We start from the raw sequence: 144,179 nt of genomic DNA, 5'->3' as shown, positions 1-144,179 counted from the left end.
GTTTTCCAGGGACATCTGCCCCTACAGCAGCCCAAATCCAGAGGTTCAATTCACCCCGAATTCCCAGCACTTGCAGCCCAGGTAGAAAGGAGCAGATGGGGGTCGGGAAGGGGGCCCATCTCTGTTGCCTCCACAGTTAGGGGGATGAGAGGGGATAGTGGTCCATCTTGACTCTCTCCATGCCTGCACCACCCCATTTCAGATCCGCTCTTGAGCCTGCAGCCTCACTGGCATAGTAGGGAGCCCTCCAGCTCCTAGAAGCAGCATGGCTCAGTGGAAAGAGCACAGGCTTGGGAATCAGAGGTCGTGGGTTTGAATCCCGGCTCTGCCACTTGTCAGCTGTGTGACTGTGGGCATGTCACTTAACTTCTCTGTGCCCCAGTTCCGTCATCTGTAAAATGGGGATTAAGACTGGGAGCCTCACATGGGATAACCTGATTATCCTGTATCTACCCCAGCGTTTAGAACAGTGCTCTGCACATAGCAAGCACTTAAATACCAACATTATTATTATTAATCCCACCAGACCATCAGCTGGGGAAGTGAAATGCCAGATTCCAGCAGCCGTGGTGGCTTTTCTCACTTAGGAATTCCCCCCAGCTTGGGAACAGTGGGCGCCTGTCTACCTTTCAATGCCCCCTGAGCACAGACCAAGGGAAGACATAAGGGATTATTAGCCAGTGCTGATGAACTTCAGTCGATCCATCAATCGCTAGTATTTTTGGAGAAGTTACTGAGTGCAGAGCACTTGGGAGAGGACTGGTAGATCTAACAGGCTGGTAAACCCTATTCTTCCCCTCGAGGAACTGTCTAGTGGGCCTGACAGCTACGTGTGAGAGTGGAGACTGTCTGTATTTTCTCTGAACAAATGTAGACAGCTAACACCAACTACTTCCCCTCTTCACGGCCTGGAAGTTCAGAAAGGGCAACAGGGATGAACAGGAGGATGGAGCAGGGACTGCATAAGGAGAGACTGGAAGTGTCAGGAATCTGCACTCTGAACAGACACAGGCTTAGAGGGGACGGGATTGGAGTTTCTAGAACCATGAAAAGGATGGACGGGAGCACCATGGAATTGTTGTTCCCCAAATCCCACCTCGCCAGAGTAAGGGGCATCCAGTGTAGCAGGAAGACGGAAGAATACTAATAGTGGTGTTAAGTGTTTACTATGTGCCAGGGACTGAGATAGATATAAGCAAGAAACGTGTCCGTTTATTGTTGTATCATACTCTCCCAAGCGCTGACTACAGTGGTCTGCACACAGTAGAAGGAGAAGCACAGGAGAATCAGAGTGGCTTAGTGAAAAGAGCACGGGCTCGGGAGTCGGAGGTCATGGGTTTGAATCCCAGCTCCGCCATTTGTCAGCTGTGTGACTTTGGGTAAGTCACTTCACTTATCTGTACTTCAGTTACCTCATCTGTAAAATGGGGATTGAGACTGTGAGCGCCACTTGGGACATCCTGATAACCTTGTATCTACCCCAGCACTTAGAAGAGTTCTTGGCACATAGTAAGCACTTAACAAATACCATCATCATCATCACAGTAAGTGCTCAATGAATACAACGGAATGAATGAATATAAGAATCAGGGTGGACACAGTCCCTATCCTATTTGGAGATCACAGTCTAAGTGCAGGGATTGAATTCCCATTTTACAGATGAAGAAACTAAGGCACTTGGAAGTCAAATGTTTTGCTTAAGACCGCACAGTAAAAGAGTGGCGGAGCCAGCATTAGAAGCCAGATCCTCTTACTCCCAGGCTTGTGCCAACTAGACCGACTACTTCCCGGATGGACATTATTCAAAATCTGCTGGGTTCCTCCTCTGAGTGAATGAACAGTTCTGTCTGCTAGCTTAGGGGTGGGTTTCCGAGAAGAGGCTCCCTGAAAGCCTGGATCCTCCCCTTCCCCCAGCCAGACTAGATGAATGGGAGCATCGTCAGCAGCATTTATGGCTGCCCACCCATGTGCCCAGGGAAAAACCCCTGTCTGCCTGCTGGGTATGTGGTGCTCTATTGCGTGCGAGGGAAGACACGGCAAAAGTGAAAGATGCAATCCCTGCCCCCGAGGAGTTCTGAAGCCCATGATTAGTGATCCAGGGATTTTGGCTAGTTTGAACAGCCAGCCCGCTTCAACTGGGCCCCAGGATGCATTTTCTCCTTCTACAGAAAATCTTTTGGCCTAATTCCCTAAATAATCACCTTGCTCGTAATGTAGTACTCTATACTCTGTGATGGACCAACCATGTGGCAAGCGCTTCGCTCAAACCTGGTGCAGGTACAGGATAATCAGATCAAATGAGGTCCCTGTAACACACGGGGCTCACAGGCTAAGGGGGAGATCTACTTTGCCTGACCTGATTATCTTGTACCTATCCCAGCGCTCAGCACAGTGTTTGGCATATAGGAGGCTCTTAAATACCACAATTATAACCAAAACCACACTTTGATTAGTGTTAAAATTATTTAAAAACTGTAAAAACAGCCTGACTGCCTGTTTTGTTTGACCTGAGGAGAAACTGCTGATTGAGACTGTTCATTCTCCCATCCTTCCCCCGGAGGGCCAGGGGGACAGTCACTTCATTCTGCAGTACCCCCTTCCTAGAAATGAATTGGACACCATCATCCCGTGGCCGAATGCAACCTTAAAGTGGTTAATCCTGGGATAAAGGGATGGGGAAGATGGGAGCGTAGAGGAAGGTGGCTTCCTTTGCCCATATGAGCCAGAGGAGGGAGGGGACTTGTCTGTGTCATTCTCCTCGAGAAACTAACCAAAGCCCCATCATTCCAGTGCCCAACAGCCTGATTTGGAGCTCCGAGCAGAAGCCACGAGCAGCTTCACGGTACTGCTCTCTGTAGGTGGAAGCATTCCTCTCCACGGCCCAAGGAGCTGCTTGCATAAAGAGCGATGCATCAAAATCTGAGCAGATTTTCTGCCTGTTTGCCCACCGGCCAAATTCAGCTCTATCTTCCCCTGATCTCGAGGAGCTGCCAGCCCATCGTGGGGAGACAAGCTCTTCCCTCTTCAGCTAGTTTCTTAGCCAGCACTGCAGGGCTATGAATCCTCATCACGATACTCAGCTCTAATAATAATAGTAATAATAATTATGGTATTTGTTAAGCACACATTAAGTGCTTAGCCCACTTAGCACTGGACTAAGTGCCAGGGTGGATACAAACATATCGGGTTGGACACGGTCCCTGTCCCACATGGGGCTCACAGTCTCAATCCCCATCTTATGCAATAGTATTTAGTACTTATTGAGCGCTTACTATGTGCAGAGCACTGTGCTAAGCGCTTGGGATGTACAAATCGGTAACAGAGACAGTCCCTGCCCTTTGACGGGCTTACAGTCTAATCACTGGCTTACAGTCTGATCAATAATAATGTTGGTATTTGTTAATCGCTTACTATGTGCAGAGCACTGTTCTAAGTGCTGGGATAGATACAGGGTAATCAGGTCGTCCCACGTGAGGCTCACACTTAATCCCCATGTTACAGATGAGGTAACTGAGGCACCGAGAAGTTAAGTGACTTGCCCCACAGTCACACAGCTGACGAGTGCCAGAGCCACGAGTCGAACCCATGATCCCTGACAGATGAGTTCACTTCTCTGTGCCTCAGTTAAGTGACTTGCCCAAGGTCACACAAACAAGTGCCAGAGCTGGAATTAGAACCTATGACCTCTGACTCCCAGGCCCGTGGTCTATCCACTACGCCTTGCTGCTTGGAGGCACACATGGAGGCTCAGGCAGTGGAAGGAAGATTAGTCCCAGTGGCGAACTACCCGTTAGGCCTGGCCATCCCCTGCCCACTTCTGGACGGCTTCCTGGAGGAGGCAAGGCCACCATCACAACTGGAAAGAGCCAAGGGAGACACCCGGCGGGCGCTGATGTGGGACACTGATGAATTCTTTCTGGCTGGCCCGTCTGTCCCCTTCTGTGAATGGAGAGTGGTGTTTTTTAGATTATAACTTCTAGAAACCCTCTAGATAGTGACCTTTTTTTGGACAGGGAACATATCTACCAACTCTGCTATATGGTACTCTTCCCATGCTATTAGTACAGTGCTCTGCATACAGTAATCACTCAAATGCCACTGATTGATTTGTTCCTGAGAAGCAGCGTGGCCTAATGGTTTAAAGGACAGGCCTGGGAGTCAGAAGGACCTGGTTTCTAATCCCTGCTCCTCCACTTGTCTGCTGTGTGACCTTGGGCAAGTCACTATTTCTCTGGGCCTCAGCTACCTCATCCATAAAATGGGGATCGAGCCCGTGAGGCACACATGGGACAGGGACTGTGTCTAAGCTGATAAACCTGTATCTACCCCAATGCTTAGTATGGTGCCTGGCACATAGTAAGCTTAACAAATACCATAAAAAAGAGGGACCTGGGTTCTAATCCCAGTTTCGACACGTGTCAGCTGTGTGACCTTGGGGAAGTCACTGCATTTCTCTGTATCTGTTACCTTATCCGTAAAATGGGGATTAAGACTGAGCCGCATCTGGGACACGGACTGTGGCCAAGCTGATCACCTTGTATCTACTACCCCAGCATTTAGTACAGCGCCTGGCACATAATAAGCACTTAGTGATACTTTAAAAAAGAAAAGAGGCTGATGGGAAATACCATTCCCTTGCTAAGACTCGGCACAAGCCTCAACGTGGCCCACCTGTTTGCTGGGCTCCTTCGCAAATCGGGGTCATGTTCCGGCTCCTCCCTGAACAGCAACGTAGATGGCATTTGCAGAGTCCTGCCACACGGCGGGCGGCTTTGCGTTCGGCAAACTCAATAGATCAGTATTTTCTAAATTACATATGTTAGAAGATATTTCAGACACTCTATAATTAGTCAGCAAGGAAAAGCATTTCTGATTCATTAGGTCAACTTTAATGGTTTCCTCATTAAAAGTTTTTGCTGTTAAGCTGACAGAAGCTAGAATTTAATAGTAGCTTCCAGCACTCTCTTTATTAGCAGATCTCTATTGAATCCATCTTTATCACCTGAAGACGGATTGGTAAGTGGAAATGCCTAAGCCCCGAGCGACCGTAACTGACCAGAGGCTGGAGACGGGGGTGACCGGGCTTTAACAAACTGAGCGCGTGTGAGATTGCCCGGGCCAGAGCTCATTAGCGAGGAGCGGGAAAGCCAGAAATGAGTCTCTGACCATCGTGTGGCCACCCCTGTGCTCGGGAAAACTCAGTGGACATTATACACCCACTGGCAGATCAATATTCCTCTCTGTGCTCACCCAGGTTGTGTTTGTAAAAATTCCAATCCTTCCAGCAGAGCGATTAAAAGGAAATAAAAACCTCTAGTTTTGTTAGAATGATTAGCTTCTTTCTCCCCCCTACTTCCCCACCTTCCTTCCAGGATTCCTGGCTCCTTGAGGATAAACACGTCAATGCTACGTCCTGTGGTCTGCTCTCCCGATTATTTTGATTTTCAGGGTGCCGGACCTGTGAGGGATGACCACCCGTCTCGTTCATTCTCCCACCGTGTTTAAGGTTAGGGAGCAGGATAGTGGACTTCAACCTCAGTTCTGATGGGGAAGTGCAGCCCTGAGAGGTGAAGATGGTTCCCAAGGTCACACAGCATGGTAGGAGCTGGGGCTGCCGTTCCAGCTCTCCTCCTCCTGGCCCTCCCACCTCAGTCCTCTCACATCACTGGCTTCAACTGTCGGGGCAAGTGATTTCCGTAGGGTAGAGGCCTCAAACGGAATGATAAACTGGAAAACTGGACCGAGGAAGCCCCCGGGGTCAGAAGGGTTCCTGCCCATGCTGGCTTTCGGCTCCAGGCCCGGCTCATTAAGCATCGATTGGCGGCTTACAAGCCTCGTGTCACAGGAGCCCAACCAGGCTTCCTTCCGGACTGTGGTTAGCTGTGGCTGGGAGCACGTGCTAGGCCTCGCTCTCCCTGAGGTTCAAGCTGCAGGGGCCAAACTGATTAGTCTGAAAATGAACGGAGCACTTTCCGAACGGTTCTCAGCGTCGCTTCTTAGAAACTGGAGCGGAGCCTCTGGAGCCGTTTCAGGCTAATGAGTCTTTGAAAAAGCTGGCAGTCGGCGGGCCTCCCGCTCCCGCTGAGCCCAAGGTTCCTGGGCGATGAGTGAGAAGAACAAATCGACTCCACGTTTAATGGGTAAAAATGATTGCTTGGATAGCGACCAGTGAGTCGGTTGGCGAGGAATGAGCCTTGGCATCTTCACATTGGCTCGTCCTGATAGGAAATAATTCCCCGGGGGGCGCAGAGACCACTGGGGATATAGTTAGGAAGAAACACGTTTTTTAAAGGAGGTGGTTTTTGGCACTCAAAAAAATCTCTTAACAGAGATTTCTTAAGTGCTTTCTGTACCTCAGACCGTGTACTAAGTGCTGGGGTGGGTACAAGAAGTAGTGAAGCAGCACCACGGCGTAATGGATGAAGCACAGGCCTGGGAGTCAGAAGGTCATGGGTCCTAATTCTGGTCCCATTACTTGTCTGCCGTGTGACCTTGGGCAAGCCACTTCACTTCTCTGGGCCTTAGTTTCCTCATCTGTAAAATGGGGATTAAGACTGAGAGCCACACGTGGAGCAGGGACTGTGTCCAACCCTATTTGCTTGTATCCACCCCAGCACTTAGTACAGTGCCTGGCACACAATAAGCACTTAACAAAATCCAGGATTAGCATTATTACCACCACCAGATAATCAGGATGGAAATATATCCTGACCCTCATGGGGCTCACGGTCTAAAGAGTACAAAGAAGAATTCAATCCCCATTTTACAGATGAGGTAACTGAGGTTAAGTGGCTTTCCCAGGGTCACACAAGTTACTTGGAGGCCACCCTCCCTCTCCCAGACTGTGGGATGAGGTCAAGAAGAAAAAAGATCTGGTCACCTGAGACAGGCACCCCTGACTATCAGCTTCTAGTGGATACCCCAGTCAGCTCTCTCTGACCTAGGGCTCTCTTCCCCCGCTCTGCCCAACTTGCACTCTTCACTCCTCCCATGCTCACCCCCTCGAACCTCCCCTTACTATCCTCACGTTCACCAAACCCCATCCCTCTCCTCCTGTAGAGTACTCCCAAAATTCAACTCAGTCAGAGAGACCTCCTTGATTCATCCCCCACCTTCCCAGCCACCCACCCTAGTCACTTCAGCACTCAGATACTTATCTGCCAGCCTATTTATAACTATTAATTCATTTACTTGTGTTCATTTTTTATTTCTACTCTCACATTCTTTTAGTAATTGTGGATACCTCAATTTAGGCCTCCCCTCTCTCCCCCACTGGGCTAGAAGTTTTTGTTTCTGCTTTTAAATGGTGTTTTTTTAAGCACTTACTGTACTCCAGGCACTATACTAAATGTTGGGTTAGATACAAGATAATCAGGTTGGACACAGTCCCTGTCCCACATGGGTCTCACAGTTTTCACCCCCATTTTACAGATGAGGTAACTGAGGCTCAGAGAGGAGAAGTGACTTGCCCAAGTTAACACAGCAGACAAGTAGCAGAGCCGGAATTAGAACCCAGGTACTTTCGGCTCTCAGGCCCGTTCTCTGTCCACTAGGCTACACTGCTTCTCCAAAGTCTCCTTCAGGATAGGAACTGGGTCCTATTTCTTCTCTCTGCTTCTGTAATGCCCAGTAGACTATACTACAGCCAAGAACCACACAGTCCTCAGTGACACCCTGCACACAAGTGACCAAGAGAGTGCTCTCTGGCTTTAAGGGGCTATCGGGAAAAGAATAATTTGAAAAACTTTTTGATATTTGTAGTTTCCTTAGCCCACCCTTACCTTGGGATTTCCCCACAACATGTCAGCCACAAAGGGATCAAATTCTTGAGCCGGGAGGTAAAGCCATCCAGTCTGCTGCCTGCAGGGACCCCAGACGGAGTGATCTGCCCGCTGTTTAGATCAATCTCCGGGACAGGAGACTCCTCCGGGGCCTCTTGTGGTTTCTAAGGCCTGAAGCCAAACTTGGGAGCCGCTAGTGGGACAACAGGACTTTTGTTGAGGGTTGGGCAGTCCTGGAGGACAATTCCAGTATTTATCCAACCCTGCAGGGGGCCTGTAGGGTGGTCTCTCAGGACAAGGACCCTCCTCATCTACCAGGAGCCCAGGTGTCCCTTGTATTTTGTTTCACTGCTTTCTGGAATGCGGTTAAAATAACTCACACCAATGTTTGAGTTCCCAAAGGGTCAGAGGTCACAAGGAGTCAAGGTGGGTGAGGATCTCGACTCTCGCGTCCGGCAGGACATCAAAACGTCTCAGGGGCCTGGCCCTCCCCATTCTCTGGCTCCTGTCCTGGGTCAGACGAGAGAGGTGGGCGCTAATCCTTCCATCTGGAACATCCCAAATTGAATGATTATACACACACTGCACCGAGTATTTACAACAGATTTCCGTGGGCCACCAGCGGCGGTGGACCGGTTGGAAAAGGGGGCCTCCCTTCGGGCTGGACGAGGGACACAGAACCACTGGTTCAGAACCGAGGCAGCAGTGTGACCTTGGCCAGATCACTCCACGTCTCTGGGCCTCAGTTGCCTCGACAGTCAAATGGGGATTAAGACCGTGAGCCCCACGTGGGACAGGGACTGTGTACAACCTGATTAGCTTGGATCTACCACAGCACTTAATACAGTGCCTGGCACACAGTAAGTGCTTAAAAAATGCAATTATTATAATTATTATCTTAACCACTGCACTCCCATTACCCACCAGGGAAAGTTTTAGGTTCAGAGTGTCCCAACCTCCTCTATGTCTCCTCAGAGGCCTATGCAGATGGGTGCTCTGCTTAGAACCATTATCCAGAGATCCGCTATCCACTCCACCCATGTATCCACAAAGGAAGTCTGCTTTCCCAGCCAAACCCACAGCTGCTCCAGCAATCCAGAGCGTTGTCACTCAGTCGGTCATATTTATTGAGCACTTACTGTGTGCAGAGCACTATATTAAGTGCTTGGGAGAGTACAGGATAACAGTGTAATAGACACATTCCCTGCCCGCAGTGAGCTTGCAGTCTAGAGAGGGAGACAGACATTAATAAGGTGAATGGCCTATGAGGCAGGGCTGACGGATTGGCCGCCTTGAACTACCTCTCCTCGCACCTGCTCCTTCTCCCTGTCCACCCAGTCCGTGTTCTGTTAAACTGTAAGTTCCTCGAGACCAGGGAATCGTGTCTACCAACTGTAGTGTGCTCAGGCCCAGGAGCTTAATACAGTTTTCTGCACACAGTAAGTGAACAATAAATACCCTTATTAGAAGGGTTGATGGATGGATTGATTCTTGTGAGCCCAGGCCATTCCCAGAGCATTTTCATTCAATTCATTCATTCAGTTGTATTTACTGAGTGCTTACTTTGTGCAGAGCACTGTACTAAGCTATACTGTTACAATGTAACAATAAACAGACACATTCTTTACCACGGTGAGCTTATAGTCTAGAGGGAGAGAGAAACATTAATAAAAAATAAAATTATAGATACGTACATGAGTGCTGTGGGGCTGGGAGGAGAGCAAGTCATGGTGACGCAGAAAGGAGTGGGAGAAGAGGGATGGAGGGTTTAGTCAGGGAAGGCCTCTTGGAGGAAGTGTGCCTTCAATAAGGCTTTGAAAGCGCGGAAGGTCGTCGGATTTAAGGGCATAGCACTGCTCCATGTGGCGTCAGCCCTTGTCCCTGCCTCGGTCACTCCAGTCCTCTGGGTAAGGGGAGGCAGGATCCACACAGGGGAGAGAAAGAAAGAGAACAAGTAGGGTTGGAGTTGGGAGACACCCATCCTTGAACGGACAGGCAGGATTGCCTCAGGGAGACGGAGGGGGAGGCGGAAGGTGGAGCCAGGTAAAAACACAGCTTAATCTCCAAGGAGACAAGAGGAAATGGCACCAGGTATCCGGGGCAGCCACGGGGAAAGAAGAAAATACTGAGATAGTGGCACAGAGATTCAGGGACTCAAATGCCAGGAGACAGAGACACATGGTCAGAGAAACAGAGCCATAGACAGAGACACAAGGGGCTGGGAGTCAAATAACTGAGACTTGGTGTCAGCTCTGCCTGCTGTATTATTCATTCATTCAATAGTATTTATTGAGCGCTTACTATGTGCAGAGCACTGTACTAAGCGCTTGAAATGAACAAGTCAGCAACAGAGAGAGACGGTCCCTGCCGTTTGATGGGCTTACGGTCTAATCGGGGGAGCCGGACAGAGGAGAACAATGGCAATAAATAGAGTCAAGGGGAAGAACATCTCGTAAAAACAATGGCAACTAAATAGAATCGAGGCGATGTACAATTCATTAACAAAATAAATAGGGTAATGGAAATATATATATTTATCAGTCAGTGGTATTTATTAAACACGGTTCATGCAGAACACTGTACTAAGTGCTTGGGAAAGTACAACAGAATTAGCAGACGTTACCTGCCCATAACGACCTTACTTTGCATAAGTCACTTAACCTCTCTATGACCTAGTGTCCTCCTCTCTAAAAAAGGGAGACTAACCTCGGTCACCAAGGGGTTTTATGGGGCCAAAATGTGATCAGTGGAGAAACGCTTTAGGAAAATTCAACTGGTCTGCAAATATTATTATTTCCCGGTCTTAGGTGCAAGGCTTACCTGGGTCTGTTTACAATAGATGGGGGCAAGGTGGGACTGGCACAACTATCTCCTACCAGGCAGGAGAGGAGTTGGGCAATACTACTGCCTCAGTGCTGCTGGTGGAGAATGGCCCGAGGGAAATCCACCCTCCTGGTTAAGGCAGAATTGGGGAACAGACCTGGGAAGACCAGTTAGCCCTGCCACGTGCCCCTAGGAGCACCGGCATCGGACATTTTGGGATTTCCAACCTGCTGCACCAGAAGTCGGAAGTAGAGAAGCAGCGTGGCTCGCTGGAAAGAGCCTGGGCTTGGGAGTCAGAGGTCATGGGTTCGAATCCTTGCTCTGCCGCTTGTCAGCTGTGTGACCTTGGGCAAGTCACTTAACTTCTCTGTGCCTCAGTTACCTCATCTGTAAAATGGAGATTAAGATTGGGAACCTCATGTGGGACAACCTGATGACCCTGTATCTCCCCCAGCGCTTAGAACAGTGCTCTGCACATAGTAAGCGCTTAACAAATATCAACATTAAGTCAACTCTCTTTGTAGGGGATGGGGAGAGAAAAGGAATGGGAGAAAGCCACCAGAATTATGGTTCCTCCGTGAATCAGGCCGGTGGGTAGCACCCCTAAAGCTCTAAAGCAGATACACCAAATTGCTGCAACAGTTCATTTGGGAAATGGTTACACACACAAACACAAAATGTACACCCCAGACAAGCAAACCCAGAGGAAAGAGAGGCATTGCATTTTAAAGATTTTCCAGGTGACCAGAAACTAGTCTAGGGCCCTATTGATTCATAAATGTGGTGTATGTGTGTGTGTATTCGTGTTCCCAGGCACGTGTAAAGCAGAGGTGATAAATTGAAGTTTCCCGGGGAGGCCTGTATTTCCTGCTGATGTTTATTCTCGTCAGAAGGCCATTAACAAATTGCATCGGTGACACATGGGCGGTCTCCAGGATTTATACATCCCCCCGCCAAGATTAGCATAACGTGAGCCGTGCAAACCCAACGATAAACTCAGAGTCCACCATGGTGGGGAGAGGTACAGTTTTAGTAGACAGACTTCTGCCATCCTAGCCGGGCATCTGTCCGGCGGTCAGCAGCCTGTTGTCTCACCACCAGCGGGCCAGCCATTGGCTGAGTCAGCCAGAGGACCAGTGCTCCCACTACCCAGAGATAGCGATTGCCAACGGGAACAATCGCTTGGGGAAATTGGATTTCGTGAATTATTCACCGGGTTTCTCTGACGCCAAGGTCAAAGGTGCAGGGGGTAGCTGATGGTCACTAATGATTGCTGAGGTTTTAGGAAGTCCTGGGTTTTATAACTCAACAGCAATTTAATTAAACACTCCATCTGATTGCTTAATTACGCCTGCGGCCTATCAAGTCAGACATGGTTCTTTCCCTGGTTGCGGAGGGAGCCAACCTGAATTCCTTTCTGATGTCCGAAAGGAGTAACTGACCGAACCCACAGAAAATCTTTCCGACACCCCAGCCTGTAAACCGGACGGAGTTTTAGGAAACACAGGGAGTCTCCCGAGGCCTCTCACTTCCAATCTAAAACATTAGGTGTAAACTGGGGAAATAGTTGTGCCCCTTAAGAAGGGTGGCTTAGGGACTGTGCAGCTAAGGAGAGTCAGGCCTAGGTGGTCAAGGGCTGAAGCTTCACGAAAGCAGGTACCCTGAATCCTGACTGCTCCTACTAAACAGAAACTCCAGCCCTCCACAACAAGTAGGGCTTCCAACCACAGCGGGTATCCGTTGGTTGCAAGCAGAGGGAGGAGGAAGACAGAGTCCAGAGTCGCTGGCCTGGAGGAGTTTGCAGCCTAAAGGGGAGATGAGCACACTGAGGGAGGCATCAATAATTAAGGAGTAGGTGAACATGGATAATTATCTCCAACAGAGGGATAAATCAATTAGAAACCAATAAGCAAGGAAGAGCACGTGGGCAGAGGTAGATGACAGGACATCGTGGCCCAACCACTGATTGATTAATCGATCAGTGCTATTGAGTGCTTACTTTTTTTATGGTATTTGTTACGTGCTCATTATATGCCAGGCACTGTACTAAGCCCTGGGGTAGATACAAGGTAGTCAAGCTGGATATAATCCGTGTCACAGTCTTAATCCCCATTTTACAGATGAAGTAACTGACACACAGCGAATTTAAGTGACTTGCCTAAGCTCATTCAGGAAACAATGAGAGATCAGAGAGGAGGCTGATGCAATAATCCAGTTGGGAAATTATGAGAGCTTGTATCAGCAAGGTAGCAGTTTGAATGGAGAGGTGGCCTGGAACTACCCTCCTTCTCAGCCACCATTCATATATGCCAGGCCGTCACTCTGCACAAATTCAAGGTCACATTAAGGTCACATCTGCTCAAGAGGCCTTCCCTGATTAAGCCCTCTTTTTTCTGGCTCCCTCTCCTTTCTTCTTCACCTAAGTACTTGGATATGTGACTTTTGGGCATTTGGTATTTGCCCCACACTCAATTCCAAAGCACTTATGTGCATATCTACATTATAAGTTATTTATTTATATTTATTCTCCCCCCCCCGACCCTCTAGATTGTAAACTTGCTGTGGACAGGGAGCCTGTGTACCAAGTCTGTGCTGCATTCTCCAAAGCACTTAGTACAGTGAGAAGCCGCATGGCCTAGTGGATAGAGCATAGGTCTGGGAGTCAGAGGGGCCTGGGTTCTAATCCCTGCTCTACCATTTGTCAGCTGTGTGACCTGGGACAAGACACTTCACCTCTCTGTCTCTCAGTTACCTCATCCATAAAATGGGGATTAAATCCTTCTCCATTTGACTTAGACTATGATAGGGACAGGGACTATGTCCAACCTGAATATTTTGTATCTACCCCAACGCTTAGAACAGTGCTTGACGCATAGTAAGCACTTAAATTCCTAGACTGTGAGTCCGTTGTTGGGTAGGGATTGTCTCTGTCTGTTGCCGAATTGTACTTTCCAAGCATTTAGTACAGTGCTCTGCACACAATAAGCACTCAATAAATACGATTGAAGGAATGAATTACTAAAAAAAAGTTAGGAGTGTCGGAATACTCGAAGGGGTTTCTGTTCTGCAAATGGTGAGCAGTCATAGCTGGGAGATTCCGGGATGGAGAGGAGAAGAGTGAGAGGGTTTGGATGGTCCATGCTGAGTTACTGGAGGAAGAGTCAGGAATGGAAGAGAGATAGATAGAGGTGTTGGATGATCCATCCCAAACCAGAACAACTAGCACACAATTTCCCCTACTGTCCTGGCAGACCAAGGGAGATGCTCAAGGGTCAGTGGTCTTACGTAACCCTGGTGGCTTATGCCCCAGAGAACGGAGAGTCTACCTCCCCAGAGCTCTTCGTCTCTATGACCGAAGAGAGCATCAGGACTCGGGGATTCAAAATCTTGTCCGTCAGTGGCATCTTGAGAATCAGTAACAGGGCTGGGCCTGGCTAGTCTGTAACTTACACACCCACACTTCCAGTTCAAGGTCCAGGCGGTTTGGGATATCTCATTCTACCTTTCTGCCTCTCTGCTCTTCACTTGGAAAAATACAAGTACAATAAACAAGCACATTCCCTGCTCGCAAAGAGTCTAGAGCAGAGGAGACAGACATTTATATAAATTACAGATATGACCATAAGCGCTGTGGGCCTGGGAGGGGGGATGAACAAAGGGAGCAACTCAGGGCAATGCAGAAGGGAGTCGGAGAAGAAGAAAGGGAGGCTTAGTCAGGGGAAACTTCTTGGAGGAGATGTGCCCTCAATAAGGCTTTGAAGTGGGGGAGAGTAATCGTCTGTCCGATTTGAGGAGGGAGGACATTCCAGGCCAGAGGCAGGACTTGGGCAAGGAGTCAGCAGTGAGATAGACAAGATGGAGGCACAGTGAAAAGGAGTGAAGTGTGCTGTCTGGGTTGTTGTAGGAGAGTAGCAAGGTGAGGTAGGATGGGGCAAGGTGATTGACTGCTTTAAAGCCAATGGTGATGAGTTTTTGTTCGATGCAGAGGGGGATGAAAACTAGGCTGGAGAAACTTTATAAATAACCACCTTAACCGAGCCCAGATGACAAAGCCTTCTGGCTTGTTCCTTTGCATCAATCGGTGATATTTATGGTGTACTTAATGCATGCAGAGCACTGTATTAAGGACATGGAAGGGTGCAATAGAATAAGCATGATCTCTGCTCTCAAGGAGTTTATCATCCAGCAGGGGAGACAGATATTAAAATGAACTACAAGTAGGGGAAGCAGAGTAGTACAAGGATATCTAAGCTACTTGAGGACAAGGGAACATGTCAACCAACTCTGTTGTATTCTCCCAAGCAGCAGTGCAGTGCTCTGCACATAGTAAGCCCTCAATAAAGACCGTAGATTGATTGGTACAAAAATGTTGTGTCTCTTCCCGCTGCAGTCTATACTTCACTCCACTGCCCGGATTATCTTTCTACAGAAAAGCACTGGGCATGTCACTCCCCTCCTCAAAAACCTCCAGTGGTTGCCTAACAACCTTCGCATGGAGCAAAAACCCTTCACTCTTGACTTCAAAGCTCTCCATCCCCTTGCCCCCTCCTACCTCACCTCCCTTCTCTCTTTCTACAGCACACCCCTTACACTCCACTCCTCTGCCCCTAACCTCCTCACTGTCCCTCATTCGCACCTGTCCCTCCGTCGACCCCTGGCCCAAGTCCTACCACTGACCTGGAATGCCGTCCCTCCTCACATTCACCTAACTCTTCCCCTCTTCAAAGCCCTGAGAGCTCACCTCCTCCAGGAAGCCTTCCCAAACTGAGCCATCCCTTTCCCTCTGCTCCTCCTCCTCCCCTCTCCATTCCCCTAACTCCCTCCCTCTGCTCTTCCCCCTTCCCCTCCCCACAGCACTTGTGTATATTTGTATATATTATTACTCTATCTTAGTGATGTGTGTATATCTATGATTCAATATATCTATTTTGATAGCATTGATGCCTACTTGTTTCATTTTGCTGCCTGTCTCCCCCTTCTAGACTGTGAGCCCATTGTCGTGCAGGGATTGTCGCTATTTGTTGCCAAATTGTACATTCCCAATGTTTAGTACAGTGCTCTGCATACACTAAGTGCTCAATAAATACGACTGAGTGAATGAATGCTGCGGGACTGGAGGATGAAATAAGTACCTAATGATGATGATGATGTTGGTATTCGTTAAACACTTACTATGTGCAGAGCACTGTTCCAAGCGCTGGGGTGGATACTGGGTAATCAAGTTGTCGCCCGTGGGGCTCACAGTTAATCCCCATTTTACAGATGAGGTAACTGAGGCCCAGAGAAGTTAAGTGACTTGCCCACAGTCACACAGCTGACAAGTGGCCGAGCAAGGATTCGAACCCATGACCTCTGACTCCCAAGCCCGTGCTCTTTCCACTGAGCCGTGCTGCTTCTCGTTCTTAGTGAGTAGGACTAAATGCATAGATGACAGTAGGGAGGGAAACTAGAGTGGGGAGATGAGAGATTAGTCAGGGAAGGCTTCTAGGTAGAGATATGATTTTAGTAAGGCTTTGAAGATAGGGAGATTGATGGCCTGCCGTATATGAATGGAGCAGGATTTCCAGGCCAGAGAGAGGGCGTGAGCAAGCGGACAGAGAGAGATGAGAGAGAGACAGTGAATAACTTGGTGTTGAGGAGTGAAGTGTGCAGGCTGAGTTGTGGTGGGAGAGAAACAAGGCTAGGTAGAGAGGAGAGAGTCAGTTGAGTGTCTCAAAACAGATGGTGATATAGTTGATCTCAGAATTATCAATCCATCATTCAGTGGTATTTGAACACCTACTGTTTGCAGACCACTGTACCATGCCCTTGGGAGAGTACAACGCATCAGTGTTGGTAGACTCATTCCCTATCCCCAGGGAGCCATTCAGTTCCATGACCCCAGATTGCACGCGATACCCCTGCCAGTCTTCTTGCAGTGTGTGTCCCTGGGCACATAAGGTCTGCCTGAGAGTGTGCAGATGGCTCAGCACAAACCCTCTTCGCTACTGCACACAATTCAAGTACCCTTCCTGCTGGCTATACCTTTCCCCTCTTAACTATTGGTTTCTGAGCAGTGTTCCCCAAAATGGCAGGGGGTCAGAAAAGGTGGATTACTGCACGTTGAGGTAACAGTGTTCATGAAACGCCCACCTTCAAGGACAATCTCAATGCCTCCTGTCTTTTCTAGATCAAAGAGATTTCCTACTACAATCTACCCTGCTGACTTCACTCCTCTAGATTCAACATCCTCACAGTACTGCCATCTCAACTATCTCCCCACTAACCCCTCTCCTACATCCTGCCTCTTGGCTGGAACTCCCTCCCCCTTCAAACCTGACAATCCATCAGTCTCTCCACCTTCACACCTTATTAAAAATCACATCTCTAGATTTCCCCAACTAAGTCCTCATTTCCCCTACTCCTTGTCACTTCTGTGTCACCAATTTGTACACTTATTCACCCCACCCTCAGCACTTATGTTCATATTTGTATTTTAACATCTGTCTCTCTCTCTAGGCTGTAAACGCCTAGTGGGCAGGAAGCATGCCTACTAACTCTATTATATTGTGTTCTCCCGACGGGGAATTAGTACAGTGCTTTGCATTCAGTAAGCCCTTGATAAATATGATTGATTGATTGAAAGGAAAACTGCTGCTTTGTGAGGAGCCTGGGGCAGAATAAGGAAAGAGAGGTCTCTGGGGAGTGAAATGGCTGGTAAACCTTCTCCCTTTCTCCCCACCCCACAGTGGGGGTGGATCACTAGACAGAGGATCAATGACTTCCCTGCTAAAAAGCAATTAACCAACAATCTCAAGGCCCAAGGCCATTTTAGATAAAAAGAGAAGATCTGTGGCTTAGGGTGCTACCATTGACAGTCCCAAGGCTGGAGACAACAAGGGAATAGGGCAGAGACCAGCTATCGCAACGAGAAAGGGAGCGAGGAGAATTTAGAGAACTTGCTTGCTTTTGTTCTAATTACCACAATAGGGGATGGGCTGGTAATTTTACCAAGAGCCCCCACATCCTCCTCCTTTCAACCAGCAGAAGATCTGACCACCCCCCTCCTCTGTTCACTGTCCCCAGTAAACTGATCTTTCCCTGCCACGCTGGGAGGAGAATCGGAAGTAGAAAGAGTAGGAGGAAGGAAATTTCCAAGAAAGAGCTTAACATCCAAGCCAAGCAGGCTTTTATGTTGAACAGACAAGAGCTGCTCCTTCTCTAGCTGCAGTTGGGAATATGCTGGGGTGAAATATGCTGGGAAATGTGCCCATTAACAATAATATTAATGATAATAATATTATGGTATCTGTTAAATGCTTACTATGTGCCAGGCACTGTACTAAGTGCTGGGATGGATACAAATCAGGTTGGACACAGTCCCTGTCCCATGTGAGGCTCACAATCCCAATCCCCATTTTACAGGTGAGGTAACTGAAGCACAGAGAAGTGAAGTGATTGCCCAAGGTCACACAGCAGACAAGTGGCAGAGTCAAAAATGAGAAACATGACCTTCTGATTCCCAGCCCCGTGTTTAATCCACAGTGCCATGCTTCTCACTCCAGAAGCTGCAGCCCATTCCAGGTCGCTGGCCAAAGGGCACCCCACTCATCAGCTCCATGACTCAGTATGCCAACTTCAACACAGCCAGTGGCAAATCCAGCCCTGCTCACGGGCCCTCCAGGCCTGCCTCCCCACTCCCAGCTTCCAGGATTATTGGCAACCTCCAGCGTCAAGGTGGGATGGCAGTGGGGGTCAGAGTGGAAGAGAGAGCAGTCTCATCCCTGCTCAGGACCTCAGCGACACTATCCAGTTTTGCTGCCAAAAACCATATCTAACAGTCCAAGTACCAAGCGGTCCTGGAAACGTTTTTACCCAAATGGTGAGGCAGGATGGGATAGCATCTGTGCTTTTCCAATACATGAGGGGTCAGGATTAAGGGGGATTTCATGTGTGCTATTAGTCCTGCCACTGAGCCGCTCGATGAACTCAAAACCCAGGAGGCCTAGACTCCTGGTCAAGACCCTCCCCCGAAATCCCCAAAAAGGTCATATGGTCCAACCCCCTGCCTTTAAGGTGAAGACCTTAACTCATTCAGTTCAGACCCACATCTACTCTGTCCTTAAAGATCTAAATCAGTTAGCCAATCATACTTATTAAGTCCTGTGTGCTGAGCACTGTATTAAGTGCTTGGGAGGGTACAATAGAGTGGTTAAATGCTGTTCGCAAAGAGCTTACTCCACACCTTTCCTCAGAAGCCTAGCCCAGTGTTTCATCACCATGACTACCTGGTAGTTCTTCCATTTGTCCAACCACAGTCTCCCCTAATGGAGAGAGCCCATTTCTTCTAATTAGATCCCCAATGGGTACAGAGAAAGCCCGTCAGCCTCCGGTCCATAGAAACTCTTACAGTCTTTAGAAAGTAATCCTGTTCTCCCCTCCCCAAGGCTTCTCATCCTAAACACCCCCCATTCCCATAGCCTTCCCCACTACAGCCAATTGTCACTCCCTTGCTCATATTTATCCCTCTGGAGAGAGCTTCTCCACTGCCCACCAGTCCTGTGACACATGCCAAAAAGCAGGCCGAGTATTGCCTGCTGCTGAGGGGTATCCAGGAGACTTTCTGTGCTCGGACCACCCTGTGCCCCAGCCCCCCCAACCGCCTCAGAGAGTGAGCTGTGGGCACGGGACACTGGGAGGCAGAAGGCACCTATGGCTTCATGCTAACCATCACCACCAAGGCCCAAGTAGCGCAAGTGCCCTCCCCACTGGCACAATTGACCCTCACCTAGCCATTTTGGATGTTCATCACCCCTAATGGAGTCCTGTTGAAGCAGACCCACCCAGCAGCACTGCCAATGCCCACCCCCCTTCAGCAACCTATAAAGAAATACCCTGCTCACCCTAAGGTGCGCTGGGGGAACAAGTGAGAAAACCAGCACCACAATGGCTTGGGTGCACTATGCCCTTTGACCACTCCCCACCCACAGACACTTCAAAGAGCAGCAAGAGAACAGAAGGGCTTCCACCTGACCCTCATGGCTCAACTCCTGCCCTCCCACCCCTGGTGGCTTCTGCCACGGCAGCCCCATCCTGCTGATTCATTATCAGCCCCATACCCACCAACACCCCAGGATGCCACTGTCTACAGCAGGCCTAGCCATGACTCCCCACCCTCATTTATCTACCACTCACCCACCCTCTCCTACTCCATCTCAGCCTGCTTGCAGAAGGGGGACACCCTTCCAGTTAGTCTGCCCTTCAAGAATGGGAGAACCCATCCTTGACTCCTTCATCCAGGATACCAGTGAAGATACAGGGAGAGAGGTTGCCAGCCCACAAGCCCGAGGCTCATCCACCTCAAACTACTGGGTCTCTAAGGATTTTTTTCTCCAACCGCTACACCAGGCCCACCCTCTCCTCCCCTCCTACTCACCTCTCTTAGTTGACCTCATAACTTTATACTTGGCCAGGGACACTTTGCACCACCAGCGGGGAAAGCTCCCTCTGTCCTGCCCACCAAGCACCAATAACTGTCTGCAGACAAGTCCTTCCTTGCTACTTGAATTCTCCCCATCCTGAGTCACCAGAGTCAGCACAGATAATCCCCCACCCTAAAAAACACTAATTCAATCTAGGTCCAGAGGACCTAGGAGGGGCTTCATTCAACCCCTCCCCTTCTTGTTCTGTCTCCAGCTGACTCCTTCCTGGGAATTGGGATGATTGGCCTAATGGGACTCAGCAGGGGCTCACACCTTGTGCTGAGCCTAGAAGCCAACCTTCAGCCAGGACCAGAGCCTCACCCATCTCCCTTCCCCTCTGAATCCACCTAATCTCTTCCTTCCCCATTTGCTCTGCCCTTCTGAATTTCCTCCTCTTTCTCTTTTCATCAGTCCAACAGCCCCTTTCATTCAATTGCATTTATTGAGAACTTACTGTGTGCAGAGCACTGTACTAAGCACTTGGAATGTACTATTCGGCAACAGATGGAGACAATCCCTGCTGAGTACCTCATTAGGTACTTAGTCAACACTAAATAAACACCATTGATTGATTGATTACATCCATCATCAGAACTTACAGATGTAATCAACAGATCAGGGTAATTAACAATCTACATATACTACACATTAGTTCATTTTCTACCGTTGGTCCAGTGGAAAGAACACGGCTTTGGGAATCAGGACACCTGGACACCTGGATTCTAGGCCCAGTTCTGCCTGCTGAGGCCACTGACAGTGGAAATTTCTGACTAAAGAACCAGCTTGGATGCTCTGTGAGGTGGACAGCCCCAGCAGGAGTCCTGAAAAACAACTGGCCAATGGGGTCAGCAAAGACACGGGGGTAGCAAGACACTTACCTTCCAGCTATGGAGCTTTGGCAATCAATCAGTCAATCAGTAGAATTTACTGAGAACTTACTGCATCTACAGCACTGTGCTAAGCACTTGGGGGAGCACAATACAACATAGAGAAGCAGCGTGGCTCAGTGGAAAGTGCACGGGCTTTGGAGTCAGGACTCATGAGTTCGAATACCAGCTCTGCCACTTGTCAGCTGTGTGACTGTGGGAAAGTCACTTAACTTCTCTGTGCCTCAGTTCCCTCATTTGTAAAATGGGGATTAAGACTGTGAGCCCCATGTGGGACAACCTGATTCCCCTGTGTCTACCCCAGCGCTTAGAACAGTGCTCTGCACATAGTAAGTGCTTAACAAATACCAACATTATTATTATTATTATAGTTGGTATATAGTAGCACTGTGCTACAGTCACATTGGTCATCAAAAGCCATCACATCCTTTTTAGACTGTGAACCTCATTTGGGATAGGAACTTTATCTGACCTGATCTTTTTTTTTAATATTTCATTCATTCATTCATTCATTCAATTCATTGACCATTTACTATGTGCAGAGCACTGTACTAAGTGCTTGGAATGTACAATTTGGCAACAGATAGAGACAATCCCTGCCCTTTGACGGGCTCACAGTCTAATCAGGATATTTGTTAAGCCCTTACTATGTACCAGGCACTGTACTAAGCTCTGGGGTAGAAGAGAAGCAGTGTGGCTCAGTGGAAAGAGCCCGGGCTTTGGAGTCAGAGGTCATGAGTTCGAATCCCGGCTCGGCCACTTGCCAGCTGTGTGACTGTGGGCGAGTCACTTCACTTCTCGGTGCCTCAGTTACCTCATCTGTAAAATGGGGATGAAGACTGTGAGCCCCACGTGGGACAACCTGATTCCCCTGTGTCTACCCCAGCGCTTAGAACAGTGCTCGGCACATAGTAAGCGCTTAACAAATACCGACATTATTATTATTATTATTATAGACGTTAATCAGGATATCTGTGGCAATTTCCCTCCAACTGAAGGCCTCTGCCATGTGAGGGCACACCTGGCCAATGAACTTGACAGGATCCTCATGTACAGACTTTCCTGACCCTTTTATGGGAAGAGTTTATCCCCACAATTTTCCCAGTGATTATATGGCACTTTCAGGAACAAGATTTTAAGTGAGCAGCTCACATTTGTTCCCATTTAAGGGGGCTAGGGTAGGGGAGAGGGAGCAGAGCCCCCCACCCAGGCCCAGACTGAATTTATAGCAGCATTCACCTAGAGAATTCCATCTCTGAACACTGGGGGAGAGAGTCTTTCTGCATTCAGTCACATGAGCCCATCGGAAACAGAAGGGAAGCCGGGTTCCTCCTCTAACTTTTTAGCTTCTTTTCCACAAGTTCTGCGGCTGAAGAGAGCTCCTATGTCTGCAAGGAATTGCTGAATTGCACTTCCCAAGTGCTTAGTACAGTGCTCTGCACACAGTAAGTGCTCCATAAAGACAACTGAATGAGTGGAGAAGTCAATTCATTTATTCCCTTCACTATTGAATAGCCCACCAAAGGAGGGAACCAGAATGTGCTTTTTCTCTACCCTGAAAGCCCTTGAGGTAAGGTCACTGTGGGCAGGAAGCGTTTCGACCATCTGCTACATTGTACTTTCCCAAGGACTTAGAACAGTGTTCTGCACACAGAAAGAGCTCATTAACCACCATGGATCGATTGGCATTCTTGGACAGATTCTCTACTTAAGGTCCAGGGAGGTTTACCTGACCCATAAAAAGTCACACAACAAATGAGTGGGGATGCAGAGAGCAGAAGTCGCTTTCATTGATGCTAAAATGCCCCAATCCCACCCCTTTGGAACTGCCCCTTGAGAGACCAGGTGACTTTGTACCAGGGTAACCTGTAGTGGAAGACCTAGTTGTCGGTATCACTGCCCAAGACCTCAGTCTTTTCATCTGCGGAATAGTCTTCTGATTTCTCTGCCCTTCATCCTCAAAGGGGCACTCAGTGGAAGAAGGACGTCAAGGATGAGAAGCCCCGCCAGCTCCTGGGAGACAAGCACTGTGTCCAAATGTAACGGCTCCACGAAAGGAGGCCGGACTATGTCCCATCCAGCTGGGGCTCACCTAGAGGCAGGTGGGAACAGGTTCCCGGAATGTGTCTTACCTGCACAGTGGGGGCCAGGTAATGACAGGATAACTGCTATTAATGAGCACCTCTCAACACGATTCTGCACATGGGACTGGAGCAGGACAGACAGAGGTCATGCACACAGAATGGTTTGGAATTGCTTCCTCCAGATTGACTAGGAATCCACTCCATTGTCAGCTGCTTCCTAGGGTGCTGGATCTGGGCTGCATAGTCACCCCCATACGGCTTGGCCTCCGGAGAGGGCCAGAATTTTGACGGCCCTGACGAAAATGGTCAACTTGCCTGGCACCATCTTGCTCCCCCATCCCCCAACAAACATAGCTTGCTCACCTGGAATTCTTTGACATCACTGTCTGGAACTGAAGCGAGCTCAGTCTTTGCTCAGTTTAGGCCTCGCAGCAATCAGTCAGTCCAACAGTAGCATTTATTGAGTGCTTACTTTAAGCAGAGAATTGCACTAAGCACTTAGAAGAATAAAACTAGAATTAGTACATATGATTCCTGCCCTCAAGGAGCGTTCAGCCAAGCAGGAGAGGCAGACATTAGGATAAATAACAGGTAGGGGAAGCAACGGAGTTTAATGATATGTAATAGAAGTTCTGAAGATGGAGGCAGGGGGATGAAAATCAAAGTACTTAAGGGATGGGCACTTGAGGGCATAGGTGACACAGGAAGGAAGGAGACTAGGGTGAGGAAATGAGAGATTAAGTCAGGGAAGGCTTCCTGGAGGAGATGTGATTTTTAATAGGGCTTCAAGGGTGGGGAGAGTGGTGATCTGCTGGAAATGAAGGGGGAGGGAATTCCAGGCAGGAGGGAGGACGTGATCCAGGGGTCTGCAGAGCGAGAGAGAGAGACAAAAACAAGCTACAGTGAGAAGGTTGCTGTTAGAGGAGTAAAATGTTTGGACTGGGTTGTAATGGGAGAGGAGCCAGGATAAGCGGGAGGCAGAGAGCTGATTGAGTGTCTTAAAGCCAGAGGTGAGGGGCTTCTGCTAGGGGCGCCAATGGATGAGCAATCACTGGAGGTTTCTGAGATATGGGGAAGCCAGAAGGATTGCGGGGGTGGGTAGGGAGCCAAGTGGAATTCCCACTTGAGAAGAGCAGGGCCGGCTCTCCGGCCCGGGGCCGCTCCCCGTCCTATTAGGACCATGACGTGGTGGATCTTGGGGTGGCCGGGTCGGGCCGACTGGAGTTGGGTGTGCCTTGCCCAGAAACGTATGATTAGGTGAGTTCAAAGGCAGGTGCGGTCAAGGGCAGTGAGGGCCCCGCCCCAGCAGCGGGCCAGCTGGGAAGCCACGCCACTCCTGCCGGGCAGGACCCCGGCCCGCTCCCCGGTGACGTGACCAGGAGCGGCCCCCCGGAGCGCTCCCCCGCCCCACCAGTGCCAGGGGCTGGAGACGCTTTCAGAATGGCCATCTGCTCCGTGCTGGCCCTCCACCCTCCACGTCCCATAGCAGCGGAAAGCCGTAAGTGGTCAGCATGAACCACAACCAGCAAGAGTCGCAGTCTCCTTCCATCCTGCTAGCAGCTCAATCAGAGAAGTGGACTGAGCTCTTCAACAAGCTACGGGGCATGGGGCATTTGGCTGAGAGAATGTGGGTGGCTCAGCGCAGACCCTCACCACTATTGCAAATATAATTCAAGCTACCTCTCTGGCAAATTTGATAAATCAATCAGTCAATCAATCAGTAGTATTTTTTGAGCTGAACTAAGTGCTTGGGAGGAAAAACGTTTGGGAGCTAAAGCAAGGAACTGAAGTGCCATCCCATCAAGAAGTCATTTCACCCGGTTGACTTGGACCACCTCAGACGGGGTCGGGGGGAGGATTGCCAGAAGAGGAACAGGGAGGGGCCTGGCCTGTCCTGTGGATCTCGGTTTAGAAAGTCACTTTTTCATAAGCTTGCTGTTATCAGCTGAATCTAGTTTTTCTCTCTTACCTCCACAGAATGTTATGATCTAAGTCGGCCTATATCTCCTTTAGATCGTAAGCTTCTAGGATCAGGTCTTCTGCTGTTAGCGTACTCTTCCATTGCGTAGTACGGTACTTCACGCTCAGCACTCTAACCCTAACTCTATCCCTACGTACTGTGTTCTGTACACTGTAGACACCAGTACAGTGTTTTTGCACCGATGAACTGCCCAGTGCAATCTTCTGCCTGTAACCGGCACAGTATAGCACGCTGCACCCAGTGGTTGCTCAATAAATACTTCGGACTTCTTAGTGTATAGGTGGAAAATTTTGATTTTTATTTAGTTTCAGATTCCACAGTGGGTAGATATAGATGTGTTCATTTTCAAAGATGACGATACTGAATCTGCTTGACGACATCATTACGTGAAAAGGAAGTTTTAATTCTTTTAGCTTTTCCCATGATTTTTATAAAAGATCATTTCTGAGGGTGGGGAGGGGAGGGGAGCAGACCCCAAAGGGAAGACAACTCCTGAAGGTCTATGGTTAGAGGAGACCGAGGAGGGATCCTCTGAATCTCTTCCTGCACTGGGTCCAGGGTGGGGTCTCAAGCCCTCTGCTTCTTCTGCCAGTCAGTCAGTCGGTCAATCACATTTATTGAGCACTTACAGTGTGCAGAGCATTGTACTAAATGCTTGGGAGAGTACCATATAACCCTAAGAGAGACACATCCCTGACAACAGTGAGCTTACAGTCCAGAGGGGGAGACAGACATTAACATAAATAAATAAAATTGCAGAAATGTACATAAGTGTTGCCGGGGATGGGAGGGGCAATAGAATAAAGAGAGTAAGTCGGGGCAAGGCAGAAGGGAGTGGGAGATGAGGAAAAGTGGGACTTAGTCTAGGAAGGCCTCTTGGAGGAGATGTGCCTTCAATAAGGTTTTGAAGGCAGGGAGAGTAATTGTCTATCAGATATGAAGAGGAAGTTCCAGGCCAGAGACAGGACATGGGCAAAAAGTCAGTGGCACGGAGATAGACCAGAGAGTATCTTAGCATTAGAGGAGCCCCCACCCCTCCTGGCCTGGAGCTGATTGGCAGGCTTTGGGGCAGGCAGGGACGAAGAGCAGAGACAGGTTTATTTTGCTCCGGGTCTTGAGGTGGCAAAGTGGGCTGAGGAGAACTGGCAAAATAAACTGGAGCCGGTGAAGTCACTGGGGTCTGGCTTCTGTTATTATTGGTTAACGGTTTTGGACAGGGTGCCCGCCCACCCTGAGGCAGACAGACAGGACAGCGGCAGTCACTGTTGCCGGCCACTCCTGAGACCACCGGTTCTAAACTCACTCATCTCCTCTGGGCTGCCGAAACACTGCTGGACTGACTCCAGGTGGGGAAACAAGTGGGGTCAACAGTCAGTCAGTCAATCCTATTTATTGAGCACTTACTGTGTACAGAGCACTGTACCAAGTGCTTGGGAGAGTACAATGTAACGATAGAACAGACATTCCCTGCCCACAAGGAGCTAGCAGTCTAAAGACACTTACTTCTCTGGGCCTTAGTTCCCTCATCTATAAAATGGGCATTAAGACTGTGAGCCCTAGGTGGCTCCAACCTGATTACCTTGTACCTACCTCAGTGCTTAGAACAGTGCCTGGAACACAGCAAGTGCTGAACATATGCCATTCATTATTATTATTACTATTATGCCCTTTGCTTCGTACCCCCAAGCCAAGATCCCACCTTTCCCGGGCCTGTGCTCCCTCCTCCCCCATCTCCGCTGAGGCCAGGGTGCCACGCAGGTGGGGTGACACAAAGGACCTCCTTGAGGCTGAAAGTCTGCTGCTCAAAAGGCCAAAAAAGCCAGAAGTTCCCCAGTCCTTTCTGGGAAGAAATGGCCTACCTCACAGACCTGCTTCCAGTCCTCTGACCATACAGTGAAGGGTGGTGAATATCCCCGCCTGTAGCCTTATCCTCCACTCATCTCTCTCATTCAACCCACATATTAATCAATCAGTCATATTTATTGAGCACTTACTGTGTACAGAGCACTGTACTAAATGATTGGGAGAGTACAGTGTAACGGAGTTGATAGATATATGCCCTGCCCACAACCCATATTCAATCTGTCACCAAATCCTGTCGGTTCAACCTTCACAACATCACTAAAATCAGTCGTTTCCTCTCCATCCAAACTGCTATCACACTGATCCAAGGACTTAATCTATCCCACCTTGATTACTGCACCAGCCTCCTTGCTGACTAATCTGCCTCCTGTCTCTCTCCACTCCAATCCATATTTCATTCTGCTGCCCAGATCGTCTTTCTAAAAAAGTTCAATGTCTCCCCTCTCCTCAAAAGCCTCCAGTTGCTCATCCACCTCTGCTTCAAACAGAAACCGTTTCCTCTCTACTTTAAGGCACTCATTCTGCTCTCTTCCTCCTACCTTACCTCCGTGATTACCTACTACAGCCCAACCCATGTACATATGGCACTCCTCTAACACCAACCTACTGTCTGTACCTCCATCTCATTTATCCCACCACTGACCCCTAGCCCACGTTCTCCCTTGGGCTTGGAACAGTTTCCCACTTTTTTGTTTTCTTTGTTTTTTTCTTTTATGATATTTGTTAAGTACTTACTATGCGTCAAGCTTTATTCTCAGCGATGGGATAGATACAAGTCAATCAGGCCAGATACAGATCTGTCCCACATGGGGCTCACAGTCAAGGAAGGAGGGAGAACAGGTATTCAATCCCCATTTTGTAGTTGAGAAAACTGAGGTAAGAGAAGTTAAGTGACTTGCCCAAAGTCACCCAGCAGGAAAGTGGCAGAGCCAGAATTGGAAGGTGGGTCTTCTGAGTGCTTTCTATTCCCTTGCCCACACTTACCTCTCCTCCCTTCTCTCCTTCTACATCCCAGCCCGCACACTCTGCTTCTCTGATATTAACCTCACTGTGCCTCGTTCTCAACTGTCCAGCTGTCATTCATTCATTCATTCATTCATTCAGTAGTATTTATTGAGCGCTTACTATGTGCAGAGCACGTACTAAGCGCTTGGAATGAACAAGTCAGCAACAGATAGAGACAGTCCCTGCCATTTGATGGGCTTACGGTCTAATCGGGGGAGACGGACAGACGAGAACGATGGCAGTAAATAGAGTCGAGGGGAAGAACATCTTGTAAAAACGATGGCAACTAAATAGAATCGAGGTGATGTACATTTCATTAACAAAATAAATAGGGTAATGAAAATATATACAGTTGAGCAGATGAGTTCAGTGCTGAGGGGATGGGAAGGGGGACGACCAGAGGGAAATGGGGGGAAAAGAGGGTTAAACTGCGGAGAGGTGAAAGGGGGCAGTAGAGGGAGTAGAGGGAGAAGGGGAGCTCAGTCTGGGAAGGTCTCTTGGAGGAGGTGAGTTTTAAGTAGGGTTTTGAAGTGGGGAAGAGAATCAGTTTGGCGGAGGTGAGGAGGGAGGGCATTCTGGGACCGCAGGGGGACGTGGCCCAGGGGTCGACGGTGGGACGGGCGAGACCGAGGGATGGGGAGGAGGTGGGTGGCGGAGGAGCGTAGCGTGAGGGGTGGGTGGTAGAAAGAGAGAAGGGAGGAGAGGTAGGAAGGGGCAAGGTGATGGAGAGCCTTGAAGCCTAGAGTGAGGAGTTTTTGTTTGGAGCGGAGGTCGATAGGCAACCACTGGCGGTGTTTAAGAAGAGGAGTGACATGCCCGGATCGTTTCTGCAGGAAGATGAGCCGGGCAGCGGAGTGAAGAATAGACCGGAGCGGGGCAAAAGAGGAGGAAGGGAGGTCAGAGAGAAGGCCGACACAGTAGTCTAGCCGGGATATAACGAGAGCCCGTAACAGTAAGGTAGCCGTCTGGGTGGAGAGGAAAGGGCGGATCTTGGCGATATTGTAGAGGTGAAACCGGCAGGTCTCGGTAACGGATAGGATGTGTGGGGTGAACAACAGAGACAAGTCAAGGATGACACCGAGATCGCGGGCCCGAGAGACGGGAAGGATGGTCGTGCCATCGACGGTGATAGAGAAGTCTGGGAGAAGACCGGGTTTGGGAGGGAAGATGAGGAGCTCAGTCTTGCTCATGTTGAGTTTTAGGTGGTGGGCCGACATCCAGTTGGAGACATCCCTTAGGCGGGAGGAGATGCGAGCCTGAAGGGAGGGGGAGAGGACAGGGGCGGAGATGTAGATCTGCGTGTCATCTGCGTAGAGATGGTAGTCAAAGCCGTGAGTTCACCGAGGGAGTGAGTGTAGATGGAGAACAGAAGAGGGCCAAGAAATGACCCTTGAGGAACTCCAACAGTTAAAGGATGGGAGGGGGAGGAGGCGCCCGCGAAGGAGACCGAGAATGACCGGCCAGAGAGGTAAGAGGAGAACCGGGAGAGGACGGAGTCCGTGAAGCCAAGGTGAGATAAGGTATGGAGGAGGAGGGGATGGTCGACAGTGTCAAAGGCAGCAGAGAGGTCAAGGAGGATTAGAATGGAGTAGGAGCCATTGGATTTGGCAAGAAGGAGGTCACGGGTGACCTTAGAGAGAGCGGTCTCGGTAGAGTGGAGGGGACGAAAGCCAGATCGGAGGGGGTCCGGGAGAGAATGGGAGTTAAGGAATTCTAAACAGCGATTGTAGACGACTCGTTCTAGGATTTTGGAAAGGAAGGGTAGTAGGGAGATAGGGCCGACCCCTGGCCACGTCCTATCTCTGGCCTGGAATGCGGTCCCTCCTCAAATCCACCAAACTAGCACACTTCCCCCCCTCAAAGCCCTACTGAAAGTTCACCTCCTCCAGGATACCTTTCTAGACTAAGCCACCTTTTTCCTCTACTTTCCCTCCCCATCATTCTGACTTGCTCCCTTTGCTCTTCCCCCCCTCCCCCCGCCTCACAACACTTACGTATATATGTACATGTTTATAAATATAATTCTATTCATTTTTTATTAATGATATGTGTACATCTCTAATTCTATTTATTTATAATGATGTGTACCGATGCCTGTTTACTTGTTTTGATATCTGTTCACCCTCACCCTTCTAGACTGTGAGCCCATTGTGGGCAGGGACTGTCTCTGTTGCTGAATTGTACTTCCCAGGTGCTTAGTACAGTGCTCCGCACACAGTAAGAGCTCAATAAATACAATTGAATGAATGAATGAATCTCCAGGCCCATGCTTTATCCGCTTGACCATGCTTTGTCTCGGGTCTTCATATCCAACAGTCCCACAGCCCTCTTTGAAGTCTGAATGAGCTCTCCGGAGGTGGGGAGGGGTGGGGTCACCACAGGTATCATCTGGTCGGAGAGAGAGAGATTGGGCACACAGAGAGGCTGGGCTAGCAGAGCCCCCAGGGAGAGTGATTGTGGACATGGTCTCATTTCTCCACACAAAAGCCTCCACCAGCGGCACAGCAGGCCAGTGATCCCACCCAGACCATGGCTTCTGCCCTTGCAGGTTCTGGATACTAGTTTAGGAGATGGAGAGATTTTCACCAAAGGTACCATAGGCTCTCTAGCCTGGCCCCTTGGTGTCTGGAGGCCCTGGGGTTTCTTATGACTCCTCCCTGACTTTCTTATGACTCCTCTGAGGCCCACACAGGGTTCACAATATCCCCAGCACTGGTCCAGCTGGCTCTGGGAAGAGGAAGATCTGGGCAGAGCCTTCGGCCACAGGCCCAGTGCTCTCGAACCCTGCTTGAAGCACACAGGCAATTCGGGGAGCTACCTACGGGTCAGGCAGCCACTCCAGCCTGTTTGGAACACATGCCTATTATAGTAACTGTAGTATTTGTTAGGCATTTACTATGTGACTGGTACTGTACTAAGCACTGGGGTGGATACAAGCCAATCAGGTTGGACACATTCCCTCTCCCACATGGAGCTCACAGCCTTAATCTCCACTTTACAGATGAGGTAACTGAGGCACAGACAAATGAAGTGAATTGCCCAAGGCCACACAGCAGACAGATGGCAGAGATGGGATTAAAGCCCATGATCTTCTGACTCCCAGGTCCGTGGTCTATCCACTTTGCCATGCTGCTTCAAGGACCAGAGGCATGGTATCCTTGATGTTGCATTCACCCCCCACCTGCTAGCAACCCCCTGGCAGAGCCAATGCAGATACTGGACCAGGCCACTTCCAGGCAGCCTTGACTCCTGCCTGGTTCTGAGCCATGAAATTCCCAAAGCCTCACATGGAGGAGAGCAAGACATGGAGAGTGACCCCCACTGCCAGCCACTCACCCAGAGTTGGGGGAGGGAGAAAGGAGCTTTTAGGATGTAGGGTGCCAGGTGGGCTGAAGGGGCAAGCAGGCTGGGCAAGAAAATGCACTGGGCACATCCGATCTGCTCTGAGTTTCTCCAGGTGCTCAAGAGCTGGCGGTTCTGATGGGAGATCAGGGAACGGGGAGCAAGGGTGGGCCTGGAGTCCAGTCCAGCTGACTACAGGAGAGACAATGGCTTCATCCCTAATTAATCAATCAGTGGTATTTACCGAGCGCTCCTTGTGGGCAAAGTGCTTGGGAGAGTACAAAAGAGTAAGGAGACAAGATTCCTACCCTAAAGGAGCTTACAGGGAAGTTAGGGGATACTGTTCTCCACTGCCCCATTACTGGATGCCGGGGAGCACTGGACCCCATTGCCCCTGAGGAGCTGGATCTTGAAGCCAAGCAGAGGCGGGGAGAGGCGGGGAGGCAGCAGGGCAGACTCCGCCTGTTCCCAGGTCCCAAATCAATCCCTGTCCACAGGAGTTGTCAGCCAGGCCCTGCAGGCGAACTGAGAGCTGGCACAACATCCCACACCGCTCCAATCTGCCCAGCTCGGGAGAGCCAAGGCTGAACCTGCGGTTTAGGATGGGTGCTAATGGGAGTGAAGTGGCCTCCGGACCCTCCCTCCGCTCCCAGTTGGGGCGGGGGTCATCTCGTTGAGGACAGAGAGGGAGAGGAATCTCTTTTTGGGAAAATGACTGAGTCTCTCGTGACCCCTATGACCGGCCAACAGGCTAGGCACTTTCGGCTCTGTTGCCCACTCCCCAGGGACAAGCCAGTGGCACTGTGAGACTCGGCCACTTTCCCAAAAAGAGATTCCTCTCCTCTCTCCACCCCAGCATCTCTTTCTCTCTCTCACTCATGCATATATGCACTCTTTCCAAAGCTCTACCCATCTCTGCTCCAGGCACTGTGTCCAATTTTATCGCTGCCTAACCCTCTGCTTAATTCTCTGCCTCCTTCTACCTTTCTCTCTGCCTTTCCCTTTCCAAGAACCTCAACTGTCCAGCCTCTACAATCCATGGACAATGAGTCATTGCCTGAGGAGGTGGAGGTTGGCCAATCCCAGGCACATGGAATTGGCTAGAGGCCAGTCCATCTTGCCCCCAGCATTCAGCTGGTTGCTGCCTGACTTTTCTTGAGAAGGGGGAGTCAGGGCCCTCATCCCCCTGACCCCGTAGCTCTCGTCCCCATTCCCTATGGGCTGGGGGGCAGAAGGGGCAAGAGGAGTGTCTGCAAATGTCCCACCCCTACAACATGCTTAGTGGCAAGAGCACAGGCTTGGGACTCAGAAGTTGTGGGTTCTGATCCTGTTTCCTCCACTTATTAGCTGTGACTTTGACAAGTCACTTAATTTCTCCGTGCCTCAGTTACCTCATCTGTAAAATGGGGATTAGGTCCGTGAGCTTCAAATGGGGCAACCTGATTACCTTGTATCTACCCGAGCACTTAAAACAGTGCTTGGCATGTAGTAAAGCTTAACAAATACCATCATCATCATCATCATCATCATTATCAATTCCCCTTAGTGAGGCCCAGTCCCTAGCATCTGCAGTCCCCACAGGTGCAAGAAGGTCTCCCCTTCCCAGGAGGCTGTGTGCCCTCAGCGCACTGCTGTTCTGCCAGGGAACCACAGAACAAATACTGATTTGTCAGCCTAATCCCAGCTCTGCCATTTGTCTGCTGTATGACATTGGGCAAGTCACTTGACTTATCTGGGCCTCATTTACCTCATCTGTAAAATGGGGATTAAGACTCTAAGCCCCATGTGGGACAGGGACTGTATCCAACCTGATTAACTTGTAGCTACCCCAATGCTAAGAACAGTACTTGGTCCATAGTAAGTGCTTAATAAGTACCATAATTATTATTATTATTATTATTAGCCTGAGAGGAGGGAGTGGCTTTCCATTTCCTCCTCCTTCCCCTCATCCTCCTCTTCTTCCCCCACCCCTCCTCCTCTTCTTCCTCTCCTTCTCTTTCTTTACTTTTAACTCTAGTGTACTGATCTGACAAGCTTATTACAGGCAGGGAACGTGTCTACCAACTCTGTTATACTGTTATATTGTACTATCCCAAGTGTTTAGTACAGTGTTCTATGCACAGTAAGTGTTCAAAAAATAACATTGATTGGTCTGACAGTAGCCTGAAGAGAGGATTAGACCCCAGGCGTCTTGGTGGGAAGAGGTCCATCCTTTGAAAATACTAGTTTCTAGTCCCCCTCCATCCTTTCCCTTCCTCTCCCCACCAGGTAAGACTCTTCTTTGGAAGATTCAGGTAGAGCTGACAGGAGAGACGTCCCAGGGCCCCTGCTTTCTTCAGGAAGCTGGGCCCTGGGGGTCAAGTAATACGCTCACTTCCAGAAACGATATCAAAAATCAAGAGAGACCAGAGAGGCTGCAGAGCAGTCAGAAAAGAAGAGATGAGGCAGAAAAGAAAGAAAAGGGTTAGGAAGAACTTCTTCCTCTTACCCTACTACCTCAGCAGTACCTGTCCATGATGTAGGAATACACAAGGAGTGGAAATGCCAATCGAGAAGGCAAATATGTCCTTTGGGAGAGTTAAGAACAGAGCACGGTGCCACCATGACATTAAGATTCAGATCAAATGGAAGAGACCCCGGGCAATGGTGTTAAATCTCCTTTAAGCCTCCATACCCAAATGTCCCTCGATGATAAAATTGATGCTCTCAACACCATCCTCTCTACTAAATTCAGCTCACTCAATCCCCTATCCCTTCATCAGACTCACACCATTAACCCACAGTTCTTCATCACCTGCTTCCTTCACTCCACTCTTTTTCCTTCACTCATTACTCCTGGTGGAAATCCAGATATGAGGCCAACTTCATCCACCTGAAGTTCATCCTTGCCTGCTATAACTCTGCCTGCCCCTCTCTGTCTAGCCATATTATTTCTCCATAATAATAATAATAAGGGTATTTGCCAAGCACTTATTATGTGCCAAGCACTGTTCGTAGCACTGGGGAAGATACAAGGTAATCAGGTTGTCCCACGTGGGGCCTACAGTCTTCAATCCCATTTTACAGATGAGATAACTGAGGCACAGAGAAGTTCAGTGACTTGCCCGAAGTCACACATCTGACAAGTGGAAGAGCCAGGATTAGAACCCACGACCCCTGACTCCCAAGTCTGTGCTCTTTCCACTAAGCCACACTGCTTCTCATCCTTCTCCATCTTTACTGACCCCCAGGCTCATTGCCCTCAACTGTTGTTTCACACATTTAACTCCCTCCTCAAACCCCATGTCTCCCACCTCCCCATCTCTTGCCCCTAATGACTAGGCCATGTAATGTATTCAGAAAATTGGAACAATCAAGCGTGATCTCCCTAAAATCTCCCTTACTCCTCTCCAGTCTCTCCCCCCTTCTCTCCCTTCTTCAACTCTTCCATCTTTCCCAGCAGTGCTCACAGTATAAACCCATACTTTACAGACGAGATAACTGAGACGCAGAGAAGTTAAAGTGACTTGCCCAAGCTCGCACAGCAGACAAGTGGCAGTTACTGAGCCCTTGGGAATGTACAATACAATAGAGTTGGTAGACACATTCTCTGTCCACAATGAGCTTATAGTCCAGAAGGAGAAACCAGTGTATGGCTGACAATCCCTTCTGCACCATGTGCAATAGATCTGGTCCCTTGCTGTCCCGTTATATCTGTTGCGCACGGTGCCTCTTGGTATCATGATTTCCCAAAGCCTCTTTTCCCAGAAAGCTACCCCACTGCTGATCGCTACACACCAGGCTGATGTCTTCCGCTGCTGCTGTCTCCCAGCTACCACTTCTGTTTTTTCATCCCTATATCTTTCTAACATTTCTTTTATTCACCCTTTTGATGATTCCTTTATTTCAGCACAGCACAGAGCAGCTGTTGGGTCTCTTTCTGTCATCTGTATCCTTCCTGTATCCTGCCCAGAAATAGTGTGTTGGGATGAATCATTTGCTCTGCTTCTGGGGGCTTCACTGTACTCCGGGACCATATAGCGTGTAATTCCTTCGTGTCAGTTGATGTTAACTGTGGCAGGTAGGAGGGCAATGGTGGGAATCAATCAATCAACCAATCAATAGTATTGCTGTAGAAGTTGACTTTGCGGCATTTGTGGCAGGACCAGATCTTCGAGCCATCAATAATAATGTTGGTATTTGTTAAGCGCTTACTATGTGCAGAGCACTGTTCTAAGCGCTGGGGGAGATACAGGGTAATCAGGTTGTCCCACGTGAGGCTCACAGTTAATCCCTATTTTACAGATGAGGTAACTGAGGCACAGAGAAGTTAAGTGACTTGCCCACAGTCACACAGCTGACAAGTGGCAGAGCCGGGAGTCGAACCCATGACCTCTGACTCCGAAGCCCGGGCTCATTCCACTGAGCTACGCTGCTTCTCTATTAATCAATCATGTTTATTGAGCACTTACTGTGTGCAGACCATTGTACTAAACACTTGGAGCACAATATAACAGAATTGGTAGGCACATTCCCTGTCCACAGTGAGCTTACAGTTTAGAGGGGAAGATAGTCATTAATATATATAAATTAATTAAAAATATGTACATAAGTGCTGTAGAGCTGAGGGAGGAATGAATAGAAGGTGCAAGTGGAAGGGTGGCAAGGAAATCAGGGAGGTAAGGTAGGAGGGGGCAAGGTATTTATGGTGTCAGGAAAGTTACGGGAAGGACAGTGTCTGGCTGGGAAGATGAGGAATTCTCTTTTGGACATGTTAAGTTTGAGGTGTCGGTGGGACACCCAAGTAGAGCTGTCCTGAAGTCAGGAAGAACTGTGAAGGTGCAGAGAAGGAGAGATATCAGGGCTGGAGATGTACATATAGGAATCATCCGCATAGAGGTGGTAGTTGAAGACGTAGCAGGGAATGAATTCTCTAAAGGAGTGGGTTTAGATGGAGAATAGAGGGGGACTCAGACCTGAGCCTTGAAGGACTCCCACAGTTAGGGGGTGGGAAACAGAGGAGGAGGCCGTGAAAGACACGGAGAATGAGAGGCCCCAGAGATAGGAGGAGAACCAGGAGAGGACCATGCCAGTGAACCTTAGGTTGGATAATTTTTTCCAGGAGAAGGGGGTGGTTGACAATGTCGAAAGTAGCTGAGAGGTCGAGGAGGATTAGGTTGGTGTAGGGGCCATTGGATTCAGCAAGAAGGTTTCTGTGGCGTGAAGAGGTCAGAAGCCAAGATTGGAGGGGGTCTAGAGAGAACTGGGGGAAAAGAAGTTGGGACAGCTGGTGTAGACAACTTGCTCAAGGAGTTTGGAGAGGAATGGTAGGAGGGCGATGGGGCGATAACTGGAGAGAACCATTAGGTCAAGTAGGGTTTTTTAAGAGAGACATGAGCATGTTTGAAAGCAGTGGGGGAAAAGACACTGGAGAGTGAACAGTTGAAGGTATCAGTTAGGGAGGAAAGAAAGGAAGAAGGAAGCAAGTGATTTGATAAGGTGCAAAGGGATGGGATGAAGACACAGGTGGAGGGGGTGGATTTGAGAGGAGCCAGGAGATAATAATAATAATAATGTTGGTATTAGTTAAGCGCTTACTATGTGCAGAGCACTGTTCTAAGCGTTGAGGTAGACACAGGGGAATCAGGTTGTCCCACATGGGGCTCACAGTCTTAATCCCCATTTTACAGATGAGGTAACTGAGGCCCAGAGAAGTTAAGTGACTTGCCCACAGTCACACAGCTGACAGTGCTTGGCAGATAATAAGCACTTAAATGCTATTATTATTCTTAAGTGCTCAATAAATATCACTGATTGATTGCTCATCCAGACTCAGGCACAGTGATAAAATCTCACCATCAGCAGTGTCTTCATACACACACATTTAATCATACACAAACATATACCCACATGATATATACATGCATTCACTGGATTGGTGGGGATGAGGTCATACTGGGTCCAGACTAGCCCACCAAGGTTCAGGCTAACTATCACTCTGGTCCACCTTGTTTCTGCCTTCCCTCCCCACCAGCCCTGGGGCCCAGAATATCGTGGCCCAGGCTCAGATGAAGCACACCAATAAAAGAAACACAACGCAGGGGAACCGGTGGGTTCAAAAAAGCCCGGTCTGGAGGGGTTGGAGGTATGGGAGCCAGGTTGGACAAGGTCATTGGATGGAGAGATCTCACCTCTGGTCCCTTATCCATTCCGCTGACATCCGCGGCCACCCGACCAGACTGGAGCTCCCTTCACCGACATGGTACTCTGGAGGCCTCTTCCTCCTTCTCCTCATCCTCATCCCCCCGTCCCACTGAGCCACAGGAGAACAACGGCCAACAATAGATGAATCTTTTATTCACAGGTAAAAGCTGGAGCAAGCCTTTATAATACACATTTATACAAAGGTTTCAGAAAAACCATATAAAGCGAGACGATCAGAAAATATGATTTGGTATATGCTTGTCCATCTCCTACTCAATGTCACAGAAGGATCTGTTTGGCAACAATGTATCAGCGGGGAGACTCCGCCAGGCTGCCCCCGCCTTCAAAAAACACAACTCTCATGCAGCATGTCCAAGTGGAATCCTGAGGGTCTGTCTTCCTTAGAAAAACCGCAAAGAGATCGACTATTTTAGCCACAGAGTTTTTAATGCAAATCCCGCCATGGCTGTGAAAACCTTAGAAAAATATGCAAGTCACGAAACGTTTGCAAAATTCTCTTCTCTCCTTTCCCCGACCGGCAGCCCCTGTCTTTACTCAGTGATTTTGGTACAAAATTTGAACATTGATTCTCACAGCTGAAGGAAGTTCAGGCCTAAACATCAGAAATACTAGGCTTGTGGTGAATGAGGGTCCCTAAACCAAGGAGGAGAACAGTTTGTAGCCATCTCTATCAAAACCCAGAAAAGCAATCTTTATTTTGGTCTGGAAAAGGAAGAATATAAAAAACCGGGCGGAACAGCAATCGGACTGAAAGTTCATAAAACACCTTCTCAGTAGATAAAATGTCCATAAAAATATCTCCACTCCTAACCAAAGACAACAGTTATAATACAATTTTAGTTCTGCTACATAAAACAGCTTTCCTATGAAACAAGAAGGCAAGTTCAGGTATGAAAACATAATTTAGTTATTGCTCTCGCTACAATGTTTTTACATATAGTCATAAATACACTATACAGTAGAAAATAGTTCATAGGAATACATTTGACGGTCTGCTGGCTTTAATTCTAGCACCAAATACAAAAGGAAAATTCTTTAAAATCGAATGCTTCTTAAAAGGCACTTTGATTGCGGCTGTTTCAATGTCCCCGTCTGTTCTCAGATTCCCGGTGTCCTTCTGTCCGACGTAGCTCACCCGTCCCCATCCCCAACCCGCTGCTCAGCCCACTGGTCACCCACGTCCACTGAGAAACATTCCCGACCTCCCAGTCCTCCAACGCCTCCCTCCCGCCCCATCGTTCCCACCTCATTTCTCTCCCAACTTCACATCCAGCCTTCCCCTGTTGCACCTCCTCCTCCTCTTCCTCCTCTTCACAGAAACACCGGGGCTACGGGACATCCCGCCCCTTCCCCTGTCCCGCATCCCAACCATCCTCAGACTTCCACCTCCTGGGCGTCCACCACACCAATGTCAAAGCAAGTGACGATCATGACGTGGGACTTGCACAAGTTCACGCACTGCTCCAGCTCCTCCGTCACGAGCTCCAGCGCCTCCAGGTACTCTTGAGACTCCTTATCCAGGTCGGGGTCCACCTCGACTGAGAAGAATGCCGGGACAAGAGTTAATTATTAGTACGAATGATTGATAATAATAACTGTGGCATTTGGTAAGCGCTTACTGTGTGCCAAGCACAAGGTAATCAGATCAGACACAGTCCTGTCCCACATGGGACTCCCATTTTTAATCCCCATTTAATAGACGAGATAACCGAGGCACAGCAAAGTTAAATGACTCGCCCAAGGTCACACATCAAACGCGAGGCAGAGCCGGGATTATAACCCGTCCTCTGACTTCCAGGCCCATGCTCTTTCCACTAGGCCACACTGCTTGCCTGGAGCCTGCTTGCCTGGACAGGAGCTAATAATGATAATAAAATAATAATAATAATAATTGCGGTATTTGTTAAGTGTTAACAAAATGCCCAGCACTGTACTAAGTGCGGAAGTAGATGAAACATTATTAGGTCAGATACAGTCCCTGTCCCACACAGGGCTCGCAGCCTAAGTAGGAGGGAGAACAGGTATTGAATCGCCATTTCACAGATGAGGGCAATGAGGCACAGAGAAGTTACAAGACCTGCCCAATGTCACACAGCCAGTAAGTGGCAGAGCCAGGATTAAAATCCAGATCCTCTGGCTCACAGGCCTGGGCTCTTTCCAAGTGCTTAATGCAGTGGTATACGCAAAAGAGGTGCTCAATACGTACTACTGATGGATGGGTGGATTGATTGGGAGGGAGGTATTTGGATAATCACCCATCCCTCCCACTGGCAAGAACCCCTGGGGGAGGGAGGGTGGGGCGCATGACCCCAGGACCTTCCAAGCTTTGTACTGCGGGGTGCTCCCAATTTCCAGGGCGAATGCAGAGGCCCAGACTAGCACCTGCACCCTAGTTTTGGCCCCACGGCTTTGAAAGAATCGGGGTGCTCAGCGGAGGCTTCGGTCTCACTCCCAACCCCTGAGTGGGCCCCAGGTGTTGGGAGGGTAGGTCCTGATTCTGGCCCTCAGCACCCCTCCCAGGACTACCCACTCCTTGATTCTCGCAGAAGAGGAGTTGGTGGTAAAGCGTGCCCGCTACTAGCAGAAATTCAGCCCGCGTAGTTTCGCGGGATCCTTAGGCTTCTCCTCTGGCGGGAGTGGAGCCTGCCCAGTGGGGATAACCAAGTCCCTTTCCCACTCCCCAATTTTGAGACTCTCCCACTCACACACGCTGGCCACGAGGGTGGGAAGAGTTAGGGAGCCGCTTCCGGGCCAGGGGTTCCTGGCCAATCGGGCGGCTAGAGCTGCATCTTTCTGGGAGTGGGCTCCCATTGTCCTCCACATCCCATCCTTGGCCTAGCCAGAATTGGCAAGGGGCAGGACGGGGCGTCAGAGACACTCACACTCCTTCTTCCACTTGTTGGGGTCGATCATCAGCCGGCCCTTGGTCTCCTCGAGCTCCTCCTTGAGGACGTCGTGCTTGGCTTTCACTTCCCGGATCTTCTGCTGCCGCCTCTCCAGCAATTTCAGCTTCGTGTTGAAGTACATCAGGCCCTGAGGAACGGCACAGAGGTTGGCTTTAGAGGCCCAGGCCCAGGACGAAACCGGGCAGCCCAAGTGAATTTGCTCTTCCCCCTCATCCCTGTCATTCTGTTAGACTGCAGAGCTCCGGCTGACGTGGCTCTAGCATGCTCAGTCCTCATGACCTGTTGGAAAACTAGCTAACCCAGGAGGAGGTTGGCTCAAGGAACGGGAAGCCTCGATTTCCCGGATCAGCAGGGAAAACCCCTCTAGCCCATGGGGCCGGGACCCAAAAAGAAATCAGGCAGCAGACCTATGGCTCTACTCTATCTCTCCTTCCTCTTCTCTTAGTGTTTCTGGGTGGACCTTGGGGCTGGGACTGGGGATGGGGGGACTCTTAGTGTGCGTGCGTGCGTGTGTGTGTTGGGAAGGTGAGGGTAGGCAGACAACCCTGTCACTTAACCCAGGAAGAAGGGAGGTGGAAGAAGGAGCTGGGAGGAAGGGAACAGGGGTGCAGATCGGGGGATAGATAATTCCTGGGGGCTGGTGGTTTTCATAAAGCCGTGGCACACCTGTATTCTTGACCTTGAAGGAAGGTTAAAGGTCATCTGTGTTCAATTTATCACAGGGAGATTTTCTGGACAATGACCTTCCCCCCGCAACACACACACACATTAGACTCAGAGATGTCTCTGGGCCCCGCTTGCCATGCTCCCCACCAGTGATTCTACCAAAGACTACTCCCTAGCGGGGCAGAGCGCCCTCCGGCTCCCTGTGAGCAGGGATGCTGGACTGAGCCGGCCATATCACAGCCAGAGGGGTGAGGTGAGGGCGCTGCTCCTGGAAAAACCTGTGGGTACCTCTTGCCACCGCTCTTGACCAGGTGGAACCTTGGGACCGTCTCTGACCATCCCCGAGCCCGCCTCAACTCTCCTCCCGTCTGCAACATTTCCCCTAGGCCTTAACTCCTGCCAAGAGTCCACGAACCACCCCCAACCAGGAAAGGGAAGGGATGCAGGCTTACCTTCTCGACATCCTGGAAGGGCTAGAGGGTAGGGAAAGGGACAGGAGACGCTCCGTTAGAAGAAGGCACAGTCTTCATCCAAACAGAAGGGGGGCTTGATCATTTCCCCCACCCCCAACTCTGCACCGCTAATGAAATTCTAGCCGGAATACCCGACCCCATAACGTCAAGAGTTATGGATCCTCCGCCGGGGAGAAATGACATAAAGTTGGACAGAGCCGGCCAGCATGGTGTTGTCCGTTCATAATGGACGCATTGACATTCTCTGCTCCCGCCATCCGTCACGCTCAACCCGATTAATTGTGGACACTAATTATTTTCCTTCTCTCCGCTAAGGGCACTCCCCGACATATGCGATTGTAAAATTAATAACAACGGCGCTTTAATTGCGATCGATTTCCCAAGAACCCACGGGGCCGGAGGGTGGAGTCAGGTGAACGGTCTGAAATTGTTGTCAAACAGGCTCTGACCTCAGGCTCGTCCTGTCTGTGCCGTTGTAAGCGTTCCACGTCATCAATCTCATAGACCTTGATCTCAAATGGCTCCTTCAGAGTCCCTGGCAGGGGGGGTAGGTCCACCCACTGGCCGGTGAGGCTCGGTTTCCTCCCCAAGGTGGCCGCATCGGGCAAGGGGGCGGGGATCAGCCTTCTCCTCTGGAGACCTTGAACGACACGATCAGAGTTTCACGTCACTTCATCCTGCGGCGGGCAGGACAGGGATTTTTTTCGGGCCCTCCGGAAACTGCCCTCTGGGGATCATCTGAGTGGGAGTTGGCAACTCAACGGGACCCACCGGGGGAGGAGCGAAGGTAAAATGCGGGACAGAGTCAAACCTAGGGAGGGGGCAGAGCTGGTCTTGGGCTTGGATCAGGGTTAATTGGAGGGTTTGGGTTGGGATTGGGATTGGATTGGAGTAGGATCGGGAAGGGGGTTAGGGGAGGTATTTGGCTCCTGGTTCTACTGTCTTCAGGCATTCAGAGATTGACAGTTTAGTCCAGCGTACCTGCTCATCTCGGAGCACATGCCTTTAGTGTGGTACTTGCTAAGCGCTCCAGCCATACAGCACTTACCTACATGTCCGTTTACTCTACAATTTCCCCTACCCATAATTTATTTTAATGTCTGTCTCTCCATGAAGATTGTAAGCTCCTCAAGGGCAAGGACTGCACCTACCAACTCCCCTGAACTGTTCTTTCCCAAGTGTTTAGAACGCTGCTCAGCACTCAGTAAGTGCTCAGTAAATACCAGGGATTGAGCATGTGCCAAGTACTGTGCAATGGTCTGGGTTAGATACAGCCGTATCAGACACAGTCCCTGCCTCTCCCTCTTTAATGATATTTTTCTTTAATGCTTACTATGTGCATGGCACTGTACTAAGGACTGGGGTAAATACAAGATAATTGGGTTAGACAGAGTCTTTATCCCACACAAGGCTCATAGTCTTAATCTCCGTTATTTAGATGAGGTAACTGAGGCCCACAGAAGTAAAGTGACTTACCTAAGGTCACACAACAGACAAGTGGCGGAGCCAGGATTAGAACCCAGGTCCTCTGACTCCCAGGCCCATGCTCTTTCCACTAAGCCATGCAGCTCCTCCCAAGGGGCTCACAGACTAAGGGGGAGGGAGAGCAGGTATTGAATCCTTAATCAATCAAGGGGTGGTATTTATTGAATGTTTACTCTGTGCAGAGGACCGGTCTAAGTGCATGGGAGACTAGAATACACCAGAATCAGTAAGCATGATCGTGGCCCACAAGGACTTTTCAATCTTCAGGAGCCTATTCATTTGATAGAGGAGAAAACTGAGACAGAGAGAACTTGAGAACCAGCATGGTCTAGTGGGTAGAGAAGGGACCTGGGAGTCAGGAGCACCTGGTGAGTTGTCTGCTTTGTGACCTTGGACAAGCCACTTCACTGCTCTGGAAGCAGCGTGGCTCCGTGGAAAGAGCCTGGGCTTCGGAGTCAGAGGTCATGGGTTCGACTCCCGGCTCTGCCATTTGTCAGCTGTGCGACTGTGGGCAAGTCACTTCACTTCTCTGTGCCTCAGTGACCTCATCTGTAAAATGGGGATTAAGACTGTGAGCCTCACGTGGGACAACCTGATTACCCTGCATCTACCCCAGCGCTTAGAACGGTGCTCTGCACGTAGTAAGCGCTTAACAAATACCAACATTATTATTATCTGTAAAATGGGGATTAAGACTGTGCGCTCCACTTGGGACAGGGACTGTGTCCGACCTGATTAGCTTGGGTCTACCCCAGTGCTTAGTACGGTGCCTGGCACATAGTAAGTACTTAATAATAATAATGATAATGTTGGTATTTGTTAAGCGCTTACTTTGTGCAGAGCACTGTTCTAAGCGCTGGGGTAGATACAGGGTACACTAGACTGTAAACTCTAGAGTGTAAGCCCATTATGGGCAGGGAGCGTGTCTACTAATTCTCTTGCACTGTACTCTCCCAAGCACTGAGAACAGTCCTCTGCACAGAGTAAACATTCAGTAAATACCATTGCTTGACTGAATGACTGAATTCACTGAATGAATGATTGATTAGCAAATACCTTTAAAAAAAAGTGACTTGCCCAAAGTCACAAAGTGGTGGAGCCCGTGGTGGAGCCGGGATTAGAAACCAGATCTCCTGACTCTCAGTCCCTTCCGTGCACTTTCCACCAAGCCACACTGGGTCATTCTCACAGCCACGGTCCGTTCTTGGTTTTCTGTCTGATTCCAAATACAGAGGGCTGGGGTGGAGGCTGAACCTTTTTATCCTGCTTGGATAACGTTGTGGAAAGCTTCACACACCATGGGAAGCTTACCGAATCCGAGTTGGTGGCGATGACCCTCGTGAAGAAGAACTGCAGGCCTGATCTTAACATGCCCCGGAAAATTTAATATATGCATCCTGAATCCTAATGGTAATGAAATTCTCTGAAGGCAGAGATGACTTTAATGACTCAAAGCAGAGCCAGAGTGACATTCCCTGATGAGATCCCTGCCTTGCCGGAGGACTCACCGGGGCCATCTGGTCCTAGCCCATCTCCAGCCCTGCTATTCTGGAAATGTATTCCAGGTCCCCACTCGATTCCTGAGCTCAGGGTCATGGAGGACTTTCCCTCACTGCCTTCCTGACTCTTTCCCGGCGTGAAGGTCCAGGACCAGCCTAGCCACCGAAGAGCAAGTAGGACACCCTAAGATTCTACACCGTAAACTCCTTTTATAGGGTATTCGTTAAGCACTTACTATGACCCAGGTACTGTATTTAGTGCAAGGGAATCAGGTTGACACAGTCCATGTCCCACTTGAGTGTCATAGTCTTAATCCTCATTTTACAGATGAGGTAACTGAGGCACAGAGAAGTGAAGTGACTTGCCCAAAGTCACCCAGCAGATAAGTGACGGAGCCGGGATTCAAATTCAGGTCCTTTTGACTCCCAGACCTGTGATGTATCCACTAGGCCACGCTGTTTTTTTAACTCTTGATGGGTAGAGAATGTATTTGCCAATTCTGCTGCATTGTACTCTCCCAGGTGCTTACTACAGTGCTCTGCACACAATAAGTACTCAATACATACCATTGATTGATTGATTAATTGATTCACTACCCCCTGGGTCAGCCCAGGCCATACAAGCAGCGTGGCTTAGTGGAAAGAACAAGGGCCCGGGAGTCAGAGGACATGGGTTCTAATCCTGGTTCTGCCGCTTGTCTGCTGTGTGACCTTGGGCAGGCCACTTCACTTCTCTGTGCCTCAGATCCCTCACATCTGTAAAATGGGGATTAAGACTATGAGCCCCAAGTGGGACAACCTGATTACCTTACATCTACTTAGAACAATGCTTAGAACAGAGCTTGGCACATAGTAAACGTTTAACAAATACCATCATCATCATCATCAGGACTCCGTCTCCGACATAGTCACCACAGTGCTTAGAGCTAACGTGCCCTGGTTGATCTCCCAGATGCCCACCTTCTTGACTAAGGATGGACCATCCAAAGCCCCCAACTCTCCCCTTTCTAACCCAAGCATATTCCCTCTTGAAGCCGACTACGGATTTCCGCAAGCCTCCCGCAAACCCATAGTTTCAATGTTGAAGAACTAAGGGGGTGGTCTTGAAAGCTTGAGTTCCAATCTACGGAAGAGTGTATTTGATGTGTCCCACCACTTCAGAGCCGGCCAAATTGAGGTGGACACACACGGCTAACTTCGTTCCTTGTTTCCTGCAGTCACGACTCACATCAATCCTAGTACCACATCACTTAGACTGTGAGTCCCATGAGGGACAGGGACTGTGTTTGACCTAATTAACTTGTACTTATTCCAGCACTTAGCGTTTGACACATAGTAAGCACTTAACAAATAACATCATCATTGTTATTATTATAGTAAGTGCTTAACAAATACCATAGAATAAACGAACACTAAATGAGTCTGTTTATTGTTATATTGTACCCTCCCAAGCACTCAGTACAGCGCTCTGCACACAGTAAGAGCTCAATAAATTCAATTGAATGAATGAATGAATGAATGAATGAATGAATGAAGATCATCCTGAAGGATCCGGTCTCCCAACTAATGGACTCAAGACTGACTGTGTAAACTGAGCTGCCTCGTTGGCTTATTCCCTGACTCTCCTTCCCCCTCTTCCTCTCCAGCCATCCCAAAAGCGAGCAGGCTCTCTAGCCATAACTTCCTCCTAGCAAAGGTTAACAGGTCCCATCTCCTCTCTCCCAATATCCAGACCTCCAGGAGAGCGGAGATTCCCTGGAGAGACTTTGATTCCCTCTGGAGGCAGAAGGATGACTTCAATCGTCATCATCAATGGCATTTACTGAGCGCTTACTGTGTGCGGACCACTGGACTAAGGGATTGGAGGAGCACAGTACATCAGAGTTGATAGACACATTCCTTGCCCACAACGAATTTATAATTTAGACGGGTAGCAAGCCCCGTGACTTTTGGGTTTGGAAAGCACTGACTTCTGACAGATGAAATGATTGACTGATGGGTTGTTGTGGAATTCTAGCCCCTGGGGAAAAGCATTTTGGTAGCCAACCCTGGGCTTGGGATTGCGTGGTGGGGACCCCGACATCGGGCCACCACTTTCTTGGGAAGAAAACACCTATAGTCTCTCTCTCCGGGAACCCACTGCCATCTACTAGAATCATCGCGTCTTCAAAGTCATCATCAAGCCATGCTCCCCCTTGATCCACATCTCGGGAAAACCCAACCTCAAGGTCCAGTAGGGAAAGCTTCACTTCCATGCCCTTGCTTCAACTTGAGGCAGAGGACGGGTCCTCTTGGACATGATTAAATACTCAGTGGGGAAAACTTGGATTCTCCCCGAAATAAGCTACTATGTCACTCGAAACACGGCATAGGAGAAGCAGCGTGGCGCAGTGGAAAGAGCACGGGCTTTGGAGTCAGGGCTCATGAGTTCGAATACCAGCTCTGCCACTTGTCAGCTGTGTGACTGTGGGCGAGTCACTTAACTTCTCTGGGCCTCAGTTCCCTCATCTGTAAAATGGGGATTAAGACTGTGAGCCCCACGTGGGACAACCTGATTCCCCTGTGTCTACCCCAGCGCTTAGAACAGGGCTCTGCACATAGTAAGCGCTTAACAAATACCAACATTATTATTATTATTACTTTGGGCACAATCGGTCTCTCTGCCTGGGCCACTATTTAACAAAAAAACGCATTGAGGTTCATTTCCTACACTCCTGTAGGAACACACCCTGTGCCTGCCAGGGTCTTTGAAAACACGATTAAAGAAAGACATAATTCAGCGATAAAGGACTATCAGTGGGATTAAGTGCTTACTAGGTAGCAAGCACTGTACTAAGGGCTGGGATAGATTAATCAAGCCGGGCACAGTCCCTTTTCCACATCTAAGGAGGCAGGAGAACAAGTACTTAATCCTTATTTTACAGATGAGGGAACTGCAGTACAAAGTAGTTCCTTGTAAATACCATTTCTTCTTAAATATCATTGCAACACTTTCTGGGACCAAAACAGCCACAGATCCCTCTGGGAAAGAAGTCTCTCCAGCGAGGTGCTGATTCTGATTTCCCCACCGCCACCCGGCTCTCCCAATTACGCCGGCAAGGACTGAGACAGGGGCTACAACAGCCTGCCTTTTCCCTCTCTGGTCCAGGACTCCTCCTCTTCCACCCTCTGGAAAACGGGGCTCACAACCCCAGCGCCCCTGCTATCAGGGCTGAGATCCCAGAAGGCCTTATCTATTTGGAGAGCAAAGACCACGGCACGGCCCATGGGTGCTTTGCTGCCTTCAAATTCCCCAAGGCTGATGGTTTTAGGGGTGGCTTTACAAAGCAGGGATTCCTTTTTTCAACTCTACCGCACCATGATCTAGGCATCGCTAGGGAAGGGGGAGCGGGGCGGGGTGAGAGGGTGGGAGGCTTCAGTGAGGATCTAGGTCCTGCCCAGGTTTGTCACCTCTATGAGGGGCCCCCGGGCGGACCTGGGTCCAGCAGCGTCCCTCCCAAAGACCCCCTTTTCCTCCAGATTTTCCTAGAGTCGGTTCCGACTGCATGCCTCCCCCCGTCCTGTTCCTTGCAAGAAAGTTCTGCTTTCCCTCCCACTTGTTTGTGATTTAATACCAGACTCAGAAACGCAGCTTGGCCCGGTGGAAAGAGCACGGGCCTGTGAGTCAGAGGACGCAGGTTCGAATCCCGTCTCTACCATTTGTCTGCTGTGTGGCCTTGGGCAAGCTGTGAGCCGCATATGGGACATGGACCTTAACCAACCTGATTAACTTATATCTACTCCAGTGCTTAATACAGTGCTTAGCACACAGTAAGAGCTTAACAAACGATATAAAAAAAATCAGAAGGTATTGAAATGCCAACAGGCTCATCCACCACAGACTCCAATGGTCATAAACACTTCTCCTCCCTAAACCTCACGTGGTTTCTGATATGCCTTTCCCCGGAGTTTTGCTTTTGCTCCGAAAGAGGTGCAGCCACAAGAAGCACTGTGCTAAGCACCTGTGAGAGAACAATACAGCAGAGTTGACTGACACGTCCTCTGTCCACAAACCACGGCCTAGTGCATAGAGCACGGACCTGGGAGTCAGAAGGACCGGGGTTCTAATTCCGGCTCCGCCACTTGTCTACTACGTGACCTTGGGCGTGTCACCTCTCCGACCCTCCGTTACCTCATCTGGAAAATGGGGATTAAGACCGAGAGCCCTTTGGTTGCATCCAGTGCTTAGTAGAGTGCCTGGAACATAGTAAGGACTTTACGAATACCGCGACCGTCGTTATTACTGTTATTATTATTAATGAGCTTACAGTCTAGAGAAAGCCATATAGGACCCGGAGCTGTTTCCGGAGGGGAAAGGGAGCGGTGGAAGGGCAGGGCGGCACGGGATAGGTCAGCAGGGAGGGGGATAAGGGTGACGAGGGGAGGTGGGCTGGTACCTGTGGACCTCTTCTTAGGTGACTTGAGGCTGCGGACCCGTCCGGTGGAGGACAGGCCGCTCTCGCTCATGGAGTCGTGGGTGGAGGAGGCACTGCCGGTGGTCTCGCTGTCCCGGATCATGCTCTCGTAGCCGCTGCTGCCGCCGCTGTGATAGAAGAGCGCGGTCCTGCCCATGGCCGGGGGCAGCTCGCCGCTCAGCACGCTGCTGTTGTCGCTGCCGTGCCCGCTGCTGTGGCGCTGCGGGCGGCGGGGCGCCGTGATCTTGCTGTAGGGCGAGGGCAGGGTGAGCTCACCCCGCCCGCCGGCACCCGAGGCCAGCTCGTTCACCCGGCTGTGGGCCGCCCTCAGGGCCTGCCTGGTGCCCATCACGGTGCCCCGGCCCGGCTTGCCGCCACAGCCCTTCCCGCCCGGAGGCGTCCCGGGGCTCTTGCCCCCCGACGGCACCGGCGGCTTGGCCGCGGGTCCGAGGGTCCTGGCCCCGCCGGCGGGAAGGCTGCGGCTCTTGCCGCCGGCAGAAGGTAGCTTGGGGCCGGGCCGGGCCTGGGCAGGCCGGCCGGGGGCCGGGGGTGGCGGCGGAGGTGGGGCCGGCGGGGCGGAGGGCACCCCTAGCCGAGGCACGGACCGCCCGGCTCTCCCACCCCCGCCGGCCCGGCCCCCGAGGGACAACAGGCTGTCGCAGCGTTCCAGGGCCGGGGTGGAGCCCCCGCCACGCGGCGGGAGGGCGGACTCGCTCCGGGCCGTCCGCCCCTTCAGACTCGAAGTGGCCCTCGGGCCCTTGAGGTCACCGGCCCCAGCCCGGGGTCGCACGTCGACCTCTTCCTCCGCCCAGGGGCCGGGGGCCGTCGCCCGGGGGGGCTCAGCTGACCCAGGCTTGGGTTCCAGGCTGGACTTGCGGACGGGCGGGGCGGGTGGTCCGGTCCCGCCGGGTCGCGGAAGGAGGCTGGTCTTCTGGCGGCCGTTCCTCTTGGCCCCGGACCCCCGTGGGCTGCCGGCGGCCCAGGTGGCATCCGCCTCCGCTCCGGCCCCCCAGATCGGGCAGGCTCCCCGGTCCTGGGGCGGCCCGGCCCTCTGCCCGTGTTGGAGGCCGACCCCCGGCCCCGCTGACCCCGGTTCCCCCGCGGCGGCCCGGCCTGACGTCTCGCAGCCATCCACGACCCTCTGCGGTCCAGCAGAGACCAGCGGGGAGCAGGCCATCCGGCGGGCGCCACCCCCGCCCTCCCCCCGAGCCCTGCGGCCGGCGCCTGCGCCGTCCCCCGAGTCGTCCTCCCGAGCCAGCCACGGGTCCCCAAATGGGCCGTCGGGGGAGAGGGGAGCCCCGCGTGGGAGGCTGCGGTGGAGGCTCCCACTGTGCGGGGGCCCACACGGGATTCTCCCTGGGGTCCGCACGGGGGAAGGTAGGGTCCCAGGGCCCTCCGCGCCCGGCTCGAGGGTGCACAGGCTACGGTCATCTGTGGGCGAGCATTCCGGGGTCAGGGGACTGCCGGACGGGCCCTGCGTGAGAGGACCCTCGAGCTGGGGGCAGCCCGAGGACCCCCGAGCCTCCCCCGCCGGGCCTGGGCCGAGGCTGACGTCACTCAGCCAGGAGCTGATGGAGGAACGCCGGCTGCCCCCGACCCCGACGGAGACCTCGATGTCCAGACTGGTCCCGGCGGTGGCCGCGGCGGCCTGCGCCGTGTAGGCGTCGAACTCGTCGTTGATGCTGCTGATGATGCTGACCGGCCTGGAGCCCGAGGCCAGCGCCTGCAGCGAGCAGTCGCTGCTGAAGCTGATGAGGCTGGCGGGCCGGCGGCTGGACACCAGGCTTCGGATGGACAACTCCTCCACCAGGGTGAACACCAGCTCGTCCTCGCCATTCAGCTCCACCGGCTGTTGCAGCGTCACCGTGGTGGTCAGGATGTCCCGGTCCAGGCTCGCCCCGCGCAGGCTGCGGACATCGACGGCCCCGGCCGCGGACGGCTCCGCGCCTCGTCCTCTCGCCTGCTGACCAAGGGGCTGCTGGCTCATGCCCACGGGTGGGGTCCGGACCGGACCGCCGCCACCGCCGTCGGCCTCCGGTGACGTATCCTCAGGCAAGCCCGCGTCCTTCTGCGGGGGGGGCGGGGGGCCCGGGCCGGGCGGGGGGCCCCGCCCGCAGGACGCTCTGTCCTTCAGTTCCAGAGCGATCAGACCCCCGGTCACCCCATTTTCTCCTGTCCCCTCCGGGCCGGAGTCCACCTTCCTCCACTCTCCCTTGGACGGCCCCGACTCAGGGCCCCCGCAGGGCCGGGGGGTGGCAGGGTGCGACCCGGGCCCCTTCTTGGGAGATGCCGTCCCGGGCCTCCTCCCGGCAGCCAGAGGAGAGGGGACGGACGTCTCTCCGGCCCCGGCGAACGCCGCCGGCTCCTCGCTGCCGTCGATGCACTCCAGCCGCTCCTGCAGCTCGGCAAACGTGTTGCATTTGAAGTGGTCCCGGTCGGAGCGTGGCGGAGGCGGGGGGTCCCGGCTCCTCTTCCGGTTGAGCGAGGGGATGATGGGCACGAAGTCCGGAGGGCCCTCGTTGTCCGTGAGCTCGCGGTCGGACAGGGCCGCCCCGCCGGGCCCCACGTAGATGACGGTGTCGCAGGACTGCTCGCTGCTGGAAGAGTAGTCTGGGTCGCCGGAGAGGGTCAGCGCCGGGAGGCCGGGGTCCAGGGTCACCGCCCGAGCGTGGAAGGGCCTGAGGTGCGGGGGCCGGCGGACACGGCCTTCCTCGCAGGAACTCTCCCCGCCCGAAGAGCTGGACGCCGACTGGAGAGACACGAGCCAGGAGTTTTGGAGGCGTTCTCTGACCCGGCCCAACTGTGGGACGGGTCGCCCAAAAGGGCCTCTATCTGTCACCCCGCTGGGGGAGATCCCCCGTCCACCCTGCTCCTGCTGCCCTAGGCCCCTCAGAGAGGGCTCCTCTCCTATCCGCTGACTTCCAATCTCATTTTTGCCACTAGCTTCTGGCTTCTCTCCTCCAGTTTTTTGGTTTTTTCTATGGTATTGGTTAAGCATTTAATAATAATAATAATAATAATAATAAAGGTGGTATTTGTTAAGCGCTTACTATGTGCAAAGCACTGTTCTAAGCGCTGCGGGGATACAGGGTGATCAGATTGTCCCACGTGGGGCTCACAGTTTTAATCCCCATTTTACAGATGAGGTATCTGAGGCACAGAGAAGTTAAGTGACTTGCCCGAAGTCACCCAGCTGGCAAGCGGCAGAGCCGGGATTAGAACCCTTGACCTCTGACTCCCAAGCCCGGGCTCTTTCCACTGAGCCATGCTGCAATTACTTCGTGCCAGGCACTGTACTAAACGCTGGGGTAGACACAAGTTAATCAGGTTGGACTCAGTCCCCATCCCATAAGGGGCTCACAGTCTTCAAACCCAGTGTAGCCTTACCGGAAAGAGTAAGGACCTGGGAGTCAGAAGATCTGGGTTCGAATCCCAGACCTGCCACTTGTCTGCTGGGTGACTTTGGGTAAATCACTTCACTGCTCTGTGCCTCAGTTTCCTCAGCTGTAAAATGGGGATTTAGACTATGAGGTCCATCGGGGATGTGGATTGCTTCCAACCTGATTAACTGTACCTACCCCAGCTCTTAGTACAGTGTCTGGCATATAATAAACTCTTAACAAATACCACAATTATCATTATTATTATTATCGTTCTTATTATTTCCACCTCTCTCCTGTCTACTGGCTTCTACCAATCTGCTGAAAACTAGTTTCCAGACTCATTTCTGCTACAGACCTCCGGTAACTCTCCTGCTCTCTGACCTCTGCCACTGGTTTCTAGCCTCATTCCTATCCATTGGTTTCCCCCTCTAACCTGACCACTGGCCTCCAGCCTCATTCCCTTCACTAGCTTCTGGCTTTTCTCCCGCTCATTGGCTTCTGGTCTTTCTCCTGTCCGCTGCCTTCCGGCCTCTCTCCCGTCCACTGCCTTCCGGCCTCTCTTCCAGCTCTTTCCCGCCATGGCCACCCTCTTTTCCCCCCTACAACCCAACTCTCTGGAGCCCCGCACTCCTCCCAGACGAACCTTCTCTTCCTCTCAGACTAACCCTCTCGACTCTCCCATCCCCTGCCCATTGCTGATCCCCAGATGCCAGGACTGCCTCCCTTCTCAAATCTGCCAGATCACCCCTCCTGAAAGCCCACCTCCTCCAGGATGTCTTCCTTTATTAAATTTCACCACCCTGGATCACATCATCCCAAAATCCTCCTAAAACACTGACGTAACTATTGATCTGTCTACCTCACTTATTCATTCCCCTATCCATTTTGCTTTCTTCTTACTATTTCAGGGGTACCCTTGTTTTTCCTCCTGCTCCTCCGACTGATAAATAATGTACATCTGCCTCCTTCCATGTTAGATTGTAAACTCTTGGAAGATTTTTTTCCCTTTTATTTAAATCTCCTAAGCACCCAGCACAGAACTCTGCACAAAGTAGGCTTTTCAGTACAGCACTCTGCACAGAGTACGTGCTTAATACGATTGAATAAATAACACAGGGCCCTGCACCAATTAGTTACTCAGTGAAATGCTCCGTACACAGAGGCACCCAGCACAGTCTTATGCACATAGAAGGAACCCAACAGAGTGCCCCCCCCCCACACAAGCCATCCAGTAAAACACTTTGCACATAGAAAACACTTAGGACAGTGCTCTGCACGTGGAAGACATTCAGTACAGTGCTCTGCACACAGGTTTCCAGCATAGTGTGAAGCCTTTGGGGATGGAGAGATCCTCTGGTCCACCCTAGTACCCTGGGACTGGTTTACGATCATGTCCCCCACAGCCCCGAGACTCTGGGACCCCAACCCCGACCCCGCGACACCGACCTTGGATTTCTTCTTCCTGAGCCGGTGGATGCGTGAGGCGAGCTGCGCGGTGGTGAGGGTCTCGGCGTAGAGGGCGGGGGAGTCAGAGAGGTGAGCGATCATGGTGGTCCGGCAGTTGATGTTTCCCAGAGATTCTCGCAGCAGCATCGTCAGCTTGTTGTCCCTGCGGGGGCGGCGGCAGCAGGGGCTGGGGCACCCTTCCCCCACACCTGCCCTTCCCTCTAGCTCCCGGACCTGGCCCTCCAAGACCCTGCCCCTTCAAGAACCTGGGTTCCTCAGAAAGACCCCCGGGCGTTGGAACCCTGACCCCGCATCCTCCCGCCATCCAGGTGCCCGGCTCCTGTGTCACCAGTCCAGGCAAATCGGTGCGTGGAAGTGGATACGACAGGGTGCTATGGCGGGAGGAGCACAGTCCCATACACAATCGCTTATCCGCAAATACCCAAAAAGCCCAACACACGCAAGTACGCGGACGCACGGGAACTCCCACAAACACATACGCACTTCTTCAATAGCAACCCACCCCACCACTTTTCAGCCAAGCAGAGGTCACGGTAACGTGGCGAGACCTGACACCAGCAACTCCTGGGCTGGGGCCCTTGGCTGTAATAATAATAATCATAGCAATAATGGTACTCGTTAAGTGTTTACTATATGCCAAGCCCCGTTCTAAGCACTGGGGTAGATACAAGGTAATCAAGTTGGACACAGTCCCTGCCCCACACGGGGCTCGCAGTTTTAATCTCCATTTTACAGATGAAGATACTGAGGCCCAGAGATCACACAGCAGATCTGTGGCAGAGCCGGGATTAGAACCTACGTCCTCTGACTCCCGGATCCGTGCTCTTTTCACTAGGCCGCGCTGTAGTAATAATAGTATTCATAAAGTGCTTACTGTGTGCAGAGCGCGGTACTAAGCACTGGGAAAGAATACCCCGGTGGAAATTAGACATGGCTTCTGGCCGACTGACCACGCGAGAGATAGCAATATCGCTTACTTGTATGGCACATGTTTAGCCCCGTTGATCAAGGCCAAGATGACGTTGCCCAGGGCGGACAGAGACAGGCACAGGGAGCCTCCGGGGTCTCGACTCTTGCTCAGCACTTTCTCACAGCTGCCCAGGTCGATGAGATGCAAGCGGCTGCGGCCCCCAGACACTGGAACCGAAAACACGGTCAAGAGTTCGCAAGCGCCCGGCGGGGGTCAGAGATGCCACTATGACGGAATGCTGACAACCCAGTCGAAGGGCCTAAATACAGCAACAGGATGTGAATGTAGCAGAATTCACCAGCGAGGCCTGCAGGGAAAACCCGGCAAATCCCTGGCCGACGGGGAGAGGGACACCGTAGGAGCTAGAGTGGGGATGCTTCAGGAGAGTCACAAGGAGACACTTCTTTGCCCAGCCGGGGGTGAGCACATACACTCTGTGCAGAGAGCAGTGCAACCAGAAATGCCGACAAAGTTTATTTAAATAAATGCAGGGATGAACAGTCCACGTCGGGTCCCCGGAAAGAGAGACATGGATGGAAAGGGGAGAGCTAGGGGTGTTGTTGGGACCACGCTGGGTCACCAGAGGGAGAGAGTCGGGGTTGGAGAAGGGAGAGATAGGGATGTTGGTTGGCCCATGCTGGGTCACTGGAGGGAGAGTTAGGGATGTGGGATGCTCCATGATGGGTTAATAGAGGGATAGTTGGGGATGGAGAGGGGAATGTTAGGGGTGTCAGATGGTTTGGCCCCAACTACGAGGGTGGGTGTCCAGGAGAGCCACTAACAAAGTTTCTCCAAGCTGGAGACAGAGTCCTGGACTGGATGGGCTATGGGGATGATCCAGGAGTGGCTCCACTCGCCCTACTATGTCCTTACTTCCTCCTTTGCTGTTTTTCTCCATGCGGTACTGGTAGATATGGAGGGTGAAGAGCATGTGAGAGTTCCTCCTGTCCTCCTCATCACAGTCTGGTCGGCTGGTGCTCCGGGCGGCCAGTGCAGCGTCCAGGAACAGAGCGGCCTTCTCTGCCGTCGGGGCCCGGAGCTCGCTTTGGTTTTGGAGCTGAGGCGAACGAGATGGCAGGGGTCAGGAGGGTGGTCCAGGGGGAGTGCTAATTATGGACCGGCAGTCTGGCTCCTTTAGGGGTCAGCCCCTGGGGTCTGGAAGCCATCAGACCCTACCGGGGCAGGGGAGGGGTGAGCACGTACCTGCGTCCCACAGACGGGGTCCTCGCGGAGGTAGACCCCCGGGCACTGGCCATCCTGCAGACTGCCACTGGCGACGTCCGCCAACAAGTCCTTCAGGGTTTCGTCTTTGCCACTGATCTCCACGGCGGAGACACGGATGGAAAAACGGGCCCCAGTCTTCTCCTTGCGCTCGTGGGTCAGCTTGAAGAGCCAGGAGATGGCACAGGGCACGATACCCAGGGTCTGGGTGGAGGCATCTCTCCCGAACATGGTGTAGGATTTACCTGTGGGGGCACGGCCGGGGCTGGCAGTGGCCCTCGATGGGCTAGGTGCCGCCGCCCCACCCTAGGGGTGCCGGGGGTATCCTCGAGCGAATGCCATCACACTGCAACCCAGGAAAACTCTGGCCAACTCTAGGTCATCCCCAAACCCGCATGAGCATTCAACTCTTCCATCCCAGCACCTCATTCCCCAACAGCCCCCTGAAATTGCCCTTCTCTGGTCCCCGATCTGAACCTAGGGCTCCACCACAGATGGCAACAACCGGGAGGGATGACCCGTCATCCGTGAGGGTCTCCTTTAGCCACACGCTCTGGGTTTATCATGCTGGGAGCGAGTGGCTTGGAATCCACCAATCAATGAATAGCAGTTATTGAACGCTTTCTATGCGCAGAGCACTGTACTAAGCATCTGGGAGAGTACGAAAGAGAAACTAGGTGCTCCAGTGGCTATACTGCACCAGTTAGACAACACCTCTATACGCCCTGGGAGCTCACCGAGCTTGACCTGGCCGAAGCAGAAGATGCAGCCGTCGGCCCCGTTCACGACAGACTGGATGACTTCGGCCACCGTGCCCGAGCACACCTCGGCCTGGAAGAGAGAAGTGGGACGCTCAGCCCTGCAACACTCTCTGGCTGGGGATCAGATGGGAAATCCAAAACCGGAGGAAGAACCCTGCAAGGATTCCCACCCTCTTCATCACCAGGATTGACCAAGCACCTACCCAGTGCTGAGCACTGTACCGAATGCCTGTGTGTGCAGAGCATCAGTCAATCAAATGTATCTATCGAGCACTTAATGTGTACCGAACTCCGCACCAAGCACTTGGGAGAGCACGATACAACAAAGTGGGTAGGCGCGTTCGCCCGGCCACAATGAGCTTACGGTCCAGAGGGAAAGACAAAGAATGACACTGGGTCCACTGAACTGTACTACACACTTCTAGACTGTGAGCACACCGTGGGCAGGGATCGTCTCTCTTTGTTGCTGAAATGTACTTTCCAAGCACTTAGTACAGTACTCTGAACACAGTAAGTGCTCAATAAATACGATCGAATGAATGTATGGCCACCATATGCGGAATATTGAATTGCCCACTTCAAGAAGCTTGGCATCATCTCTGAGAGCCCAGCTCAGACTGGGTACCGTTGGCATCACTGTTTCAATGTGATTTAAGAGTGGGCTCACATCCACGGGTCCCAGGGGTCCTAGCCTCTGTCAGGATAATTGCTTCTCAATCATCATCAGGCGAATATTCCCTTATGAACCCGGCTTCAGCCCAGAACCTGCGGGGTGGACTGGAGCTCATGGGCAGAGCTCGGCCTCCCGCCTCAGGGGCCTTGCAGACCTCTAGGGAGGCAGGCAGAATAATAATAATAATTATTATTACGGTATTTGTTAAGTGCTTACTATGTGTCAGGCACCATACTAAGCGGTGACACAGACCCCGTCCCACATTGGACTCACAGTCTCAATCGCCATTTTCCAGATGCGGCAACTGAGGCGCAGAGAATAATAATAATAATGTTGGTATTTGTTAAGCGCTTACTATGTGCCAAGCACTGTTCTAAGCACTGGGGTAGATACAGAGGAATTAGGTTGTCCCACGTGAGGCTCACAGTCTTCATCCCCATTTTACAGATGAGGTAACTGAGGCACCAAGAAGTTAAGTGACTTGCCCAAGGTCACACAGCAGACAAGTGATGGAGCCGGGCTTAGAGACCGTGACCTTCGGACTCTCATGCCCGTGCTCCATCCTCTATGCCATGCTTCTCTGAGCTTGGAAAGGACCCGGGTGATTCACTGGGACAGCTCTCAATTAGGACTTGAAGAAATGATATGTGACAAAGTTTCTATTTCAGTCTCATTTTCCAGCTGAACAGTGAGGGCAGACCATTGCAGGGTCTCCTTCCAAAGCATTCCTAGCGGTCTCCTAGGCCCCCCCAAAATTAACAAAGCTTCTAATGCCTGCCTGGTGTTCTATATGGACGTCACCGGTCTTAGTAGTAAGAGTTCCACAGTGCCCTGGGGGGGGGGGTCTCTTGAGCCAGTCCTGTGGCTTCCTGCCTCTCTACTTGCCCGCAGGTCCTGGAGAGGTAGGCTTTCCGAGTCGGCTGACTTCCTGGGCACTGACCGCGGAAGTACCTCAAAGGTTAAAGAACCAACCAACCGGTGATAATTCCTTGAGTCTATTTTTTGCCTGTTATTTAGCCAAAGTGTTTTCCCATTCATTACCTCAATCTGTCCTCACGCCATTCTTAAGAGTCAGGAAAAGGCGGAGATCATTCCGCCCATTTTACAGATGGTGACCCCAAGCCCAGAAGGGCTAAGTGTGACTCACTTGCCATGTTTTACCTCTCACAGCAGGCCAATGGCAAAACAGGGGCTCAAAACCAGGACTCTTGGAGCCCAGCCCAGGTGGTGCCATTTTCCGGGGCTCCGGGGAGGGAGGCAGCTGTACCTGAGATGCGTCCTGAGGAAACACAGCATCGAAGGCAAACATCTTTGGGACGGCGGTGATGGCCGCGGTCCTCCGGGGTCCGGCTCCGGAAGGCCCATTGGCCGCTGGCTCGGAGAGGGTGATCTGCTTCCGCCGGGGATCCACCTTCAGGAAGGACATGGACTCGGACGAGTTGGCCGCTCCTTCAGAAGGGCAGATCCTCACCATCACCTTTACCTGGAGGAAATCCAGCCCAAAGTGGCATCACTGCCGGTGGCACAGGCGCCAGACCTCCCCGCCACCCCGGCTGATGGGATCTCCCCTATGCTGATGGGTGGGGAGAGGCATGAGGGATAGTGAGCCTCTGAACTGCCCTTGGGAGCAACAACCAAGAATAGGGCCCTAGGAATGGTGAAGAACTCTTTGTTTTTTAATAATGTCGGTATTTGTTAACGCTTACTATGTGCAGAGCCCTGTTCTAAGTGCTGGGGTAGACACAGGGGAATCAGGTTGTCCCACGTGGGGCTCACAGTCTTAATCCCCATTTTGCAGATGAGGTAACTGAGGCACAGAGAAGTTAAGTGACTTGCCCACAGTCACACAGCTGACAAGTGGCAGAGCTGGGATTCGAACCCATGACCTCTGACTCCAAAGCCCGCGCTCTTTCCACTGAGCCACGCTGCTTCTTTTTGCTTTTGTGATATATGTTAAGCACTTACTATGTGCCAGGCACTATAATAAACACTGAGGTTGATATAAGCAAATCACGTTGGACCCAGTCCCTGTCCCATTTGGGGCTCACAGTCCTAATCTCCATGTTACAGATGAGGTGACCGAGGCACAGAGAAGTGAAGCACTTTCTCGTGAGTGTCCCAGCATGGTTCGTTCATCCGTGGGTCTCTTCCCTAACTTTTTGCTCCTTGTCCCTAGATTTCCCCTGACTACCTGTTTAAAAAGCACCCTGGCTGTGACTGGGAACAGTCTGCCAAAGAAATCCTCGACTTCCCGCCCAGACCCCTGCCTTCGTCTCCCAGGGCAGGGGGTAAGATTTAAAACCCCAAAACTCTCTTCCATCTGAACGTGGGTCTGCCCGCTCTTTTTAGCTGTCCCCACCTTTCAGAACCTGACCTCCCTTGACACCCACATACTGGTACCAGGAATTGAAGAGGCCAAACGCTACTGAGGCACTCCTCTCTCCACCCCTTCCCAAACACACCTGCTGACTGGAAAGCCCCATGGCGTAGTGCGAAGCAGCATGGCACAGTGGATCGAGCACGGGCCTGGGAGTCAGAAGGTCATGGGTTCTAATCCCGGCTCCGCCACTTGTCTGCCTTTTGACCTTGGGCAATTCTCTCAACTTCTCTGGGCCTCAGTTATCTCATCTCTAAATTTGAGACTGTGAGCCCCATATGGGACAGGGACTGTGTCCAACCTGATTCGCTTGTATCCACCCCAGGAAATAGTGCGGTGCCTGGCACATAGTAAGCACTTAAGAAATACCATAATTATTATTATCCTCCCCCTCCACAGGCTCGGGTCAGCAGACGTATTTCAAAACCCCTCTTCCATATTCCTCTCAGGGCTCAGAAGAGAAGCTGGTCCGAGGAGAGATGGAGCAGGCTGCCTGCTCTGAAGGAACCTCGCAACGGCACTTGGGGCTGCTGCTTATGGGCAAATCCCAACTGGAGCAAGCCCTTGGCCGACTTTGTGGGACAGCCAAAAATTCCACTTTTTTGCTAGCGGTTTGCGCTCCAACACAGTGGGGCTCACTGCTGCTGACGCCACCCAACCCCTTCTGTACCCAGCAGGCTTGACTCCCTGGGCCAGAGAGTCATATGATCAATCAATCAACGACATTTATTGCGTGCTTACTGTGCGCAGAACACTCTACTAAGGAGTTGAGAGCGTTCAATACGATAGAGTTAGTAGACACGTTCCCTGACCGTGAGCTCTGTAAGTCTAGAGGGAGAAACAGACATTAAAATAAATTAGGGATGTGTACATAAGTGCTGTTGGCCTGAGGGAGGAGAGAGATCAAGTTCTTAAAGGATAGAGATCTACGAGCACAGGGGCCCCAGGCTGGACTAGAGAGGGATGCGGGGAGGGCAGATAGCGGCAGAAGGGACTTTGAGGGGGTGTGAAGGCAGAGATGGGGAGGAGGCTTGGAGAGGGTCTGAGACTCTTCCCCACCCACAAACCTACCCATCCTCCATCTCTGCTGCAACCTGCTCGGGGTAGCCCAATCCAGCCTCGGTCCAGCTCCAAGCTAAGCCCCTGATTCCGGGCTGAGAGGACTTGGAAAGGAAAGGGTAACAGTGCAGGGGAGCCAACATGGGGACAGGGGTGCAGAGAGAAAGGAAAGCCAGAGCACTGTTAAAGGAAAGGAGGGGAAGCCCACTACTAAGAGCTTATGTGCTTACCTAATATCTAATATTATTATTACGTGGTTGGGGGGCGGTGGAGGCCAGGGAGAAGGGTGTGCTTGGCACCTCAATAGTGCTCTGCACATGGCAAACAATACCGCACTCGGCACAAATAGGTCAATCAATCAATCCACCAATTGCATTTATATTTAGTCCTTACCGTGTGCAGAGTATTGTACTGAGCGCTTGGGAGAGTACAACATAACAGAGTTGGTAGATACGTTCTCTGCCCCTAACAAGCTTACTCACTAAATACTACTGATTGATTGACTGACTGGGGAGAAGGCATGCACAAGGTGTGGAAAGACATGTAGAGGATGGGTGAGGGCTAAGTTTAGAGAGCAATATAGGAAATCAATCGCTCAATCAATCATATTTATTGAGCACTTACTATGTGCAGAGCACTGTACTAAGCTCTTGGGAGAACACAATACAACTGAGTTAGAAGACATATTCCCTGCCCACAGTGAGCTTACAGTCTAGGAGTTGAATACACAATTCTGACGTTCCTTGAGAAGCAAAATCAGCTCTCTGGAAAATAACTGGAAAAAACTAGTGGCCCTCTGACAGCTCTTGCTGATCTCAAAGGCTTCAATAAGAGGACCGGAGCTTAGTTAATGGCTTGGCACATAGGAAGTTAGTCATTCATATTTACAGAGCACTTACTGTGAGTAGAGCACTCTAATAAGCACTTGGGAGAGCCCAATATAAGGATGAGAGTTCAATATAACAATATAACAGACACATTCCCTGCTCACAACGAGCTTAAGTGCTTAACTAATATCTATATCATTATTATGTGGTAGGCGGGTGGGGGCTGGAGATGACGGTGTGCTTGGTGTCTCAACAGCCTCATGCAGGGCTGGAACTGAAGGGAATGAGAAATTTCTTTTAGTTGGCAGAGATGCTTCCTGTGCTTCTAATGTTCCTGTCTGTCCATCTCCCCCATGCCAGGTGGTCCCAGCCTTCTCCCCTCACCCTAGACATCAGCCGCGCCAGCCCCCACCCCCACCCCCACGCCCTGGCCCCTGGCCCACGGAAAGGCGGCTGGGAAGTGCACGCTGGAGGAAATAAATGAACATTTCCTTTCCCAGTCTATCGTCCCCGTGGGGACGGGCAGGGGGACACAAAACAATTTTCTAGCTTCCTCATTTTTCATTCCTTGGTGAGGGGAGGTCAGAGGAGGAAAGTGGGGGGAGGGGGCCAGTTGGGCAGTCCCTGGACCACGGCTCCCTGAATAACCAGAGGGGCGACTCAGGCTGAACCCCGACCCCGTCTAAAGCCTCTCCTCTGTGGTGAAACACAAGGTTCTCCCGCACAAACACTGGTTGTTCACACTGGTCCTACTCACCAACATCCCCTCAGTTGGTCTATTCTTCTCCCCTATTTCTCCATCCGACATTTGATTATTCACGTTAATGGGGTGGTGCGGCTAAATTCAGATAAGTAAAACCCCAGGTTAATGCAAAACCCTCCGTTCAGCCTCTGGCTTCAATTTCTGTACGTATCTATAATTGATTTATTTTTATCAGTGTCTGTCTCCCCATCTTTAGAGTGTAAGCTCGTTGCGGGCAGGGAATGTGTCTGTTTCTTCTTGTACTCTCAAGCAATTAGTACAGTGCTCTGCACATAGTAAGCACTCAGAAAATATGACTGAATAAATACACCTTTTTCCCCACCTAGCCACCCTCCAACCCAAAGGACTAATGCCCTTCAGAAACCCTCAAGGGGACAGTTTGTGATTTCCATAGCTTCAGATCACCAAAGTGACTCCTACTAAGGGCCCCAGAAGAAGGTGGGAGTCCAGAGGTGGTCGGGGAGAGCCGGTGGAAAACAGATCCAGGGGAGGGGCACAGGGGGGTCTGAGGAGAGAGCTGGAGGTTTGACCCCACTGAGCCATGCGTCCTGGCCAGGAGAGTGCAAAATAATCAATCAGAGTGGTCTCCTCGCTACCACCCAGCCACACCTCCTCCCCCTCCCCACCCCACGGACCCCCAGCCTCGCCAATGCCGATCTTTCCAGAGACCCATCTGGGCTGTCGTCCAGGGTCAGCAATGTTTGTGAGCGGAAATCCTGAGGAGGTCAGGGCTGCAGAGGGGAATGAAAAGATAACTACATCCTGGCAGAGAGACACAGAGAAAGGAACTAGCCAAGAGAGGCAGACCCAAAAGTCCGAGGGCTGGACCTAGCCGGCTCCAGGACAGAAAAGCAGCGAAAGGGGCAGCCTCGCCTCGGGGGTCTTATTTGATCTTTCTTCCTTTGGGGAATCAATCAATCAATCATCACATTGAAATCAAGCAATGACTAAGAGACACCAGGCTGTGGTAATAAAGGGGACATCAGCCCCTGAGGGATGTATCTGCCGTCCTCGCATCCCATCGTTGGAAGTCCCCAGATCCACCCAGCCTAGGACTCCATCTCTGACAGGGGCACCAGAACACTTGGAGGAAGCATGGGCTAGTTGTTCTCCTGAATACCCGCCCTCATGTTTAGGGCCTGGACCATCCGATGACCTTAATTCTCCCTTCTCATTCATTCAGTAGTATTTATGGAGCGCTTACTATGTGCAGAGCACTGTACTAAGCTCTCCATCCCTGACTCTCCCTCCAGTGACCCAGCATGGACCATCCAACACCCCCAGCTCTCCCCCTCCAACCAAGACTCTCCGTCCAGTAGTCCAACATGGACCCCAATACCCCCAACTCTCTCCACTCCAACCCTGACTCTCCTTCAGGAACTCCAACAAAGACCATCTAACATCCCCAACTCTCCCCATTCTCTCTCCAGTGACCCAGCATGGACCATTCAACACCCTTAATGTTCCCCTCTCCATCCCTGACTCTCCCTCCAGTGACCTGGGATGGACCACCCAGCACCCCAGACTCTGTGCGAAAGATTCCTTGAGCTCCTGCCCCAGCAGGGAGGAAGAACAATTTCCTTGGGTTGGTTGAATCTCAGTTCTCTTTCCCCCACCACTGGGCTGCATCAGAGAACAGCATTTCCCTAGCACCAGTGCAATGCAGGTCTCTGTGGGTGAGCAACACCAATTGTTTGTCCCCTGTCCAGTGTTGCCAGGGATGGGGAAAGGAGGATCAGCAAGGGTCCAGGATCTGGGAGTGACGCCACTGGGAGGGTACCTGAAGGTGCACACCGAGCAGCCCGCCCCACCCCCCTGCCCTCCTTTCCTCTTTTCCCACTCCCTTCTATGTCACCCTAACTTGCTCCCTCTATTCATCCCCCCTTCCCAGCCCCACATCACTTATCTGTAATTTTATTTATATTAAGTTCTGTCTTCCCCTCTAGATGGCAAGCTCACTGTGGGCAGGAAATGTATCTGTTATAGTCTACTCTCCCGAGTGTTTATTTCGGTGCTGTGCATACTGTAAATGCTCAGGAAATATGATTGACTGACGGGCTGACCGACTGGCTTGCTAGGTGTGGCGGCGATAGGAGAGAATACCGGGGCTATTCATGGGATGCTTGGCCACTGGGGCCGAGGCTTCGAACAGAGCAGGAGGAGGATAGGCAGAGGGTCTGAATTTCTGTCAGCTCCAGAAGGGAAAACGTGGTCACAGGTCAAGCCCCCAAATCCCACTGTTTTCACCTCCTTCCAGAGCCCCAAGATCCCAGCCGTGGGGTCACCTGGACAAAGACGGGCAGAATCTCACACCGGGGATATGGCGAGACCCACGAAAACCCACATGGTCTGGCAGCAAGAAGCTCCCGTCCAGTCCTCCACCCTCACTGCCAAATTCCCCCTTTCCGTTTCCCCTGGACAACTCCCCATTTCCCAGCGTGATCTCTTAACGTCCCAACTCGGCCACAAAGCGAACGAGCTCAGAGCCAACCTGCTGCCTGGATGGAACTGCAAGTGAGTAACCTAGGACCGCAGCCCGATTATTTCCCGTGAGGGGGGGGCCCTTCCACACCGCCCACGCTTCCCCCGTCCTCCCCCAGCACACGGCCAACAAGCCGCACGGCCACACAAACGCAGGGCCCCACCTCCCCCTGGAAGTGGCCCAAGCACTTTTTTTTTCCATTTTTTATAGTATTTGTTAAGTGCTTATATGTCAAACACTGTTTTAAACACTGGGGTGGATGAGACGCACAGATAGAGCTCAGATAGAGCTTCGTAATCAGAGTAGATGGAGCACAGGCCTGGGAGTCAGAAAGAGCGGACTCTAATCCCGGCCCTGCCACTTGTCTGCTGTGTCACTCTGGACAAGTCACTTCACTTCTCTAGGCCTCAGTCACCTCACCTGTAAAATGAGGATTAAGACCGTGAGTCCTATGTGGGACAGGGACTGTGTCCAACCCGATTATCTTGTACCTATCCCAGCGCTTAGAACGGTGCCTGACATAATAATAAGAACAGTGCTGGTATTTGTTAAGCGCTTACTAGGTGCAGAGCACTGTTCTAAGCGCTGGGGTAGATACAGGGTAATCAGGTTGTCCCACATGAGGCTCACAGTCTTAATCCCCATTTTTTCAGATGAGGTAACTGAGGCTCAGCCATAGAGTAAGCACTTATCAAGTACCACAATTATTATTATTTTACAAGTCAAATCGGTTGGACACAATCCCTGTCCCGCATAGGACTCACAGTCTGAATAGGAGAGAGAACAAGAGAACGAAGGCACTGAGAAGTGAAGTGACTTGGCCAAGGTCACAAAGCAGGCAAGTGACAGAGCGACTAGGTCCTCTGACTCCCGAGCCCACGCTCTATCCACTAGGCCATGCTCCTTCTCGGCTTGTTGTGGGCTGGCAATGTGTCTGTTTGTTGCTGTAATATACCCTCCCAAGCGCTTAGTACAGTGCTCTGCACACACGATTGAATGAATGAACGAATTGGGACCACATCCTTCTTAAACCGGCCTTGGTTTGGGAGGAAGCAATTCTCCATCCTCGAGAGCAGCCGCCAAACAATTCCATTTTAAAATGCAGCTGCAACACGGGAGGGAGACAGTGTGGCCTTTCTGGGTCATTTCCAGCCATCACTAAAACGTGAACCGAGACCCTGCTGGCCGGCAGCCTCTGGGCAATGAAAAGTTCTTCCCGGGGAGGAAGGGTTTCCAAGGCTCCAGTTGCTAGGGACCTGCAAGCTCTACAATATGATGTGATGAAATCTGCCTTTGTAGATTTTCTCTGAGGCACAGTTCCACCTTCTCTAAAGTGGGGATTAAGACTGTGAGCCCCATGTGGGACAGGGACTATGTCCAACCCAATTACCTTGTATCCCCAGCAAGGTAAATAATAATTTATTATATTAGACCGTAAGCTCGTTATGAGCAGGGAACAAGTCTGCTGAATCGGTTGCATTGTAATAATAATAATAATGGATTTGTTAAGCTCTTACTTTGTGCCAGGCACTGAACTAAGCATTAGGGTGGATACAAGTAAATTGGGTTGGACACAGTCCCTATCCTACGTGGGGCTCACAGCCTCAATCCCCATCTTACAGATGAGGTTACTGAGGCCCAGGGAAGTGAAGTGAGTTGCCTAAAGTCACACGGCAGACAAGCGGCAGAGCCGGCATTAGAACCCACGACCTTCTGATTTCCAGGCCCGTGCTCTAACCGCTCTGTCAGGCAGTTTCTCCAAGTGCCCTGCACACAGCAAGCTCTCAAAAAATGCCACTGACTGATGGACTGATTATGAGCCATCAATACCCTGACTGCCACAAGCAGGCCACAGACACAGTGTAGATCTTAGCGTGGCCTAAAGAAGCAGTGTGTCCTAGTGGACAGAGCACGGGCCCGGGAATCAGACGGATCTGGATTCTAATCCCAACTCCGCCGCTTGTCCGCTGTGTGACCTTGGGCAAGTCACTTCACTCCTCTGGGCCTCAGTTACCTCATCTATAAAATGGGGATGAAGACTGTGAGCCCCCGTGGGACAGGGAAAGTGTCCAACCCTATTAGCTTGTATCTTCCCCAGTACTTAGTACAGTGGCTGGTACATAGTAAGCACCTTAAATGCCACAGGGGACAAATAAAGTATGGAAGTAAAAGTTTCAACGTAGATGTACTCATATATGGGAAGCAGCGTGGCTCAGTGGAAAGAGCCTGGGCTTCGGAGTCAGAGGTCATGGGTTCGACTCCCGGCTCTGCCGCTTCTCAGCTGTGTGACTGTGGGCATGTCACTTCACTTCTCTGTGCCTCAGTTACCTCATCTGTCAAATGGGGATTAACTGTGAGCCTCACGTGGGACAACCCGATTACCCTGTATCTACCCCAGCGCTTAGAACAGTGCTCTGCACATAGTAAGCCCTTAACAAATACCAACATTATTATATACACACAAACACTCAGCCACACAGTGGGAGCACACGGGAACTCAGGTATTGCCCCATATGCACATCTTCACACACCTCTAAATACATGTCCATGCACAATAATAATAATTACTACGGTACCTCTTAAGCACTTCCTATGTGTTAAGCACTGTAGTAAGTAGTGGGATAGATTTGTTGCTGAACTGTACATTCCAAGTGCTTAGAACAGTGCTCTGCACCTAGCAAGCGCTCAATAAATACTACTGAATGAATGAATCTGATAATCAGGTTGGACACAGTCCTTGTCTCACATGGGGCTCATGCTCTAAGGCTCACAATAATAACAATGGTATTTGTTAAGTGCTTACTATGTGCCGACCACTTGGATCTGGGCCCTGGGGATATTCGATATACGCTCCAGCCCCACAGCTCCTAGGCACATATTTTTATATATATATTAGAAATTATTTATTCATATCCACCTCCCCCTTTAGACAGTAAGCTTAATTTGGGAAGGGAATGTGTCTAATAATTCTGTTATATTGTACTCTACCAAGTGCTCAGGACAGTGCTCTGCACATAGTAAGCACTCTATAAATAGCACTCATTTATGATTCTATTTACCTATTTTGATGGTATTGATGGCTGACTAGTTTTGTTTTGCTGTCTCCCCCTTTTAGACTGTGAGCCCCTTGTTGGGCAGGGATTGTCTCTATATGTTGCAAAATTGTACATTCCAAGCGCTTAGTACCATGCTCTGCACACAGTAAAAGCTCAATAAATACAATTGAATGACTGAGGTGGAAGTAGGATTTCACCCCCATTTTACATATGAGGAAACTGAGGCACACAGTAATTGAGTGACTCTCCCCAAGTCACACAGCAGACAAATGGCGGAGCAGGGGAGAGAACCCAGGTCCTCTGACTCCCAGATCCATACTCGTTCCTCGAGAACACGCTGCTTTCCTACATATAATCATGCATCACACAGGCCCGTACGCACAGACGTGAGGGCCTGAGTGCTCACGATGACAATCTTACACCCTCAAGTATGTGAACGATCATACCCACTCTCACAACCACAAAGGCGCACGCACGCGCACACACGCGCACACACACACAAGTGCTTGCACCCACCCACTTAGGTACACATTCACCCCTCCAGGCACTCATCTGTAACACACACACAACACACACACACACCTAAAAGCCTTTCCCCGAGGCTGGTTTGCCGGTTCAAATTCTCCCTAAGTGCTTCACTTCAATTGTTTCCTATAGGAGGATTTTGTCATTATAGCTGGAAAAATTGACAGGATCTTTGGAACAGACAAGCACTTAAAGTTGTTCCGGCAAGCGCTGCCATATTATAAAGAGAGCCCTGCATAGACCCCCAGAAAAAATATTTTGCATAAAAAAGGCTTCCAATCACACAGCGGAGTACTCGGGGAAAAGAAAAAAAAAGAAAAAAGAAATTAGAATGCTATTCAGCAACCCCGGTGAAAGGGATGTCTTCTTTAATACCACAATATGATAAATTATCTTAAGTAGCACATTAATGTCAGAAATTGAGCATAATCTAACTTCTTTTCAGTGACAATATTAAATGGCTTTCAGACATCATTCCTACTATTCTGACATTAAATTTAATAACACCCAAGGAGACCAGGGGAAAAAAAGATTCCGTTAAAAGAATCACACTCCACTGGCTCATTGCCTTTTAAGAGACATTCACCTAAATGGTTTGAACTCTGGTGTTTTCAACACACAGAAGGAGAAGGTCTATAATTTGTCACGTGATGATCATGGAGAACAGGGGAAATTTCTTTCAATGTACAGTCTGGCGATGCAGGCTGTTGTGTGTCTGAGTGAGGAAGGTGATTGAAAATCATATTAAGATACCGGACAAAATGAAAGTCTCCTCTCATAACTTTTCCTAGAAGAATTTTCCCTATCAATATGTCCATTTTTCCTTTCCAGCGTATCTCCCCAGGATAACCTTTCCAGATTCCCCCTACGCCCCTGATTCCATTGACTCCCAGTAGGTGGGCCTGGGAATCAGAGGGTCTGGGTTGTGATTCTGGCTCCATCACCTGTCAGCTGTGTGGCCTTGGGCAAGTCACTTAACTTGTCCGTGCCTCAGTTCCCTTATCTGCAAAATAGATATTCAATATCCGTTCTCCCTCCTACTTAGACTGTGAGCCTCTCGTGGGACCTGATTATCTTAGTACAGAGCGTAGAACAGTGCTTGGCACAAAATAAGCATTCAACAATGATTTAATAAGCATCTGGTAAATATTATAATTAACAATAGTATTGATAATTAACAATTAGTTATGATGATTCAATAACAATAATTGTTATTGTTATTAATGCTATTATTTTTATTCTTATTAAGCCCTCAGCAGTCATATTGTTTTTCTTATTGTTATTAAGCCCTCAGCAGTCATCCCAGGACTGCATAACCAAGATAATGGTGGTATCAAGGGTCTCCTTATACATTCCAGTTTTGGTCGCATTGCGTCCCTCTTTACACTCGTAAGGATCCTCCACCGTCCTGAGTGGTGCCGTCATAAATAACGTTGCCTCGGCAGCATCAAAACGATCTTCTGATCTCCTGGAGGTGGGGATGTGACCTTCAGTGCTGTGAACACTCTAGCTCTGAGTCCATCTTAAATCATCATTCTTGGGGGCAACACGGAGACAGAGCTGTAAATTCAAGTCTCGAAGCGTGCGTAGTCACTCGGCGGCCAGGAGAGCGCCCAGCTCGGCAATGTAAATTCTCAATGATAAATTGCCATCCTCTTTCCAGGGAGTTGACAGCCACGAAATAAATCCACATCTAGTCAACCTCAATGCTCTTCTCCCCAAAGACCATGAAGGACACCTGCTTCTCCGACCGTCAAGCCTCCTGACTCTTCCGGTTCGACCTGGGAACACGGGTCAATCTCCCACACCTGCCTGTCTTTGCTGCCCGTGGGGGTGAGTGCGGTAAGTTAACGCCCCAAAGCTGTCCAGGATTGGCTGAGCTACATCCCCACACGCATCACGTACCCTGACGATGCTAACCGCCGACCATTCTCGATTCCCCCAGCTCATGGAATCCATAATCCAAATCCACCAATAATCCCTAGATCTCATGGATGTCCATAATTTCCACCTCCTCCCTGACCTAACCTCTTACCCTCTCTGCTAACAAAGAGCAAACATAAATATTCAAACCCCCCTACCACCTTCAACCCTTGCTCACCCTCCAATGGCAGTGCCAAAATGAAGTGAGACGCACAGCAGGAAAGAGGAGGAGGATAAGAAACAGGTCTGGGTAATCCACAGTGTAAATAATCAGACCCTGAATAACCACAAGTTGGCTGCAGATGGTTTTTAAAGCCTCTTGACTGACATGTTTTTAACTCTTGGCTGAAGACTCTCACGGAATTACACCGCATGAGCTTCCCAAGGGTCATGTTCCCCGGGAAAGTATCTCTGCCTTATGGAATTTAATGCTTTGTTTTCACCGTCTGTTTTTTTTTCTTTTAATGTAGATTGCGCCTGTCCTGATGGAAAAAGTGTAGCGGAAAAATGTATCCAGAGGGGCAAAAGGTGACTGAACAAGGGCCCCTCACTCCCTTCAGGCCTTGAGAAATGATCAGAGAATGGTCAGTGACTGGGGGACACCCTTTCTTTTTAATGGTATTTGTTAATAATAATAATAACGTTGGTATTTGTTAAGCGCTTACTATGTGCCGAGCACTGTTCTAAGCGCTGGGGTAGACACAGGGGAATCAAGATGTCCCACGTGGGGCTCACAGTCTTAATCCCCATTTTACAGATGAGGTAACTGAGGCACAGAGAAGTTAAGTGACTTGCCCACAGTCACACAGCTGACAAGTGGCAGAGCTGGGATTCAAACTCATGACCTCTGACTCCAAAGCCCATGTTCTTTCCACTGAGCCACGCTGCTTCAGTGTTTACTATGTGCCAGTCAGTGTTCTAAGCAATGGGGTAGAGACAAGCTAGTCAGAATGAACACAGTCCATGTCCTACATGGGGGTCACAGTCTTAATCACCATTTTACAGTTGAGGTAACTGAGGTAGAGAGAAAATAAGTGACTTGACCAAGGTCAACTAGCAGACAAGTTAGCAGAGCAGGGATTAGAACCCAGGTCCTTCTGACTCCCAGGCTCTACCCACTAGGCCACACGCCTTCTCAATCCTCGGAAGCTGGGTGACCTTTTCACTGTTCTATTCCCCCTAGATTGGAAGCTCCTTTTGGGCAGGGAACATGTCTACCAACTCCATTATATTGTACTCTCTCAAGCTCTTAGTACAGTTCTCCTCACCCATTGAACACTCAATAAATACCAAGAACCAATCAATAAGACCACTGATTGATTGATATCTAGCTATCAATCTCATGGGTCAGCTCCACAGCCCATCTAGCCCAGGACTTTGTCTCCCACAGGGGTACCAAGATGCTTGGAGAGGACCCATGTGCTGGTGGCCTTCCTGAACACCCACCCTCTCATGCTCAGGGGCGGGCTACCCAATCAATTGATCAATAGTATTGACTGAGTACCGACTAAGTGCAGAACACTCTACAAGCCCTATCCAACCCCCCCCCCCCCAATGCTCCTCTCTCCACCCGAGACTTTGCCTCCAGCAACTCAGCACGGATCGGTTGTCCGTGGATCTACTTATCTGACTTGCTCCCCTCATTCATTCCCCCCTCAGCTCCACGGCACTTACGTCTATATCTGCAATTTATTTATATTAATGTCTGTCTCCCCTTCTAGACTGTACGCTCATTGTGGACAGGGAATGGGTCTGTTCATTGTTATATTGCACTCTTCCAAACACTCAGTACAGTGCCCTACGTAGAGTAAGCACTGAATAAATACAACTGACTGACTGACTGGCTATCCAAGCCCCTCCGTTTCCGACTGCACAACTTCCTTTGGAGAGAGATTCTACGTGCCCACTCCCCCTCTGGGGGAAGATGTGCTTCTCTGTGGCTCTGAGATCTCCCTGTGCTCTCCAAACTCACACATCCAACTCATTTAGAGTCCAGTCCCGGAGAAAGCTCGGAGCCAACCAGATCACACCGAGGGAGCTGCGTGAGTTGGGAATCCCAACGAGATTTTTCTGGTCATCTCTGCCTGGCAGCAGGCCATGAAACACGGAGCCTTTGACGTGCCCTCCAAAGGCCAAATGGTTTCCACGTTCCTCCTTGGCGGTGTCTTTCAGATCTGAGGAAGGAGAAGGCCGGGTTCTGCAGAGAACTCGGGCTGGGAACCACATTCTCAGGGATGAGAAATGCCTGGAAAAACTACGAATGTGGACGCGGGGCCCCAGCACTGGCACCCAGCCTACCGCAGGATGGGCACACGTCTGACTCAGGTCCTTCAGAGAGGCCGGCCGGGGAGCCGGCCACAGGCGCAGATGTTGCTGGAGGGATTCCAAATCCCGAGCCAGGCCTCCGAGCGCTGGCCAGGGCCCAGCCTGGTCTGCACACGGGCCGTCAGTGGGTCAGTCAATTGTATCTACTGAAAACTTACTTGTGCAGAGCAGTGTACTAAGCACGTAGGAGAGTACGATATAACAGAGTTGATAGACACGTTCCCTGCCCACAAGGTGTCGAGCCAGAGGACGCGCTGGGAAGAGGGGGTCGAGGGACGAGGGGAGATGGGGCTGTGCGTCTGTGACACGGCAGCCCGCCGGACTTCCCGGTCCATCCGTCCGTCTGCCAGCCAGCCGTGACAGGCAAACGAGTCCCTTTCTGTTCTTCTGGCAGATTCCAGCATGGAATGACGTGCTCATCCTGACCACAAATCCAGAGCAGGTGGAGGGAGAGACCTCTCGGATTACTCAAACACATGAGCACCATCCGCACGCTGGTTCTCTTCTGGAGAACACCAAAGGGCGCTTCTGACAAAGACCGCTTTTCCCCCCCTGAAAGGGGGGATGATTTCACTCCCCACAGCACCAGCAGCCATCGGGTGCATTTTTACGCTATAAAGTCGTGGTGGGTGGGGAATATGTCTGCCAACTCTGTTGCGTTCTCCTCTTCCGAGTACTTAGAACAGTACTCTGCACACAGTAGGCACTCACTAAACATCACTGATTAATTGACTGCTTTATTATTAAGCACCTACTGCATATAGAGTACCGTACTGGGTGCCTACTGTCTACACAGCACTGTACTGGGTACCTACTGAATGCACAGCACTGTCCTAGGGACCTACTGTCACATAGCATTGTATGTGGCATCTACTGTGTGCAGAGCGCTGAAATGAGTGCCTACTGGGTGCAAAGTACTGTTCTGACTACCCATTATCAGTCGAGTAATGTACCGTCTGTTGCGTGCCAAGTGCTGTATTGGAAGCCTACTATGTGCAGAGCGTTGAACTGAGCAACTACTATCGGCAGAGAAGTGTACTGGATGTATGTTCTGTGCCAAGCGCTCTATCTCTGTGCCTCAGTTACCTCATCTGTATACTGGGGATTAAGACTGTGAGCCCCACGTGGGACGACCTGATTGCCTTGTATCTACCCCAGCGCTTAGAACAGTACTTGGCACAGAGTAAGTGCTTATCAAATGCCATTATTATTATAATTATTATTATTATTGTGAGTAGACCACTGTACTGAGAACTTACTATAGGCAGAGCACTGTACTGGGTGTCTTCTGTGTGCGGGGAATGTACCTACCAACTGAGTACTGAGTATGCTGTTCTGAGTGTTTACTAGGTGCAAATCCCTGCCCTGGGCTTGTCGGAGAGTTCAGGTAACAACTAATAATAATGGTGGCATTTGTTAAGCGCTTACGATGTGCCAAGCACTGTTCTAAGCACTGGGGTAGATACAAGGTCATCAGGTTGTCCCACATGGAGCTCACAGTCTTAATCCCCATTTTACAGATGAGGTAACTGAGGCACAGAGAAGTTAAGTGACTTGCCCAAGGTCACACAACAGACAAGTGGCAGAGCCGGGATTAGAACCCATGACCTCTGACTCCCAAGCCCAGGCTCTTTCCACTAAGCCATACTGCTTCTACATAGAGGACATCGTTCCTCCCCTCGGGGAGCTTGCAATTTAATGGGGGAGACAGGCGGACACCAGTTTCTTCCATATTTTTATCCCATCCTCATTAGAAGCATACAGTCCGTAGCATCGAAATGAAGGAAAATGAGTAAATAAATGGTAAAATCAGCCAGCATACATCCGTGTGTTAAGATGGCTGTTGAGATGATTCTGGGGAGCTGGCATTCGGGCTTCCAAATCCATTCTGTCAGGAAGTGAGGGCAGTGGGGTAGGTGAAGACCGATCCCTCCCGTCCCACCCCGCTGTCTCCCTCTTCCCCGTGCCCTCCAATGCTCCTCTGGGTCCCGAACAGCCACTCACCCTGGGATCCGGCCAACCACTGGCCTCCCAGGGCACAGAGCCACACACCCACCTGGTCTGGCCCCAGGGCCTACGTGGCATCGGACCCACCCCCACACCCTTCCCCAACGCCTCACGATACCTTTCCAATGCCCGGAGTGTCCTTCATCTTGGATACGGCCCTGAGCAGGCAGGGCGGCGCTGGAGGTGGGCAGAGCTGCAGGACACCACTGAAGTTGGTTCCATAGACCGAGGCCTCGTGGGCTGGGGCCAGGGGTGGGGGGTACTTTTTCCGCTTCGAGGACAGGTTGAGCTTCTGGGCCGCTCTGTGGGGATGAAGGTGGAGAGAAAGGACCCGGTTATGGAAGGCAGAGGAAACTGATCCACCCCTGGAGCCGCTCGCCTCATAAGCCCAACTGTTTCGCGCAATCCAGTGCCATAAGGGACCCCCATCAAGGGCCACGGAGAGGGCAGGCCAGGCCAGGCTGCTGTGAACAGGTGAGACCTCCACTTCTCCCCCGGCACAGCTTCCAGTTACCCAGGAGAAGCACACGATCACCTCAGGATTTGGGGGTCCCCAAAGGCATCTTACCAAAGGCATCTTTCAGCTTCTTTCCACCCCCCAAATCAATCAATCAATCATAATTATTGAATGCTTACTGCTTGGGAGAATACAACAGAGTTGGTGGAAATGTTCCCTGCCCACAGCGAACTTACAGTCTAGAGGGGGAGAAAGACATTAACACAAATAAATAAATTATGGATATGTACATAGGTGCTGTGGGTCCGAAGGAGTAGTAAAAAAAGGGAGCAAATCCAAGTTCTAAAAGCTGGTGGTGCTCAAAGTCAGCCCCTCCCCTTCATTCCCTTCTCTCTCTCTCCCTCTCTCTGTTTCTCTCTCTCTCCCTTCCTCCCTCCTCCACCCCCTCACCCAGTTTATTTCAACCTCAGTAAAAGCCCTTGAAGTGGAACAGCCCCCTCGAATTCTAGGACCTGAGCCAGGCGCGGGACCCTCCCCTCCATTTCCAATCAAACCTCCCAGGATGCACTTGTAGCTCGGACAGGCAGCCCCCCGACCGGCGCTGAGCGCGGCCCTGTCCGCCCTTAATAGAGGTTGTCCTTTACGGGCCCCCGGGGATGCCTTCTCTCATCGCGTGGTGTCATAGCGGAGAATAAAACTAATGGATGGCGCGTTTAAGAGCACTCCGAGAGAGCGGAGGCGGGAGCCGGTCCCAGCGCGGGCGGCCGGCTGTTGGCAGACTGAAGAAGGCTTGGGCCCAGAAAGCGGGCCAAAATGGCCCATCAGCTGGTGCCTAGCGAGGAGGGGCCACGGCAGGACGAGCAGTACGGCGCGGTGGATAGACACGGGCCAGGGTGTCAGAAAGTAATAGATTCTAATCCCAGCTCCACCACTTGTCTGCTGTGTGACCTTGGGCAAGTCACTTCACTTCTCTGTGCCTCAGTTACCTCATCTGTAAAATGGGGATTGAGCCCCATGTGGGACAGGGACCGTGTCCAATCTCATTTATTTATAAGCACCCTAGACCTTAGTATGGTGTCTAGCATATAGTAAGCACTTAACGAATATCACAATGATTACTATTATTACTATCACGTGCCACACTACTGGGGTGCTCCAAAGCACTTGTGTCCGTAGCTTTGATTTATTAATTCATGTCCGTCTCCTGTCTAGACTGTAAACTCGCCGTGGGCAGGGAATGTGTCTGTTACACTGTTATACTGTATTCTCGCTAGCGCTTAATACCATGTTCTGCACACAGTAAGCGCTCAATAAATATGACCGGCTGACTGACTAATCTGAGAGCCCCAGAAGAAAATGAGGTCTGGGGGGCAGAGGGCAGAGAAGGCCGCCAAGCCACACCACTCCCCACTTCCTAAGAAGGCTCCTCCTCCTCCTCCAAGACGCCATCCCTGATTGCCAAGAGGCATTCCAATCCCATGTACGACTGTTCACTCTAGACTGTAAGCTTGCTGTGGGCAGCAAACCTGTCTACAAACTCTGTTGTAATTACTCTTCCAAGCACTTAGTACAGTGAGCTCTACACAGTAAGCGCTCAATAAATACCACTGATAGAATGATTCATCTTTTGGTTCTGTTTTTGCACACCGGCCCTTAGCGATTCTATCTATTGTGGGTTTGACTCTGAATGCCTTCTCCCATTAGACCATAAGCTCCTTAAACACTTGGACTGCTTGTCTCATTCCTGTCCTATGCTCCCCAAGGGCCCAGTACAATGCTCTACCCATAGTAGACACCCAAAACTCCTCCAAATCAGGGGTCGCACTGAGGAAAATTTGTCCTGTAGTAGCCACCGTGTCCAACACTGCTCACAATACACGGACATAGTTGTCTCTTTTGACGCCTTGGTGCCCCATAGCCAGACTGGCTCGTGCTGCTGCAAGATGCCCAGTTCAGAGCTCCCCCAAAGCCAGTTCCCTGACCCTCCAGGGAACCTCCCGTCCTCCCATGACATTCTGCCCCCTCCCCACTTTAGCATCTCTATTCATTTTTACAGGCAGAGCTGCAGCGAGCTCAGCTCAGAATCCTCTGGGCGCTTATCTCAGAGCTGAGAATTTTCCCTAGGGTGGAGGCTAGAGGGGTGCGGCTCACCCGCTCCATTGTTCAGGACTTTCCCAAAGGAACCCATCCTGTGGGAGGGGAGGGGTAGAAGGGGTCCTGTCAGCAGTGAGGGGAGGGCAGCAGACCTCATCCCTACCAGCTCCTCGGGAAATAAACAGCCATCAGCAAACATCATGTCTTCACGATGCTCCCAGCAGACCCTCTGACTCATTCAGTCAATCACATTTATTGGGCACTTACTGTGTGCTGAGCACTGTACTAAGTGCTTAGCGCTATACTCCCAGTCAGTCATTCTCTTCCCCTCTTCAAAACCCTCCTTAAAGCTCACCTCCTTCAAGAGGCCTTCCCAGACTGAGCTTCCCTTTTCTCTCTGCTCCCTCTGCTCCCCCTCTACCCCCCCTTCGCCTCTCCGCAGCTAAGCCCTCTCTTCCCCCCTTTCCCTCTCCTCCTCCCCCTCTCCCTTCCCCTCCCCTCAGCACTATACTCGTCCGCTCAACTGTATATATTTTCATTACCCTATTTATTTTGCTAATGAGATGTACATCACCTTGATCCTATTTATTGCTATTGTTTTGTCTGTCTGTCTCCCCCGATTAGACTGTAAGCCCATCAAAGGGCAGGGACTGTATCTGTTACCGATTTGTCCATTCCAAGTGCTTAGTACAGTGCTCTGCACATAGTAAGCGCTCAATAAATACTATTGAATGAATGAATGAATGAATCCCAGGGCCCCATTGGCATCCCACAGTGGGGAGCAACCCAGGGCCATCTCTGGATTCCTCCGTGGGCAACCCGCAGGTAGGAGTGGCCTAGGGTCATCCCAGGGCCCCGTGGGAATCCCGCAGAGCTAAGCAGCCAAGGGCCATCTCCTAGCACTTTGAACATCCCACAGATTCTGATTTCGGTTAGACCCTTGAAGAAACCGTGTGCTGGTTTCCCTTCCCGACACCCATCCTCATAGTTCAGGGCGGACCAGCCAACAACCCTGACTCTCCCCTCGCCATTCCTGACTCTTCCTCCAGTGACCCAGCACAGACCATTCAACACTCCTAACTCTCCCCTCTCCATCCCTGACCCGCCCTCCAGTGACCCCACATGGATGGCCTGTCCACAGTTCCACGACACTCTGGGAACTGCCAGTGTTCTGGGCTTGATAGATTCCTGTGGGTACAGCTTCCTTGTGGTTACCCCCTGCTTGGGGAAGAAGTGTTTCCTTGGTTTTGATTTTAACTTGTCACCTTTCTGCTATAGCGGGTGCCTCTCACGCTGGTGGGGCGGGGTCAGGGATGGAACAACAATTCCATGTTCAGCCTGTCCACTCCCTTCATGGATCTATAAACTCCTATTTTGCTTCCTTTCCGAGGTCATCTTTCCTGACTTCAGAATCCCAATCCTTTCAGTCCATACTTGTACATCTCTCTGATCATCTTGATTTCCCTCTACTGTCCCATCTCTGCCCAATAATCAGAAGAATCAGTACTTGTTAAATACTTACTATGTTCCAGGCACCGTGCTAAGCACTGGGGTAGATACAATATAATCAGAGCAGACACAATCACAGTCCTATAATGGGCAATGTGGCTCACAGTCTAAGGGGAAGGGAGAATAGGAATTAAATTCCCATTTTACAGATGAGGAAACAGCAACACGTGTTAATTAAGAGACTTCCTTAAGGTCACACAACAGCTGAATTCATCCATTCATTCATTCAAACAGTTATTTATTGAGCTCTGTGTGCAGAACACTGTACTAAGCACTTGGAAAGTACAATTCAGCAATAGAGACAATCCCTGCCCACACCAGGTTGAAGTCTAGAAAGGGGGAAGCAGACATCAAAACAAGTAAACAGGTAAATGGCACAGTTGGGATAACAACCCAAGGTCACCTGACACCCAGGTCCGTGTACTCTTCACTGGACCAATCTTATTCTCCATTGATTCATTTGTAACTCAAATTAAACCATACAAAATCACATCTCCATATATATATATATAGTATTCAGGCAACTAAACTCTCTTCCTCATGGACTCAACTTCGAGTTCTATGAACAGCTATCCCCTGGCCCCTCACAGGGCTAAAGGAAATTAGGCAACAGGTCTTAAAGGGATCAGATCACATGTCCAAAAGGCAATTCAATCTGCAATACTCTGTCTCCGCTTAGAATTTCCTCCCTGGTTAGTTTGTTTTCATAGGATTCTGGAGGGTCAGAGGGGAGAAATCTGAGGAGAAGCAGAATCAACAATGTCTGAGTAATGGAGGAATTTTTTATTCTTTTCTTTTTACGGTGTCCCTTTACGGTATTTGTTAAGCATTTACTCTATAGCAAGCACTGCTCTAAGCACTGGGATAGATACAAGTTAATCAGGTTGGTCTCAGGCCCTGTCCCACATGGGGATCATAGTTCAATTCGGACATCAACTTTTCAACGCTTAAAGCTTTTTTTAAAAATTGATGGTATTTGTTAAGTGCTTCTTATATGCCATGCCCTGTTCTAAGCACTGGAGTAGATACAAAATAATTAGGTTGGACATAGTCCATGCCCCCATGAGGCTCACGGTCTTAATCCCCATTTTACAGATGAGGTAACTAGGCACAGAGAAGAGAAGTGTCTTGTCCAAAGTCACACAGCAGACAAGTGGCAGAGCCGGGTTTAGAATCCAGGTCCTTCTAACTGCCAGGCCTTTGCTCTGTCCACTAGGCAATGCTGCATCTCTGAAGTTGCTAACTCTATTCAGCTCCCACTTTACTGACGCTTCATTACTCACCCTGTGCTGTGGAATTAGCCAAACTCCATGAGCTAAAGATCGGTGAAATCCCAAAGGCCAGAGCTAGTTTCAAGAGCTCCATTCCCAGGTTGGACTCCTTATTCTCTAGCCTACAACTCCCTTCCCATTCAGCTTGGTCCAATCCCATACCTCCCCTCCTCACAACCCCCTTTTTTTTAATGGTACCTGTTAAAGCGCTTACTATGTGTCAAATACCGTTCTAAGCACTGGTGTAGATACATGTCTATTAGGTCGGACAGAGTCCCTGTCCCTTTTGGGGCTCAGAGTCTAATTATGAGGAGAACACGTAATGAATCCCCATTTCACAGTTGAGGAAACGGAGGCACAGAAAAGTCAAGTGATTTGCCCAAAGTCACACAGCAGACAAGTGGCTGAGACGAACCCAGGTCCGTTGACTCCAAGGCCTGTGCTCTTTCCCTTAGGCCACAATGTTTCTTCTGAAAAGGAGGCCTTCGCTGATTCACGCCCAACCTTCCTGATCATGCAATCCCATCAGCTACCTCAGCTCCGCTGATTAAATCTGTTATTGATTTAGTCACTTGTATTTACTTTTGCATTTACTATTCCCTTAATCTATCCCTCATAGATTGTAAATCCCTCAAGTCACAAGGTCTCTGTCTAATTCCCACCTGTATACTCTTTCCCAGCGCTTAGCATAATGCTCTGCACACAGTAAACACTTAATAAATGCTATTACTATTCTTCATTCAATCGTATTTATTGAGCGCTTAGTGTGTGCAGAGCACTGTACTAAGTACTCTTATTACTTAAGTACTGTATGCTTGTCATTTTACATCTGGTTGGCTTCTCCTTCAGGCTGTACACTCTTTGAGGGCAGGGATTATGTCTTTTATGGCATGTAAGATACCGGTCAAATTCAGTGTTTTGCACAAAGTACACCCAGTTTGACACTGAACACAGTAGGCGCTCAGTATAGTATTATCCATGCAGTAAATACCTCGCACAATGTTCCGCACTCGAGAGGCACCCAGTTGGGTGCTCTGTTTGCAGTAGAAACCCAGTAATAATAATAATAATAATTTTGGTATTAAGCTCTTAGTAGGTGCCAAGCACTGTTCTAAGCGCCAGGTAGATACGAGGTAATCAGGTTGTTCCACGTGGGGCTCACGGTCTTAATCCCCTTTTTACAGATGAGGTAACTGAGGCACAGAGAAGTTAAGTGACTTGCCCAAAGTCACACGGCTGATGATAAGTGGAGGAGCCGGGATTAGAATCCACAACCTCTGACTCCCAAGCCCGTGCGCCCGTGCTCTTTCCACTGAGTCACGCTGCTGTTGCATGCTGTGATGTCCAATACAATGGAATTGGTGATGATGATGATGATACTGATAGAAAGTGATGTCATGCCCCCATAGCAGCAATAATTTCCATAAGATCAATAATTTCAGCTATTCGCATTCCAGGAGCAGGAGAAATCAACAGACTCAGGCTCCCAAGCGTTTAAAACTCAAAGCTCGCTTACTAATTCCTTCCGAGGAAACAATTCTGCCCTTCCCCTCCCCTCACCCCCACCTCCAAAAACAGCTCTGTGTTTTTGAAAAGTGTAATTTCACAGGCAGTTAAGATTTAATGGATAAAGGTGCTTAATTATGTTAAAGAGATATATAACAATGAGCCTTCCAATCTGCTGGGTCAATGATCTGCAAACACAACATTTCCTAATTGGGCTTTGTAATAGATCTAATAGACCAGAACCACTCCTCTACCTCCCCATCCTCTGGGTCCCCCCAGACACCCTGTGCGTACATGCACACACACACAAACACACACGCTGTACTCCAAAGATCCTATCACAGTCAACCCACTGACCCAAATCATTCTTGGAGGGAAGGGAGAGGCTGGGTAAACTAATTTTCTTGGGTTTCACAGGTTCCTTGTCCAGACTGCATTTATCACCAAGTGGTTGGAAAATTCTCCCTTACAATAGATCCCCTGGTATAGAAAGGCTTAAGCATCTAGAGTCAAGATAAACTGGAGGACTCCATAGTACACCATTTCTCCTAAAAAACAGAAAAACCTGGATGGGTTTAATGCCCTGCATTTTATTATATTATAAACGCTATATTTCTACATTTTTCAGAGATGTTAATGGAGAAACTCCATCTCAACCTCCCACTACTTCAACAACGAGAAGCCTTCAATGACCCAGCCATGCTGTTGTCTTTTGCTGTCCAGTCGTGTCCGACCCATAGCGACGCCATGGGCACATCTCTTCCAGAATGTCCCACTTCTATCTGCAATCGTTCTGGTAGTGTATCCATAGAGTTTTATTGGTAAAAATAAGGAAGTGGTTTACCACTGCCTCCTTCCATGCACTAAACGAGTCTCTGTCCTCGACCCTCTCCCGTGCCGCTGCGGCCCGGCACGGGTGTTTTGACTTGTGGCAGATTGCCTTCCACTCACCAGCCACTGCCCAAGCTAGGAATGGCACGGGTATGACTCTACTTGACTCTCCCTACTGTAGTCAAGACTGGTAGAGTACTGGAAACTCTCCCGGTTCGTCCCTGAGAAGGCTAGCCAAATTGTTAGAAAGCACTAATTACGGCTAGCTCCTCCCCAACACACGCCGGGGGGGCTCTGCAAATGGGGCACCAGGACACTTGGAACCTTGTGTCCTTGACAAATACTTTCATGGTTAGGGACAGACCTCCTGACACCCTTAACTCTCCCCTCTCCATTCCTGCCTTTCCCTCCAGTTACCCAGCATGGACCACCCAACACCCCTAACTTTCCTTTCTCCATCCCAGACTCTCCCTCTAATAATAATGTTGGTATTTGTTAAGCGCTTACTATGTGCCGAGCACTGTTCTAAGCGCTGGGTAGATACAGGGTAATCAAGTTGTCCCACGTGAGGCTCACAGTTGATCCCCATTTTACAGATGAGGGAACTGAGGCACAGAGAAGTGAAGTGACTTGCCCACGGTCACACAGCTGACAAGTGGCAGAGCTGGGATTCAAACTCATGACCTCTGACTCCCAAGCCCGTGCTCTTTCCACTGAGCCACGCTGCTTCTCTAGTCTCCTAGCACAGACCATCCAACACCCCTAACTGTGCCCTCTCCATCCCTGACTCTCCCTCGAGGGACGAAGTACAAACCATCCCTAATTTTCCTCTGTCCATCCCTGACTTTCCCTCCGGTGGCCCGACACGGAGAGCTTTTCCTCTGGTTTTATGAGGTGGGGGCATCTGCGATCCACCGTGAGGACCGCCTGTGTTTGTAGACCCTTAGAGAGTGGGGCCTGTCTTCCTTGGGAACTAATTCAATCCAGGAGGGAGTGCAGGAAATGCCATTTCATGTCACCGCTGCTGCTGCTGCTTTAGATTACCACTGGGGTGGGGGAGGGAGCGGGAGAGGCTGTGGGTGAAGGGGCAGGGGAGGGGGGTGGGGCAGGAGTAGAATTCACATTTTGCAACTTTGGCTTTTCAGTTTGGGTTGCAGACATGGAGATGAGAATGGCATATATCTTTTCAGTATTTTTACTCTCCCGAGTGCTTTCCCATCAAAATATCTCACTCTGCCTTCCTAGCTTTTCTGAAAGACAGGGAGAAGCAGGTTTTGGTGAAGGTAAGGTGGGTATTGAGCACCTGCTTGATGCAATCCACTGCACTAAGCATTTGGGAAAGTATAACAGATGTACAAAACATGTTCCCTGTCCACAAAGAGCTTACCCACTAATGGAATGGGGAAGACAAAAATATTTACAAATAGTGGAATGAGAATTAATAATAAATTGTACTGTAGAGTTGATTACATACATATACACACACACACAAGTGCTGAGAAAGGATAGCAAGGAATATATAAGTGCTAAAGTCTCCCTCAGTAGACTATAAGCTTGATGAGGGCAGGGATCTTGTCCACCAAATCTACTGTAGTCTCTCAAGAGTTTAGTACGGTGCTTTGCACTGTGTAAATGCTCACTAAAACTATGACTGCAGTCCCTCCAGACCGCAAACTCACTGTGGGTAGGGAACAGATCTATCATCTCCGTTGCACTGTCCTCTCCCAAGAGCTTAGTATAGTGTTCTGCACACAGTAAGTGCTCAATAAATACCACTGATTGATTGAGCCTCAGGAAGAGCAACCGTAGGACACTCTTATCTTGCCTTATGCCGTTGAGTCTTTTCCAACCGATAGTGACTCCATGGACTCATCTCACCCAGAACGCCCCGCCTCCATCTGCAATCGTTCTGGTAGTGGATCGATAGAGTTTTCTTGGTAAAAATGTGGAAGGGGTTTACCATTGCCTTCTTCCACGCAGTAAACCTGAGTCTCCGCCCTCGACTCTCTCCCATGCCGCTGCTGCCCAGCACGGGTGAGTTTTGACTTGTAGCAGATTGCCTTCCACTCTCTAGCCACTGCCCAAGCTACGAATGGAATGGGTAGGCCTCTGCCTGACTCTCCCCTCCCATAGCCGAGACTGGCAGACTATTGGAAACTCTCCAGGTGCCAACCAGAAAATTATACTTCTCCCCAGGGAAGGGTGCGGGTCTCTGTTCTAAGCAGAAATTGCCCCTTCTATGACGACTTTCATTCAATAGTATTTATTGAGCGCTTACTATGTGCAGAGCACTGTACTAAGCGCTTGGGATGAACAAGTCGGCAACAGATAGAGACAGTCCCTGCCGTTTGACGGGCTTACAGTCTAATCGGGGGAGACGGACAGACAAGAACAATGGCAATAAACAGCGTCAAGGGGAAGAACATCTCGTAAAAACAATGGCAACTAAATAGAATCAAGGCGATGTACAAACAAACAAGGCGATGTACGACTTTCCCGCCAGACTGTCCACAGAAGACTGACTGCGGCTGGAAAGAGGGAGACGACAGATTCTGTGAGTCCACAAGGCCAGACCCGAGTCACTCCACAGTAACTGGCCATGACAGGCTCTTCTCTCCCCCAGCCTGCCTCCTGATTCAGCACGGGGGCTGAATTTAAAACTACCTTCCTGAGAGTCATAGGGTCCCAAGCAAAGAGGAGGGGACAGGGGTCTGTCACCAGCCAACAGGTAGTGGGAGGTCCAAGTGTCAGCGTTCATGGCAGAATGCTTCCCTCGGAGGCGCAGAGAGGGACTCGACGTGGCAGAGGAAGAGGTGGTCAGGGACGGACCAACCAACACCCTTAACTCTACTCTCTCCATCCCCGGATCTCCCCCAAGAGACCCTGTAGGGAACATCCGACACCCCTAACTCTACCCTCTCCATCACTGACTCTCCCTTCAGTGACCCAGCATGGACTATACATCCAAGGGTCTATCTAAACTCATCTTGTGTCTCTAACAGACCTCATGTCTCTCTGTACTGCCTGGGATCTTTACCAAGGAGATGTCATTACATGGGAGGCTTAACTTAATGGACGTCACTCAGCACCCGATCCTCTACTGAACCTGGCGGGACCTCTCAACCCAGACAGCCGAGGTGACTAAAACCAGTGAGGTCCCGAGAACCTGGCTATTCCACCCACCCCAGAGGTGCCATAAAAAGAGGCCACGTGACCAGCTGTCAGGACCATCTCCTGGCATTCCCAGCCCGGGAGCAGAGGGCATGATGATCTCAGAGATCTTTCAGGGGTTTGGAATCGAACACCAGAAACTGCCGACGGGAGCTGGCAACGGAGAACAGCAGCCCGGTGAGAGCCAAAAACGGAGTTTGAGAAACGTGTCAATGGCCTGGGGGAGAAGAGAGTTGTTTCCAAGAGAACTTGGCCCATCAGAGTAACATTCGGCATGTGTGCCTCCGTGCAGACACGTGTGTGTGTGTGTGTGTGTGTGTGTGTGTGTGTGTGTGTGTGACACACATGTGCAAGTTCATTGAATTCCAGGCAGGCCGAAAAGCACAGTTTAATAGACTTTAACAAAGGAGAGGGGCCGCCTGCTGCCAAGGCGATCTCTGCAGTGGAATATATTCTCTCCTGGAATTTGCATCACTGTCACCCCGCACTCCTGATTTTAGGTTGATGCTTTTAACACTCGTTTCTATGGTTACTTTCCAAGGTCAGACCACATTAGCTCTGAGAGACAAAAGGCAGCCGCACGGTGTCCTGCGTGGTATTAAATCATTTATGAAACTCAAGACGCTGCCGAGGAAAAAGCCCCAGCCTCCCTTCCGTACGGCGCCCTCTCCTCGGCCCCTCCTCCCGCCAGGATTCGAACCGGCAGAAAACCGGCGGGGCCTTGGCGGAAGTGCGGGCTCTCTGCCAAGCGGCCAGACCCGGGGACAAAAGCAGCCCGGGCTTTCCAAGCTCTGGATGCCCTCCTCCCCGCACCACATCACACCCCGCTCCCTCCCAGCCTGGAGGAAGCCCCTTCCAAAACAGGAAGTGGACTGAGTGAGTCACCGGTACCGCCCAGCGTCGCTCCCGACCCCGGTACCGACCACCGCCAAAACGGGGTCCGGGGGGCTCCCGCCAGGCTCTGGTAGCCGGCGGGCAAGCGCACAGCTGGGCGGGGGCGGATCGGCGCTAATCGAGGCCTGTGATGCTCGGAGCGGAAAACTCTCCCGTCATTTAGCGGTCCCGCTAATGCCGCCCGGCTCGGCTGCTCTTTCATTAGCTCATTCCACGGTTCCAATGCCCTGAGCGTATGCTTAGGCACAACCCAATCAAGGCCGGCAGCTGATAAGGTGCTCTGCTCCTCCTGCCCCCGATAAGGTGTCCGCTCTGACTGGAACCCCGGCTACCGGCTCTAATTTATGGTCCATCTAACGGCCAAATGCTTATCGGTGGCCATCAGGTGTCTGTAATAGGAGAGTGACCTGCAGTTTATATGTGTCATTACTGCTCATTAGTGGTAATTACATTCCGTAAGCCCCAACTCTCATTCACTCAGATATTAAAAATATGATTCACTGCCCAGAGCCTCCCCGTCCTCCATCGTTATCGGACAGCCGATTTAGAGCCACAGCTCACGAAGGCCGGTAAAAATCGCAGGATCCCAGGCCCGGGTGGGTCACCGGGAGGTCATCCTGTCCAGCCCCCTGCCTTTAAAGAGTCCTGCAGCCAATTCATCCTAAAGGATGGCTGCGTCCTCCCTATCAGCCTCCGGGAAAAGAGGAGCCCTGACCTCTCTTGGCCTCAAGCCAATTCCCCCGAGGAAGTCTACCTGGCTTCAAATGGCTCGCTAACCCACCAGCACAATCCCCAGTTTCCCGAGTCCCTTGCCCATGCTTCCCCATGACGGCATTCCCGTTCGACAGTGTCCATGGATTTTATGGATGCTGGGGTATTGGAGGGAAGGGAAAATAATAGAAATGGGCTAATCTGGCTGAAACGAGCTCAGTATGCCTACTGCTAATTTCCCGGGCAGGGAATGTGTCTGTCGGTTGCTATATTGTACTCTCCCAAGCGCTTAGTACAGTAAATGTGATTGAATGAATGAATGGGGTGTTGGCCTCATCTCCCCCTCCCCTGTAAGACGTCAAGACCTCCCTTGTCCTCCCACCAGCGGTCCTCGGAGCCCCACAGCCCAGAGCTGCTCAGTAAAGAGTCTCAGAGAGTTTGCTGTTGGGAAGACTCCTGTTAGCAACGCCTCAGTTCAGCTGAATAATAATGTTGGTATTTGTTAAGCGCTTACTATGTGCAGAGCACTGTTCTAAGCCCTGGGGTAGATACAGGGTAATCGGGTTGTCCCACGTGAGGCTCACAGTTAATCCCCATTTTACAGATGAGGTCACTGAGGCCCAGAGAAGTGAAGTGACTTGCCCACAGTCACACAGCTGACAAGCGGCAGAGCCGGGAATCGAACCCATGACCTCTGACTCCGAAGCCTGGGCTCTTTCCACTGAGCCACGTTGAAGAAAAAGGAATACCCAAAGCTCTGCTAAGCAGACCCCAGGGCAGGGAGCCAGCCCCCGGAGGGCCTCTCGGGACCCCACCGGCCTGGGAGAGTCAAGCGGCGGGGTCCCTGGATGAGGCATTTCCGGGACACGGACAAGCCCTCCGACCTCACTCACTCATCGGAGCCCGGGACTGCAAGACAGAGCCGGACACCGAGGTAGAGACACAGCACGTTGGACCCAAACAACAGGAGAAGGTGAGAGGTCCTGGCTCTTCACTGACCCAACCAGAGACTCTGCCTCACCATCCAGGAGACTATCTTGTCCTGCCTCCCACCACCCTGGTGGGAAAGAGAAAAATATCCACTAGCATGAAAACCTTGGGAAAACAGACGTTGCTATAGTGGATGCTACGACTATGGCTGTTACTTGGACTCTGAGACACGAGGAACCGGAAATTCCGCTCCTTTAGCCACAGCACCCCGTTGATTATGTGTTTATTTTCTGTATTTGTCAGTACTGTGTTTTTTGATTTCACCATTCCTGATGTGTCTGCCTCCAGTTCCTGCTCCTCACTTATACTCTTAGATTGGGTTCGAATCCCGGCTCTGACACTTGTCAGCTGTGTGACTGTGGGCAAGTCACTTCACCTCTCTGGGCCTCAGTTCCCTCATCTGTAAAATGGGGATCAACTGTGAGTCTCACGTGGGACAACCTGATTACCCTGTATCTACCCCAGTGCTTAGAACAGTGCTCTGCACATAGAAAGCGCTTAACAATACCAACATTATTATTATTATTATTATCGTGAGCCTCCCGAGGAACAGGGACCATGTCTAATTCCCACCTGTGTATTATCTCCCAGCACTCAGTACAGTGCTCTGCACACAGTGTATAGCCTTTACTATGTTTAGGCTGTGATTCTGTTGTTGGGAAGGGATAGTCTCTATCTGTTGCCGAATTGTACATTCCAAGCGCTTAGTACAGTGCTCTGCACACAGTAAGCTCTCAATAAATATGATTGAATGAATGAATTATATGTAACTAGTCTGCCCAGAATTCCATCCCCACCCTTCCCTCTCTCTCACCGCTGAGCAGTCCACCTCTTCTCAGTGGAAAGAGCACGGGCTTGGGAGTCAGAGGTCATGGGTTCTAATCCCGGCTCTGCCATTTATCAGCTGTGGGACTTTGGGCAAATCACTTAACTTCTCTGTGTCTCAGTTACCTCATCTGTAAAATGGGGATAAAGACTGTGAGCCCCACATGGGACAACCTGATTACCTTGTATCTACCCCAGTGCTTAGAACAGTGCTTGGCACAGAGTAAGTGCTTAACAAATTCCATCATTATTATTATCATTATTCGGGTACTATGGAAGCTATTTTGACATCATCTCACAGTATTACTGCAACTCCCAACAGGAGGTGAGGAGGGCCATGGGAAAAGTTACCCTACAGGGGCCAGAGGGGTCGGTCCTGCTGCCAACAAACTGTGGTCAATCACTCACCCTTCGGGCTGGCTCCCTTCCCTGGGGTCTCAGAGCTTTGGATATTCTTTTTTCTTCAGCTGAACTGAGGCGTTGCTAGGAGGGGTCTTCCCAACAGCTAGCTCTCTGGGAGTCTTTAATGAGTGGTCAATCACTCAGCCTCTCTGCACCCCTGAATGAAGTTGAATTGTTTTCATGGTATTTATTTGTTTATAATGGTATTTATTCAGCCCATACAATGTGTCAAACACTGTTGTAAGTGCTGGGGTAGATATGAGTTAATCAGGATGGACACAGTCCCTGTCCCACATGAGACACACAGTCTAAGCAGGAGAAAGACCAGGTATTAACTCCCCATTTGGAAGATGAGAAAAGTGAGGTACAGAAAAGTGAAGTGACTTTCCCAATGTCACACAGCACACATTTGGTGGAGCCGGGTTTAGAGCCCAGGTCCTCTGGCTGCCGAGCCCGTGCTCTTCCCACTAGGTCATAAGCTATTGCTACTGTTTCTGTCTGTCTGTCCCGATTAGACTGTAAGCCCGTCAAAGGGCAGAGACTGTCTCTATCTGTTACCGATTTGTACACTCCAAGTGCTTAGTACAGTGCTCTGCACATAGTAAGGGCTCAATAAATACTATCGAATGAATGAATATGCTTCTCCTGAATGAGATCAGGAGAACCCCGTGAGCATCTCAGAATCCAGGCCCAACCAATGTCCACAAAACAGGATGACTGATAATTACCCCCTCTCCCTTGAAACCTCCGGAAGTGAATACACCCTCTCCAGGGGAATTATCAGATTCCCACAGCGCATGAAGGCTCCAGGCCGGACAACACGCTATTTCCGATGACTCCCGGAAAATGGTTTCTAACAAGAGATGCCCATAATTAGAATCTCTATTTAAGACATCTTTCCTGAGCTGAGGCCGGGGTAAGGCCTTGCCGAGTGTTGGAAGAGAGAGCACCCACCCAGCCAGTCTCTTACTCAGTGGTTTTGCCACACGTAGGTGGATTATGGCCTGGGCCCTCCCAGCTGGGGTCTGAGGGTACTGGACTCTGGAATGTCCTCATTAGCCTCCGTTTTTTTGTTTGTTGTCTGTCTATTTTTTTAGGATCTGTCAGAGAAGCAGCATGGCTTAATGAATAGAACACAGGTCTGGGAGTCAGAAGGACGTGGATTCCAATCCAAGCTCCACCACACGTCTGCATTGTGACCTTAGGCAAGCCACTTCACTTCTCTGGGCCACAGTTACCTCATCTACAAAATAGGGATTAAGAGTCTGAGCCCAATGTGAGACAGAGACCATTGTCCAACCTGATTAACGTGTGTTTACCCCAGGGCTTAGTACGGTGCTTGGCACATAGTAAGTGCTTAGCGAGTACCATAATTAGCACTTACTATGTGCCAGACACTGTTATAAGCACTGGGGTAGATCCCAGTTAAACAGGTGAGATGAGATAACTGAGGCACAGAGAAGTGATGCGACTTGCACACGGTGACATAGAAGACAAGTGGTGGAGCTGGGCTTAGTACCTCCACGAGAAAAAAGGATCCAGCTCAGATAGTCAATCAAACAATCAATCAGTCAACAGCATCTCTAAGGATATTTATTCCCCTGCCCTTCCGGCTGCCTCCCCCACTGGGTGCTCTGAGGCTCAGGGTTCCCCGGGATGTTCCACCAAGTGGACTGTGTCTCCTATATTGTTACTCACTCGATCGTATTTGTTGATCGTTTACTACGTACCAAGCACCATACTAAGCACTCCTCCTCCCCTCCCCATCGCCCTTACTCCCTCCCCTGCTCTACCCCCTCTTCCCCGCCCCACACCCCTTGTGTATATCTGTACATATTTATATTCCATTTATTTCATTAATGATGTGTATATATCTATAATTCTATTTATTTTGATGCTAATGATGCCTACTTGTTTTGTTTGGTTATCTGTCTCCCCCTTCTAGACTGTGAGCCCGTTGTTGGGTAGGGATTGTCTCTGTTGCCGAATTGGACTTTCCAAGCGTTTAGTACAGTGGTCTGCACACAGTAAGCGCTCAATAAATACGATTGAATGAACGAATGAATGTAACAACAAACAGACACAACCCTACCCACGGCGAGCTCACAGTCCAGAGGGGGAAACAGACAGACATAAGAATAAATAGATACATAAACTACAGATATATAGGATATACACATAATATACGATATATGCATATTGTACTGTAGCGTGTTGTGTTTATATAAAAAGAAGTTACTACAGTACTCTGCACAAAATAAGCCTAAATAAATACAACTGACTGACTGCCTGGCTGACCGAGCTGGTTATCCTGAGCCTCCCCCGTCCAAGAGCTGGCTCTCCCCAGCTCTGGCCGCCCCCAGCTCCCCGCGAACCGCAGCCGCGGGGCCTCCTCCGTACCTGATGAAGAACGAGGCTGCGGCCGAGGCCCCCGGGGACACCCCAGAGGGTGCCATCAGGGCCTGCGAGTTCAAGGCAGCGCAGGATCCATTGTGGTTGCAGGGGCGCGGTCCAGAGGGCGGTTGGCCCTGGGAACCATCTCGGTCCCTCTCCGCTGAAGCATCTGCCTAGGAGGAGAACAAAGCACCCGTCAGCCTGCCACGCACGCTCCACGTGGACACGACCCTCGTGGACACGGATCCACGTGGACACAGACCCACACACGCTCCGGAGATGGACCCACATGGACATAGACCTGGACCCATCAAGCTCCAGACACGAATGCGCTCAGTACAGTGCTCTGTACACAGTAACAGTAAGCGCTCAATAAATATGATTGAATGAATGAACCCCACATAGATGCAGATCCACACATGCTATACACATATACATAGACACTTAGACATATACACACATGCAAGTACTATGCATGCAAGTATATGCAGCATGGCATAGTGGATAAAGCATGGGCCCGGGAGTCAGAAAGTCATAGGTTCTGATCCTGCCTTTGCCTCTTGTCTGTTGTGTGACCCTAGAGTAGTCGCTTCACTTCTCTATGCCTTAGTTCCCTCAACTGTAAAATGGGGATTAAGACTGTGGGCCCTGTGGGACAGGGACTGTGTCCAACCCGATTATCTTGTTTCTACCCCAGTGCTTAGAAGACTGCCTGGAACATAGTAAGTGCCTAACCGATACCATTATTATTATTATAATTACTATTATCATTATTATATTATAGACATGGACACACATGGACACAGACCCACGTATGCTCCAGACCTGGACCCCCACGGACACTGACCCATACATTCTCCAGACACAGACCCACAATGTTCCAGACACGGGCCCACATGGTCACAGACCCACACCCTCTCCAGACACGGACACACACGGACACGGACCCATCCATGCTCCAGACAGACCCGGCCCCACAAGAACATGAACATACATGTTCCAGCACAATCCCGCACATGCTCCAGACACTGGTTAACAGGGTCACAAACCTACACCTGCTCTAGACACATACACACACACACACACACATTCATTCAATCATATTTACTGAGTGCTTACTGTGTGCAAAGCACTCTACTAAGCGCTTGAGAGAGCAATTATAATTAGAATAATTATGGTATTTGTTGCACTTACTATGTGCCAAGCACTGTTCTAAGCACTGAAGTAGATATACGGTAATCAGGTTGTCCCACGTGGGGGCTCACAGTCTAATTCCCCATTTTACAGATGAGGTAACTGAGGCACAGAGAAGTGAAGCGGCAAGCCCAAGGTCACACAGCAGACAAGTGGCGGAGCAGGGATTATACACCCACCTCCTCTGACTCCCAAGCCAGTGCTCTTTCCACTCAGCCATGCTGCTTCTCCTCATACACACACACACACACACACACACACACACACACACACACACACCTAGATTCAAGAAAACCTTCAGGCCTCTCCCCCACCCCCTCAACCACCAGCACCAAGGCAATGACACCAGCAGGGCCCATAGGTAGGGAATTGGTGGCTGGTTCGGCTGGCATCAGGGTAATAGGCGACTAGAAATAGGATTGTTAGGAGCTCTGGAACAGGTTATGAAGAACTGGGGATTCCTAAAGCAGCTCCCTGGTTTCCAGAGCTATGCCAATGCTGGTGCTCATTAATATTCAGCTATCTTTGGCACTTTTGGATATATCAATGGCCACCTTCCATTCAACTGCTCACCTCCTCCAGGAGGCCTTCCCAGATTGAGCTCTCCCTTTCCCTCTGCTCCTCCTCCCCTCCCCACTCCCCTTCTCCCACCCTCTGCTCTTCCCCCTTCCCCTCCCCACAGCACTTGGGCATACTTGTATATATTATTTATTACTGTATTTATTTTGTTAATGATGTGTATGTATCTATGATTCTATTATCTTGATGATATTGACACCAGACTACTTGTTTGGTTCTGTTCTGTGCTGTTTTGTTGTCCATCTCCCCCTTTTACACTGTGAGCCCGTTTATGGGCAGGGATTGCCTCTATTCATTCATTTATTCAGTAGCATTTATTGAGCGCTTACTATGTGCAGAGCACTGTACTAAGCGCTTGGAATCGGTAACAGATAGAAACAGTCCCTGCCCTTTGACGGGCTTACAGTCTAATCGGGGGAGACAGACAGACAAGAACAATGGCAATAAATAGAATCAAGGGGATGAACATCTCATTAAAACAATAGCAAATAAATAGCAAATTGCCGAATTGTACATTCCAAGCATTTAGTACAGTGCTCTGCACATAGTAAGCGCTCAATAAATACTGCTGAATGAATGAAGGAACTGCAGAACAGAAAGGACTCAATTAAAATTTCATACCGATGTCTATCTCTCCCTCTAGACTGTAATCTCATTAAGAGATGGGAACGTGTCCGCTGATTCTGTTGCTTTATATTCTCCCAAGAGCTTAGTACAGTACTCTGCACATAGTCAGAGCTCAATAAATATCACTGATGGATTGATTGATTGAACTAGTCGTGCATTCTCCTGCCATACTTTTGCAATTATCTGTGCATTGAGATTTTTTTTCCTCCTGCTCCCATTGGAGCATATATGAGTGCCTTCTGAGTGGAGAGCACTGTACTAAGCACTTGCCTGTCTGCCTCCCCCGTTATCTTGCCTGTTCCTTGAGGGCAGAGGGCTTGCCCACTGCTTCTGCCGTTCCTTTATCGAGAACTTAGGACAGTTTCCACTTTAGCTACCCCATCTAGCAGTTTACATGGCCCTCCCTGAAGTGATCAGATGCTCAGTGAACACCAGTGAATGGGTGGGGGTGGACAGCCCATTACAACCCTGAAAGTCATTCCTCACTGGCCACTCTGCTTCTAAAGAAGCAGCGTGGCTCAGTGGAAAGAGCCCGGGCTTGGGAGTCAGAGGTCATGGGTTCGAATCCCGGCTCCGCCGCTTGTCCGCTGTGTGACTGTGGGCAAGTCACTTCATTTCTCTGGGCCTCAGTTCCCTCATCTGTCAAATGGGGATTAACTGTGAGCCTCATGTGGGACAATTACCCTGTATCTACCCCAGCGCTTAGAACAGTGCTCTGCACATAGTAAGCACTTAACAAATACCAACATTATTATTATTATTATTAAAGGACTAAATCCCTGTCTTGAGGTGAACTGCAAGCACTCAGGACACTTCCAAGTGCTTAAAGAAGTAGCATGGCCTACTAGCAAGAGCACAGGCTTGGGAGTCAGAGGATGTGGATTCTAAACCCGACTCCACCACTTCTCTGCTATGTGACCTTGGGGAAGTCACTTCACTTTTCGGTGCCTCAGCTACCTCGCCCGTAAAATGGGGATTAAGACTGTGAGCCCCATGTAGGACAGAGATTTTCCAAACTGACTACCTTGTACCTTGTACCCAGTGCTTAGAACAGTAAGTGCTTAACAAATGCCAAGATTGTTATTAGTGGTAGTGTCATGATTAAGACTGTGAGCCCCACGTGGGACAGACTGATTCCCCTGTGTCTACCCCAGCGCTTAGAACAGTGCTCTGCACATAGTAAGCGCTTAACAAATACCAACATCATTATTGTTATTATTATGTTTTGCATACAGGAAGCACTCAGTAAGTACTATGGAATGAATGAACAATCTGATTTCGAGTCACTATTCTTTTCCCCCCCTTAGGCATCTACCAGTGCCCCCTCGTCCCCGCAGCCCCCAAAGGAACATGCCAGTCACCTGGCATTTCATTCCAACTCCTGTGGAGGGCTGGGGTGGAGGGACCAGGGAAGACCGATGGGTGGGGATTCAGAAAGTTTCCAGCTGGAAGCCTGTCCCGTCCGTAGTAGCCAGCTCCCTGATGATTTCCGGATTTCCCCAGCTGCTCCCTCCCTCTGCACTGCATCCCAAGTCGAAGTGGGTATGGACTGAGAAGCTGACTAAAAACAGCATGGCCTAGTAGATAGAGCCTGGGCCTGGGCGTCAGAAGGACCTGGGTTCTAATCCTGGCTCCGTCACTCATCTGATGTGACCTTGGACAAGTCACTTCACTTTTCTGTGCCTCAGCTACCTCATCTGTAAAATGGGGATTAAGTCTCTGAACCCCACGAGAGACAGGGACTATGTCCAACCTAATTACTCTGTACCTACCCCGGCGCTTAGAACACTGCGGGGCACATAGTAAGTGCTTAACAAATATAAAAAAAAACCTGTGTCAGAACCCCTCGCGGCTCCAGAGCTCCGAGCCGGCCGCCGCCTGAAATATTACCTTGACATTTCCAGCTAATTAGCTAAAATAAATTCAAGCCAGGGCGACAGTCAAATAATGAGGCCCAGATGCACGTGAAAGTTCCCCTGGATGCTTGCAAACTTCCAGACCCGCCCGGCAGCCCTATATCTCGGTCTTCTGTAATGGCCCCACCGGACCCCTCCCCGCCATGCAGGGGCCATGGGACTCGTGACCACAGAAATGTGACCGAGAGAAACGTGAGCGGGCCTGCCTCGCTCGGGGAGGAGCGACGGGAGAGAGAAAGGAGCGAGCATAGCGATAGCGTTTCCCTTAGGCACGTTGTTCTCCCCGATTGCCCGCTCCTACTGAACGCAGGCCTGAAGGCCACACCACCTCCGAGAAGGACCTCACCTTTGGGTTTTGCACTTTTCTGTCACAGAGCATTGTGGTGGTTGCCCCCATCTCCCGAGCCAGATTTCATTCCATGGGGGTTGGGCAGGGTTAGCGAGGGGATTATAGCAGCTCCTCTTTCACATTGGTGGGAAACATTCCCAGCACAAAGGCCCAGGCCCACCCCATCTGCACACCTACAACCTCTCCTCCACTCAGGCCAGCTTACATTCCGACTCCTCGATTGACTTTTCGGAATGCCAGTCGCACACACCTCTCTCCTCCTAGGAAACCTCCGGAGGCTGCCCGTCTTCCTCAGTGACAAACAAAACTCCCAACCACGAGTTTTGGTGCCGTCCACCAGCTGGTGCCATCTTGCCATTAGCTCTCATCTCCCTCCACTCACCCGCCTGTGCTCTTCATTTCTCCCTAGCTCAGACAGTTCTCACTCTCCATAATTCCTGTCCCCTTGTTCAGGCCCTGCCTCTGCCTGGAACGTCCCCCAGCTCACATCCCTCCCACCTTCAGAGCCCTCCTGAAAACCCACCTCCTCCTGGTGGTCTTCCCAGATTAATTCCCTCCCTCATTCCCAGCCACCCTTAGGACTTGCACTTCTAGCCATCGACAAATTCTATTCATTTTTCTAGTAATTAATTTTCCATACCCCTGCTGTTACCAGTCAAATCTGTATTTTCTCTCATGTAGGTATGTGATGTGTCTGACTCTCCCTTTCAATTGTAAGTCCCTCGAGGGAAGAGACTGGGCCTTTTTCTGAACTTGGGCACAGCCCAGTGCTCTGCATTCATTCAGTCGTATTTATTGAGCACTTACTGTGCTCACATAGCTCAGGAGAGCAGCATCCATTGACTGGTTCACGGCGACCCCCCTGGGAATCCCCCTCTGCTGCTGACCCTGCTCAGGCCCACTGGCAGACCACCCGGACACCCTGTAGGAAGGGAACATGTCTACCGACTCTGTTGTACTGTACTCTCTCGAGTGCTTGGTACAATGCTCTGCACAAAGTAAGTGCTCAGTAAATGTCATTGATGATGATGATGACCCAGATGAGGGATCCAGCCAGGATATCAGGGTAGTTGGGGTCAGGGAAGGGGAGCCCCCATCAGATCCTCCCTTACAGAGAATGCACAGGTGACCCTCTGTCCAAGCTGACTGCACAGCCACCTGCTCACACCCAAACTGGGTTTTGCTTGCAGAGGGTGGGGGTCTTTTGCTCCCTCCTCCCCCACCCTAATGAAAGAAGGTGTGTGAAGCAGGGCAGATGGAATTCATTTCAGACCTAGGGGGGGAGGCAGGAGGGGGTTAGCATGATCTAGTGGATGGACCACGGACCTGGAAGTCAGAAGGATCTGGTTTCTAATCCCTGCTCCGCCACTTGCCTGCTGCGTAACTCTGGGCAAATCACTTAACATCTCTGTAACTCAGTTCCCCCATCTGTAGAATGGGGATTAAGACTGTGAGGCCTATGAAGGACAGGGACTGTGTCCAACTAGTTTATCGTGTATTTACGCCAGCACTTAGAGTGGCTCCTGGCACATAGTAAGCACTTAACGAATACCATCATTATTATTGTCACTCTCATCCAGACCCACCCTCCGATGTGATCTCGCTGGACTCTCCCCACACAACGCGGCCTCCCCATCACGGCAGGGGAGCCCACCGCAAGCCGGCGAGGGGCTAATGGCAGAGAGTAGGAGGCGGGGAATGCTATTAGAGGCTGGAGCTGAAGGCCACTTAAGTGCTCAGGGTAATCAGCAGTGCGCCAGGCAGTCAGCCGGCTCTGCAGAGAGGGACCGGTGATAGCAAAACTGGGAGTGAAACCCAGAGCCCCCCACGCAGCCCCAGACATGGGGGAAGGGAGGTGGTGGCGGGCGGGGAGACCCACTAGCAAAGGGAGAAAAGGGGAAGGGGAGCGGATGGAGGCTTGGCACAGGTGCAGGGAGCGGATTCAGAGAGGTATCAGAGACAGGTTTCCAGAGGCAAAAGCTAAGATGGCGAAATGACTCCGGTTCTTTGTCGGGAGGGTGGAGAGAAAACAGGCACGGGTAGTGATGGTGGGAAGCGGGCAGTCGGGAAAGAGGAAAGATCAACTACTGGGGAGGAGAGATTCCTGGGGGCTAAGGAGTCCAAAAAATAGGAGAGTAGCGGGCCCGGAGCAATGCTCCGCCCTGACAAACCCCACAAGCCGGCCGGCAAGATTCCATCTTTGACAGGGCGGGCGGGGACGTGGGAATAAGTGGGCTCCATAGCTCCGCCGGGCCGGGCCCGGCCAGGGGTGTCAGCTAAGACCCCTGTCGGCCCCGGGGTCCAAAGGGATCAGATCTGCCAGTTCAAAATGAATCCTCAGTGGGGGCAGGCTCCCCAGGAGCCAGCAGGGTCCAGCTCACCCACCCTACGTCTCCCTCTGCATGCCAGGACTGCAGGTGGAGGGCTAGCACCAGCTCAGCGTAGTAGTCCCCAAGTCAGGTAACAGATGACGTGGCTCCTCAGGCATCCTGTGGTCAATGGGGGGAAGTCTACAGTCCCCATCCTACCCTCAGAGTGCCCCAGGGCACAGAGAAGCGCAGGGCAAGGCTCAAGCCAAGACCATAGGTTCCCCCATGGCCCGCCCTGTCGGGACCACATGCTGTCTCCTTCAGAGTGGGATCGGGGAGGGGCTGGGGTCACAGGCCACAGAGGAATCTCACTTTCCACTTCTGGGGTAGTCTCCCAGCAAGGTGGCCAACTTTGAGTGCAGGTGGGGGATTGAAAGAGGACGGGGGCTTCAGGGGACAGGGATGAGGACGGGAGGGACAGACATGATTCTCCCCTACTTCTAAGCCTTACTGAAGGCACACCTTCTCCAAGAGGCCTTCCCTGACTAAACCCTCCTTTCCTCTTCTCCCACTCCCTTCTGTGTTGCCCTGACTTGCTCCCTTTATTCATCCCCTCTCCCAGCCCCGCAGCACTTAGGTCCATATCTGTAATTTATTTATTTATTTATTTATTTATTTATTTATTTATTTATTTATTTATTTATATTAATGTCTGTCTCCCCTTCTAGACTGTAAGCTCATCGTGGGCAGGGAATGCGTCTGTTCAACAATGTACTGTACTCTCCCAAGTGCTTAGTACGGTGCTCTGCACATCATAAGCGCTCAATAAATAAGATTGACTTGACTGACTGAGGGGAAAGGCTTCCCCTTAACCCTTCTCCCCACAGGCCACCAGATCCACACAGGCCCCAGCGGGGATGGTATACTGTTTCTCTGGCACCAGCTCGCTGCCAGGCCACAGCCATAGAGCTTGGCCCCTCTGAACTGTGGGCTCCAAAGACTTGTCCCCTCCCCGGAGAAGTGATTTCAGGTGGATGTCGAGGTGTTGGGATTGGCATGGCCACTGGGGCAGCATTTTGAGGGCCGCTCGCAGTCACAAGTACAACCTGACTTTGACTGCCAACGGTACCCATGTTCACGCAGAGGAGCAGCGGGGCCTAGTAGAAAGAGCACGGGCTTGGGAGTTGGAGGACGTGGGTTCTAATCCCAGCTCCTCCACATGTCAGCTTTGTGACTTTGGGCAAGTCACTTAACTTCTCTGTGCCTCAGTTACCTCATCTGTAAAATGGGGATTAAGACTGTGAACCCCACATGGGAACCGACTACTCTGTATCTACCCCAGTGCTTAGAACAGTGCTTGGCACATAGTAAGTGCTTAACAAATACCATCATCACCATCATCTGTACAAGCCTAAGACCCACAGGAGTCCAGCAGAGGCCAACCGGCACCATATACGTCAGGTATCTTTCACGGCTTCCATCTCTCCCGGTCATTGACCAATATGCGGGCATTCATAGACCAGGATTCCACAGCCGCTTCCCAGTGGCGCCCCAGCATGAATTCTTTCAACCCCAGGACCACGGGCCTGGGAGTCAGGAGGACTTGGGTTCTAATCCCAGCTCTGCCACTTGTCTGCTGTGAAACCTTGGGCAAATCACTTCACTTCTCTGTGCCTCAGTTACCTCATCTGTAAGACTGTGAGCCCCACCTTGGGCAGCGACTATGTCCAACCTGCACCGATTAGATTAACTCAGCATTTAGTACAGTGTCTGGCACATAGTAAGCACTTACCAAATACAGTTAAAAAATGTCACAACTTCTCTGTGCCTCAGTTACCTCATCTACAAAATGGGGATTAAGACTGCGACCCTCACCTGGGACATGGACTGTGCCCAACCTGATCAATTTGTATATACCCCAACGCTTAGTACAGTGTCTGGCAAACGGTAAGGATGTAATACACTGAAAAAAACAACAGCCTAATTTCTTTCAATCCCTGAGCCAGAGGACTTCTCAGCCCGAAGCTGCAGCTGGAATGGAGGGAGGAGCAGGAGTCAACTCAAGTACATATCTCGAATTTATTTATATTAATACTTATCTCCCCCTCTAGGCTGTAAGCTTTCTGTGGGCACAAAATGTGTCTATTCATCGCTATATCATACTCTCCCAAGCACTTAGTACAGTGCTCAATAAATACGATTTAATGAATGAATTAATGAGTCCCAAACAAACCCACTGAAAGCCAGTTAAAATATGCAACTGTTTCTTACCCGCAGGCACTCAGGAAGCATCAGGGAGAACTGAGTCTTCCTACCCTAGATGCGACATCAGACGAACCCGGGGGTACGTCAGTAGGACCCAATGGCAAGAATGGAAACTGAATCCAATCACCCTCTCTGACCAGATGTGTGGGATCAGGCTGGACCTTCTAAAATTTCCCCAGCAAAGAAGGGAGGAGCCCAGGAAAACCCATCTTCCCCCGAGTACACACGCAGCAACGTGAACTCTCCTCGTGTGACCCTTCCTGGCAAGGGTGACCCCACAGGCTGTCCAGCCGCCCCCCCGCCCTCAGCATTCTGCGAACGCCCCAAGTTTGGGATCGGGTCTGGCCGGGGCCGCCTCCGGTCCGTGACTCCCTCTAAAATCTCGTTAGTGCTGCTTTACCGTTCCAGGCCTTCCTCTAATTATCGATCGCCAGGCCCGCCAGGAAATTACCTCATCTCAGCCCTACAGTTCTATTTCTAATCATCTCATCATTGATTGCCGAGGCTGTTCTCTAATTATAAATCCATTACCGGCCCAGCCCCGAAACCAGATCAATAGCGCCCAGGAGATGGGGGACAGGAACGAAGCGTCCAGGCTTAATATCATCTTGGCAGCAGTGGTTTTGGGGTCTGCCCCAGTTGGGGGGATGGGGGGAAAGAGAGGGGTGGCAGGTGGCTCCTGTGGAACTCCCATTTCCCAGGAAACAAGTCAATCTGTGCCCTCCACTCTGCCCAAAGCTGTCTCCAAGTGGTCCAGCAGGGCCCAGTCTTCCTCCTAGAAATTGGGGCCGGGGAACAAGTGAGTCTTTCCAGATACGGTGTTCCAGGCGCCCCGTGGCTGTGACTACCCCCAAGACACCCAGCCTGTCCTGGACGGGGCAGATCCCGAGCCACGAATGGCCACTCCCTTCCTTCCAGAAGCTAGGTGGTGGTGACAGAGAGGCAGACCTGCCCCAGACCTTTCGCAGGCTCTTTGGAGTTGGGGCAGATTACCCCCACAGACCTCTAGACTGAAGTTCGTCCTCTAGGCTGTAAGCTTGTTGTGAACAGGGAATGTGTCTATTGTTATAACGTACTCTCCCAAGTTGTTAGTATAGCGCTCTTCACATAGTAAGCGCTCAATAAATCTGTTTGAATGAATGAACGAGTGGATGAACCCCCCTCTGTGCCGGCTCGGGCCAGCCTGCATTCCAGGGCCCGATGCGGAAGCTTCGGGCTGGGCACGGAGGAACCCGGCCACCTTCCTTCCCCACAACCAGGCCCACCCAGGCCGCCCAGAGTCCGGAGACCTCCTGAGCCAGGGATGCTGAGGACTAATGACCAACGATCCAATCGGCTTCCTCTGACACCATGTCCTTGCCGCCACTGGGGCGCAGGGCTGGCCACCGTAGGCTCTGGGTCGGTCTCCCTGCCGGACCACTCTCTGTGGGACGTCCTAAACCACGCTATCAGTCCCAACGATCGGTCGGTGTCTGTCCCAGGTTTCCGGAAGTCCGTGGAGCCTGAGACGTCTTGGTTGGATGAACCAAGCAGAGTCTGACCAGCAACATGGAGGTCACGGGGGTTGTCGGCTGGCTGAGCGCCCGGCTGGGGGTGAGCGGTGGCCGGGGCAGCTGGCCAGCTTCACCTGAGACAACACTGAGCTGTTTGAGCTCTTCCCTCCGCTTCCAAAGTGTCCTCCCTAAATTCCAACCTAGTCCTACCTCTGCCCTCTCTCAACCTCAGAACCTTCTTGGCACCCCAGCATGGCAGAAGCTCTCCGACTGCTCACATGTTGGGCATAAGCCCATAAAATGGGTCAGAGAGGAAAGTGTTACTGGGGTGAACACAGGCAACGATGACATCAGACCAATTTCTTCTTAAAGGGAGAAATGGGAATGGTTTCGCCTCATTCTGCTCAGGTATGCTGAGCTTGGGCAAGTGGCCTCCCCAAGGGTCTCACCTCAGCCACTCCACTTGAGAACTCTTGTCTTTCTCAGTCATCATACCCTTAACAACACCAACCGGGTCAGCCCTTTGGCGCATCCAGCCCAAAACTTTGTCTCCACAGCAGTACCAGGACACATGGAAGAGCCAAATGCTTGTTGTCTTCCTGGACTCTCGTCCTCATGGTCAGGGATGGACCATCCAACATCTCTAACTTGCTCTCCACCTCCTTAATTCTTAATCCAAATTTACTTAATCCCTTCCACTAGCCAAGCAATCATTTATTGAGCCCCTACTGTGTGCAGATCACTAAACTAAGCAGTTGGGTGAGTACTGTAAAAGTAAAGGGCATGATCCCTGCCCTCAAGGAGCCTACAATGTTCATGAATCTTCTAACACGAACAACTTCTCCCTCCAGTAAGTCACCATGGGGGCTCTCATCCAATCAATGATTAGTACTGATTGAGCACAGTACTGATAATACTACTGAGTACTGATAGGCCCCAAGGACATTTTCACCCTATTTGAGCATTATGATGGCCCAGGCATTTTCCTTTACATCCCTGGATTATCCTCTCCTCCGTGGATTTACCCAAACCTTCTCGCACGATGCTGGAATCGGGGCTGAGAGATGGTTTTTTGATTCACAGGCCCCCTCAGGGAGGACTGGGCCCCTAGCATTCATCTGCTGCCTGCTGTCCTAACCCACTTTACCTCCTCATCAGCTCTGGACCCTTCCCGGTATGGCCTAGTGGAAAACACAGGGGCCTGGAAGTCAGAGGACATGGGTTCTAATCCCAGCTCTGCAACTTGCCTGCTTTGCAAGTCGCAGTGCCTCAGTTTCGTCATCTGTAAAATAGGGAGTCTCTACCCGGTTTCCCTCCTCTTTAGACTGTGAGTCTGACGTGGAACAGGGACTATGACTGACCTGATTATCTTGAATCTCCCCCAGCCCTGAACAGAGTACTAGACACATGGTAAGCACTTAGCGAATGCCATCGTTTTCATTGTTATCATTATCATTTCCCCTCTAGTGGGGAGTTTCCAGATCGAGAGCCTCCTCCCCCACCGCCACAGAGACGCCCAGACTTACTAGACACGCAGCAGGGAGGAAGCCGTTGGACCTCGACAGGCTCCACATGCCCTCTAGGTACTGCTGGGCCTGGATCGTCACCGAACTCAGCGCGCCCCCAAGTCCGCCGGTCCCTACAGTCACCTGCACACTGGGACCGGGGAACGCCCCGGGCCCCGCCGCCCACGTGCCGCCCTTGTGCCTCTCCGGCCCGGTGAGGAGCCTCCCGGCCTGGCCCGACGGCAGAGCTGGGGCCCGCTGTGAGGGGGTGGTGGGTGGCACCCCGCTCTGAATGACCGTTCGGGTTCCGGGGCCGCCCGGCGAGGGGCCCTGGATGGTCCGAATGGCCTCCTGCTTCAGCTGGTTCAGGTGAGCCGCACATACGTCGCATCGGGTCTCGCCCTCTGGCCTCGTCTCCTGCAGGGCTCCGGCCATGTGGACTTTGTCCAGAATCAAAGCTGATAATCTGGGATCCTGGGAGAAGGGGACACAGAGAGAGAGAGAGAGACAGAGAGAGGGAGACAGAGAGTGAGAGAGAAAGCCACGTTGAATAATAATCATAATAATAATGATGTTTGTTGGTATTGTTAAGCGCTTACTACGTGCAGAGCACTGTTCTAAGCGCTGAGGTAGATACGGGGGAACGAGGTTGTCCCACGTGAGGCTCACAGTCTTCATCCCCATTTTACAGATGAGGGAACTGAGGCACAGAGAAGTGAAGTGACTTGCCCACAGTCACACAGCTGACAAGGGGCACTTGGACCAAGACAACTGCCACTGCTTCCCAGCCCCACTCTCCATCCCAACTCGGTAAGTGGGCCTGACCTTTCCGCTGTTCAGCGGTGGGCCTCGAGGCCCCTGGTTTCTGCCCATCTCCTTCATCTCACCATTACCTGCTCAAAGTAAAACTCCTTGAGGCAGCGATTGCATCCAGGTATCCCCAGCAAGGTGTCCTGCATCCAGCAAGCAACCGGTGCAGTGAGAATGGCCTCATGAAGCCCCCAGTCCTGTCCGCCCAGGGTGGAGTCCACAGACCCAGTCACTGATTCCCCACCCGGCACCCCTCGGCCTGCCACCCCTCAGTTTCCAGCCCGGGAACCCTGGCTGGAACCAATCAGCTCTCTGACCGGCTCCCTCCTAAGACTCCAGGCGGAGATTAGGGGAAAAGTCAAATCCATCCCTGAATAAATCTGTGCTCCCCAAAATCTTGCCACCCAACAAAGCTGGCCCAGAGAAAGTCCCCACCCCGAGTGGCTTTCGTGATGAGAAGCTTCGAGAAAGTGCCCAGAGCGGAGGAAGGCTCGCTTGCTTCACGGGATAGAACAGAAACAGCTTTTCCGATGCCAGACTCCCGCCTTTAATGAGGCAGGAGAAATAACTTTGCTGGATCCTCGGCAGCTGGCTGGAACCCAGAAGTCTGGACTGCTCCACAGACGGCTGTGGGGTTTGAGGCCGCGCTCTCCAAAACTGATATTAACCCTCCCTGGAGTCAGGCCTAGCTCACTCTGCTGTCCTCTCTCCCAGCCCGTCCGCATGTCTCATCTAGCACATTCCTCCGCCTAAGCCCCCCATGGTTCATAAGGCCAGTGACTGTGTTACGGAAGTAGGAAATAGCGAGATTAGCACAACCTTCTCCTCCTTCCACCCTTCCTTCCACCCGAACACAACCCTGGCATGACCGCTGACAGCTTGGCCCTGAAGTAGGGTGAGCCCTGGACAGTGATTTTTCAGAGTCCAAGCAACGTGACCTAGTGGACAGAGCATGGGCTTGGGAGTCAGAAGGACCTGGATTCTAATCCCGGCTCCACCACTTCTCTGGTGTGTGACCTTGGGCACTTCACTTCATTTCTCCGGGCCTCAGTCACCTCATCTGTAAAATGGGGATTATGATTGTGATCCCCAGGTGGGACAGGGACTGAATCTAACCTGATTACCTTGTATTTACCCCAGCACTCAGTACAGTGTCTGACATGCAGTAAGCACTTAACAAATACCACAATTATTTTTATTATTATTATACACGTATATGGACAAAACCTGGCATGCTCATTCAGTGTAGAAACAGGATGGCCTAGTAAAAAGATTAAGGGTCTGGATGTCAAGACACCTGGATTCTAAGCTTAGCTCTGCCACTTGCCCGTTGGGTGACTCGGGGCAAGTCAGTGAACTTTCTGGGCCTCAGTTTCCTCTTCTGATAAACTAAGATTCGATACCAGTTCCCTCTCCCCTTTAGACTCCGAGCCCCACCTGAGACGGGGACTGTGATGACCTTGTATCTACCTCAGCTTTTACAACAGTGCTTGGCACAGAGTTAGCGCTTCACAAACTAGTATTATTATTAGCCCTTGCAGCAGACGGGAAGTGACTCCGACCCATGGTGAAAACACTTAAAATCTGGAATTCCCGACCTTGAAAAACTCTAAAGCAAAAAAGACTGTTGGGATGAAAGACAAGGTCTGGTTTGGCTTCTGCTCATACGGTAATTGCTTCAATGCCGTGTATTAGTAAACTGATTTATTAACACTCATGAAAGGCCTCTGGATTTTCTCCTGGTTTCGCTCTCTTTATGGGATTTGAGGCCTCAGTAAATCGGCCTTTGAAGTTAACCAGGACGTACGGTCCTGATTAAGCAACCCCCCCCCCCCCCACCCAAAGCCCTCTGAACACTGAGAACAGTTCAGAGAGAAGACTCCAGAACTCACAGCACATGGCTCTCACCTGCTCCGAGCCCTGTCCTTAAGAGAAAACACCAACGATGCTAACTGCCGAGCAGAAATGGGGGTGCCCACGAAAGAACTACAAATGCTCCACCGTTGACCCAGCGGCCCCGATTTCTCGCCCCGAAGCGTCACACGAAACGGGTCAGTGAGCTTTCCGCCGGGCAGCGGCCCCGGGTCGGAGTTCAGCTCCGGAAAAACGAAACGATTCAGAAAATAGGCTTGGGTAAGCACAGATGTCCCCCGAGGAAGGTTGAAATTTTCCTCTCTGGTGGTGGAAAGGGATCCCTGCAGGCTGCGTTCTCATTGTCCGCGAGCAGCTGAAATAAGTTTTTCAAACTGTTTCTCTGGTCCCTTGCTGCTCCTGCTCCCGGTCCCCCCGCTGAGGCCAGCTGTGCGCTTAGATTGCTTTTACTTTTTCCACTTAGTGGGAGAAAAACACCTAGCTAATGGGTGGGCGTGAAGGGGAAAGGAAATACGGAAATAGGCGGCCGGCTCTGCTAAAAACATCCAACGCTACTTGAAAGCGGGCCCAGCCTCTTCCCCTGCGGGAGGATCCAGTGTGACCATATTGTTGTTGCTGGGGCCGCCACCTTCCTGATCCCGGGAGCTTGGGCCTCCCCACCGTTTCACGTCGGGAAGGAGGCCGAGGCCAGGACCCAGCAGGGCTAAACGCCTCCAGGTGAGGTCATCGGGACTCTCCGCTCACTCCAGGGACCGCTGGACATAAGGTGCAGGGAACAAACGGAGTGGGGGGACTGCTACGGGATGGGCTTTGGACCATACAAAGAGAAGCAGCGTGGCTTAATGGGTAGAGCACGGGCCTGGGAGTCAGAAGGACCTAGGTTCTAATCCCGGCTCCGCCACATGTCTGGGCAAGTCGCTTACCTTCTCCGGGCCTCAGTTACCTCATCTGTAAAGTGAGGATTATGAGTGGGAGCCCCATATGGGACAGGGACTGTGTCCAACCTGATTAACTTGAATCTACACCAGCTTTTAGAACAGTGCTTGGCACATAGTAAGCGCTTAACAAGTACTATTACTATTATTCCCGGCTCTGCCGCTTGTCAGCTGTGTGACTGTGGGCAAGTCACTTCTCTTGTCTGGGCCTCAGTTACCTCATCTGTAAAATGGGGATTAACCGTGAGCCTCACGTGGGACAACCTGATTACCCTGTATCTACCCCAGCGCTTAGAACAGTGCTGTACACATAGTAAGCGCTTTAACAAATACCAACATTATTATTATAATAAAAAACTGTTCTAGTGGGTGAGCTCATACAGGAGGTGCCGGCTTTAGCCTCTACACACAATAGGCACTCAGCACACGGTTCTGCACACAAAAGGCACTTAGGACAGTGCTCTGGACACAATAGGTACTAAGTTCAGTATACTGCATATAGTAGGCATCCAGGACACTGCCCTGCCTTCAATGGGCACACAAAAGTCACTCAGTACAGCACTCTGCATTCAACAGATACCCACTACAGAACTCTGTTCACAATAGGCACCCTGTGGAGCCCTCTGCACACAGGAAGCACCCATTACTCTGTTCAGCCCATAGATGGTGTTCAATAAATACTACTGATTAGTTGAATGGCCAAGAAGATTAGGGTGATGATGATGATGATATTTGTTAAGCGCTTACTATGTGCCAAGCACTGTTCTAAGCACTGGATGCAACTGCCCAGTCTTTCCCCACCAAGAGCATGGAAAAAACATCTTTTTTTCTGGGTTTGACCTGCCTGGAGCCATCTTCGATTCAGCCTCCGGGACTCCAAAAGTCCCACGGTCCTGACCGAAGAGTGCCCCCAGACCAAAATCTGCATTCCCTCAGCCCACGTATGTCGCATCGTGGAAAGTGACAACCCAGCCACCGAGGCTATCCTGCCACCCAGGCGAGGACAAATCAGAGAATCCTCCCAAGGTTGGATCTGCCTTTACCCCGCTCCTCGGACACAGGACTAACCGAACCCAGCCCGGCGGGGTCACCGGCACTTTCGGAAAGTCAGGTCAGTTCCATCCCTGGCTTGGAGGCTTCATGTTGCAAGCTCAGCTTGTCGACATGTCCAGGCAGGGGCCTCTCCCACCTCCGGCCTCTTGCTCACGCCCTCCCCAGGCTGGGAACTCCCCCTTTCAAAGCCACCGGACCCCAGTTCTCCCCATCTTCAAAACCTCTTGAGATCTCACCTCCAACAGGCAAACCAATTTCCTTCTCCCTAGATCACGCCATCCCAAATATGGTTTTGTGCTTCCCCACCATCACCCCCAGCACTTCGTATCCCACATTTTCCATACTCTGCTATAAAAACACTTATTTATTCACTTGTCCATTTTAACACTGCTTTCCTCCCTTAAATGGAAATTTTGTGTCAATCCTTGTCTAAGATCCTTGAGGTCAGAAGTCGTGTCTTCTGCCTCTATCACACTCTCCTGAGTGCTGAGGTCAGTGCTCTGCACCCAGTAGACACTCAATAAATACTATATTGGTCAAGCGATGGATTTCAATTCTACCCAAAAAAACTTGCTGTCCCCCAACAAAAGGCTGAGGTCGAGGGTCCCCAGGTGTCCCTCTGATTTCCTTCACCTGCCCCCCGATCTCTCTCAGAGTACGTGGAGGTCACCCTACCAGCTCATCAAGCTCTCTGCTCCCCCAACGCAACCTCCCGCCAAGCGGGCAGCACCCGGCAGGAGGACTGAGCACTGTTTGGGAAACAGCGTGGATGGGAGAACAACAAAGATATAATCCTTAAATCTTACCTGCAGCTATTAGCGCTGAAAGCCCAGGAGAGCCCAGCAGGCAGGACAGAGGAATAGCCATCTGGAATCTTACTCGGGAAGCCGCCCTCCCCCACCCATGTAACCCTATCCTTCCGAGGAGAATCGATACTCTGGGTGTGAACAAATGATGAAAGCCAAATTGCCAACCCGAGCTCCTTTCTTCCTCACTAATGACCTGCAGGCCCTCTCTCAGCCCAGCCACCCCCTGCCCCTTCAACTCCCACGCTCCACACGGCCCACCCTCCACCCCTCACCCTAGTCGGAACCCCAAACACGCTCGGCGGGCACCTCAACGACCTCGTCCCTTAGCCGGGGACCGCGACAACCCGCCCAAGCCTAGCGCCTCCTCTGCCAACTCGTTCCGAAAGAAACTCTCGCCCTTTGGAGGAATCAATGTTAAAGATGTCAGAGCCTGTCTCGCCAGGCTGGGTCGGGCTGAGCTGCTTACAAATTCACTTTTACTTTACACGACAGTGAGGGATATCAGCCATCGGTTTCCATGCCGGTAGCCCTTTTGAAGGGCAATGCCGGTTAGCAACCAGATGCACGGAGAGGAAGGGAAACAGGGCAGAGTTTGGGATCCAACAGAAACAGCGGCCGGGCAGGGTTCCTGGAGCGAAAGCCAGATGGGAGAAATTTTATTGTCATAACTTGGCCATATGTACCATGGAGATGACCTCACAAATAAGACCGTGAATTAGGTGTCTCTCCGCCAGCGGCATTATAACCACCCCCTACGTCACCCTCCTCGCTGAACAGCCAAATAAAATCCTTTAGTTTTCTCGCAAGATGCGTCAGAACCCAGTTCAGCGGTAGCCAGAGGGGTTTCTTCCCCAACCCCAAACTGAGTTCCTTTGCCGGGTACACCCCCGTGCTCCGACTTCCAAGCTACAAGCCTCTCAGAGAATGAGTTAATGCCAGTGTTCTTAGCATGCTTTATAGAGGCAGAAGAGCCTAGTGGAGAAAGCATGGGGCTGGGCCAGGGCAGACCTAGCCTTTCATCCCTACCTTGCCACGAGTCTGCAGTGTGACCTCAGGACAGTCACTTGACCCCTCCGGACCTCAGTTTTCTCTGCTGTGAAATGGGGAAAACGAGACCCACTTCTTCCCGCCTCAGGGATGATGGAAAGGTAAAACAAGATAATTGATGGGAAAGGACTTAAGGTCGATCGATCAATCAGTTTGGTCAATAACAGCTCTCGGCAGACACACGGTGCTATTATTAATAAATCCAATTTAGGAATGATGTACAGAGACCAAGTGAGAGAGGGGAATTCTTTCAGGGCAAAATGCTTCACGGCTGACATATTTCTCTTCCTTCTTCAAACTGTGCCAAAAACGGAAGCTCGGAAAAGTGTGAGGACGGCACGGCCCATACTTGAGCCGTGGTTCGAAGGAAACTTACTCGACGGTCTCCCGTGGGTATCCCCACCCCAAATTCATCTTTGAGCAGTGCTGACTGGGGGCCGGGCCCCGGGAGAAGCCTGAGACACCCTCGGCCTCACCCCTTGGGGGGCGGCGGGGGACACATTCCCTAAAGCCAGCTGTCGGGTGCTCAGCGATTCTGAGCCCTGAAATGAACTCTATTTCATTCCATTTCCTATTCTTTTTTCTTTTTTTTTTTTAGGAATTCAAACCAGGCCCTGCAAAGCAAAAGCCCTGTCTGCCTGTTGTAAAGATGAGTCACAGTGCGGGTCTGCTCCAAATGATCGAGCAGGAAGGCCAAGAAACCCGGACTAGCTTCTTCCCAGCCTCCACCCGCCAACCCTCTCAGCTCCCATCAATTCCCATTTCCTCTCCCAGCCCACCCCCATCCCCGCCGACACCGGTCCGACAACCACCGGCTGGCTCGAAACTTCCGGCCTTTCTCAAGGAGCGGAGAAGTTGCTGGCTTGAGGAGTGCAGGCCGGGAGCTCAGCCTCTACGGTTCAGGAGGTCAGGGGCCGTCCTACCCAGCCACGTAGAGGGCGGCGCAGGTGGCCGCGGGCGCCGTGCAGAGTCACAGCCCGTCCAGGATGGAAGCCCCCGGAAGAGTCATGTTAAAATCAGAATCCACAGGCTGAAACCTAGTAATTACCACAGTGGCGAAATATGACTTTTAATTTCCTTGTTTACGAGCTAATTGAACAGATATTTTACTTGCACTTGGAAAAGGTTTTTCTTAATTTGATTCAATTTAGGGCACTGGACGCGCTCTCTGGGCCCCCACAGCGCCAGGGGTTCTGGTTTAGTGCCGAGTTTACGTCGCGGGAAAGCTTTTGTTGAAAAATAATGGTTTCACGTATTCAGGTTTATTGCTTGCATTCAGCTATCTTCTCTTTCTCACCTCCGGGGGCTTCCTCTTGGCATGAAGCAGACAGCGCTGGGTGTGGGCATATTCTGAGGATGGTGTGGTGACAGGGGCCAGCTCCGTGGGGGAGATGGGGTCAGTGCCCCCGAGAGTCCAGCTGTGGGGTCAACAGGGCCGGTGTCCCCTTGAATTTCCAGCTATATTGTGGGGGTGGGAGGGGTGGGGAATAAATAGGAGCCAGTGTCACCCTGGTTTCCAGCTGTGGGGGAGACGGGGCCAGTGTCCATTGGGATTTTCAGTTGTGGCGGGGGGGATGGGGTCAATGTCCTCTTAGAATTTCCAGCTTAGGGTCGGGGGAATGGGAGCCCTCCAGCCGTGAGGGTGAGATCAATGTTGCCCCCTCATCCGGCAGGACCAGACTCCCAGCCTCACTCCACCTGGGTCTCCTACTGGGTACAATTCACTGCACTAAGCCCTTGAAGTGCTCAAAACAAAGAAGGGACACATTCCCTTCCCACGAGGCGTTGACACAGGGTCTGAGCCCCACGAGGGACAGGGATTGTATCCAACCTGATTATCCTGTATCAATCCCAGTGCTTGGTACAGAGGTTGGCATAAAGTGCTTAACCAATACCACAATTATTCATTATTATTACATCTGTTTCCCAGCACCTGACCCCTCACAGGCCATAGAGAAATGTCAACTGAAAGCAATGACATCGCTTCCCTCTCGGCCAGCCACGGGAAGACCCTCCTGCCCCCTCTCGCTACACACACACACGCACGACGAGGGAGATCCTTCTTTATAGTGTACCGTAGTTAAATCATTCCCTTCCAGGCTCAAGGCAACGTACATAAGTGTAGACAGTGTTATTCTTTGGTCTGTCCTCAACCTTGGGGCCCAGGCTGATGTCCGGTGTGTGTGTGTGTGTGTATGTGTGTCTGTGTGTGTCTGTGTGTGTAGATTTGGGAGGTTCGAGAATGGACTTGGAACTAAAGTGGAATTCCTTCCCCTTGCAGAGAGTGTTGGAGCTTCTGATGGTTATCTCAGGGGATCAATAAATCACCCAAATGCCAGCACTCTGAGCACTTTGTTATTAGTTCATGTCTGACTGTCCTGGAGAAGCAGCTATGTGCCAGGTTGTGATAACACCTGCAGCCAATCCCAAACCAACATCAGGATTTAGCTAAACGCCACTTCCCCTCTTGCCTGGAGCTTCCCTACACCGACATTCTGATCCTTGAACGGGACCTGCCATTTGAACAAACCTAGGGATGTTCAATAGCCAGTTTGCATGTGCACAGCGTGAAGAGGTTTTGCGTCATAAAAGAGGGAAGGCTTTACTAGCCAGCCCGCCATCCTGGCCATCCAGAGTAGGCAGAAAGGTGACCTCCGGGATTATCAGGGTCCTAGTTGTCCCCGACCAGGACCCCCGGAGGGGTAATCTGAAATGTCTGAGGTAAACTCTGAAGGCTCTAATCATGGAGACGCTCATTATGCAGCCACGCATTCAAAATTGTGCCTGTTTATTGTGGAAGGCCGTGATTCAAAACAGAAGTTTACAGGGACAGGGAACAGGACAGGGGTCGAATTGGGGCTGGGGGGGTGGACAGGATCTGGGACAGGGAGCAGGTGGGAAGGGCCAGGTTGGGGGCAGAGAGCAGGAGGCTGGGGGTAAGGGCTGGGGCAGAGGGCGGAAGCGGGTAGTAGGGGCAGGGAGCAGGGGACCAGGGCAGACGGTGAGAAGGGGAAGTAGGGGAATGGGACAGGGGGCTGGGGTGGGATTTGAGTGTCATCGCTGCACAGGGACTCTGGGCTGTCATCGCACCCGACTCAGGCATACTTGCCAAGAGTTGGGGCAGGACCTGCAGAAACCTGGCAGCTATGGGGTGAGGAGAGTGGGGCCCTCCCCGGCCCTGCCCTGCCCTTCTGGGCTCTTCCCAGCTTGGCCCACTGTGGCCCAGCTTGGCCCTGCCCTCCCTGGCCTTGCCTGGCCCCCTCACAACCCCTCCCTGCCTGGCCCAGCTCTGCCCTTCCCGCATACTTCATTTCTCTAATGCTAACCTTCTCACTATACCTCAATCTCATCTATCTCACCGCCGACCTCTCATGCATAGCCTACCTCTGGCCTGGAACGCCCTCCTTCCTCATATTAGAAGATTACTCTCCCGGCCCCCTTCAAAGCCTTATTAAAGGCACATCTCCTCCATGAGGTCTTCCCTGACTAAGCCCTCCTCTCCTGTTCTCCTACTCCCTTCTGAGCTGCCCTGACTTGCTCCCTTTATTCATCACCCCCCTCCCAGCCCCACAGCACTTATGTACATATCTGTAATTTATTTATTTATATTAATGTCTGCCTCCCGCTCTACACTGTAAGCTCATTATGGGCAGGGAATGTGTCTGTTCGTTCAATCGTATTTATTGAGCATTTAATGTGTGCCGAGCACTGTATTTAGAGCTTAGAGAGTGCAGTTCGGCAAAAAATAGAGACAATCCCTGCCCAACAATGGGCTCGCAGTCTGTTTATTGCAAAAACGTACCTTCCCAAGCACTTAGTACAGTGCTCTGCACACAGTAAGCACTCAGTAAATACGACTGACTGACAGACTGCCCTGTCCTATCTGGCCCTGCCTGACCCATCACAGCCCTGCCTTCCCTGGCCCTGCCCGGCCCCACCCTCTCTGACCATCCCCTCCCTGCGATCAATCCATTGGAAACATGAGATCAGAGGAGCCCGGCCAAGCCGGTGGTAACCCCCGCTTGCCCCTTCCCACAGGTCGAGGCACTGTGCTAAGAGCCGGGGTGGATACAAGCAAATCGGGTTGGACTCAGTCCTTGTCCCAGTGGAGCTCACAGTCTCGATCCCCATTTTACAGATGAGGTCACTGAGGCACAGAGAAGTTAAGTGACTTGCCCAAGGTCACGCAGCAGACAAGTGACAGAACAGGGATTAGAACCCGTGACCTTCTGACTCCCAAGGCGCACCCCACCTCGTCTCGGCACTGTCCCCGCTAACTCCTGGCACGGCTGCCACAATTCCTGGGCAAAGCCGAGGCAGTGGGGATCCCCACCCCGTGGGATGCGCCGCTCACCACTAGCCCCACTGGAGTGACCCAGCCCAGCCCAGGCCCCTTTGTAAAACAATGGAGGTTGGGGTTCAAATCCCACATGGGATCAGGAACCAAACCCCTCCTCAAAAGCTTCAACTTCCCAACAGGAGCAACAGCTGACGTTGCCAACAGTACAAACCATGAAATAATAATAATAATAATGCTGGTAGTTGTTAAGCGCTTACTATGTGCCGAGCACTGTTCTAAGCGCTGGGGTAGATACAGGGTAATCAGGTTGTCCCATGTGAGGCTCACAGTCTTCATCCCCATTTTCCAGATGAGAAGTGAAGTGACTTGCCCACAGTCACACAGCTGACAAGTGGCAGATCCGGGATTCAAACCCATGACCTCTGGCTCCCAAGCCCATGCTCCTTCCACTGAGCCACACTGCATGGGTTCCCTGCCCCTCTTCCTCACTTCTCCTCCCCTCTCTTTGGAGACCCCATCTCCCCTCCTTTGCCCCCACTCCCCCTTCTTCCATCTCCCCTCACACCCACATCTCCTCTCTTGTCACTCTCATATCTGCTTTCCCTTCTTGCTCCCAACTCCCTTCTCCCCTTGCTCCCATATTTCCCCTCTCCCCATCTCCCCTTTTCCTTCTCCATCTCCCTTCACCCCACCTCCCCTCTCCCCACCCCCATCTTATTCTCCCCTCTCCCCCTCTTCTTCTTTCCCCAATCTCCCTTTGCCCCCTAACCCTTCTCCTCCACCTCTCTTCTCCCCACCCTGCCCCCTCCCCACTTCAGCCAGTGGCCACAACGGATCCCTCTGTGCAGGACACCGGCCCTTCGGCCATCCTCGAGGCCACGGCCGGCTTCGGGAGCCTGCGGGAGCTGCCCCCGGCCTCACCCCCCCCAGCCTATCACGCCACTCCTGATGCCCACGCCCGCCTGTGCCAGACACAGCCCCCACTGTAGGGTGCATCCCCACAACAAGCTCATTGAGGAAACTCTGGAACAAGACAAAGCCCTCCTGTCCACCGGGGCAGTCCCTGACTCTGGGTAAAGCAAATGGACTCTTAAGTCCAGGGGGCTGGGCTAGCTCCTGGGACCCGAGCTGTTCCCTACACAGCAGCCCTCAGCACCCCTGGAATAGCATCCTCGGACTCTTCCCTCAACAGTGAGTCCAGAAGGACCGAGAGGACTCAGCTACTCACTAAGGCAATGACATACCTACGAACCCCTGGGAAAGCAGGCAATTCGGGGCAAGCTTCATTGCGCTAAGATCTGACATCCAGGGCTGGACCACATGGTAATAATCATCTCAATCCATACTTATTATAATAATCATAATAATTGTAGTATTCATTAAGAGCTTACTATGTGCCAAGCACTGTACTAGGCCCTGGGATAGATGCAAGATCATCCAGTCGGACCCAGCCCCTCTCCCCTGTAGGGCTCACAGAATAGGCTGGGCTGGGAAGCCAGGCTTTCTGGGAATAAGATTCCAGGGTTGGGGCGCCAGAGGTCGAAACTTGAGAAGCGGAGGGGGCTTGAAGGGTTGGGAGCAGGAGGAAAGCTTGGGGAAAGAGAGGAAAAGAGGAGGAGAAAGTGGAGTGGAGGAAAGGGAACGAGTGGGGTGGGAGGAGACCAGAGAATGGTCACCATCATTTCGCTTGATTTAATAAATCGCATTATGTGCTTACTTTGTGCAGAACAGTATGCTAAGCATTTGGGAGAGTGCAGTATAACAGACTTGGTAAACACATTCGTTGCCCATTATTCCTCTTCCCCTGGCCCCAGAGTCCCACAGGGATGAGCCAGCCAGCTGGCAACAGAGTCAGATTCTGGAACCACTGCAGGGGTGTGAACCCTGTGGGACTCAGCACCATCCTGGCACCACTTCCCAACCCGACCCCCCAGCCTATGCCTGAAATGGGAACACAGGACCTCCAGCCTCTGGCTGCCTTTTCCCTCACAGAAGCATCATTTTTCTTATAAGCAGCACATGCTCAGTCAACCCGTGAACCGATCCGATGCTGATCCCTGATCCGGGATACCTGGCCATCCAGCCTGGCCACAGCAGATAGAAAAAGGCAGTGACACTTTCACAGGCTGAGCTTCAAGGGCCCTGGATGCTTATTAGCAATGCTATTTCAAGGGACACTGTCCTCCTCCTCCACAAAAATAATCAAACTAAGCATCCCCATCTTCCAGGTCCTCCTGAAACCCACCTGCACCTTTCAGCTGCATTTTCTATTGTTGATCATCCCCTTCTCCTGGAAACATTATCCAAACAACCTCGGTTTCACTGACACTGTCCTCTCCCGGTTCTCCTCCTATGTCTCTGGCCACTCATTCTCAGTCTTTATCATGGGCTCCTCTGCCTCCCATTCTCTAACTGTGGGAGTTCCTCAAGGCTCAGTTCTGGGTCCCCTTCTATTCTCTATTTATACCCACTCTCTTGGAGAACTTATTCACACCCATGGCTTCAACAACCACCCGTACGAGGATGATTTCCAAACCTACATCTCCAGCCCTGATCTTTCTCCCTCTCGGCAGTCTTGCATTTCCTCCTGACTTTAAGACATCTCTTCTTGTATGTCTTGCCATCATCTCAAACTGAACATGTCCAAAACAGAACTCCTTATCAAGTTACCTCATCTGTAAAATGGAGATTGAGACTGTGAGCCCCACGTGGGACAAGCTGATTCCCCTGTGTCTCCCCCAGCGCTTAGAACAGTGCTCGGCACCTAGTAAGCGCTTAACAAATACCAACATTATTATTATTATTATTATCCCACCCAAATCGTGCCCACCCCCTGAATGTCTGTCTCCCCAGCTAGACTGTGAGGTCATGGTGGGCAGAGAATGTTTCTACCAATTATGTAGAATTGTTTAGTACAGTCCTCTGCACACAGTAAGCACTCAATAAAAAGGATTGACTGGTTGATATTTCACACCACAACCTGGCAAACAGGGACTAAAAGGTTCTGCTGCTGCCTCCTGGGATGAACCTCTTTTCTTAAACCTGCTTCCTCTGAATTTCATCTTGGTTAACTAGGGAAAGGGCCAAACTCCTTTAAAGTCCAGGCTTTTATAGCAAAAGCTTGGCCCCATTGGCCTTCCTGTCATTGAGTGAAACAGAGAGCTTCCCAACACCACTGGACCCTGAGAATAAGCTCCCAAAATTCCCAGCCACTCCCTCATGCCAGCATTGGCATGGGCCACCATTGAAAAGCTTTCTTCCCATCAATCAATCCTATTCATTAAACATTTACTGGGTGTAGAGCACTTTACTAAGCGCCTGGGAGCGTACAAGACATCAGAGTTGGTAGACACGTTCCCTGCCCTCAAAGAGGCTATTGGATTGAGCCAGATCTGGCTTTGCCCCCCACGGCATCGTAAGAGTGTGCCTTCAAGGCTCTCCACAACCTCCCTCCTTCTTACTTATCTGGTGTCTTCACCCAGATCTCCCCACTTTTCTCCCTTCACTTCTCTCAAATTTGCTTTTTCCCTCTGTTTCACTCTAACCTTCCCTTGTTTCCCACTAGCCTTCATTTCTTTCCCCTGCCCGCAACTTCCTGACCTGTCAAAACCGCTATTCCACATTTCTCCCTTTCCTCCAGTTCCTTCTGAAATCCCACCTTCTCCAGGAGACCTTCCCTGATTAATCCCCACCTTACCAGTTCAGTGTATCCCATCAGCCAGTCTTAGTTCTCATGTATACAGGGATCTATGTCCATTTTCATTCATGGATTCATCGATTTATCCTCTCATACTGCTGCTATTCACAAGTGTAACTTTGTTCCCATTCCCTATTCCTAAAAAAGCCGTGTCTCCCTTTCTCATCCATTTATATTGGAAGGTAGTCGAAAGCAGAAATAATAATAATAATGGTATTTGTGAAGTAATTACTATGTGCCAAGCACTTTACCAAGCACTGGGATAGATACAGATCATCAGGTCCCACATGGGGCTCACACTCTAAGTAGGGGAGAGAATAGGTATTAAATCCCCATTTTATAGATGAAGAAACTGAGGCATAGGGAAGTTAAGTAGCTTGTCCAAGGTCACACAGCAGACAAGTGATAGAGTCGGGATTAGAACCCAGGTCTTCCGACTCCTGGGCCCTATGTTCTTTCCAGTAGGCCACGCAGGAACCATGCCTTCAACTTCTACTATATTCTCCCAAGTACTTAACGCATAGCTCTGCGCCCAGTAGGTGCTCAATAAATACTATCAAATTGAAATAAGACACAAAGGAGTGGGTTTTGACATCATCTACATAACACCTGGGCAGTTCTGTGAGTCTTCTCCAGCACAAATCCCCGAGGGAACCCTGGGGAGTCCTGAACCTCCGCTTCTCTGGAGCATGAATCAGATTCCCTGAAACTTTCCTCTCTAACTTTGAAGTTGGCCGCCAACTTGCCGGATCACCTCATTTAACATGGACTTTTTTTTTCCCTGCGCGTGCTCTAACAAGTCTGATTTTTCCTGCAGATAACCACAGCTGAGACACCTTTGTTTATTGGTGTGTTTTGGGAGCATACAAGTCTCTGGGGTCTAGGAGGAAGACACCTCCCCGTATGATCACCTTCAGGGAAAGTGGGAAATATCACCGGCTCTCCAACTCACCTAGGGGTGTTAACCTGCAGCCATTAAGGATGCAGCTCGACTGCAATAAAGGGCTTCCCTTCCACAGAGGACATAAAACAAGCCCAAACACAAAATATATCTGCCTGGCATGATGTGCCTTTAGGCAAAAGTGTGGAGAAATGGGAGGAGGAGGAGGAGGAAAAAGAGGAGAAGGAGGAGGAGAAGGAAAGGGAAGAGGAAGAGTGAAGAAGTGGAGGAAAAAGAAAAGGAGAAAAGGGAGGAGGGAGAGAAGAGGAGGAGGAGGAGAAACAGGAGGAGGAAGAGCAGAGGAGTGGAGGATGAGGAAGAAGAAGAAAGGAGGAGGAAAAGGGGGCAAAGAAAGAGGAGACTTGCATTATGTAAGCAAACTTGAAAATGAATTCCTACCAGGAATGAGACCTGCTTGATTTCAGAGAATCCAGACAGAGTCAAGAGGTTGCCAGTTTTCCTCAGGGAAAATTCCCCTTGGCTCAGATTACCACCAATTCTTAGGAACAACACACTGGTTAGTCTGGCAATGAGGCAAAGCCTCAATCTGGCTTCACTGGTGCTTAGACGGGTCATCCCAATTCCTTCACCATGCTCCCAGCTCTGGGATCTGGATCTAGGGTCAGAAAGAAATTGGGCCTGTTCTAGAGTAAAACAGGCTCCAGGTTGAAAATAATTCACTGGGGAATCGTCAATTTGCCCCTCAGTGGGATTTGACCTGCAGAAGCCTAAAGCTCCCCACTGATGAAAGCATCAGTTCCAGGACTGCAGAAGGTTTTATGGGCTAGTGAAAGTTTTTGTTAGCCTGAAAATGACTAAAACTATCTGTAGGGTTTTCAGGCTGTGCCACCTTTCCAGTCATTCATTCAATCGTATTTATTGAGGGCTTACTATGTGAAGAGCACTTTGCTTGGGAAAGTACAACACGACAATAAACACACACATTTCCCGCCCACAATGAGCTTACAGTCTAGACAGGGGGAGACAGACATCAATACAAATAAATTAATTACAGATATGTACATAAGTGATGTGGGACTGGGAGGGGGTGATGAATAAAGGGAGAAAGTCTGGGCGATGGACAAGGGAGTGGGAGAAGAAGAAAGGAGGAGCCTAGTCTGGGAAAGCCTCTTGGAGGAGATGTGCCCTCCATATGGCTTTGAAGCGGGGGAGAGTAATTGTCTGTCGAATTTGAGGAGGGAGGGAGTTCCAGGCCAGAGGCTGGACGTAGGTCAGGGGTCTGCAGTGAGACAGGCAACAGCAGGCAGTGAGAAGGTTAGCACTAGAGGAATGAAATGTGCAGGCTAGGTTGTAAGAGAGTGGCGAGGTGAGGTAGGAGGGGACAGCTTTAAAGCCAAGGGTGAGGAGATTTTGTTTGATGCAAAGGTGTATGGGCAACCACTGGAGTTTCTTTGAAGGCAGGGTGACATGTCCTGAAGGTTTTGGTAGAAAAATGTTCTGAGCTGCAGAGTGAAGTATGGACTAGAATAGGGAGAGACAGGAGACTGGGAGGTCAGCAAGAAGGCTGATGCAGTAATCCAGGCGAGATAGGATGAGTGCCCCTCTTAACGTACAACAGTTTGGATGGAGAGGAAAAGGCAGATTTTAGCCATGCTGTGAAGGTGGGACCGACAGAATTTAGTGATGGATTGAATATGTGGGTTGAATGAGAGAGAGGAGTCAAGGATAATGCCAAGGTTACGGTCTTGTGAGTCAGGAAGGATGGTGGTGCCAACTACGGTGATGGGAAAGTCAGGGAGAGGAGAGGGTGTGGGTGGGAAGGTAAGGAATTCAGTTTTGGACATGGTAAATTTGAGGTGATGGGAGGACATCCAAATAGAGATGTCTTGAAGGCAAAATGAAATGTGAGACTGCAGAGGTGGAGAGAGATCAGGGCTGGAGATGTAGATTTGGGTATCATCTGCATAGAGGTGGTAGTTGAAGCCACTGGAGTAAGTGAGCTCTCCAAGGGAATGGGTGTAGATGGAGAATAATAGGAGAACAAGAACTGAACCTTGAGGGAGCCCCAGAGTTCATGAGTGAGAGGCAGAGGAGTAGGCTATGAAGGAGACTGAGAATGAACAGCCGCACCTAGAGACCAGACCTATTTTTATTATGGCACTTGTTAAGCGCTTACTATGAGCTAGGCACTGTACTAAGTGCTGAGGTAGATACAAGCTTATCAGGTTGGACACAGTCCATGTCCAACGTGGGGCTCAAAGTCTTAATCCCCATTTTACAGATGGGGTAATTGAGGCACAGAGAAGTTGAGAGACTTGCCCAGGGTCACACAGCGGATAATGGCAAAGCCAGGTTTAGAACCCAGGTCCTTCTGATTCCCAGGCCCGACTTCCAACCACTAAGCAATACTGCTTCTATTCTTTCTCCCGAAGTGGCAGCCATGCCCACCTGGTGCCTGGGGCAGAGCTGGCATCGAACAGGCGCCCAGGGTGGTCTATTCTCTTTGGGTGCAGTTTCCATGCTTGCTATGTGTCAAACACTTCTAAGGACTGTGTTAGATACAAAGTTAATCGGGTCAAACAGAGTCCCCGTCCCACATGGGGCTCACGGTTTAAGTAAGAGGGAGAACAGGGATTGAATCCCCATTTTATAGTTGAGGAAACTGAGGCCGAGTAGTTAAGTGACTCGCCCAAGGTCACACAGCAAACAAGGGGCAGAGCCAGGAAACTTGGGAGTGTGTCAGCCTCAGGCAGAACAAACCTGGGTTGTCCCAGACCTGGGAGGTGGGGGGCATATATGGCTGGGGGGAAGATGGGGAAGGAATCATTGTAAAGAATGGGGGCCCAACAGAACTCTTGCCAGAGGGAAGATTACTGCAAATGCTAGGCCTGGAGGGCCTCATCTTCCCCCTGCCTCTAGGCTGGCCTGCTATTCCACCAGTCAAATAATAGTATTTATTGAGCACTTACAGGGTGCAGAGCACTTGTACTAAGCACTAAGGAGAGCACAGTACCGAAGAGTTAGTAGTCACATTCCTCGCCGAGAAGGAGCTTACTCAGAAGGCCATTACCACCCCCACCACTCCCACCAGGGGAGGAGAACACACACCCTAATCTCTGCCTTCTTTCTCACCCCACCAAAAATCCATGGTTCAGAGAGGCTGAAGCCCTAGACTTCCTTTCCATGGAATTTCAATTCAACAGGCAAAAGGAGAGAAAGGAACCACGCGAAATCACTCGGACCAGGCTGTGTCCATCTTTCCCCACTTTTCCAGGAGTGTGGCTCTAGCAGCCCACGTCACGGGGCGGGAGATGACGGCATCCCACTCCGTGGGAGAGGACGACATCCCACTCCGGAGAATTTAAACACTCATTCCCGGGACAGAGGAAACTTGAACAGAATGCCACCTCTTGAAAACAACCGAGGCAGCACACAAGCTGCCCTCAGCCTCCCTTGGGAAGCTAAGGAGTGAATGGCTTCCTTAAAGGGGCCGGGGCTAAGCACCTCTGAGCCCACCATGAAGTACCCCAGGGATTCCAGTCTCTCTGGCTAAAGAGTCAGTCAGTCAATCAGTGGTATTTATTCAGCACTTCGTTCATTCATTCATTCAATCGTATTTATTGAGCGCTTACTGTGGGCAGAGCACTGTACTAAGTGCTCGGAATGTACAATTCGACAACAGATCGAGACAATCCCTGCCCAACAACGGGCTCACAGTCTAAACGGGGAAGACAGACAACAAAACAAAACAATTAGTCAGACATCAATACCATCAAGATAAGTAGAATCATAGATATATACACATCGTTAATAAAATAGAGAAATAATATATACAAATATTCACAAGTGCTGTGGGGAGGAGAAGTGGGTAGAGCAGAGGGAGGGAGTAGGGGGAATGGGGAGGGGAGGAGGGGCAGAGGGAAAGGGAGGGCTCAGTCTGGGAAGGCCTACTAGAGGAGGGGAGTTTTCAGTAGGACTTTGAAGGGGGGAAGAGAGTTAGTTTGGCGAATATGAGGAGGGAGGGCATTCCAGGTCAGTAGTAGGATGTAGGCCAGGGGTCGACGGCGGGACAGGAGAAAACGAGGGACCGTGAGGAGGTTAGCTGCGGCAGAGGAGCGGAGTGTACGGGATGGGCTATAGAAGGAGAGAAGGGAGTAGGGAAGGAAGGAGCCAGGTGATGGAGAGCTTTGAAATCAAGAGTGAGGAGTTTTTGTTTCATGCCAAGGTGGATAGGCAACCACTGGAGGTTTTTGAGGAGGGGACTGACATGCCCAGAGTGTTTGCGTGCAGAGCACTGTACTAAGCACTTAGGATAGTACAATACAACAGCATTAGTAGGCACGTTACCTGCCCACAGTGAGCTTACAGTCTATCCATCCCCTCGCCTGCAGCTCCCAGACCCCCAGCGTATGATGAGGAGGTCTTCCGGTGACCTCTTTCCTTCCCAAGTCCCTTCCGAGATCTTCCCCAAGTGCATAGCAGAGTGCGCTGCACAGTATGCACCCAATAAATACCATCGATGGATTCCCTCTCTCACCTTCAGGTCCTCCCCCATCCCGCAGATGGGGAAAACAGAGTCACAGAGAGGGAAAGCCATTTGCCCAATGTCACTTAGCCAGGTGGTGGCCAAGACGGGGTGGGAACCCAGCTCCCTCAACTCCCAGCCCCACAGCGGTTCCTTCCTCTGGCGGGCACCACCACTGCCCAACCTCACTATTCGCCCAAACTCGACCTCCCGGCCCCCACCCAGATTGCAGCAGGCGGGCTCACAGAGAGACACCTGTTCACCGTGACCCTGAACCGGGAGGCAAACTATTCCCATGGGGCCCGTCGCCCCCACACCCTCTTCCAGGCCTAATCCGGGAGAAGAAGTCTAACCACATCAATCGGCCTTGCGCAAGGAGCTGCCTCCAAAGGCAGGCGGAGTTTATTTAACAAAAAAATATCCACCGGGCAACTGGCACGGGGAAGGCGGCGCTCACTGGGGCCTCCGTACACTCCCGGTGTGGAACGCCGAGGCCCCGTAATCGCATTCCGGTGGGAATTAACAAAGGAAGCCGACTGGGCCTTATCTCCGCCGCCGGAGAAGCTAATTTGCCTAACCAGTTCATTAACTCCCCGGAGAACTGGCAATTACCCACAGAAGCCCGGGGACTCTCCAGAGGAATCCACGGGTTGGGAAGTGGGGAGGGGGAGATCGGGAGACAGCCAGTGTGCAACCGATCTTCGAAAGGTCTCCCACCTCACGTCCCTCTACATCTGCCTTGTCCACTGTACCAAAAATCCCGGTGAGGTCCCAGGCAGTAGGGGAGAGGAAGGACAGGTGGGAGGTGGTGAAATCGGTCCAGATAATAATAATAACTGTGGTATTTGTTAAGCGCTTACTATCTCAGGCCCTGTACTAAGCACTGGGTTAGGTACGAGCAAGTCGGGTTGGACACAGTCCCTGTCCCACATGGGCTCACAGTCTTAATCTCCAATTTACAAATGAGGGAACTGAGGCACAGAGAAGTTAAGTGATTTGCCCATGGTCACACAACAGACAAGTGAAGAAGCAGAGAAGCAGCGTGGCTCAGTGGGAAGAGCCCGGGTTTGGGAATCAGAGGTCATGGGTTCTAATCCCGGCTCCACCGATTGTCAGCTGTTTGACTTTGGGCAAGTCACTTCACTGCACTGTGCCTCGGGTACCTCATCACAATCTATAAAATTAAGATTGTGAGCCCCACGTGGGACAACCTGATTACCTTGTATCCACCCCAGCGCTTAGAACAGTGTTTGGCACATAGTAAGCGCTTAACAAATACCATTACCATTATTATTATTATGTGGAAGAGCTGGGATTAGAACCCAGGTCCTTCAGACTCTCAGGCCTGTGTTCTATCCCCTAGGCCTCGCTGCTTCTCTTATGCCCAGCAGGGCACCTTGCCCAAGAGTGGGAATATGGCAGTGGTGGGAGAGCTTGGCAGGGTTGAAGCTCTGATAGCCCCCAAGCCACAACTCTAGACTGTGAGCTCATTGTGGGCAGGGAATGTGTCTGTTGGTTGTTATATTATACTCTCCCAAGCACTTAGTACACAGTAATCGCTCGATAGATACAACTGACTTGAATGAATGAATGAACCTGCCCCAGCCTCGGTCCTGACGGATAGAGAGCCCGTGCCGGCCGGATTCTCTCATCTGGGAGAAGTGCGGCCTGGCTGTCCTGAGTATCTCTTGGGAATGAAAAATGAGGCACCAGGGCAGGCCCAGTGCAGACACCCCAGGAGGAGCTCGATTCTCCCCTTTGAACCCAAGAGAGGTTAGAACGGGGCTCCCTCCCCCCATCTCCCCCATACTCCCTCCACCCTGGGTGTCAGATCAGGGTCTCACCCTCAGGTCCACAAAGCTACAGCCCTAAGTCCGGTGGGGTCTGGGAGAGGGGAGGGATGGGGCTCGGGCACAGGGAGGAGGGAGGAGATAGCCCCATCCCTCCCCCTTCCCTGCGCCCTTCTCCCAGCTCCTGAGGAGGGGAAGAACTGAACGCTTCTCCACAAGGATAAAGCCCTGGGTTTGGCTGGGAAAGAGTCCACTGGGCCTTGGAAACAATAGCTTGCTCATTCACTCAAGGCAAGAGGTAGTAGTAGAATCCGATTAAAAGGCGGGTCTGATTTTCATCCTGTGTTTATGTCATATCTTCAAATGGGATCTAGAGAAGGGGTGAACCTCCCTCCGGTTGGACGGGGTTTCAAACACCTTCAAGGGCAGTGACACCTCATAAAGGGCCCGGGGCGGGGGTCGGATAGAATCGTGTCAAGAAAGAGCTCCTGAATAGGATCTAATTTGGAAAATGAAAGTTCCGGCACCTCAGGAAAAATCATCCGGAGCCAATTTAGGAGGCTGGAGAGGCGGGGTACCCTGGGTTGGTACCCTGGGTTGGTGGGGGGAAGGCTGTGGTGCAAAAGAATGCACAGAGGGAAACCACTGGGCCAGCCAGCCCCACCCCGGACATGGAGAGAGGAGGCCAGGCCTGGGACACTGTGTGCAGACTTGGCTGCTGCATCACAGTGAGGACACGTAGAGATGGAGGCGACCTAGGATAGGGCAGCTGGGATGAACGGGGGAACAGAGCAGCTCCATTTGAGGAAAGATGAAAAGGGTGAGGACCCTGCAGTCTCGAGAGATGCAGCCTGAGAGGGGACAGGACTGGAGTTTTCAGAATCAGGAAGGGTGTGGTTGTTCTCCAAATCCCATCCCACCATCTCAAGGGGCACACATCGGATTGGGAGGAGGGCAGGTTCACAATAAGTAAACAAGGCAAGGTAACATTCCTCCCCCAGCTAAGGGGGAAGACATAGACTCTGTACCCACAGGAAGTTGTGCAGCTGGAAACAACAGCAAAGTCCCAGAGTGGGTTGGAAAGACCAATAGATGAGTGATCCAAGCTGAGTCCCAGGAGGGAGAGTCATGGATGAAGAGGGGAGAGCTAGGGGTGTTGGATGGTCCACAATGGGTCACTGGAAGACAGCTGGGGCTGGAGAGGGGAGAGCTAGGGGTGTTGAATGGTCCACAACGGGTCACTAGAGGCGAGTCGAGGATGGAGGGGGAGAGATGGGATGTTGGATGGTCTGTGCTGGATCACTAGAGGGAAAATCAGAATTGGAGAGGAGAGAGTTCAGGATGTTGGAAGGTCCATCCCTAACCATGAGGGCAGGTGTCTAGGAGAGCAACCAGCACTCAGCTTCTCCAAGTTGTCCCGGAGCCTCTGTAGGTGACAGAGACTTAGGGTAGCGTTGTGCCTGATCATATGCATAAGGACATTTGGGGTCCTACCCCCAGATACTCCAGATCATGCAGAAAAGAGGGAAAAGAACAAGTCTGGAGAAAGGCATCCCAGAAACAGCACAAATCCCTTTAGACATCAAACTAAGAGATATGCAGAAACCTAAAGAAATTCAAAAATGGAACGCCAAGAGGTTGAATCACGGGAGGGCTGCTTTCTGAGGAACGATTAAGGTCCCTGAATATGTATGGTTTGCCTGAATGGGGTAATGAATAGTGGTTTAAGACAGGGAAGGATTAGGCCTATACAATGAGCTCAGGCAATCGGGATGACAGGAAGAAAATAAAAATTAGAGCTGAAACCTAAGCAAACGTTTCCTGTAGGTATCTAATGAGCTGGATGGGATGGCTCTCGGATTTGCCAGGTCGCCTTTCAACGGAAGCTGTGGCTAATCTGAGCACTGCGAAAACGAACCCATTCTTGGCTTGCACACTCCCCCTGAATGCCCGGCCCCAGCTCCGCCCGGAGTCGAGGAATCAGGTTTCAATTTTCCCAGCGACGTCGCTGGATAGCGTAAAATCCCCCAACAATGTTAGCAGAAGATTTGCTAGGAGCGAAATGAAAATTGATCATTTTCTCACTGTTGGCTGCCGCTCTAATCAATTCAGCACAGGTATTGACATATGGTAATGCGGGTGCCGTCTGAGAAATACAGATCAGATTACCAAATTCAAAGGGCTCGCTCTGAAAGGCTGATCCTAAGCCATGATTCACAAGAACCGGGGACATTTACACACACTTCATCTCTTGATGTTGGCAGATCAAGAGAGATTCTGCCCTGAGCATTATTCAGTTGGGCACAGAAAGCCTCAGTCCCCGGAGGCGAGGGAGGCCAGAGGAAGGTGAGTGAACAAAAAGAGTTGTTGGTGTGAAAAACCAAGGCCAGTCACACCACTGGATGGACCACCAGCTTCCCCCAAAAGCCTTCCCTGCTCCACCACTGGCCCGCTGGGTGGCCTTAGGCAAGTCACGTCACTTCTCTGAGCCTCAGTTTCCTCATCTGCAAAATGGGAATTCAAAACCTGTTTTCTCTCCCCCTTAGACTGAGAGCTCCACATAGGACAGGGACTGTGTCTGACCTGATCATCTTGTATCTACCCCAGCGCTTAGTACAATGCTTGGCACATAGTGAGCACTTGACAAATGCCACAGCTGTGGTTATTACAATCGGTACTATTATTCCTGTTTTTCTCCTTACTTCAACTGTGAGTCCCAGGTGGGATGTCTTCCGACCTAATTGTCTTGAATCTAGCCCAGCGCTTAGTACAGCGCTTGGCACACAGTAAGAACTTAACAAATACCACAAGTCCAAAACCTGGTTGTCAGCTCCAGGCACTGGGCAGGTCAAAGAGGGACCATTCACCATTTTGGGGTTTCTGATCTCTGGTTCCCCAGTGGAATGGGGTACATTCCAGGGCGAGGGAACTTAGAGAGCGACTAAAGGGTGGCACCCCTCACCAGCCAAAGAATAATGATGATCCCCAAATCACTCCCAAGCCCTTACGCTTTCCCCGCTCCCCATCCCACCCCGCCATCAGCCCCAGGAGTTTTGGATGGAAATGAAAACGCTACGCTAGTGTACCAAAGCCTCTGAGCCCTGACACAAGCTGGGGAAAAGAGCTTCAGAGACCAGAGACCTGGCATTTAATCCCAGATTGGCCACCACCCTCCTGTGCGACCTCAGGCGAGTCAGTTAACCTTTCTGGACCTCAGTGTTCTCCTCTGTAAAATGGGGAGAAGTCTCTGTCCCTGACTCCCAGAGAGGGTACAAGGACCGAATGTGATAAGTGGTGGGAAGGCGCTCCAGAAAATAGTCAAAAGGCCACACAGACTATATTGAATTCTTACTCAAATTCCACAGGACCATGTCCACTGAGTCTCCGTGGGACCTAACGGGGAGGTCCCGTGGAAGAGACTCAGCCGCCCTTTCCCAGGGATGGGAGATGATTTCCCCCATGCTGGGAGCCTGGATCCCACCCCAAGCCTCACTTCTTGGGAGGGGAGATGACTGTCCCCAAGCTGGGAGCCCGGATCCCACCCCAAGCCTCGCTCCGGGAGTGATCCGGCCCAGTGACAGAATGAGAACCTGGCACAGGCTTCTGTGGTTTGCGTGTCTACACAAATATTTTCCTTCCTAAAACAAAACAAAAAGCGTCTGACATAAGCATTTCTCCCCTGCCGCCCTACCTGCTCCTTCCTGAAGCCATGATGGTGGCGGGGGAGGGGGTGCCAGGCCCTCCCCACAACCTTGCCTGTGCGTGGAGGCCCCGAGGCTCAGCAGGAAGGAATCCAGGCAGGGACTTACAGAAAGCCTATGCTGGGAAAGGGAGAATTTTAATTAAATTGTCTCTGAGCGTCCTTCTGGAGGCGAGGGAATCTCCTGTGTGTGGGCTGCATCTTCAGCTCCAGATGATCTGGAAGTGTGGAACTGCTAGTCCCGGCCCAGACTCCCAGAGCCTAGAGCTGGGGGTGGGGCAGGGGAGGCATCCAGTGGGGCTTCAGGAGGCCAACCAGTCCAGCCCCCTGCCTCCAGACTGGTAAGCAACTAACTCTCCTGGGGACCAGTGAGTAAAGCTTTCCTTACAAGGAGGCACCACACCCTTCCTCAACCATCAAACCCATGGTTTTATTACCCCCCCTTCCTCCCCTGCCCCCCACCCACCCCTACTAACAATCAGGAAGTCCTTCCTTACATCTAACTGAAGTACCTCCTGCTGTGGTTGAAATTCATTTCCCCATTATCGGGTCTGTCTAAAAGCTTCTATGCAAGCAAGAGAGTGAATGGAGAGGGTGGAGTTTCTGTCTCCAGAGACCTTCAGGGAATTATCTAGCACTTAAGCATTTTTTCAATTCATATTAATTTACAAGTAACTATTTAGTATCCATATTTGTGCTTTCAGTAAGTGAATGTTTTGAGCCTGGCCATCTCCTTTGTTAGACTTTAAGGGCCAGGACCACGTCTCTTATTTCAATATAATTCCCCAAATGTTTAGTTCAGTGCTCTGTAAGACAGCATGTCTCCTTCTCCAATGTATTCAAGTGCTTGTGAAAATAATAATGATGATAATAATTGCGGTATTTGTGAAGCCTTACTATGTGCCAAGAACTGTACTAAGTGCTGGGGTAGATACAAGATCATCAGTTGGGGCATAGTCCCACATGGGCTCCCAGTCTTAGAAGAGGGAAGGAGAACAGGCAGCGAATCTCCATTTTACAGGTAAGAAAACTCAGGAAGTTAAGTGACTTGCCCAAGGTAATACACCCATAAGTGAGAGTGCAGGGATGAAAACTCAGGACCTCCAACTCCCAGGCCCATGCTCTTTCCATTACATCACACTGCTTCTCTCTGCACCCAGAGAAATCCCTTCACATTGCAGGAGTTTAATACATACTACTGATTGATTGCTGCGCACAATAAGTGTTCCACGCTTACTACCAACTGATTGACAAATTGATTGATTGACCAGCCCCCAACCTGCCCTGGGAGTGGGGAGTGGGTTAGACATTCTCATGTATAACGGCAGGGGATTGGACAGACCAGAACCGAGGGCCTCTGGTATCCTTCTTAACTCTGGGAGTTCATTTCCAGATTGGTTCGGAGCACACATCGGTGTGATAAAGCCCGAACGTTAAATACGATCCCTGTGGCTGGCCTGGACCCAGCTTAACCTGCCCTTTCCCGCCCAGCAGGGCCGCTCGTGCTCCGTGCCAAAATGCCACTGCATCTGCACTCGCCACATCCCTGTGGGGTGCAGCATTTCTGCCAGCACGATCAAACCCAAGGGCGGGCATGCAAATCCACGTCCACAGAAAGCTGCGGGCTGGAAGCACCAGCAGGTCCCAGAGGGGTGGGGGTAAATCAATGGATGAGCCCGTCTATGCTGGGTCAGAGTTAGGGATGTTATGGGTGTGGCTGATGTGGGTGTTTGATGGTCCATCCTGGGCCAACGGAGGGAGAGTCAGCGATGGAGAGGGGAAAGTTAGGAGTGTTGGAAGATCCAAGTTGGGTCACTGGCAGGAAAGTCAGGGAAGGAGAGGGGTAAGTTTGGGGGTGGTTGGATGGTCCAGATTAGGTAAATGGAGGAAGAGTAAGGGACGGAGAGGAGAGAGTTAAGGGTGTTGGATGGTCCATGCTGGACCGCTGGAGGGAGAGTCCTGAATGGTCCATCCTTAACTATGAAGGTGGGTTTCCAAGAGGACAACCAGCATACAGTTCCTGGGAGCACCCTGGGGTCACTGTCTGAGACAGGATCCTGGGCTGGATGGACTGTGGGGCCGGCCAGAGTGGTGTTATCGTCACAGAAAACTTTTCTCAGGTTCATTTAGCACCTGGAGAGTCAGGGCTGACTCTGGGGCCTTGTTTTATTTCCATAGAACCCAGTGTCTGCCTGGAGGCCTTCTGGTGAGGGGGAGAGTAGGGACAGGGAACAGATTGAGGAAGAACAACCCAAACCACTTCACAGACTCCCTTGGGTCTGCAAACTCCTTCTAAGAGTGTAAAGGAGTGAGTAAAGGAAGTATCATTAGGCTAGATGTCGGCCGTTCCTCGATAACTGGGGACAGAACAGGGGCCCTCCCTCCCTCTGTCTGTGCGAGGTTTCAGGCAGGGGAAGGGGAGGGGGGAGGAGAAGTGGCCACATTCCATGATCTCCCCCGGGGGCACTGGGATCAGATACTCCTCAGGGCAGGAGACTACACAGACAGGCACTCACACACACACTCTCTCACTCACACACCAGCTTTCCCTGTGACAGCCAGACAGAAACAACGTCCTGCCACTGTCTGCTCTGGCGTCCAGCTGGCAGTCGCCCCACTTTCCCGCCTCACCCCACCAGACTCCCAACCTCCCTTCACCGGAACCACCTTGAAGCCAAGTTCCGGGGGCTGGTGCTCCCCGCCCCTCTTGCCCCTCCGCCGGGCTGGGGCTCACTCCCTCAATCGGCGGAGCCCCAAGGCTTAAAATGCCCACAGCTCAGGACCAGTAGGAATTGGGCAGGGCCCTGGGGGAACCAGGAAGGAAAGGATGAAATCGGAGGGCCTGGGGGTAGAGGGGCGACTCAACTTCACCCGACATGGCCAACGGGCTTCTCCTGTCTGGGCTTCCAACACGGACAACTTGGCCTCTGCCGGGAGCATATGATCAGCCTTACCAGACCACCGGCTCCCGCTCTGAGACAGCGCAGCTTCGGAAAAGCCCCACTGACCCCAGACGTCTAACCGGGAGCCGGAGAGGGCAGGCTGTTACCGTGTCAGAGACCACCAGCCCTGAGGGACAGCCCTCCCACCCCCCGCCTCAGCTCCAAGACTCGTGTGGCCCAGGGCTCGGTGTCGGACGGCAGTAACCAGCCGCTCAGAGGAATGGCGTGCCCTCCTGAACACCCATTCCCATAGTCGGGGATGGACCGTCCAACATGCTCAAATCTCCTCTCTGTCCCTAGTTTAATAATTGCGGTATTTGTTAAGCCAGGCACTGAACTAAGTGGTAGGGTGCATACAAGCAAATCAGGTTGGGGCTCAGAGTCTTAACCCCATTTTAGAGATGAGGGAACGCTTCTCTCGCCCAGAGAAGCCAAGTGATTTGCCCAAGGCCACACAGCAGACAAGTGGTGGAGCCGGGATTAGAACCCATGACGTCCTGACTCCCGGGCCCGTGCTCTATACCACGCTGCTTATAGTCTTCCCTCTACCTCGCCGGTCCATGGGAATAGAACACTCTCTTCTTCCCCCACCTTCTCCTCAGGTCCCAAAGGGGAGTGACCTGCAGACTCTGCCCCCTCCCACCCCACTGCTGGTGACCCAGATCCCAGGAGTGGAGATGAGACTGGAAGCCAAGGCTTCTCCCCTGCCTCGGGCCCGGATGGATCCCCAGCAAAGGCCTCTCTTCCCTGGCAGGGGCAGAAGCGCCTGGGGGGCGGTTGGTTTGTTTGTTTAAAACACACAAAACCTCTTGTTCAAAGACTCGGTGACTAACCAGAGCCAGAGGGAAACGCTAGTGTGGCGTCACTCACCGGTACCTAGCCCACCCCATTCCCTTTCCCCACGCTCCGGCAGGAGTTGTGGTAGCATTTATTGACAGACCTTTTCAATCAATCAATTGCGTTTTTTTAATCAAGCACTTACTGTGTGCAAAACGCTGTACTAAGTGCTTGGGAGAGTACCTTTTGTTGTGGTACACATTAACCAAGTGACACATTCTGTGCCTATAAGTAACTTACATTGTAATGGGGGAAAGAACAGAAAAATATTTACATCTTCAAAATAAATACACTGAGCAGATGGAGACATAATAATAATAATGTTGGTATTTGTTAAGCGCTTACTGTGTGCAGAGCACTGTTCTAAGCACTGGGGTATATACAGGGTAATCAGGTTGTTCCACGTGAGGCTCACGGTCTCAATCCCCATTTTACAGATGAGGTAACTGAGGCACAGAGAAGTTAAATGACTAACTTGTCACTCAGCTGACAAGCGGCAGAGTCGGGATTAGAACCCATGACCTCTGACTCCCAAGCCCGGGCTCTTTCCACCGAGCCAAGCTGAGACGTGAGTTTAAGGAGGGTGGAAACAAGTTTACCGATGCTAGAACTGGCTGAGCGATACTGTAGCTCAGGATGCTTTACTCGTACACAAACACACACACACACTCCCTGCACCCCTGAGCACTTGTGCACACTGAGAAGCAGCGTGGCCTAATGGATAGAACACGGGCCTGGGAGTTAGAAGGTTGTGGGTTCTAATCCTGGCTCCGCCACTTGTCCGATGCGTGACCTTGGGTAAATCACGTCACTTGGCTGGGCCTCAGTGACCTCATCTATAAAACGGGGATTAAGACTGTGAACCCCACGTGGGACAGGGACTGCGTCCAACCCGGTTAGTTTGTATCTACCCCAATGCTCAGTACAGTGCATGGCACACAGTAAGCGCTTAACGAAGACCATTAAAAATAAATAAAAAGATGAGAATCCGGGGCAACGCTTGCCTTGCTGTGGCACTTCTGCAGTGCTGGCAAGGCAGGGCTCAAAGGAAACCCTTTTCCACCTTGCTGAGCCAGTTGGAACACCTCCCCCCTGCTCCTCCCACCCCCAACCCTCCCCCCTGCCCTCCCCTCCCCTACTTCCACCCTTCTACTGCCCCTCCAGAAATCAATCAATGGCATTTAATTAATTCATTCATTCATTCAATCGTATCGATTGAGCGCTTCCTATGCGCAGGGCACTGTACTAAGCGCTCGGAAAGTACAATTCGGCAGCAGATAGAGACGACCCCTACCCAACAACGGGCTCAAGCACGTCCTGTGCGCAGAGCACTATACTACACACTTTGGAGAGTATAATACAGCAGCGTTGGTAGACACGTTCCCTGCCCACAATAAGCTAGCCGGTCAAGACGGTTCCCACCAGGGCAGTTCCCTGTTTACCCATTTAATGGGTCCTGGGGGGGCTCAGTTTACCCACTATCCAGACCTTATCGAAGAGAGTGTCCGTCTCTCCCGGTTGGGCTCCTATCAAACAGATTTCCTCATCTGAGCATCCAGCCAGCTGTCTCCACCAGGGATCCACTCAACCCCGCCCCCAGCTACCCCAAGACGCAGATCCCCGCTAGATGCCCGGAGAAGTCAGCTCTTTCTGCGTGCTGTTGCATCTGGAGGGGCTCTCAATCACTCCATCGATCGGTGGCATTTATTCATTCATTCAATAGTATCTACTGAGCGCTTACTATGTGCAGAGCACTGTATTAAGCGCTTGGAATGTACAAATCGGTAACAGATCGAGACAGTCCCTGCCCTTTGACGGGTTTCGAACGCTTACTGTGCGTGGAGCACTGGACTAAGGAATGGACGAAGGGAAATTCGGACTTGCGTCTGCAGCGTCCTGGCATCCGTGACCGGTGCCCAGGCAGGCCACCTCCATGTGGTTTCACACACATACACACCCCTCCCTCAGTCCACACAATGCAGTCCTAAGACTATATTTAGATTCAATGGGAACCGTTCCACCTTCCAGGAACCCCTTCCCTGAGAATGGAGGTCCAGCAGGGCTTGGCTTCCTCCGTGAAGCCCCGTGGTGGCGAGGCCCTCATAAACAGGCGGCCTCGCATTGTTCGCGCTGGACAATATGCGGCTTCCAGGGATCGGGGTCGGGCCCCAGTTCCTGGCCAGGCAGCCCCGAGGGGTGGCCCGCTGGGCAGGGGGGCACTGAGGCAGGTCACCAGCCTGGCAGGGAAGACCAGGAAGAAGCAGGCACTTGCTCCGGCTCGTGGACGGGGGGTAGGGGGCTGGCGCCGGCCCTGCTAGGGCGGGAGCGGACCCAGGCCCAGGAGGCAGCTCTGGCCGGAGGGGAGGGGGAGGGGGAGCCCACTTTTCCATATTGCGGGGGGCTGGAGGAACCACGAGTGCTCAGGTATGGCAGACCCCGACCAGGAGGGCACCCCGAGAACTCGGGGTTCATTCATTCATTCAATCGTATTTATTGTGCACTTACTATGTGCAGAGCACTATACTAAGCGCTTGGAATGCACAATTCAGCAACAGATAAAGACAATCCCTGCCCAACAGTGGGTTCCCCTCCCACACCCAGGGGGTCCAGACGTAGGGGATCTCAGGAGCCCAGCTTTCCAGACGAACCCGCGCCCCGCTCCCTTGAGAGCCAGGTTACCCGGGCCTGTCCCTCCCCTTGCAGGCAAAGCCCGGTCCAGTCCTCCCTCGTTCCCAGGCCAGCTGAGAGCAAGCCAGGGAAGTAAAGCGTGAAGGAGTGTGGCTTGATGGAAAGAGCATGCGCTTGGGAGTCAGAGGTTGTGGGTTCTAATCCCGGCTCCGCCACTTATCAGCCGTGTGACTTTGGGCAAGTTCCTTTGCTTCTCTGTGCCTCAGTTACCTCATCTGTAAAATGGGGATTAAGACCGTGAGCCCCACGTGGGACAACCCGATTACCTTGTAGCTACCCCAGCGCTTAGAACAGTGCTCGGCACATAGTAAGCGCTTAACAACTACCAGCATTATTATTATCAAGTGCGATCGGCAGGGAGAGCAAATGAGTCGGAGACGGGGCCTTCCACCTCCGGAGAGGGGCCCGGCCCAGCCGGACTCACCAGGAGAGGCGTCCCGGGCCCGCTGACCAGCTTCCAGGCTTGTCTCTTGAGCTCGGTGAGCTTGGTCTGGCAGTGGTGGCACCAGCCTCCTCTCCCGGCCTGCTCGCAGTGGGCAGGCTCGCCGCCCTGTCCGGCCCCGGGCCCGGCGCCCTCGGGGGCGGGCCGGCTACCGCAACGCTCCTCGCCGGGTCCGGTCCTGCCGGGGCCGCCCTCGGCCACCTGCGGGGAGACACGGGACGGGGATGGGGGGACCCCACGTCAGGCACAGTCCCCGTCGGCCCCCAGACCTCCAACCTGGGGGCAGCGGGTAGTACCCACCTACCGAAACCCACCCCCCAAATCTGACGTCCAACTCCCCCACGCATCCCAAACCGTCCATCTGATCCCCGCAGACCTTCCGGCACCCCTCAAAGCGAACCCCAACCCTCCCTAGAGCGCTATAGAGGGTCTCCCAACCTCCCCCACCCCCAGGGGTGACCCAAGGTATAGAGCCACCCCCACCCCTACCCCCCTCATCTCCCTCCTACCCCCCTCATCCCGGCTCCCTGCCTGGCAGACTTTCCAGTCCCCCCAAAGTGAATCCCAACCCACCCCCGAGCCTCGGAGGGTCTCCCGGCCTCCCCCCTCACTCCCAAGGATGATCCCGGGTACAGGATCTGCTACCCCCCTTGTCCCCCTCCCTCCCTCCCTCCAACCTCAGCACCCCCACCCCCGTCCCACCCTCCGCAGACCTTCCTGTCCCCCCAGAGTGAACTCCCCAAGCCCCATAGGGTCTCCCAACCTCCCCCCACGCCCAATGGTGATCCGGGGTATAGGACCCCCTACCCCCCCCCCCAGCGCCCCCACCCTCTTTCCCACCCCCGGCGGACCTTCCAGTCCCCCCCAGAGTGAACCCCAACCGTCCCCCCTCGGGCCCCCTCGGGTCTCCCGACCAACCCCCCCCCATCCCCAAGGGTGACCCGGGGTATAGGATCCCTAACCCTCTCAGCCCACCCCCTCCACCCCCTCTCCCATCCCCAGCGGACCTTCCAATCCCTCCAAAGCGAACCCCAACCTCCCCCTCGACCCCGAAGGGTGACCCGGGGTACAGGACCCCCCCCCACCCTCACTCCCCCCCCCGCCAACTTGAGGGTCCTCACCCCGAGCAGCATCTTCTCTCCCATCCCGTCTCAGCCCCCCGCCCCCAGCCCACCGCGAGGGGAGCGTTATACCGGGGGGCGAGCTACGGCGAGGGGGGGGGCCCCGGCCGGCCATGGCCGGCGGCAGGAGGCCGGGCCGGGGAGGGGGAGGAATGGCGGCGGGGACCGTCCGGGGCCCGGCTCCCGGAGCCCCCGCTGCCCCTGCCCCTGCCCCTGCCCGTCCAGGCGCTGCCACTGCTGAGCCGCCCTCCGGCCCCAGCTCCGGGAACAAACTTTCAGGGGCGGGGCCTATAGGGGGCGAGGTCTATAGGGGACGGGGCCTGCCGGGGGCGCGGTCCATAGGGGCGGGGCCTTGGGGGGCAGGCCCTGCTGGGGGGCGGGGACGGGGGGACGGGGGGCCGCTCTATGGAGAAGCAGCGTGGCTCAGTGGAAAGAGCCCGCGCTTGGGAGTCACGGGTCATGGGTTCGAATCCCGACTCTGCCACTTGGCAGCTGGGTGACTGTGGGCAAGTCACTTCCCTTCTCTGGGCCTCGGTGACCTCATCTGCAAAATGGGGATGAAGACTGTGACCCTCACGTGGGTCAACCTGATGACCCTGTATCTCCCCCAGCGCTTAGAACAGTGCTTTGCACAGAGTAAGCGCTTAACAAATACCGACATTATTATTCTTATTATAGGGGGCCTGCTGGGGGCGTGGTCTGGAGTGGACTGGACTTAAAGGGGGCGGGGCAGCGGGGCTCACTGCAAAGGCCTGTCGGCCGGGTGACCTTGGGCAAGTCACTTTCGCTTCTCTGGGCCTCAGTCGCCTCATCTGGAAAAACGGGGCTTAAAAAATGTGAGCCCCGCGTGGGACAGTCCGATTACCCTGTATCCATCCCAGCGCTTAGAACAGGGTTCAGCATATCGTAAGCAATTAATAAATACTATTATTATAGAGTTGGGCCTGTCGGGGGCGTGACCTTCAGGGGCCGGGCCGGTCCACTCATCCCCTCTTGGAAGTGAGGAAATCCATGCCCCCTTGCCCTGGCCGGCCTGGCACTGCCCACGAGGAATCTGGGTAGAGGGAGACCTGAGCGTGGGGGCGGGATGTCCACAACCTTGGAGTTGAGGTTGGAAGAGGGAGGGGTGTGTGTGTGTGAGAGAGAGACAAAAAGACAGGACCGCGTCTGTGTGTGTTACTGTAGGTGTCATTGCGGAGGTGAGCCTCCCCGCCCTCCTTGTCGTGTCTGAGTCGTGTCTCAGGGTTAATGCGGGTGTCATTTTGTAGGTGTGGACACCAAGTTGTGTCTGGGTTTTGCTCCGGGTGCTACTGTGGGTGTCGTTGTGTGGGTGCGTCCCCCTGGTCGGGTCTGGGTTTGGTCTGTGTGTTACCGTGGGTGTCACCGTATAAGGGTGGGCCCCTTGTCGTGTCGGGGTTTGCTCTGCGTGTTGCCGTGAGTGTCACTGTGTAGGGGTGGGCCCCTTGTCGTGTCGGGGTTTGCTCTGCGTGTTACCGTGAGTGTCACTGTGTAGGGGTGGGCCCCGTGGCGTGTCGGGGTTTGGTCTGCGTGTTACCTTGGGTGTCATCGTGTAGGTCTGGGCCCAGTGTCGTGTCTCCTTTTGCTCTGCGTGTGACTGTGGGTGTCAGTGCTTGGCACATAGTAAGCGCTTAACAAATACCATGATGATAATAATGATAATGATAATAATCATTATAGTGTAGGTGTGAGCCCCTTGTCGCGTCTGGGTTTGTAGGGGCGGGCCACTGGGTCGCGCGTCCCTGTGGGTACTCGTCTACCCGTGTGTCCCTGGGCTTGCATGTGCCAGGCTGGGGTTCTCTGGGTGTGTGTGTGCGTCTCCGGGTGTGTCCCTGGGTGTCTCTGTCTTGGGAGGGGGGCCGGGTCTGTCTGTCTGGGCCTGGCTATTCCTGCTGGAGCGTCGGTGGGTTTGGGTGGGATTGTGGGTGTCAGGGTCTATGTCAACTGGGGGTTGGGGGGGAGGAAGGGGAGTGGAGAGGGGGGAGGGGGTCTCTTCCATCACCTTTTTCCTCCCCGGGGGGTCCGGTGACCGGCAGGAGGGGGGAGAAGGGGGAAGGGGAAAGGGGAGGGGGATGGGCTCCACCCAGGCCCGACCCCTCCCCTCCCCGTCCCCGTTCCCGGAGCGCCATCTGCCGGCGGAGCTCAGCGCCACACCCACCCGGAGACACACTGACACACTGACACACTGACACACTGACACACTCCACAATCCCACACTCACACCCCCCCTGCTCCTACCGCGCCCTCTCTCTCTCCCTCTGCAGCTTTCTTATTCACACGTGCACACCCACACAGAGCTCCACACCCACCCAGAGTCACACTGACACACTGACACACTCCACACTCAACCGCGCCCTCTCTTTCTCCCTCTGCCTCTCTCTTATTCACACATGCACACGCACTCATAGCTCCACACCCACCCAGAGACACACTGACACACCGACACGCTCCAGCCTCGCGCACACACAACCCCGCTCCTACAGCGCTCTCCCTCGCTCCCTCTGCCGCTCTCATTCACATATGCACACACATATGCACACACACATGCACACACACCGAGCTCCACACCCACCCAGAGACACAGTGACACACTGACACACTCCAGCCTCATGCACACCCCCCCCCCCCCCCCCCCCCGCTCCTACAGCTCCCTCTCCCTCTGCCCCTCTCTCATTCACACATGCACACGCACCCAGAGCTCCACACCCACCCAGAGACACACTGACACACTGACACATTGACACACTGACACACTCTGGCCTCACCCACACACACACCTCGCCCCTACCGCGCCCTCTCTCTCTCCCTCTGCCGTTCTCTCATTCACACGTGCACACACACGCAAACACACGCACACCGAGCTCCACACCCACCCAGAGACACACTGACACACTGACACACTCCAGCCTCGGGCACACACCCCCCCGCTCTTACCGCGCCCTCTCTCTCTCCCTTTGCCGCTCACACACACACATAGAACTACACACCCCCCCAGAGGCACAATGACACACTGACACACTCCGGGCTGGCGCACACACCCTCTCTACCGCACTCTCTCTCGCTCACACACACGCACAAACACACCCACCCACACCCTTGTCCCAGAAGGAAAGATTTAGGAATCGCAGCTCTGCGTTCATTCCACGCACCCCAAGTTGGCTGCACCCACTCGCTCAGGCCAGTCCTTGGGCGCTCCCCCGGAGGCCCCTGTTCTCAAACACACACATACACAACCACACACACTCGGAAACACACTCCTGCACGCACACACACACACCCCCTTGATCCGGAAAGAAGGATTTATGAATCGCAGCTCTGCCTTCATTCCACGCACCCCAAGTTGGCTGCGCCCACTCGCGCAGACCCATCCATCCTCGGACGACCCCCCCAGGTCCCCCTGTTCAAACACACAACCACACACACGCACAAGCACGGAGCCCGCTGTGGGCAGGGATTGTCTTTATTTGTTGCTGAACCGTTAATTCCCAAGCGCTTAGAACGGGGCTCTGCACCCAGTAGGCGCTCAATAAATGCGATTGAATGAATGAACACGCACACCAATACACACAGCCCGTTTTGGGCAGGGGGTGTTTTCATTTGTTGCTGGAACTGTAGTTCCCAAGCGCTTAGGACAGGGCTCTCAATAAATGCGATCGATTGAACGAACACGCACACATACATACACACACATAGCCCGTTTGGGGCAGGGGTTGTCTTTATTTTGTTCCCGAACTCTTAATTCCCAAGCGCTTAGGACAGGACTCTGCACCCAATAGGTGCTCAATAAATGCGATTGAATGAATGAACACACACACACACACACACACACACAGAGCCCGTTTTGGTGAGGGGTTGTCTTTATTTGTCGCTGAACTGTAATTCCCAAGCGCTCAGGACAGGGCTCTGCATCCGGTAGGCGCTCAATAAATGCGATTGAATGAATGAATGAGTGACTGAACCCACGCCAATTAATGCGATTGATTGAATGAATGAATGAATGAACACAGACACACACACACACACACAGAGAAGGCCCAAGGCAGCGGCATCTCTGTGTCCCTGGAGGTTTTTTAGTAGGCCCTCCCCGCATGAAGGCGCAGGCAGGTCTGCCCCACGTCGCGCTTAGCCCGTGCCCCCACGGGCCGCCGGGCTGGGGGGGTTTGGAGGCAGTGAGGGGGTTGGAGGGGAGGGAAGCGGGGCGTGAAGTTTCTTTCGGGCCGGTTTCTGTCCCCCAGGAGCTGCGCCGGGGCTGGTGAGGGGCGGGCGGAGCGGGAGTCCGGCCCACAACCGCCCCACCACGGGGACCCAGGACTCCGCACCCACCGACCGCTGACCGCGCCGACTCTACCCTTCCCCCCACCTACTACAATATGGGAGCTGCCTCCTCCTCCTCCTCCTCCTCCTCCTCTATCTCCTCCTCCTCCTCTATCTCCTCTTCTTTCTGCTCTTCATCTTCCTCCTCCTCCTCTTCTTTCTTTTCATCTTCCTCCTCCTCCTCCTCTTCCACCTCCTCTCCCTCCTCCTCCTCCGCCTCCTCTTTCTTCTCTTCACCTTCCTCCTCCTCCTCTCCTCCTCACCCTCTTCTTCTTACTTCTCTTCATCCTCCTCTTCCACCTCCTCTGCTTCTTTCTTCTCTTCATCTTCCTCTTCCACCTCCTCTTCTTCCTCCTCCTCCTCTCCTCCTCCTCTTCATCTTCCTCCTCTTCCCCTTCCACCTCCTCTTCATCTTCCTCCTCTTCCCCTTCCACCTCCTCTTCCTCCTCCTCCCCTCCTCACCCTCTTTTTCTTTCTTCTCTTCATCTTCCACCTCCTCCTCCTCTCCCTCCTTCTCTTCCTCTTCGTCTTCCTCCTCCTTCTCCCCCTCTTCCTCCTCCTCCTCCCCCTCTTCCTCCTCCTCCTCCTCTTCCCTTCAGCCTCCTCTTCCACTTCTTCCATTCCTCCTCATCCTCTTTTTCTTTCTTCTCTTCCTCCTCCTCCTCCTCCTCCTCCTCCTCCTCCTCCTCCTCCTCCTCCTCCTCCTCCTCCTCCTCCTCCTCCCTTTTCCCTCTCCACCTGATGCGCCCCTCTCCCCTCTTAGAGCGCAGACCCCCCACCCCCACCGCCGACCCCCCACCCTCGCATCCCCTTCTTCCCAACCTAACTTTGGTCGCCGTCCCCTCCCGGCTCTTTTCCATCCACTGCCTCTCCCCGGGACCCTCGGCAACCCCTCCGCCCCCTCCCCAAGTAAAGGACTCGGGAGGGGGGAGAGGGGAAAATGGGGGCGCCCGGGGGGAGAGAAAAAGTCCTCTAGGGAGTTGGCAGCTGCTGAGAGGAGCCGGGGAGGAAAGAGGCTGAGGGGGCGGCTAGGGGAGTCCCCCGCGGAGTAGGAGTATCTCGATATAACGCGAGCAACCTCCGGACGGCTCCCGGTGCTGAAGGAAGAGCGGAATGGGGAAGGAAAGGATGGGGGGCACCCGGGCTGGTCTGGGGAGGGGGCGGCCCTTTCTCAGAAGCCCTCCATCCCTCCCCATCCTCCCGAACCCAACTTTCCCGGGGTGGTGGGGGCAAGAAGGAGGCCGTTGCAAGAGGGAAGAAGACCCACCCCGCTGCCCACCGGCCCAGCGCCCCTTCCCCCCGCCCGGAGGTGCCAATGTGAGGGTGAGGGGGCGTCCGGACGGGAGGGGAGGGGGGTGCCCCTGAAGATGCCCACGGGAGGGGTCCCCGCGGGGCGCACGGTGCCCTACCTTGGCTCTCCTCCGCAGAAGGTGGCTGGTGAACCCCAGGATGATGTCCGAGTCCAGGCAGAGCGCCCCGATGTCCAGCAGGCTGGAGGGCGTCCTGGGACCCCCGGCGGGGGGCTCGGCCGGCTTGGGCAGCGCCATGGTGCCCGGGGACGGCGCGGGTCCGGGTGGCGAGGGCGAGGGCCCTTCCCAGACCCCCGGCGGACCCCGGTGCCGGTCCTGGGGGGGGGAGAGGAACCCCCCACCCCGAATCCTCCAGAGCCCCCTCCCCCCCCCCACCCCCACCCCCCGAGCCCGTCGCCCCTCCGGGCTCCGCCGTGCGCTTAGCTCCTCCGCCGCGCTCCGCTCCGCGCCCTGCGCCCCCCTTCTCCTCCCCTTCCCCTCCCCTCCTCCCCCTCTCCCCTCCCCCTCCTGCGGGGGGAGGGGCTGCGGCTCAGGAAGGGCGAGGAGGAGGTGGGGGGAGACCCTCGGATAGGCCCCTTCCTCTCCCTTCCGATCCCCCCACCCCTGCTCCAGGACGAGAAGGTCGCCTGGGGGTCCCAGGAGTCCCGCCCCCCAAAACCCCAGGGTCCGGAAAGCCCCCCCCCCCGGCTCCTCTCCCTCCTCTTTCCTTCCACCCCCTTCCCCTTGCTGTTCCTGGGTCTGGATGGACGTTGGGTGGGGACAGAGCCCACCACCCCACCTCTCCCACCACCCCACCTCTCCCACCCCAAAGAGAAGATGTTTCCCAAGTAGGGGAGGGAGGGGTCCCGGGTCCTATAGGGGGTCCCGGGTCCAATAGGGGGGCTGATCCTTGGCCATTTCTCCCCCAGGGAAGGCTGAGACCCTTCAAGGGGAGTTGGAAGGGAGGGGCAGGAGGATGGAGGAGGAGACAGGGGGCTCCAAGCACCATTCTGCTCCGGGCTGTCTGCTTTCAGTCTCCGAGCAGCTCCTAAGCTGGCCTGAGC

The 144,179-nt window shown here is 51.8% G+C and overlaps 1 protein-coding gene across 1 annotated transcript; it reads right to left on the bottom strand.

Annotated features, from left to right (window-relative positions):
- Positions 1–37,543: 37,543 nt before the first annotated feature.
- Positions 37,544–143,373, bottom strand: KIF26A (kinesin family member 26A). The gene is made up of 17 exons (XM_039913715.1): positions 143,236–143,373; positions 136,356–136,574; positions 104,047–104,499; positions 91,795–91,961; positions 74,852–75,035; positions 58,657–58,872; positions 56,693–56,786; positions 55,938–56,200; positions 55,608–55,791; positions 54,742–54,901; positions 53,744–53,906; positions 49,546–51,663; positions 48,897–49,437; positions 41,926–42,116; positions 41,456–41,476; positions 40,314–40,464; positions 37,544–38,969 (listed from the first exon to the last, which is right to left on the bottom strand). Exons 1-17 carry the CDS (start codon positions 143,371–143,373, stop codon positions 38,806–38,808), a joined length of 5,427 nt encoding a protein of 1,808 aa, XP_039769649.1. The 3' UTR covers positions 37,544–38,805.
- Between the last annotated feature and the right edge of the window lie 806 nt (positions 143,374–144,179).

This window comes from Ornithorhynchus anatinus, chromosome 1, assembly GCF_004115215.2.
Source record: "Ornithorhynchus anatinus isolate Pmale09 chromosome 1, mOrnAna1.pri.v4, whole genome shotgun sequence".
Taxonomy (NCBI): domain Eukaryota; kingdom Metazoa; phylum Chordata; class Mammalia; order Monotremata; family Ornithorhynchidae; genus Ornithorhynchus; species Ornithorhynchus anatinus.
This window is presented reverse-complemented; position numbering and strand designations above follow the sequence as displayed.

What these genes read in the sequence shown, in the direction of transcription:
- KIF26A (XM_039913715.1), bottom strand. Translation starts at nt 143,373, where the DNA reads ATGGCGCTGCCCAAGCCGGCCGAGCCCCCCGCCGGGGGTCCCAGGACG. An exon ending in CTTCGGCCAGGTCAAGCTCG is followed by an intron (nt 56,201 to 56,692) that starts GTGAGCTCCCAG and finishes GTGCCCCCACAG; the next exon opens with GTAAATCCTACACCATGTTC. An exon ending in ACCTAAGAAGAGGTCCACAG is followed by an intron (nt 42,117 to 48,896) that starts GTACCAGCCCAC and finishes GTGTCGTTCAAG; the next exon opens with GTCTCCAGAGGAGAAGGCTG.